The sequence below is a fragment of the Glandiceps talaboti genome, chromosome 8 (genome assembly GCF_964340395.1).
Source record: "Glandiceps talaboti chromosome 8, keGlaTala1.1, whole genome shotgun sequence".
NCBI classification, from domain to species: Eukaryota; Metazoa; Hemichordata; class Enteropneusta; family Spengelidae; genus Glandiceps; species Glandiceps talaboti.
The window spans coordinates 10,335,956-10,475,000 of record NC_135556.1 but is presented as its reverse complement, the minus strand read 5'-3'; the positions used below and the strand labels follow the sequence as shown (position 1 = coordinate 10,475,000).

At 35.6% G+C, this 139,045-nt stretch overlaps 10 protein-coding genes across 12 annotated transcripts; 5 read left to right on the top strand and 5 right to left on the bottom strand.

The window, feature by feature from the left end:
• Window positions 1–6,295: 6,295 nt before the first annotated feature.
• On the top strand, window positions 6,296–13,497 carry LOC144439177 (bile acid-sensitive ion channel-like). Its single transcript, XM_078128448.1, has 8 exons — window positions 6,296–6,549; window positions 7,917–8,178; window positions 10,111–10,233; window positions 11,183–11,329; window positions 11,890–12,100; window positions 12,402–12,555; window positions 12,688–12,779; window positions 13,271–13,497. Exons 1-8 carry the CDS (start codon window positions 6,296–6,298, stop codon window positions 13,495–13,497), a joined length of 1,470 nt encoding a protein of 489 aa, XP_077984574.1.
• A 4,408-nt stretch (window positions 13,498–17,905) lies between these two features.
• On the top strand, window positions 17,906–23,112 carry LOC144439175 (bile acid-sensitive ion channel-like). Its single transcript, XM_078128447.1, has 8 exons — window positions 17,906–18,171; window positions 18,766–19,018; window positions 19,881–20,009; window positions 20,621–20,767; window positions 20,979–21,183; window positions 21,711–21,861; window positions 22,170–22,261; window positions 22,952–23,112. The coding sequence occupies exons 1-8, from the start codon at window positions 17,906–17,908 to the stop codon at window positions 23,110–23,112; spliced, it is 1,404 nt and encodes a 467-aa protein (XP_077984573.1).
• Window positions 23,113–25,378: 2,266 nt separating this feature from the next.
• LOC144439067 (GDP-Man:Man(3)GlcNAc(2)-PP-Dol alpha-1,2-mannosyltransferase-like) lies at window positions 25,379–30,495 on the bottom strand. The gene is made up of 4 exons (XM_078128318.1): window positions 30,396–30,495; window positions 28,861–29,106; window positions 26,929–27,860; window positions 25,379–25,824 (listed from the first exon to the last, which is right to left on the bottom strand). Exons 1-4 carry the CDS (start codon window positions 30,437–30,439, stop codon window positions 25,553–25,555), a joined length of 1,494 nt encoding a protein of 497 aa, XP_077984444.1. The 5' UTR covers window positions 30,440–30,495; the 3' UTR covers window positions 25,379–25,552.
• Window positions 30,496–31,682: 1,187 nt separating this feature from the next.
• LOC144439174 (copper-transporting ATPase 2-like) lies at window positions 31,683–45,060 on the bottom strand. The gene is made up of 17 exons (XM_078128446.1): window positions 44,995–45,060; window positions 41,847–42,008; window positions 41,374–41,456; window positions 40,806–40,971; window positions 39,820–40,065; window positions 38,726–38,975; window positions 38,254–38,378; window positions 37,782–37,931; window positions 36,899–37,096; window positions 36,353–36,526; window positions 35,696–35,945; window positions 34,692–34,838; window positions 34,233–34,375; window positions 33,448–33,651; window positions 32,995–33,112; window positions 32,479–32,581; window positions 31,683–31,901 (listed from the first exon to the last, which is right to left on the bottom strand). Exons 1-17 carry the CDS (start codon window positions 45,034–45,036, stop codon window positions 31,781–31,783), a joined length of 2,682 nt encoding a protein of 893 aa, XP_077984572.1. The 5' UTR covers window positions 45,037–45,060; the 3' UTR covers window positions 31,683–31,780.
• A 2,198-nt stretch (window positions 45,061–47,258) lies between these two features.
• LOC144438427 (4-hydroxybenzoate polyprenyltransferase, mitochondrial-like) lies at window positions 47,259–50,979 on the bottom strand. The gene is made up of 2 exons (XM_078127452.1): window positions 50,301–50,979; window positions 47,259–49,750 (listed from the first exon to the last, which is right to left on the bottom strand). Exon 2 carries the CDS (start codon window positions 49,707–49,709, stop codon window positions 48,516–48,518), a length of 1,194 nt encoding a protein of 397 aa, XP_077983578.1. The 5' UTR covers window positions 49,710–49,750; window positions 50,301–50,979; the 3' UTR covers window positions 47,259–48,515.
• Window positions 50,585–83,862, top strand: LOC144438425 (copper-transporting ATPase 2-like). Its single transcript, XM_078127450.1, is given in 21 exon segments — window positions 50,585–50,753; window positions 52,299–52,442; window positions 60,194–61,742; window positions 63,974–64,198; window positions 66,034–66,197; window positions 66,734–66,895; window positions 67,673–67,755; window positions 67,996–68,152; window positions 68,590–68,823; window positions 69,193–69,442; window positions 69,856–69,980; window positions 70,334–70,474; window positions 71,046–71,237; window positions 71,907–72,089; window positions 72,906–73,017; window positions 73,263–73,538; window positions 73,923–74,065; window positions 74,694–74,897; window positions 75,760–75,877; window positions 77,199–77,301; window positions 78,012–83,862. Coding segments are annotated over 20 exon segments (4,791 nt in total). The 5' UTR covers window positions 50,585–50,753; window positions 52,299–52,340; the 3' UTR covers window positions 78,280–83,862.
• A 983-nt stretch (window positions 83,863–84,845) lies between these two features.
• Window positions 84,846–97,710, bottom strand: LOC144438426 (uncharacterized). The gene is made up of 13 exons (XM_078127451.1): window positions 97,533–97,710; window positions 97,028–97,133; window positions 95,725–95,823; window positions 94,515–94,661; window positions 93,184–93,308; window positions 90,825–90,933; window positions 89,440–89,714; window positions 88,639–88,774; window positions 87,716–87,869; window positions 86,835–86,964; window positions 86,432–86,527; window positions 85,651–85,792; window positions 84,846–85,085 (listed from the first exon to the last, which is right to left on the bottom strand). The coding sequence occupies exons 1-13, from the start codon at window positions 97,571–97,573 to the stop codon at window positions 84,873–84,875; spliced, it is 1,773 nt and encodes a 590-aa protein (XP_077983577.1). The 5' UTR covers window positions 97,574–97,710; the 3' UTR covers window positions 84,846–84,872.
• A 1,733-nt stretch (window positions 97,711–99,443) lies between these two features.
• On the top strand, window positions 99,444–106,964 carry LOC144438875 (tetratricopeptide repeat protein 29-like). 2 transcript variants are annotated; one of them, XM_078128085.1, is made up of 10 exons: window positions 99,444–99,543; window positions 100,073–100,345; window positions 100,719–100,942; window positions 101,633–101,818; window positions 102,563–102,784; window positions 103,347–103,432; window positions 104,054–104,145; window positions 104,461–104,584; window positions 105,729–105,972; window positions 106,696–106,964. In XM_078128085.1, exons 2-10 carry the CDS (start codon window positions 100,110–100,112, stop codon window positions 106,845–106,847), a joined length of 1,566 nt encoding a protein of 521 aa, XP_077984211.1. In that variant the 5' UTR covers window positions 99,444–99,543; window positions 100,073–100,109; the 3' UTR covers window positions 106,848–106,964. The 2 variants fall into 2 exon arrangements, with proteins under 2 accessions (XP_077984211.1, XP_077984212.1); XM_078128086.1 differs by having other exon boundaries at window positions 100,719–100,946; window positions 101,637–101,818.
• Window positions 106,965–111,147: 4,183 nt separating this feature from the next.
• On the bottom strand, window positions 111,148–117,261 carry LOC144439071 (sequestosome-1-like). Its single transcript, XM_078128324.1, has 8 exons — window positions 117,154–117,261; window positions 116,759–116,943; window positions 115,274–115,369; window positions 114,478–114,695; window positions 113,795–114,026; window positions 112,806–113,062; window positions 112,125–112,269; window positions 111,148–111,522 (listed from the first exon to the last, which is right to left on the bottom strand). Exons 2-8 carry the CDS (start codon window positions 116,928–116,930, stop codon window positions 111,380–111,382), a joined length of 1,263 nt encoding a protein of 420 aa, XP_077984450.1. The 5' UTR covers window positions 116,931–116,943; window positions 117,154–117,261; the 3' UTR covers window positions 111,148–111,379.
• Window positions 117,262–117,724: 463 nt separating this feature from the next.
• LOC144438512 (sterol regulatory element-binding protein 1-like) lies at window positions 117,725–128,789 on the top strand. 2 transcript variants are annotated; one of them, XM_078127571.1, is made up of 14 exons: window positions 117,725–117,892; window positions 119,000–119,499; window positions 120,035–120,331; window positions 120,676–120,793; window positions 120,934–121,302; window positions 122,096–122,280; window positions 122,998–123,268; window positions 123,609–123,775; window positions 124,042–124,204; window positions 125,052–125,163; window positions 125,604–125,719; window positions 125,973–126,268; window positions 126,921–127,212; window positions 127,713–128,789. In XM_078127571.1, exons 1-14 carry the CDS (start codon window positions 117,784–117,786, stop codon window positions 127,940–127,942), a joined length of 3,225 nt encoding a protein of 1,074 aa, XP_077983697.1. In that variant the 5' UTR covers window positions 117,725–117,783; the 3' UTR covers window positions 127,943–128,789. The 2 variants fall into 2 exon arrangements, with proteins under 2 accessions (XP_077983697.1, XP_077983698.1); XM_078127572.1 differs by lacking the exon at window positions 117,725–117,892 and adding an exon at window positions 118,751–118,895.
• The last annotated feature ends 10,256 nt before the right edge of the window (window positions 128,790–139,045 follow it).

Below are 139,045 nucleotides of genomic sequence, written 5' to 3'. Positions count from 1 at the left end.
GTCTACTTCAAAACAACTCAGACCACTACTAAGATAGAGTGGTCTGAGAAAACAACTACAAAAAATATACTTCTAACTCATTAGCATATGAATGTTTTAAGAAGTTAAGTAGCCAATAAAACTCTTAAGAAGTTTTTGTTAAAATTTGTGAATAAGTACTGAGCTTCAAGATACAATGTAGGTAGGAGTGAAACAATAAGATAGACGTTATTAGATCTCTCAGTAAACGGTGTTGATATTGTTGATATTTAGAAAATAAAATGTATGTGTACTATTGTGTACACTGTATAGTGATTGTTTTACAGCCTGTGTTATGTACATTGTATACTAGTATATTACAATCATGGTGTACAGTCAGTAAACTAACAATTTTTGCATGGAAAACATATAAATTTTGCCTAGTTGGATTATTTCTGAATAAGAATACAAGGTGTTATGTACTCATATACACTTGTATGTTTAATCCCATAGACAAGTGTGTTAAAGTATGTCTATGATGGTTGATTTGGAAGGACATTTCATACTATAATTTAAACATATATTTTCACCACTAGAAAGCTTTGCGATTTTACAGTCTTCAGCTAGCTCTCAAAGACTATATTTTTTACTGATTACCAGACTGGTACATTATGTGTTCATTTACAGGCAGACATAGTCACTACTTACTTAATTATGTATTTTTGGTTTCCAGCGAAATTAGTGAAAATAACTCTTCAACAAAAAACTTCCAGGTGTACAGTATCATTCTAACTCTGGACATGCATACATATTTTTTGTTCACAAGTTAATATTTTTTATAAGTTTGTCTAAAGTTTTATGGGTTTTTTTTCTACATGTGTTTATGCCCTTATGTGTGAATAGAGGCAGATAAATAGTGATATCTTAAAGCATTAGCCACCAAGACACAAGATAAAGTAAGTAAACCAGGATAAAGAAGGAATTGCATATTCAACAGAAAGCAATCAGCTTAAGTGATATTAAAGATTACCTCATGGTATGTTAATCCAACAAGTTAGTTTGTAAATTCATGGTCATCACCGTTGATGGTTTGAAAAACAGACAGGGATAAGTGCAGTTTCTATGTCTGCAGTTTGAATGACATGCTTGCAATTACTGTTTCATCAAAACTGTCTATGTGGAGATATTGCTATTATGATGACAATAGTCCAGTTCAATTTGCTAATTGTTATTCATTACTAAGCAGATCTCAACTCTGGAATGAATTTGTGCCAGCACTCACACCGTCACACATCATCAATAGAGTAGAAATAAACTGAAGAAACAAACTATGTTTTTGTGAAGGGCTTTAAATAGTTAATATCTACTTTTTTTACTGGGGTTCCCAAACAAAAATCATAGATAGTATGGGAAACTATGCAACTTTTACCCCATTCCCCCATTTTGTTATTTGGGTTCCCCAACCTTAGCGGAAACACTGAGAAAGGACAACTCGAACACCACTTTAGCCAAAGATCGAATTAGCCCAGTTTAAAAGGCCCTTCCAGTGACCTCCTCTAAGCCAAATAATATCTACCTGTCAAATTTCTATACAGGTAGTACATGTAGTATACTGTATTACTGATATACTTATTACATTAACCTATTTTATTGTAGTGTTCTTGAATATCTTTATTACACTTACAAATGTATATTGTCAATTTTCTATATGGTTTTAATAAAGTTAAATCTAATCTAATGTAGAATATACGTAGTCACGAGTAGGAAAACAGTCAAATATGTGGAGAAAATTTATAGACCACACAAGTCCCAAGTTTGTGTATCTACAGAAAACTTACAATGTTTTTTTTTTTGGATAGTTTGATATATTGGTTAATTTATTAGTATAATGTTTTCTATTAAACTCAATTAAAAAATCCACTATTTGTGATTTATTGTAGTTTAATATTTGAGTTTGTCAACTTTACTGACATTAATGTATTAACCAGTTTTCTGAAATAAAGTTATTGGGCAAATTTACCGACATTATTTTAATCAATATTTGGGAATGAGTTATTTGCCATAATGTGATGACATCAAGTCAACCAATTTCTGAAAGTTATTAGCTAAATTTGATGATAATACAGTTGATTTCACAATACCATGCAGCTTTTCTGTTTGATGCAATCAAGCAGAAACCAACAAGAAACTGCATATGCCAAACTTCAATAGCAAGATTGTATTTTTTTGCTACAATTAGTCTAAAAATGAAATAAACCATTTAAATGTATTGCAACTCCATGCAGACATTTGGGCAACAATGTTCTTCTTTGTATCAAACACCTGATAAAATGTCCTTTGCAGTGTTCATTTAATGTCTGTATGGTGGCATGTGTAGTTCATTTCACTCAGACAAAATGTAGCAAGACACTGTAGTCATTAAAGTGTAGCATGTCCAGTTTCTGCATGGTTTCTGCGTGGTTGTATCAAACAGAAAATTTAGCTATATACACAGTATACTGAAATTCACTGTGCATACTTTTGGATTGATTAAACATAATTTTCAGATACATCAATATTTGATAGTCATATTGAATATCACATTATCATGTGATAATGTGAGGGACAATTGCACAATGTCGCACAACCTCAACAAACGAACATCATTCATTTAGGTCAAACCCCCTCCCCCTCCCCCTAAACGAATGTTCAACATCAAACGTTTATATATGATGTAAACTTTGATTAGAACTGTAGCAGTCACACCACTTATGATCGATGTAATGTAAAAACATGATGATAAACACATTAAAATACTACCAGAAATCCAGTACCATATCTCACATTAGAAGTAAATTTTTATCAACTTATCAACATCTCAGTAGTAAATACAAAAGCTGTTATCATTGAAGGACTGAAAGTTTTCCATTGGAATTTGGTTAGAGGTGCAAAAATGAAGTTCAGCAATCACATTAATGCCAGACACCCCCCTCCCCCCCCCCCCCCCCCCAAGAAAAAAAATGAACAAAGTACACTCATTAAGTTTGTGTGACACTGTGCGATCATCCCTTACTGGTAATTTAGCAGATACATCAATGTGGTTTTGTGAAAAGTGTTGACTTGGTTTTGAAATACCAATGAATTGTGTTTATCAATGAACGTGATACCATAACAGTGTTTGTAATAAGTATGATGAAAGTGAATGTAAACTCATCACAATTCTATAACAAATATAACAAGTTGAAATAGTTAATTAAAATAGCTTTCTAGCAGCTGGTTACTAGCACTATGCAAATTGATTTATGCCGACATGTATTGAAAGATTTTGAGAATCTGCCAACAAAATTTGGATATGCAAATACTTAACAGGGGGTGATATCGTTTTAAAACTGTGTTTTTCATCATATGACCATTGGATTAATGAATACATGTATTGGTTAGTCAGTTTGTTGGCTGGTTGGTCACTTTGTCAGTTAGGCCTAACACACAAAAATGTGTGGTTCCGATTACACTCGATTTTCGAATAGGTGGGGTAGGTAGATTTCTTTATTATATTTTTTAATAAATTTTTTCATATGTGAATGTCTAAATCAGGTACATTGTAGTTATGTTTTCCGTTGTTTTCCATTTGGTCTCTGTGTTATTGGTTTCTGTCTCATCAAATGTACGGAGCCATTAAAGATCGGAAGAACAATTTCATATAAAATGTCAGTTTCCGCATCCACTATTTCTTGCGAGACTTCAGTTTTCACAATTTTATTATTTTTTTCTCGAATATGTAAAAAAAAGTTTTGGGTTCGCGTGAAAAACAATTTTTTTTATTAGGCCTTAGAAAAAAAACCCCCACATTTTACAAAAATCATCCCGTAAAGCTCAAACAGATTTTTGTGTATTTTTGCCACACAATTAAGTTTACAGAAATTAATTCTTAGGTTTAGGGAAAAAAATAATTATAGTTATAAATTAATGGATAAATCATGAGAAATGCATGAAAAAAATTTGTGTTGCCTGTATAAAGATACTTTCAACACAGATGAAAATATCATATTTCTGCAGTTCTTTTATGTTTTGAACTATGCGCAGCTGTAATTGCCATAAAGACATGTTTAGGACCACACCTTTTAACATGATTATGATAGTGTTTGTGCGTTGGACTAGAGCTGTTAACATGATATGGTACATGTATAATATGTGTTTGGGACCTGGCCGTTACCATGACTGTGTATGTGATAGTGTATGTGTTAACTGTTTGGGACCAGAGCTGTTGTAAAGTGTATGTGTTTGGAACCAAAGCCATAACTTATGTAGTGCATGTATAATATACGTTAGGGACCTGGCCGCTACCGATATATTATGATAGTGTATGTGTTAACTGTTTGGGACCAGAGCCATTATTAACAATGTGTTTGGAACCGAAGCCATAACTCGCATGTGTTTGGGACCAGAGCTGTTACCATAATAGTGTATGTATGTGTTAACTGTTGGGACCAAAGTCGTTATATTAACATACGTGTTTGGAAATCAAATCCATAACTAACATATACATGGTAGATACATGTATGTCAAATTTGTATGAAACCAGAGCTGTTAACTTAGTGTATGTATGTGAGACTATGCAGAGCGTTATCATATATATGTGTGTGGATGTGAGGAACTGGAGCCTTTATCATATAGTGCAAGTGTTTGGGACCACAGCCGTTAACATATAGTGTACTGTTTTGGACACATACAGTAGACCCTGTTGACATTTGATAACAGATGTTATGTGAAAGTGTATCAATTTCATTATCTTTTGTTTAATATCATAGTGTCACATATTTCTTTTATCAAATAAGGTTCAAGGATGGCTGTTTTTTGCCAGCCAGTATATATTATTTTACCTTTATCAACAGGGAAAGAATGATTGGTTTTCACTGCAGACGTGCCTTATAATGTTTCTACAGTCATTCATGTATAAGAAGTTGTATAAAGTTAACTGAGAATAGATATCCTAGTACAAAAAAATTGTCTTATAAAAAATAACTGATAATTAGCTATATTTTAGAACATTTAATTCACAAAACATTGTCACCTGCTACAAAACTAAGGATCCGATTCCATTGCTACATGTATAGACTCTAATAAGTGACTGTGAATGTTACATACACCTGTATGCAGTGAGAGTTTTTAAGGTCCACATCCAGTGTATTTCAATTGAGAGCACACCATTGTTTCAAACCTGTGCAATAATTTTCCACATCATATATATCCTGGCACATGCACTTAACCAAATATGGTAATTAAGTCCAGCACCTGTTGATATCCATAACTCACTCAGTGCTTTGGCTTTGATTTTCTCAATACATTTTTTCTGCATGACATAACATTTCAATATTTATGTGCAGGTATTTACAATGTTTCATTAGATGTATAATAAAACCTTTAAAAATGAGGTATGAGTTTGCCAACCACCATATATGGCTTATCGGCCTCATTCCTAAAGTTGGGCCAATATTCTCCTGTACAAACTCAGTCCACAAAACCCATTTCCAGGCTGTAAAGATTAGTATATTGCTTCACCTAAAGGATGGGGATCTGAAATGTTATACATATCTGAATACACAGAAGGAATTTATGTAGCTGTTTCTAGCCAAGGAAAATATGAGTGACCTAAGGGGCCTTTGTCACTTCGAGTCACTAGACGAATTAGTTACAACCCTTAGGTCATGAGTATTCTCCAACTGAATGAAGAAAAATATTGGAGAATAACATAATTATACTATATATGAAAGAAAAATCGGGGAAAGTAATGATAACTTTGAAAGTTTTGACTCATATATTTCGAACACAGCAAACCTAAGTGATGTAGACACGCGTTGTCGTGATGTAGAATGACCAGAGTATACATTCCATATTTTTTGTTCAACTCAACCTGAACACGGTATAATTTACTGCATTTGTAGAAAAGTCAAGTATATTTCTGTTATAGCAATAAATCTTTTCAAAATATAAATGGTAATTTGTTGAGTGATGCATAGGAAGTGCATATAAATATAAAACAAATATTTTTGTACAGTTCAAAATATGTGTCGATAAATATCGATTAAGTGACAACATTCTGAATCACATTATTAGTTTGGATGTGTTCTCTGTACCATGTAAAAGATCTTTAATCTATTTTTGTACTATTAATAAAAAATTGTATGTCTGTCACTCAAACAAATAAATAGAGAATACAGTAATGTAAAGTAAACTAAAATTTTTGTATTCCCAGAACCTTAGAAATGTTGGATGAATAATGTTATTTCTATCTTTTTCGCTTTTTTTTTTCAACAGGTACACGCACTTTTAATTTGAAGAACTGACTCAGAGTACAACAATGGCGTGTGACGAAAAAGACAAAGAGTTTCTTTCGGGTACCACCATGCACGGAGTCGGTCGTATCGTGGAAAGATCTCGTCTTGTTTTCAAACTGCTCTGGTTGTTTATCGTACTAAGTGCCATGGGTGTTTGTGTGTGGCAAATTGCTGATAGATTTAGCCGTTTCCTGGAATTTAACGTGAATACAGAAATCAATTTAAAGTTCCTAAATGAAATAGAGTACCCCGCTGTGACTTTCTGTAACTTTAATAGGTAAGATTTTGATTTCATAATTACATTGTACAATATACCACTTGGTAGAATCACAAACAAGTAAGAAGGTGTAAATTCCACTTATGCTGAGCAATTTTTGAGATGAAAACATACCCTCCGGCTGAAGTCCTCTTTAGTTCCTATGGTAACCATATAAGACATAATTTTAAGAGAGTTATTGGAATCACCACTCACAAAAAATCACACGGAAGCTGCTATTTATGATGATGAAAATGAAGTGATCCATTTTGACTCAAAAAGGCCATTTCCTATTTGGTTGCTATGGTAACAACTTTCATATTAATTTTTATCATTTAAGTTTTAAGTCTGGCTTATTAAGAAACCTTGGGCAACATAAAATTCATGCATGATACAGTTTGGCAAAGACTGACTCATATTTTTCACATTTTGGAAGTTATGGCAACAGCTTAAATCTGTTTCTGGTAATGTACTTGGAACACTACTTTGAGTAATGCAGACCCCATGGATACCTGTGACACATATGTATGCCATTTTTTTTTCGCAAAACTTAAATTTTATATATATGTGTTGCCATGGTAACCGAATCTCATAGTCAGACTTTTTAAGATATCTTCCAAACTAACACTCTGTCCAACTACCCCTTGCATAAGACGGGCAATTTACCAGAATCATAATTTCATCACTCTGATTAATATGAAAGTTTTTACCCTGGCAACCAAATAGGAAATGGCCTTTTTGAGTCAAAATGGATCACTTCATTTTTCATCATCAAAATATAAAGTACAAGCTTCCGTGGGAGTTTGTGAGTTGTGATTCCAATAACTCTCTTAAAATTATGTCTTGTATGGTTACCATAGGAACTTAAAGACTACTTCAGCTGGAGGCTAAATTTCCATCTCAAAAAATTGCATTCAATGTAGATTTAATGAATTTGTCTGCTATTAAGTCCCATGAGGCAACAGTGGACCACTATGACAACAATGAAGGTGGCCTTTCCAAAATTTGCCATGGTGGCGCTCTACTTCCTGTCTTGAGGGGGTACATGGTATAGGTTACTTGGTTAATCATAGAGCACTTCTGCTTTCCCCGATGTCTGAACAATACAAAAACATCCCTGATTTACACTTCTATAGAATACACAAGGGACAAAGCTCTTAAGAAACAGTACTATGAGGTGATGATCGATACCCCCAATTTGAGCGAGGGCGCTGTATTCTCAATTTGCTGTTTACAGTCTGGAATCATGGCTTATTTGGTGTTTCTTACCAATGGTATTTGTGTGAAATATATGAAATGTGAAATCATGAAATGACTCTCCAGAACCTACAGTTTATGAAAATATCTTGTACTTCCCCAGTGCATTAATTATTTATTCATCCACACAGATACTTTGATTCGTTAGTTACTGAAGAAGACGAACCGTATGTTGTAGCACTATTATATGCCATGGACTATGAATATGATTATAGTTATGATGACCCAGACTACGGATCATTTGATTGGGTGGATTGGTATTCAAATCTTACCTCCCAGAATTCTGGTTTTGATTATGCAAATTTCACAAGAAGAGCAGGAATGCAGTTTGGTGATCCTGAAACTCTTCTTTCCTGTGAGTGGCGTGGAAGAACAAGTGCCTGTACAGCTGCGGTAAGTCACGAAGTGTCAGGTAGTTGGTCAGGATCATGGGGGGGGGGGGGGGGAAACCCTGTAACAGAAGGCTGCCAGGGGTAGGGGTAGGGTAGCTATTGTCAGAGTCTGATTTAACAAGTTGCATAGTCAGGTGCAGCCAACAGGTTAGATTTGTGGTTTTCATTAATTATATGTTGATTCTGACCAAAAACAATGTTTTTTGACAGAATCATCCTGTAAAAAAATGGGGGGGGGGGGGTGTTTAGCTGATCTTATGTGCCCTTCCCGGCACTGGTGGTGAAGGATACCTTCTCTCCCTCCCTCTCACTGGTTTCAGTTTGCCAGCCAGCCCACTGCCCGCCCAATATTGATAATGAGTAACCCACTCCTCACCACTGAAACATTTGGGCTATCCACTATACCAACAATTCATTTTGACGTCACTATGTGCCCCCCCCCCCCCCCATCCATGTTTTCCCCTCCCACTGTATTAAAATCAGGACTTCCCTGACGCAGCTCTTCCTTAGTTGCTCCTCTCCCACTAGCAATCAAAAAAATTGACCACACACTGAAAAATTGCGTACAAACAGATTTTTGCAAGAACAGCTTCGTTGACTGCACCTGCATTATGTGCTAAGGTTAGGGAACCTTTAGTAAAGGAAGGCTGGGCTGAGATATGGGCTGGGCTGGGATGGTGTAGTTGTCGGGGTCTGCAGACATAACTTGCATAGTACAAAGTGTTGTTTTATGATGAGTCGATCACACTGTTACACCACTGAGCCAAAATTAGCCTCATCACCACACTTTACACAGTATAGTATAGTATAGTATCATATCGTATCGTATTGTATCATATCTTATCGTATCGTATTGTATTGTATCGTATCATATCGTATCGTATCATATATTGCATTATATCATATCGTATCATATCATATCGTATTGTATTGTATATTAAATATCGTATCGTATTGTATAGTATATTTGACATGAAATAATGTAAAAATAAAGAGTCTAGAGTCAAAATCAACATACACAAACAACAAAAAACCAAAATAATAGATAATTATAAAGATATATATACTGTAAAACAGTAGTAAGCTATAGTATTAAATACAAAGATAATAATGAAATGCTATTAGTGATTATATTCTGTCAGGCATTAGGAATGTCAATATTTATATATGCACTGCATTAGCTCCCTTCCTGTCTTTACACTTGTGATTGTAAATATTTGATTTTCTTTAGTGTAGGAAGTACATGAATACAGAAAAAACTTTTACTATATAAAGAGAATGAGGTAATATATATTCATCGTACTGCAAAATTAGAAACATCATATGGCTACAATCACAGACAAGTATCAAGACTTTTTACTTGTCTGTGCTAGAATATAGTTTCTTGTTCAATTACGATAAGTTACTAGAATGACAGAACCCTGTGATGTATTTAAGATAAGATAAGATAAGATATAACTATAGTACAACCATATTGACAATTCTATTATAAGTGTAATAAAGATATTAAAGAACATTTCAATGAAATAGGTTAATGTATAGGTATATGTAAGTAAAACAAATTTGTGAATATTCTTACATGAGTTTAGTTACAGAGAGCAATTTTAATCTTTTTGATTTGATCGCATTATAAATGTACTTTCGTTTCTGTACTATTAATTACTGAATTGATATTCTAAATAATTTATCTCTTTGCTTTATGTATGAGTACAGCATACTCATACTGTTCATATTTGTTTTTTTTTAATGTTAGGTAAGGCTAGAGTCGATTCAGAGTCAACTCAACTGGCTAAATGAGAACCCCTAACTGGTACATAATACTAGTATGTCCAAGTAACTTTATCACAAAGAATCAGATCAACCTTTCTTGTGTGAAGCAAACACAATCTAAAACATATAACTGATTAAATATGGTTGGTTTTGTTATTTTCAGAATTTTACCCATGTGTTCACTTCTTACGGTAACTGTTATACATTTAATGCTGGTAAACAATACTTATCTCAGGACCAACCAGGGGCTGGTAATGGACTCAGAATACTCATCAATATCAAACAGGTATTATTTTGAGAATTATTTACGATTTAATATTAGAAAACATGTCTGTACTGATAGAATTTCTTTCCACAATAAAAAGAACTTAGATTGAGGTAGATTGTAAGATACATGTTGTCATTCCATCGATGTCAGTCATTTCTTGCCACTGTGAGATGTGTAGGCCGATGCATGAGGGCGCACTGACATGTCATATACAGACTACAATGAGGCTTTGTGGGTATATCAGTATATGTGTTACATAGTCCTGACACAGTATAAAGTGTTTTTGCTACAGTTGAGGAACTTGGGTAGAGAAAGTTGAAAATCAGGTTAAACTGACATAGTTTCCGATAAAGTGTGTGCCACTTGACTCGGAAACCCTGATAGTTAGCAAGGAACTCTGAATTGATTTCACCTTAGCAAAAACACTGGGGAAGGATACACTGGGGAAGGATACCGGATATCTTTTGAAGTCACTATGTATCATAAAAAACTTGCGTGTTAAAAAAAAAGAGACATGTTTGTTTGTTTCATTCACTTTTACTAATCATGAGTACAGAGTTAGCATTGATCTGAAGTGACATACGAACTTGGATTGAGAACTTCCGTTAACATCCAAGTTTTTGTTAGCCATAGTGAATTCACGAGATATGGCTTAGGTCATTACAGTCTTTGAACATTGTTTACCAACGATATTGTCATGTGGACTATATGCAGTCAGTTAATTTCTTTGTATATTCTAATAACTTAGGAACATGTGTCATGTTTTCCACACTTAAAAATATCTTGAGTAATGAAAGGCAACAAACACTGCTCTTTGTATGTACCACAAAGTTTATCAAGTTGTTGGTTTTGTGAATTTTGGTGAATTTTGAAGAACTCAAAGAATCAACAACTATGACTGTTATTTTTAATAGCCTCCAATTACTGAATGAAAGTATTATAAAAGAAACATTGTTTTTCTTGACAGGCTGATTACTTAGAGCCCCCAACTGGGAATGTCCAAGCGGGGATAAAATTTCTCATTCATGATAAAGATACTCCACCATTGATGGACTCACAAGGGTTGGCTGTAGAGCCAGGAACTTATGCGTTTGTGTCTGTGCAGCAAGTCAGGGTAAGATGCGCAAACTTTTTAGTGTCATCAAAATCAGTGAAACTGTGTCTGGACAAATCTGATGTAGGGAACTTGGCACAATTTCTTTGTAATGTGCAGAAACATATGGGTATAGTATTTCAGAATGCTCAGTTTGAAAAGAGCACAGACAATGATGGTGTTGTTATTGTTTGGAGGTTCTCTTTGTTTTGGTTTTGAACGTCAAGTATGACATTGTCAGACAGATTCTGGTTGGCTACGTGTAAGTTGGTACGAGAACTCCTATGGTATTGTGTCAGATGTAGGTACTAGGTACAAGGCACTCACAGAATAAAAAAGAACAATTGACAATAAAGGTTGGAGGTAAATGAAGAAATCACGTCAAGTAAGCTCCCTACGTGTGATTTCAATCAGATTGTATCAGGACTATCATTTTGAGATTTCACAAGATAATTGTAAGTTGTTTAACTGCAGACAACTTCAAAATGTGTTCTATATTAATTTCTGTACTTGCTTTTTTGATAAATTTTGTTGGGACTTATTAGTTATTAGTTGGTATTAAACTGTTTGTATTTTCACAGACCGTAAGTCTACAAGACCCGTATGGTGATTCAAACTGTGTATCAGACTCAACACTGCAGTATTATGATAAGTACACCTTGTCAGCATGCATTGTGGAATGGAGACTAGGAATTATTGTAGAACAATGTTCGTGTAAGCCATTCCGGTATCCTGGTCCTGCTAGGGACTGCAATGTAGCTGAAAGCGCTACATGCGTCAAGGACATCCTAGGTTAGCGGACTTCTATTCATGTTACCTTAGCTCAGTTATTATTTTATAGAGATACCCTAAGGTGAATACTTTATTGAAAATGCTGAAAACGCCTTGAAACCAGAGATTGTACTGATTTTTGTGACTGTTTATACCTCCACCCCCCATATAAAGTTTTCTTTGCATTACCACTTAAAGTGACAACTATGATAGTATAGAGAAAACGTCTACAATTAAAAACAAAAGAATCTTCAGTGGAGTCGAAGAGGGCAGTATATTTTTATGCATTGTTCGTCATTTGGGTTATTTATTTTTCTTGCAGGGAGAATTAAAAATGGTGACTTTGGGAGAGTTAATTGCCAGGTACCTTGTAATATGACAAGTTTTCCTACCAAAGTATCATATGCACAATATCCCAGTGATATTGTAACCAGCTCAATTTCAACACAGTACAATGTATCAGAAACATATATCAGGTAAGCTAGACACTTTTAACCAACTCAGACGATCAGAGTCATTTTAAATATAACTCCTACGTTACCATGGTACTTAGAAAAATGGATATTTTTGTATTTATGAGATATTGTATACTTTCAATTATCTTCCAGGAACAACTTTGTTTATCTGGATATTTTCTACGATGAATTAAATTATGAAGAGTATAAACAGACAGCTGCGATGACACCGTCAGCTCTAGTCAGTAAGTGTTTTTTCATTTTTTATCAATTCATTTTGGATCCAGTGTTATTTTGCTATTAAAGGTTGAGGAACCCAAAGAACAGGAAGGGGGTAAAAGTTGCATAGTTTCCCAAACAATCTACCATAATTTTGTTTGGAAACCCTGGTAAAATTACTAGGGAACCCCGGTAGATTTTATCTGCTTACCGCCCTCAACAAGAACGCTGGGATCTGAGAGGTTTTAATTTTGATAGCATTTAGACCTTTATTTCAAAAACTTGCCTGACCATCCGTCCTTTTGCTCTTGATTTTTTTGCTCTTGAGAATGTGTAGGAGTTGTAAAAAAAAAAAAAAATAACCCTTTTATTTCCAAGGTACTCACATTAATTGGGAGTTGAACCTAAATTTTAGTTTGCCTAAAAATGATAAATTGTTTACGTATCTTTGTATCAGTCACTGATTAAGTGTTCGGATGCTGCAGAACTATTCAATAACATACTTTTGTACTTGTAGGTGACATTGGTGGTCAGCTGGGTTTCTTCCTGGGTGCCAGTATTATCACACTGTTTGAGTACATAGAGTTCTTATTTATGAAATGTCATCGATGCTGTAATGCTGAGAGAAAGAAGAGAACAGTGGATAGCACTGACAATTTAAAGTTAGAAACAACAGAAAATGATTTCAACGGTGGTACAGATGTAACTTTAAGAACCACTACAAATAAAAGTGCATTTACGTAGCCATGGCTGCTGCAAGATGATGTTAGGCATGAAGACATTGGTGACAAATAAAGAACTTACAATCCAGACTGAGCATGCTCAGATGCAAAGGACTATGGGATTATCTGTAGTTATCGTTATACCTTAGGTCTGGAGCTATCGATAGAGTAAACCTCCTACAGTGGTCAGAGTAACCATGGTTAGATTATTTGTGGTTACAAACAATGTAACAATATTGTTTACAATACTGCTTGACTCGCATCATATTTCCCATGATGCAACATTCAGGATATTCAAAATGGCGGGTTTTGCAAGTTCCCAATTTAAAGTTACAATCAATACAAAACAGTTGCACCACTCAAAAATAATTTTAACATTGAAAACAAGTAAAAATGGATTTTAATTTACTAGGGGATAGCTACATTGAAAACAATAACAAAGGAAAGAGCATTTAAAGATGGCTGCGACAAGGTATTAAATGTAATTCATGAAGTAGATAGTGACAGTTTAATGGTAGAATTGATAGAGTATTTCAGATGTAACGATGAAAACGACAACATTTAAACTGCATTTACGTAGAGTTTTATTTCAAGAGATAATTACAACAGGGTGATGTTAGATATGGAGTCAACAGATGATGAAAGGGCAACAAATGTTTCTGTGACTCACTGCTACTGTGTTGTGTGTGTGGATGATCAGAATTAATTACTTGTTAAGCATATTGTTCTGGTAGCTCCAGAAATGTTTGTTTTTTTAAGTGTAAATTTATAAATTTTAATGACTTAGATGTATTTATCTTTGAACACAAGTTTACTGATAATACTGATTATAATTTCTAATCCTATCAAATAGATTTCTTAATTTGTAGATTAATCTGATCACCATGGTGTTAAACTCAAAGCTAATGATCATTTTCTAATCAAAATCTTGTTTGATATCATAAGTAGAAACTAAACCTAGTTTAGAATATGAACACAGACTCGGGTATATTTTCTGTCATTTGCTGTCAAATCGTATATTGGCATTTTCAGTTCCATGCACGAATGTCATTAGTTTTGTGAACTAAGAAGTAAAAAATTACCAATATTTGACCTTTTGATAAATTATTTTGTTGTCGAGGGTGGGGTTGGGGTTGGCGTTAGGGGTTGCTTGTATTTTAATTATCAATCAACATAACTGTATAATAGTTCACATCAATTGCATGTATGTCTTCAGAAAGAAATTACTTTGAGCATAGATGGAAACAAAACAATTGAATGCAACAACAAGTTTGTTAATGTGTTAGATAAAACGCTTTTGTGTCCAAGGCCCTCTATCATGTCAACAGTTCAACCTGACCACACCCATGGACTAGAGCAGCCAGCTTGCAGTGGGACTAGCTGGATGTTTACATCTATGGTTTATATAATATTCTTTCATTTATTTTAACACTTTTTTATCTAGGGTTATCCTGTCCAGAGACAGCCTGTCTTACCGGGTACAGTCAACTACTGCCGTTAAACAATAACAAACAAAAAACAGAGAGAACTGTAAAACTTCATAATTTCAAACTTTTGTGACATTTAATTCTAAACAATGGATTTTCAGATTTGAAGATAGCAAAACATGTGTATTTAGCATGTGGGCACAGATTTGTATGTCATACTGCCACATACTATAAGAAGCCATGTTCACCAGAGTTCATACCCCATTCTCCAACCTGAAAATGAAATACCTGTTTCAAAACTTTTGTTAAAATGTATATATACTTTACATTGCTGACATATTTTGTATACTAATTTATACCTGAGATTATATATATATGTATTCTACCTTGTCAAATATAAAGTAACAGTTGTATTTAATACAGATTTATCACACTGGTTCTGTGTATACTTAGAAATATTATCCATTTAACTTTTAAAATGTACATATTTTAACTTATTCATATCCAAACAAATAGTGTGGGCCCGGCTTGAGCCCAAACTGCTGGTGTTCCCTCACTGGATTTTTGCAGCCTGAACACATAGGTATCTGTTTCAGTTGAGATAGTGGTGAGGATACAAAGTCATCTATAAGTCGTCTATTTCCAATGTTGACATCATTTGACACTTGCAGAAAAAATCTTTTTGCAAGACATTGCAAATGAGACCACTTCACTTCACCTGTACGAAATGGTTGACTGTAAAAAATTGATGATAACACATCATAGAAGCTGTGGAAAGAGGAACACTAAAGGGTACCCCCTATTAAACCAAGCAGTTGGGCCTTATTTGTTCATTACTCTATATATTTACATGTACAATGTAATGCATTCAACTTTTGATATTTTTTAAACTTATTTGTATCCGAACTAACTTAAATGCAATCATATTACACTCCATATTTTTAAAATATTCGTTTGCATCTTGTACCAGATGATGTAAATGTCATTTCTACTTTTAAAGAAACACAAGAAAAAAACCAAAGATTGCTTAAAGGAGCAATACTTTTGAGAATATCAATATTGTGCCTCAAATAACTCAATTTCATATTGTGACGATTTCAGATCAGCTCTGTTTACATTTCATTTCTTTCACTTTTGTATTATATTTTGTAAACCTTTTATTTCCATCTTGTTCTCATTTCGAAAATGTGCCAAAGTTTGTATTATCACATAGTTTCAATTTGGCAGAATTTTTGGATCGGAGAATTGTGTTGAATAAAATTCAACAAATAACTATATAGAGATTCATTGATCAGATAGACAGTGTGTTGTTTTTATCGTGCATAATAATCATGAAAATCTAACATCCTAGTCATGCTTGAAATATCGATTGATGAATGTGTGAAATATGTATTTTAGAAATTTTAACTTTACTGACTAACTCAATCATCATGATATTACTGTGGTAATTAAGGCTTCAGCTGTAAAGACATAAACCAAAAATACTGTCAGTTTTGTTTTACTGTCTTTCTTTCTTCCCCAAAAGTGTTGTGCAATATTTAAGTAACCTTTTACCTGTAGTGGTAGCATTGTTATTATTGGTTAAAAAGGAGATTGTTTGTAGTAAGTAGATAGCGTTTAGAAGAGAGCTGTGTTTTGTGTTTATCCAATAAATAAAATGTAGTTCTACTTCCTTATATGTGTTTTCATGTGTATTACAAGATTGACGATGACGTGTTGTGTGAGAGTTTATTTGCATTTAGCTCTAGTCCGAGGCCTTGAACCGTTGGAGTGTTTAACATCTAATATATTTTACATTTTGAAGTATTTGATATATCTTAGAATTCCGTCGTCATGGGGATTTTCGGTCCTCGCCTTTTCCCACTGCTACAGGCGAGAGGCAAAAATCCCCATACGACTGGATTATAGACTAAGTCTTTGATTACAAACTGTGAAAATTATCAAGATTCCGCGGCACTGTGCTGTAATAGCCAGCCATCACATGTGATGCAACGTTACGCCAATTGTGTTGTTTTTTTGTGAATACCAATGTAGCCTCTTTAATATTAAACATTGTTTCGATGTAACGAATTACTCGTATTAATATATTGATAAATACAGGTACCCTTAGACATAGACAAGGAGGAGATGATTTATTGGCCTTGTCTGTAGACAAAAAAATAACAATAAGCTAGAGGTAAGCCTCACTTTCTACAGGCTGCAAAGATATTGACTAATTTCATGAAAATAAGTGCTGGTATGTTCTCCACAAATGATTTTCCCCTCGTACTTTCATTTGACTGTGTAGGATGATTAGTTAGTACTGCTTGTGACACCAAGAGGTAGGTAAATCTCCATTTTACTTTGTTTGTTGAAATTTCTCACTGCAAATAAAACTATCACATTTGAGCCAAAAGAAGAATTCATACCTCGATGATGATTTTTGCCAGAGATTTGATAATGTATGATTGTTGTATATCGTTAATTTCGTTTCCTTACAAGACTCGCCAAAATTTCGGTCGCTTAAAAAAAGGATTTCACAAAAACTTAATACCCTGAATATTATTGGCTTTCACTCGGGTATCTCCTTTTATCTTATTTTCATGCCTTGCAAGTTATACGAAAAACTACTGCATAAACACGCATATAGTGATAATTCTTTCTGAGTGGCGAAAGTATCTTCAGCTCTTTTTCATTTCACAACTTGCCAGCTATATGATCACAAATGGAAGGCTCAGGACGACGTCTGGTCCTTGTGGAGGTGACTGGGGAGATGATGATAAAATAATACACGTTGCACAATAGATAACTGAAATACATAACAGTAACACCCTAAACATAAAATTTCGGTTAAAAACTTCGTTTGCACTAAATTTAGGGTAGATATATGTAGTAAAGAGATGAGAATGGACATTGAGAGAATGCATCGAATTTTCTTCAAAATCACATCAGTTGCATTTTTTCAGATTTCATCCAAATGTACTGACTGTTGCAAAAAAAAAGAAGAAGCAAGAAGCCATAGTTATGACGTCAGTGGAACGTAAAAGGAGTTTAGAATATGATTTTGCAACTTCAACCACTATGCACGGACTATCAAGAATTGCAGACAGTGCTAATGGAGCATTGACTATAGCCTGGATTGTAGGGACACTACTCTGCCTTGGAGTCTGTGCGTGGCAAATATCTTTACGATTCGTTGACTTCTTTGAGTTTAATGTGAATACTGAAATCTTGGTCATTCATAGACATTCACTGGAATTCCCAGCAATTACAATCTGTAATTTCAACAGGTGAGAACCCGAAATCGTACATTAGCTGACTATCATTATATGTTCGTTTGTTTGTTTGTTTGTTAAATCATTTATTTATTTATTTATTTATTTATTTATTTGTGTATGTATGTATGTATGTATGTATGTATGTATGTATGTATGTATGTATGTATGTATGTATGTATGTATGTATGTACGTGCGTGCGTGAGTGAGTGAGTACATGCGTGAGTGCACGCGGACATCTGTGTGTGTGTGTGTGTGTGTGTGTGTGTGTATGTATGTATGTATGTATGTATGTATGTATGTATGTGTGTGTGTGTATGTATGTATGTATGTATGTATGTATGTATGTATGTATGTATGTATGTATGTATGTGTATGTAATAAATGCCGTCCGGGTAAATACACGCCGACGTAGGAGGCGTGTATTGCCAGGATGGCATTTATCTTGTACCCCGGCTAATAATTCGATGGTGTCATATTACAAGTATGTATGTATGTATGTATGTATGTATGTATGTATGTATGTATGTATGTATGTATGTATGTATGTATGTTATCTTATCACTTTAGTTAACATTTTTTTTGTTTAACCCTTTCATATCCATAAGATATCGATCGACAGAACTGGACAATGACACACTACAAGTTTTACCATTGTTTACATGGTCTGCCTATGGAAGCGATGGTAACACATTTCTAGATCTCTTCGCCGAGTCAGCCAATATCACTGAAGTGCAGACGATTTTAGACGAACTTCACTCAACGGGTTTTACAATTGAGACGTTCACCAGAGAAAAGGGATTTAGTTTAGAAAGATCTCTGGCACACTGCCAATGGAAAGGACGGCTGTGTTCAAGTGAGGTATACATCATTATATATTGTACAGATGTAGTTAAATCTGGCTCATAATAAAATAATTTGGTTTCCTTTATTAAACTGAAAACGTAAAGTTCTATGCATTTGTGTAGTGTCACAACTAGTTAATTATTTTTTTTAAAAAAAGCTAATATATGTTCCTACACTACTATTATAGTTTAAGATATTTTCCCATACTTTTTGACAGTTTACTCATATCGCGTTCTCTAACTGTGATTCAAACAGTTCCAACACAACCTTAGTATCAGAAATCAACGCAAATTCGTTAGATATACGTCATTTATACAAGCTGTATTTGTTCATATTTTCTGTTCTTTCTTCTTTCGTCTTTCTGTCTTGTCTTGTCTTGTCTTGTCTTGTCTTGTCTTGTCTTGTCTTGTCGTCGGTCTGGTGGTTCCTCCTCGGAGATATGATCTTTGATGAGAAAGTAGTTTTAACGTTTGTAGGCCTTTTTTATGAATAGTCATGAACAAATGTTTTCAGGAATTATATATTAACTATAACTATACCTCCTCAATTATAATTTCTAAAATGTTTGGAAAAATAACGGCGACTGGTCCTGATCGTTTTGACTCATATTTCGAGCACCGTGCGCAGAACGAATGCGAGCTGTCGTGACGTAGGAAGGATCAGGGTATGAAAATCGACAGTTTCTGTTCAAGACAAAGAACTGTACATGGTATATAACCATTTATTGCGTGTTCTGTTTGAAATAAACATGTGTAGCCATATATGGCATGTTGAATTGTTCGTTGCCAAATAATACCATATATGGCATATTTCGCTTCAGGTACAAATCATATATCGCCAAATATAGTAATTGTACAATGTTGTTTTTTATCCTTAGAATTTCACCCACGTGTTCACGAAGTTTGGCAACTGTTACACATTTAACGGCCCATCACAAGACGAATATCTGGAGCAAACAATGCCAGGATTTGGCAATGGCCTTTCGCTCGTCGTTGATATCGACCAGGTATAATCATACCATGGTACTATGCATTTTGTTACGAGTTTAAAAGTTCAACACACGTGCACTAGTACTACTTTGTTACTGAAAGAACTAGATAGATGTTTAATTGATAAAAACATTTTTCTGTGTTTTCCTATTCGTAAAAAATGTGAAACAACAATACAAAGTCTGTTTTAACAATGTCGGTATTGCGCCCATCTAATCTTTCGGAGTTCAATCTGGCTTTTAGCTCTGCCAATAAGATCCAATCACATACATTAATTAATATAATGCCTTCACACAATCTCACTGTGGTGGTAGTAGAGAGAAACAACCAATGTTTTAGTATTGGCAATGTGGTGACAGCGATGGGATTAAGTGCTTACCACTGATCCTGGGACTCGTGTCCCTTTTCATGTACCTGTCTATCAACAGCATGTTTTTTGAAATATTTGAACAGGGAGAGAAAGGAAATTGGGGAGGGCAACTTTTTCGATAAAAGAATCGAGGAGGGTCACACGGGGCTTGATTTCTCCCGACACTCCCCCTTGTCATTACTGAAGGCTCCCTAATTCTAAGCTTTTTGAAGCATAATGACCATCTAAGGAAGCACTTATTATTTTATTAAATTCTAGTACTCCTACACTGAAAGCATTAATGGTAATCCTGAAGCAGGTTTAAAATTTTTAGTCCATTCGAAGCACGAACCACCATTGATGTCGTCGCAGGGCTATGCAGTGCAACCTGGTACTAAAGCCTTCGTTTCTATTTCACAGATACAAGTAAGTCTGATAAATTTAATTCATCCATCCCTCCATCCATCTATCTTTCCATCCTTCCATTCATCCATATTTTCTGGGACTTCCCCATCATTGTGTTCATTCAACATACAATCTCACAACAACCTTCAACAATGTATTCAACCAATCGTCCATCCATCCATTCGCCCATCTATCTCATAACACAATAATCATCTGTGTACTATCTTTGTAGTCGGTCAATCTTCCGAGACCTTGGGGTGACTGTGATCAAGACTCTCGTTTAAACTACTACGACTCGTACTCTATGTCTGGGTGTATACTTGAAAGGCAACTACAAGTCATCAAGGACCAGTGTTCATGTCGTCCAATAGGGTTTCCTGGTAATGACACAGTGTGTGATATACTAAGTATGTTACAATGTGTCGATCCACTCATGGGTACGTAAACGTGTTACACTTGCATACCGACTAACTCATTTGCATATTGAAATGTCATACACACTAGCTCGTTTGCATATCAAAATATGTTACACTTTCATAGACTAGCTCATTTGCGTATTGAAACGTATACTTCCATATAGACAAGCTCATTTGCATATAGAAATATGTTACACTTCCATACAGACTAGCTCATTTGCATATTGTAATATGTTACACCTTTATGTATACTAGCTCATTTCATACAATTGATTTCTGAGATATAACGAGAAATTGACAACATATTTCAACAGACTATATTATCCATGTGACAATAGGCTATGCATATGTAAATTTGTTGAATGTACAATATAGTGCAGTGTACGTCTGACGTTGTGAACAGATAATCGTATCATGGGTGATACTTCCATGATCTTACAATGCATTTCTTCATTTGATAGTACATTCCGAGTATTACAGCAAAGGAGGGCATATCTGAGTATTATCCCACTATTATCCAAGTTTTCCAATATATTTTCCATGAACAGGTTACATCGACAATTCCAGGGATATAGTGCCATGCAGTGTACCCTGTAATTACACTTCGTATCCCATCACAATATCGTATGCAACTGTACCTAGTTACAGTGTATCAGAGGATTATCGATCATTTTATGGACTCCCTTTGGAATACACACGGTATGTACTATTTAAGTAAGAGTCTCGTCAGACTTAGTACTGTCTGTAGTACACTTGTATTGATTACTGTTATCAACTAATATATGTAATATTTGGTGATAAGATAGCATCTGGGTAACTTACTCTTAACTTTGAAATCTTGTCAAGAAAGTCTTACTACTTACTGTACTTGAGATGTGTTCAACCGTTTTAGGGATTCCTGCAAGGGTTTATGGGAAAAAACCTCGTATGATGACATCATGGATATATTAATATTTTTGTCTTGACAAATACAATGACATGACATCTGTTTTTTCCCCTTTGTTTAGGGAAAATTTCGTGTACGTGGATATTTACTATTCTGAGTTGAGCTATCAACAGTATACACAAACAAAAGCAATGACAGAATCGGCTTTGCTTAGTAAGTAATCGTTCTTTTAGCCCCTAGTGGGCGTACTATTACAATGGGTTTCTTCTTTCGATGAGTGCGTGCTTGCATCCACCCCTGTCTCCGAAATAACTGATCACATACCAAAAATAAACAATTTCTGGCATGTGCACTATTTATTATTTTGTAGACACTGTCTGGTATTTAGAACTGAACAATTTTTTAATTCTTCCAGATCTTGTCCAAAAGGTGATATACAGAAAAATGGAACATAAATACATACATGCATCACGTTGCATCATTTTTACAAAGAGCCACGGACAATTTATTCAATTGTCTGTCTCTATATTTATTAGCAGATAAATTTGTATAAATTTGTGTATTTAGCTCTGACCTTTTACCTGTGGACTCGACAAAAAAAATCCTTTCATACATTGTCACACAGAAATAAAGTATTTGTGGAGAAAACGTCGTCTACGAACTTGTTCAATCTGAATTAATTGCGATAATCTTAAGCTTCAACCCAATCACTGATTAAAAGTCACCCAGAACAAAACAAACGATTATACAAAACGATGGAAATAGAGGTAAATGAAGACATCTAGCCGCTTTCACCACATCAGATTTTAATCAGATTGGCTTCAACCCATTCAATAACAACATTGAAGTCACACTTTCAATTTCAAATCTTCATAACCTGAAATTAAGTTTGTATTATCTCAGGTGATATTGGTGGACAGCTTGGACTCTTCATTGGTGCAAGTGTTATCACACTCTTAGAATATCTAGAGTACCTTGGAAAGAGAGCAATCCGATGTTGTAGCTCTAAGAAGACTCAAGTCAGTGATCTAACCATGGTTCAACCTATATCGATACGTGACTAATTATACAGATATCTTACACTGTTAGCTTTAATTAGTTTAAAATGGAATGGGAACCTTTTAGATTGTTGTTAAACATCAGGGATGGTGGTCAAAAGGACCAAATTAGACTCCAACCTACTGATGGTACAGAGAGCGGCGTATGTAACCATGAGATTTGACTACTCTCAAATACTATACTAAACATTTTATAGGATTTAAGTTTTACTGAAAGGTTTCGCTATTTTACCTGGACCTAATTTTCACAGATTTAGAAAAGTGTGGCATGATAACTATGCATACAAAGTATATACAATAGATAACTTTAGCGACAGACATGCAGGCAGGAAGACAAACAAACAAACAGACAGACAGACAGACAGACAGACAGACAGACAGACAGACAGATAGACAGGCAGACAGACAAAAACATGTAGGCAGGCAGGCAGACAGACAGACAGACTGACTGGCAGACAATTTTATATCAAAATATAATTTTAGGGGAAAGCCACACCAGCGAAAACGAGTGAAAACTTAGTATTTTACAGTTTCTCCAAGTGTTCAGGTGCTTCCGAAATACCACTTTCCATGCGTTTCTGCTAGTATATCAACAGTTTGAACGGAATGTACACTATGTTCAGACTTCAAAAGCAAAAATGGTCCCATAAAAGACCACTTTTAGAATTCAAACGTGGCTCAAGTATCCAGCCCTATGGAAAGACCTACATGGTCACAGAACATAGTTAATTCTAGACTACAACTTCAGTAACTTTATCTTTTGGTGATACCTATATTGTGACAGTCTTTGTAAAAATATGGCAATTGATAAAGTTATTGTTTCTTTGATTTTTGTAACAACGGGTTTATATCTAAGTAAATAATACACCTTTCATTGTCCAAGGTTTTGAGTTTTATTTTGAGGTCCACTCCAGACATTATAGGATGTTTTGAATTTGAGCATCAAGATAAAATCATACAAATACATAAAGCTGTATTGTGGAAAGATTGTGACCATTTTGTTAACTTACAAAATAATTAAATACTGTATTCAAATGAATCTTGTTTATTTACTATTTTGTATTTCTTGCTGGCACCCAGCTCCATAAGGCACTTATTTTTTAAGCCATTTTATTTGTTAGAGGGATTTACATAAAAACGAGGGTGTTGTCAAGTTGCCATAGCAATAACAAATCATTGGACAATCACAAAGTATTATGATAGGAATTCTGACTAGCATTTGTCAGGAGAATTAATGTCAAATTTTCCTCCATATTCAGAAATCTAACCATAGAAGCAGCTAGACTATTAGCTAAAGAATGTCACTTTTCAGACAAAGTATGGTGGTATGCATAGTATGTAAATTGCAAGATGTACGGAGTTGGGGAGTTTGATACAGAGAATTATTAATTGAAGCAAACAACGAGCAGCTTTGAATTTATTGGGAATAATATTGTCTTTAAAAAAATATCTCATAAATAAAATCAAGGGCCTGGCTGGTATACTCGTTCTTCTATAAAATCTATTTTGTCAATCCTTTTATCGAACCAACTGATATTGTGTCTTCATTCAAAACATGTTTGTGTCTTGTGTTTCCATACTTTGTTCAAGTCTATTGTGTATTGTGTACCGAGAGCACAACATTTCAAACTTTATAGTTTTTATACAGGGATGATAACTTGAATAACAACCACACAATGGAGTTGCAATTAATCTTCTCATCATTCTTTTGTTGTTTTTTTTCACTGATTTTGTACATTGAATTTCTTGCACAGAATATAATGACAACAAAGGCATAATACAGACAAAATTCATTTGAACTTTTTTGAAGTCAACTGATTGCTTTTGAACATCGCTGAGTGAAAACTCTGTCACAAAAGTGACTACAATAAAGGCACATTTCATAAACATAAATTCATTTGAACTTTTATATCCTGATCTTAATGTGGCCATATGGATGGCAAATGAGTATTTATTTTGGAGTTTTAATTCATAAAACAACTTTACCACATTTTCCTAATTGAAATAAGAATGTGAAACAAAGCATACCATGTCTGTGTTTGTAACTCAATAAATTGCAAAAAGTTAGAAAGTGTCTGAAAAGTTTGTTATTGTTCGTACAATAACAAATATTTCACACCTTTTTTGATTTCTGGCAAATTATTGAGTTACAAACACAGACTTGGTATATGCTGTTTCACATTCTTTTTTCAATTAGGAAAACGTGGTAAAGTTGTTTTATGAATTAAAAATCCAAAATAAATACCCATATTGTCATTCATATGGTCAGTTTAACATAATTATGTATTAAATGGAGCTTTGCTGTGAAAGTAAATTTAAAGTTTGACCATCATATCCCTCTCCCGTAACAGATTTTACTTATCTATTTTTTTTCAGGGAAAAATATCACAGTTTATCAAATTGTTGACATAAAATTATAATTTCTTTTGACAATGTTAACAATACTTTATGCAAACAATGGTTCAACGGCATTCAGGAAACCCTCACTGAATTCTTGTTCTGAAAATCTGCCTACAGATTCCCGTGCAGCTTCTCGTATTGCCATCCTTTCTTTCCCTGTCATCGTCAGAATGGTTTCCATGGCGTCAGCATAGGTTTCTTCATCATCGGCCAGGAAGCCTGTTTGTTTGTTATTGTGTTTCACCACTATATCCAGTTTTGGACCGCCTGAATTGTGTGCCAGGATTACGGTTCCTGCTGCCATGCATTCTACAACACCTGTATGCAAAAATACACACACACATCAGTATATCTCTGGCAAATAGTACATGTACAGGACTGGTAAGACTAGTGCAGTTTAGGCTCGGTTTCCCAGACTCTCACCGCTGGGGGCTCTGCCTATGAGACCACCCCAAACGAGAGTCTGGGAAAACCATGTTCCAACTACCCAGTGACGGAAGTCACACTGTACATTTCTTCCAAGCATAAAAAATGGGTTTACCAGGTCTGTCTGTTGTAATTAATATGGACATGTATTTTGGATTACTAAATTGGTGAAACAACTTTGCTATGTTTTTAGCCCTTAATGTGTACTGGCTGGCATTCCACACTATACTTGCCAGCCATGTACAAATACACACATCCAGGTCCCGAGATGAAATTTCAAATTCGACTGAAGCCATCCACAGTCATGTCTTTGTTAATTATAAATCACATAATTCTTCCCAATGACAAGTTAGTGTTTATTGGGACAGTTACATAATGTCCATATATGGTATATTTGTCAGCTCAGGATGCTACTTATACATCATTCTAACAATTGGGGGTTTACTCATTTACATAATGTCCATATATGGTACATTTGTCAGCTCAGGATGCAACTTATACACTGTTTATGTCATTCTAACAGTGGCGGTTTACTCATTTGCATGAACAACTTTTGGTTCATGATTTCGCCTTGCGCTAGATGTGGTAAAGAGATAATTCAATACCATATTTAGCATCTAAACTACACTTAGTCTCGGTTACCCAGATTCTTGCCGCTGGGGGCTCTGCCTACGAGACCTCCCCAAATGAGGTCTGGGAAAATGAAATTTCAACTTGCCCATGCAGGAAGTAGCTTCTGAAGCAGTGCATCATGGGGAGTACTTCACATCCAACATTGCAGGCTGAACAATTTGGCTACCTTCGCTACAGATTATCACTTCTCAAGCGACTGATATATATTCCTCATCAATATACAGTAGCCTGTAAGATATGCCATGACAGGGCGCCCTCACACAGCAGTCAACCCCAGAAGCATGCCAGTGAGGGCGATGTGACATGACATACATGTATCAGTTTATCATCCATAGGGCTAATTTAACAAAACAGTAAACTTACCAATACCAAAGTGTTCATTCCACATTGTATGTAAACCAATAGTTGCATCTCCAAGGTATGTCTTGAGGTCAGCAAAGGACACGTTCAGCTTAAACTGTACATACTGTCTTATTTTCAGTTCTTCACAAAGTTCACGTAACGAATCAACTCTATCGGCATCACCTTGATTTCGACAACTTCCCACCAGATACAATTTGATTTTCTCTCTTTCCTTTTCTGGTATTTTCTGTAGTAGTAGCTGGAAGGCTTTGATTTGTAAGCGATGATCTTTCTCTGGTCGAAACTGTGCGATGGAAACGATAGTGTGTTCTTTCTTGTTACTGTCATCGACGAGTGGAAGTTTCAAAAACTCCTCAGTGTCACACGGTGGATAAACAATTGATGTACGATCTTTAGCTTTCCATAGTTCTAAGACATGACCTTGCGTCCAGGTGGAGTTCACCATTACAATGTCACTACGAGCACCGGCAACGCCATAGACGTACGCAAATATACGATAATACAATATCTTAATTGACGTCAGTAAAGAACTCCGTGAAATGAAGTTAGGATTATTATACGTCTTCTTTCGTTCTTTGACACGTGACAACATATCTGTACTGATGGTGGGATAATGCACATAGCAACCAACTTGGCAACCACCCAGATATTTAAACAGGGGAATAGTGAATGCATATCCCATGGAGTCTAAGTAGACATCTGGTACATAATTCATCATGGCTTCCCACGCCAGAAAGAGCGATCCTAGACTCTGACCGAGGAGTGTGAAGTATGGCCAAGTACCGGCTTCAACCCAATCTCTCCTTTTGAGGAATACAAACTCTACTGGTTTGTTGACTACAATATTAAATCTCTGTCTAGCTTTCTGGATGATTTCAGGTCCTGTCACATTCTGATCGCCAGTGTAAACAACACATCTAACATTCTCGTACCTGAAAAGAAGTGGAAATTTTGGTTTCAGTGAAATCCTTAGAGCTGTACTAGCTGCAACTGGAATGATTTTTTAAAACTGTTTTGTTAGATAGAATGACTTTATACTCATCATGTCATACACCCTGAACAGTATTGAATCACCTGTGGGTAAACATAGTGGTATAGCTGCATACATAACATCATTATGGTGCAACATAACTAATCAAATTGATTTTGGGGTTCACACTCAAATATCAGCACCCCAATGAATCACGATTTCAACTTATCACTCCAATACATATAGGAAAACAGACCTCTATAGGCTAATCGAAAAGCTACATACATCACACATTTCTTATGACTTCACTACTAAACATGTACATGACTTCTGTTGATGACTCTTTGTGAACTGTAAAAGAATAAAACTTATGTGTAATCTATCACTTTCCTATATTTGGGGTTATGTGTGTAGTCAATGCACAAGATGACTCAGATTCATATAAAGTTGGTTTCATATTCAGCCACATATCAGTCTCAGATCTGAAAATTTGTGATGACACCCGACAATAATCAGTCAAACAAGGATATAGTGACCTTCTTGCACATTGTCAAATGTCTTAATGTGCATAACAAAGCCTTTCAAATTTTGTGTCTATGTATGTTATAATCATAAATAGGAAAACAATGTTGTTTCACTGATTTCTTTGGATACTTGCCAAGGTACATTATGGGAAATATATGTGTCACCCAACAAACATACGTAAGCTGAACTTATTTTCTATTTCAGGTTATTTTTCCAATTAAAAATTTAATAACAGCGAAGACATTCCGTCGCTTGTCAAGTGTGGTTGTGAAGCGGGGCCATACCCTGTAGATTCAATGGTACTGTTTGTCTGATTGATTTCATCAGGTGTCGCCTTCAATTCGAGACTAATATGAGACTGAATATGAGACTCCAATCTGAATCTGATTCTGAGACACATCTCAAATTCAGAAATCACTTGACCTCAATATACCTACCTGCTGTGAATAGCATTGATGGCACACCATAGCACTCTTTCCCCACCACCACCAGCATTGCAATAAGGGTGAAAGAATCCAATAACTTTTGGAATATTGCCCTCTCTGGTTGGTGCTTTCAAAGCTGGTAAGAGAGTCTCGGATCTTCTACGGATCCATTCTCTTAATCCAAGAAATACTATCACAGTAAGTGGAAATAGCACGATGCTGGCAATAACAAGGAATAGTACCATACTGTACAACAACCTGTGGAAAACATAATAAGGAAAATTACGATGGGCTGGCAATATCAGGCAAATACCACCGACCAACAACCTGTGGAGAACAAGACATGGAAAACCATGCTGCAATGCTGGCAATAACAAGGGATAATACCAAACTGTACAATAACCTGTGGAAAAAAGATAAGGAAGATTACAGAGGGATGCTGACAGTCTTTGGGAATACTATCAAACAACCTGTGGAGAACAAGACATGGAAGACCATGATGCAATGTCAGCAATAACAAGAATAGTGCATACAGTGACTTGTGGAGAACAAAATATGGAAAATTACAGTGGGATGCTGGCAGTAACTTAGAATACCACCAAACAACAACCAGTAGAGAACACAACATGAAAATCATAGCACAAAAAATTACAAAATGTATGTCTGCATCCTGGCATTAACTGTAGTGGTATTTTGCTGTTTTTTCTGCTAGACTTGACAGAAAGAAAAGGAAAAAGTTCAGAGGCACATCATGAAAAAAAGTAACATTTTTGTGAGAGAAAAAAAAATCAAAGTTACAATTACTGTAGCTATCAGACTGGGCAAAGGTCGAATCTTGTACCTGTGTACATAACATAATAACCTTGGGCATCGTGTCTGTGTCAGTGGGTTAAAATGTATCAATTTAACGTTCTGGTTGCTCACTTAAATTCTGATATCATCAATTAAACATTTAAAAGATGCAACAAAATATATACTTTGCCTTCAAAAAACTTTGTTCATTCATGTTTGTGTTGCACTCTACGTTCTACAAACAAGAATCTGCTTGCAATAACAAATTACAGACAAGTCACCTCTGGAGGTCGTTCATTCTCATATGCCGCCCCCACCCCCAAACTATGGAAATCTTTGCCACATGACATTCGTCAAGCCTCCACCCTGGATTGTTTCAAAACAAAACTGAAGACTGCTCCGGAAATCGGCGCTATAGAAATTTGAATGATTGATTGACTGACTAAATTAAACTGTTGTACCATATTCATTACCGGCCAAACTTTCCTGACCAAGTTCTCTTACTGGCCGACTTCCCTTGATAATGATAGTACACCAAAGAACAAGGGAAGTAGGAGGAGGTTAGTATAGAGTTATTGACGTGAATACCGATGACATTAGTCAATATACTGCAACTGTGTCAGTGGAGTGTGCAGCAGACGAAGTCTTATTCTATTAGCTATAGCACAATGAGATGAGTACATAGTACACGACATGTCACATGCAGTGCAGTGTACGAATGATGCAACAAGATCTAACATCATCATATAACTTACATTATCGCGGTAAAGCTGAAGACCTTTGATAGTATTTCTGCCATGACGCCTTTATCTCTTGTTTGCGTTCTACCATCTATACTACGTGTCCATCATAACACTTTCAGGAAGTGAATTTCTACGAGGTCAGCTGGAGGTATTGTTCGTGACCTTTGACATTTGATGAGTTCATTCATTAGCTACGTCAACTTAGTCTAAATCACTACGTATTACTATTTCAAAATTAATCTCACACATATTAGATCATATTCATTTCATTGAACACTTCTTTAGTTTGTCCAAATGTATCCCCCTTCTGATAACCATATTTACCTGGCACTGTTGGCAAGCCAAACCTCGACAACATCTATGGAAGCAGCCATATTGAATTGTCTGTGGCGATAGTACGAAAGTACGCCCTCAATATAAAGATCCAGTTTTACTGGTTCTCTCGTTTTATTTGGACGTACGCGGCGTGGGTGAACGTGCATAAATCACAGCTCAAGTGCATTCTAGTGAGACATGTATTATATTTACTGATAAAGTACTGGACCCTATACAGTATGGTGAACGAGGGGATACACCCCGTTTAACTTTTGTTCTGTGCTGCAATGCAACTGTGTAATAGTGTTTGCCATGCGTCTTGAATAAAAACAAAAGGCTACAGATATATTCAACGCAGACGGCGTCCTACATATAAGTCATCCAAATTGCTAGTCTCTGTTAGCCAGACTCTCTGGGCTCTACTACGAGACCACCCAGACGTCTTGGTAGTGTCGTAGGACAGTCCCAGCGTTGAGAGGCTGGGTAACCGAGACTACATGTTCAAGTTGCCAGATATATAGACTTTCACTATAAACTACAGTTTCTGCATAACTTAGTGTTGACTAGCATATACTTTTATACGATATCCAATCAAAAACAAGGGAGCAGGTGTTTCTGTTCATGGTTGTATCAAACAGAACCACTGAACACTGACATGAAATGGACTGTTTGTAGCAGGGTCTGTAGGCAGTGAGTATTTACTGTGCACCCCGTTAAAGTGTTCAATTCCAGCTCACTAAACTTTAACAAACCACTAAAATATAATCAACAGTGAGTCAAAATATACGGGTAATATTAATTTTGTAAAATATAATTTATTTGAGACGATTTAAATCAAGGTTCCATGTCTCCAACAGAATGATCACGATAAAATAAAATAAAAACTTGGATTTGTCTTTTACACCTCATTCGACGTTTTACCTCTAAAGATAGCTATGCTTCAGTTTTAAATGTGAAGTGTATCCTTTTATAATATCATCCACTGAAAATTAATTTCGACTCTGAGGAATCGCAAACATTAAAGGTAGTATAGTACAGTTTGTTCCTCTATAGAAAGTGACATGTCTCATTCTTATTTTCATTTACATTAACTTTTGATAACTTGATTTCGATGATGATAAATCATCTAATTCTTTGCCACCAATGAATTCCTCATGCTGTGTGTATTCTTTCCCCGTGTTGCAAATCTTCGGTTGTTTATACCTGAAATAAGATAAAAGAAATCATTTACTTTCCAAAAAAATATAGAAATGATGGTCATATTATCACGATTAATACAAAACATATAAATGATGGCGATGACGCTATGAATACTAAATTAACCAACCGTCCCTCCATTCATAGGGATACGTAGTATTTCTTAGATTGTAGTTTTCCTATTAGGAAAAGATACGAATCCAGCTACAACAAATATATCTTACACTTTATACTATCTAGTGTTTTTTTTATAAAGGTAGGGAAATATATTCAATTGTCACAACATTATTAATTTAAATTGAGTTTGTAGAAAGGAAGGGAAGGGAAATCAAGGATTATGCGTGTAAATGATACAATGCAAATGGTTTACAAATACAGATGAATTTTTATATGAAAACTTTTACATCCTGTTTCCATAAATTGTAGGTGTGGTGAGGTCATTTAAACATACATATTTCCGTATCCTCGTGTGTAAAGCCAGCGTACATGCATCAAAATCAGTAAAAATGACTTAGATATACTGTAGTCCTCGCCGCAGTACTTAAAAGTCCTAAATTATGTTGATGTGTCATGATAAACTTACAGTTTTAGCAGTAATGAGGAGCAGAGTACTGAAGCAGAAGAAGCCGCCATTGCTGCAGCCGCCATCCACGGTTCTAGCAAGACACATACTGGTATCAGAATACCTGAAAATAAAACATTTTACGGTCAAACTTGTACCATTCTCGGTCTTTCACATATATTACGCAGTTCCTACATTTTGTCATTTAGTCTGACACCGCGCTCTATCTATCACAGAGTGACTGTGATTTAATAAAGCTGTCTTGCAATCAGGCATTTAGCAAAAAAAGTAATAGTCTGATTTGTTTCATAGCTTTTGTCCATTTTTGCCGACTTCCATGGTACACCCAGAGATACTCAGAACTCCGTTGTCATCATTTGCTTTGTTATTTCACCAAACCTAGGCTTTCTAAGCTCTCCATGTGTGTCAGTGGGTTTGAAAGTACTGTAGTAACAAACTCTCGGTCAAGATGTAAACATTTTAGCACAACAAACACACTTGAACTTTTTAAAACATTTTCTACGACATTCATTATACCTGCAGCGATGGGAATAGCAATTATATTGTAAACAACAGCCAGGATAAAATTAATGCGAATACGACGTACAGTGTGTTTGGATAGGTCTATAGCGCCCACTACGCCCAACAAATCACTCTGAAATAAAACATATCACAAAGATTAATAGCAGTTATTGAATGAGTGAGTGAAAGAGAGCTCGAAAGATAGAGACGGGCACAAACACTCACAGACAGTGACAGAGATGTCGACACATGCACCGAGAAAAAGACACGAAAATGTGTTAATTACTATCATGATGGGAAAACAATTTCCTTTTTATTAATTCTGATGATAAAAGTCAGCAGCTAGCGCTATTAATAAAAAGTTGTGTTATAAGAAAACAGCATTGTGAAAAGACAGTCCTGTCGGCAGACAAAATTTCAATATGTAATGTTATAATGTATTGTCATGTGAACAGATTAACCCCAAACCTTAGTGAGTACAATATCAGCGGCTTCCACCGCAACGTCGGCTCCTGTTCCTATGGCAACACCAATATCTGCTTGAGTGAGTGCTGGTGAATCGTTTATTCCATCCCCAACCATAGCAACAACGTGACCTTTAACCTGTAACTCTTTCACGACCTTCGCCTTGTCTGAAGGGAGCACCTCAGCATAAACTTCGTTAATATCAATCTGAATAAGAAATTATGTCGTAGTTCACACTTTAGGCATTTTTGTTGTTGGAAATTTTAAAGATATTTCCAGTAGTTAGAATCAATACCATTAAAAAAATGTGTGTACCTAGAAGCCGTAAAACTATCACATTCTGAATGCGTACATATGTATTAGTCCATAGACCCTACGAGTACACGAACGCCCTTTGTGTTTGTATAGGGTCTATGATTAGTCTTGGTACTTCTACAGGGTAAAGGACGAATACTCAATTTTATTTGTTCTCGAGCGATTTTCCGGATTTCTAATAATATTTTCTTTCTAATTCAAATAAAGTTTGAAATATTGGCACCATTACTATTGTTTCCTCTCACCGGTTTTTTGCCCTATTTCCTACCGTTACGCATTATCAAGGTCTTATCTTGGTAAACTCTGGTAAGTAGTTCAATACCACGGTCTCACCCTTACCTCTGACGTGAAGCTCGTCAATATATATGAAACAACTGCTAGGATCCCTTGAATTAGGAAATGTGTACAGCTATATAGCAATTGAGTATAAACATTATCCGTAACTAGTATTCAATGAAGCGAACAGAACCTACCTGATTTGCAATGGCATCAGCAGTTTTCCTATTGTCTCCAGTGAGTAATACTACATAGATACCCATAGCTTGTAAGGCTGTCACAGCTGAATTGGCTTCTGTTTTCACCACATCTGCCACTACTATCATTCCAACCAATGACCCTACGGAATAAGAAACTTTCATTTAGATTGAAACTCTAAACCATTCACTTCCATGGGCTCTACTACACTAAACGCAATAAAACGAAAGTTGACAACTGTACCCTATGCTATGTTAATGGTGGCCATTAAGTGACAAGGAAAAACACACACTTTTTGTCTTGTCATCTGACGGTCATATAAAGTTGTGAAAATTTGACGAATAAGTTGTGTTCGAAAGAAGCTTTTAAAATACATGGTAGATAATCTTAAAATATTATGACGTAACGCCAGCCGTCATTGGTCAAAAGTTTGACCTAATTATAATTACTGAACTCACCGTCAATAGCAACCAAGACAACACTCCGGCCTTGGTCTTCTTGATTTTCTATAACGTCATCTATAGCTGACGTCACTACCAAGCTATTCTGTTCAATCCACTGCCGTTTTCCAATTAAAACGTGATAGTCTGTTGTTTCTCTGTCACCTGCAATAGTTACGAGAGACCCTTATACCTCCATGTTTGCAGTCAATTGTACATTTAATGTGTTATCTGTACTGCTACTTAGGGAAGCGGCTTTCAGTAATTATAACTCGGCGTACAAATTTATCTGACCAGAAAATACAAACAAAACTTTTCAAATTAATACTAAGAAATATCCTATCTGTGTGGATAGCAATGAGATGGAAATGCATGAATGGATGAATGAATGAATGAATGAATGAATGAATGATTGAACGAACGAACGAACGAATGAATGAATGAATGAATGAATGAATGAATGAATGAATCAGTCAGTCAGTCGTCAGTCAGTCAGTCAGTCAGTCAGCCAGTCAGTCAGTCAGTCAGCCAGTCAATCAACCAATCAATCAATCAATCAATCAATCAATGGTAAAGGGTAAATTTATAAAAGGTATATAGTTGAAAGTTGATGTGAGATAGTAGATTGAACGATCACAGTGATGGTAAGTCAAAGGATGGATGGATGGAGAAATAGATAATATGCCTACCTGATTGGTTGACTGATTTGTGGATTGGTTTATAGATTTGTCAAAAAATTGATTAGTTGATTGATTAACTGATTGATTGGTTGGTTGGTTGGTTGGTTGGTTGGTTGATTGATTGATTGATTGATTGATTGATTGATTGGTTGGTTGGTTGGTTGTTGATTGATTGATTGATTGATTGATTGGTTTATTTATTTATTTATTGGTTGATTGACTGACTGACTGACTGATTGATTGATTGATTGATTGATTGATTGATTGATTGATTGATTGATTGATTAATTGATTGATTGATTGATTGATTGATTGATTGATTGATTGATTAATTATACTTACTCTGCCTGTGCATGTTTTCAGTTTCAGCTCTTGACACGTCACTGTCGTGTATAGTGTCGTCATCAACATCTGCTGACATTTTGCTAACGGCATGTGACAGTAATGACATTGCGTCATTGACGGAATCACTTCTAGCCGCCATGTTGGATTTTACATCGTCTGTGTCTATGTGACTTACTTTACACGTCAAACCAAAACCTGGCATTGCTTCATATCCACTACATTTTCCAAGTGTATCAGTTTGAAGTTTCTGTAAAAATAAAATTTCTCATATTTTTTGATTACGACAAAGTAAATGCCTCTGAGATCATCACTTGCTTTCTCCTCTTAATTTGAATGAAGTACGGGCAAATTCAAATGCATAAATTCCCTGACTTGTTTATGTTCACAAAAACACATTTCTAACAGAGAAAAGCAACATTATACACACTTCCCAAACATCATCATCATCATCATCATCATCATCATCATCATCATCATCATCATCATCATCATCATCATCATCATCATCATCGACGACGACGACGACGACGACGACGACGACAACAACAACGTCTTCATGGAAATCATAACCAACACCTCTATCTGTCTTTTTATAAACGACACCGTGATGTCTGTAGATATTTGCGGACTTTGAAGCCTCTGTGTATTACCTACCGTTTTGACATACTGTGTGATAGATACACCTATTGGATGTTCACTGTTCGATTCTGCTGTTCCTGCAATAGCCAGAAATTTCGCCAAATTGTATTCACCGAATAGAACACTGGTCACAACTCTAGGAAATCCGTGGGTGACGGTACCAGTTTTATCGAACACTACCACGTCAACCTTGCAAGGAAGGGAATATATATATTTAGTGTTAACGTAAATTGTGGTGGAAATAACTGTTTGAACATAATGTATGGCTCTTTCAGGTATATATAAATACATTTATATTTGTATATTGTACTAAATTGATTACATAGAGGAACAGACACTAATTTCATTTATCAAGTACAACAGCGACAACAGAAGATTCTTCTATGAGGTGTGGAGAGATCAAACAATGTTTTTTAGGTGATGACGGAAATACTGTCATTAATATTGTCTTAAAATAGTTACACCATTTGGTCTATTTGAGTTTCACTTGCCTTTCTCTATGTCTTTCCCATTTCTTGTAGAAACTTACAAACCTATATACGAGCTGATAACATTACTCACTTTCTGGGCAACTTCTAAAGGTTCTCCTCCCTTGATTAAGATCCCATTGGTTGCCCCAACTCCGGTTCCTACCATTACAGCGGTAGGGGTGGCCAATCCAAGTGCACAGGGGCAAGCTATACATAGAACAGAGATGGCACAACGGAATGCAGTTTCTAAAATCAGCTCAGTGTGACTTAAGTTTGTAGGATCCTGGAACTAAAGAAATACAAGAAAATTGTTTGGAAAATACCAAATAAAGCTCTTTCCCGAGAAGGCATGGTTATAGTTTTTTAAAAAAAAACGAAAAAAAAAAAAAAAACTCCAGCATCGATCACTACGGAACATAAGAAGATCGGTGAGCTTGGCTCGCCAAACGTCGATGTGTCTCTCGTATCGGGCTATAAATCTCTCCACGGAGATTCTGATTCTTAAAAAAAGGCGAATACGATCCACAAAAAGACACGACACTTGTGTACTTGCTTGAATGGAGTAAGCTAAGGGAAGACATCGAGCAAACACATAATTAGGCATTTTTTTATAATACAAAGTGAAAGAAAAACAACAGTGTGCCTCTGACGTAGATTGAGACGACGTCTGCTGTTATCGGTTTGTTCGTAGACAGTGTCTATGGTTTCTTTGTATCTGTGGAAATTTTAATGTAAGAGTAACTGTCGTACTCCAAGTCGTATCGATAGTTATACAGTAGCATTCTAATCAGTAAACAGCAGGGTAATGGTATCCTGTGTTGTTCATAATTTGATGAATTACAGACCTCAATTACATTGTATATGCGTTTGCATGAAACTTGTCTTCCTGCTTACCACAAGCAAGCAAACACAATGGTGTTTTTTTTCCGTGAGTTAGAATGACTTCTTATTTCATGGACAATTTATATACTTACCCTATTGTCATTTCTACATTTCTGTCGATATGAATCCATTACACCAGTAAATCCAAGTATCAGATGAATAATAAGAGTAACTAAGGCTAGACTGATAATAATTGGTACAAAGTAGCCTGCAACCACGTCAGCAAGTCTCTGTATGGGTGCCTGTAAGGTGAGATTTGAATTTTAAAAAATAAATCATGAAGATTGGTCATTTTACTTGGCCACATATTACTGTACTGCAGCCAACATAATATGTTATATATATATTTCTTTCTGAGATATTAGAACCATTAGTCCATGTAAGTAGTTTACCCCCCCCCCCCGGCAATACGTTTTGACGGTGCCCTTGCTAAGTATAATTCAATACTTCGCCTCTGGTCTTTTTAATGAAAATATTGTACTGGCGTTCAGGCTGTCGCCCTGGTAACGTATCTATAGAACGTGTACAAGGTTCACTGTATTTTATCAACGTCTTTTTCATTACCTTCGATGTCTGTGCGTCTTCCACCAATCGTACAATCTGAGCCAAAGTCGTTTCTGGGCCGAGACGAGTTACTCTAATAAGTAGACTTCCATTTTGATTTATAGTTCCACCAATCACGACATCACCTGTAATTACGTCATCAAATACGAGTAGTTAGTCACTTATATGAAACTAAATTTACACCTTCCCATCTTCAAAGTTGTTGTTGTCCATCCAAACATATGCATTTTTCATTTCATGTCTTGTTTTCACTTGCCTGTGTATTTGAGTTCAAGTTCATATTCTCATGACACACATAGTATATGTAAATATACAAATTAATTTTGTTTCCTACAAGCTTTCGCCGACTGCTGGATGGTCGATCTGGCAAGCGTCATCTCCGAGTCCAAGTCGACCATCCAGCCTTCTACCGAGATAATATTCATACAGCAATTCAACAAAACTTAAGCTTCTCATAAAAACTTATTTTCACCTTTATTTTTCTCAACTGGTAAAGGTTCCCCTGTAATTAGGGATTCGTCCACTGTAGACGTCCCATCATGCACTACTCCATCAACCGGTATTTTCGACCCTGGAAGCACTTTAAGTACATCACCCATGTTCAGAAGCTCGATTCGCGTTTGTTCCTCACTGATAACTACGTTATTCTCACCAAAATGCACCGTGGTAGCGTCGGTAGCTTGTAAAGAAACCAATTTAGAGAGGGCACCTGATGCTTTTCCCTGAAAGAGGAATAAAGTTATACTTGGTATCACAGCCCGGTTGAATTTACCGTTCAGTTGCCCTGTTTGATACAACCATACAGAAACCAATATGAAACTGTGTTCTACACTGAAAGATAGCGAAATCGCAATTTCTTGCTACATTTTGTCTATTATGAATCAAATAAACTATTTAAATGTACTGCAACTGGCGCAGACATGTAAGCACCAATGTTTGATGTTTGCATTTGATGTGGTCGCACGTTAACTTAGCTCATTTCATTTTTTTAGACAAAATTTTACAAGAAACTATTCATTCAATATTGTTATCTATAAAGTGGAGCATACGTATGGTTGTATCAAACAGAACAGCATGATCATGAACGGTAACTTGTAACGGGCTGTAATATGGCCACAGATGAGTGTAGGCGTTCAGGGTGTCGGGAGGACATTACTAGTAAAAAGCAAATGTAAAGAAAAATTTGAACGATAAAATCGACTTCATACAAATATATTCACTCGAGTCAGTGTAGAAAATTACAAGTTGATTGTAGTTCGACAGAAAGTCATACGAAAAAACAGTCCTCCTAAGCATGAAAGTATCCCGGATGTTTGACGTACAAGGAGTATATGATAGTGTCTCAGGCCACTAAAAGGTCTGAGATAAATGTCAAGCGTTCCCCTAAGATGTGGATGAAGATAACAAGCTGATGAAAATAATTTAAGCTATAAAATCCAAGCATTTTGATCACTTTACATTAAAAATAACAACATCAATAATATTCGTCGTAAGTTTAGCGATGCAAATGTAAAAAAATTTCGATTCTTGATTCAGTAGATATTAAATGAACGAGAATCCGTATACCTTTGCTATGTATTCCATCCACTTTCCGAGTGAAATGAACGTAAACAGCATAGGTGGGGTGTCGAAAAATGTCATTGGTGAAAAGTTTGTTCCACGTCTAACATCTATAGCTATAGCAACGATAATCGCCACCACGGAGTAAAAATATGCTATGCTAGTTGCCATGGCAATTAGGACATCCATATTAGCTGATTTGTTTTTCAAGGCTTTGTAGGCACCAACGTAAAAATGTCGGCCTCCAAAAATCTGAAATAAATTAAAACAGAATTATCGATTAGCTAGCATATTACGTTGTCATCTTCATGATGTCTAGAAATACTACGATATTGCATTTTTCATTCGACGGAAGATGTACTCTAGATACACAGGGTAAGTTGCATACTCTGTGCATATAAATACAGAAGACGATAAATTTGTGATAATTCTAGTTCACGAACGATAAATTTGTGATAATTCTAGTTCACGAACAGATGTGAAGTATACCTGTACCATTGTGAGTCATCTCACTGTGTAATATAATAAAGAGAATAGTAGTTTGTATTGTGACGATAGGTAAACATTTTGGCTCGTGTACAATTTTGAATACGTGTATGGTTATTAGATATGAAATCAAGTTCGCAATTTTCAGGCCAAAATGATATCAATCAATCAATCAATCAATCAATCAATCAATCAATCAATCAATCAATCAATCAATCAATCAATCAATCAATCAATCAATCAATCAATCAATCAATCAATCAATCAATCAATCAATCAATCAATCAATCAATAAATCAATCAATCAATCAATCAATCAATCAATCAATCAATCAATCAATCAATCAATCAATCAATCAATCAAGCAGTTGGATGGCTTATCAAAAATACAATATCTTTACGGTGAAGACCATACATATTAATATTAAGAACCGAAACACTGACCACAAACACATTTTTGACGTTCATGATTCTGATATGTCTACTTCATTAATTGTGTCAAATACCTGTACAGGTGTGCATAACAGAAATAATAAGATGTTTTGAAGGGACAGTCCAGGTAAAACACAACAACGGTTCTCTGAACTTGCACGATGGTAGAAATAGAAGAACAGAGTAACGGCCATAGTTGGAATACAGAATGTCAGTGATATCAGGAATGATGTCCTCCATCTAAAACAATAAAAATATACATATATTTTATTAAACATACTGTGGGAGAGAGAGAGAGAGAGAGAGAGAGAGAGAGAGAGAGAGAGAGAGAGAGAGAGAGAGAGAGAGAGAGAGAGAGAGAGAGAGAGAGAGAGAGAGAGAGAGAGAGAGAGAGAGAGAGAGAGAGAGAGAGAGAGAGAGAGAGAGAGAGGGAGAGGGAGAGGGGGGGGGGGGGGGGGCAGGCAGGCAAACAGATATAGGCTGAGAAACGGACACTCACAAAAACATGTCATTATTCTCAAAGTTTGTCTATCATGGTAATATACCTTCTCTAAATTATACCCGTTTATTTAGTATCTTTTGCATTTTTGGAAAGTTTACTGTCAACAACAAGAGTAATCTGAATGACGAATCAATACTTACTTTCTAATTTCAGCATGATAATCCAGACTGGCTGTTTTATTTTGAGGATTATCAGATGGAACTGACGCGTCGAATCCCATGTCCTAAATAATTATATTATTAATATTTTATATGATAACACAAAGTTGTGATTTAGAAAAAAATTGTTTGACATGTAGTAGAAATATGGATAACATATTTATATTATATTTATATTTATATTATATATAAATATTATTTATATTATATTTATATTTATATTTATATTTATATTTATATTGGCAGGCAACTTATTGCATCTCAACAAATAAAACCGATATATTATGAATATTATGGAGATTTTTTCGATCGGAAATAAAATTAATATCCTGATCTTTGGAGACGTGCACTCTTAATCAAAGATTTATTGGTAAGACATACAAATCCTATAAAAAAAATTAATGAAATTTCGACAAAGCAAGTAGAAAGATGTAAAAAATGGAAAAATTCCTCACTTCTATATGATTTATGATATCTCTCGGACCGATATTATTGGCCTCATATTTGATTCGAGCAGTACTGGTTGCCAAGGCAACGGATACATACGTAACGCCGTCTTGTTTCGCTAAATTTCTTTCGATTGTGTGAACACAGGCCGAACAGGTCATTCCTCGGACCTAGAAGACGGTAATGGAGAAGAATTTTAGACAATCGATTTACCACAAACACCCCTCGGTCCAACGTATATCGAAATGTAATGTAATACGTATAAAAGCTGTACAATGTAACGATATAAACCGAATGAAGATAAGGAAGGGGCCGGGGGGGGGGGCAATTCCCATATACGGCCATGTGGGGAGGGCCGCTGGAAAGGGTCTTCTTTTTGGATGTGTTGTAGTAAGACAACAAACAGTTTCGCTTTGGAGGTCCCATGTATCATTTTGCACAGAGTTGCTCCCCGAGGAGGTAAACCGATATAATATATATAATATATATATATATATATATATATATATATATATATATATATATATATATATATATATATATATATATATATATATATATATATATATATATATATATATATATTACATATGAGACAAGGTACACTTAGACGAGGGTATTGTTTTGTCACGTACTTCGTGCTATCACACCACTGATAGAGGCAAGAATTTTTCTGATATAAAATGGACCATTTCCGAGACTGCACCTCAGACTGAGATATTTTGACAATTCATTGTATTTATATAAATAAAGGAGATCGAGGGCATTCTACTGAGAAATGTATTATTTACTGAATGTTTATTGGATAAAATGAGACCTGGCAGTCATGAAACGCTTATATCATAACTTTGATTGTATGCTTCGACTCTTACGTGTAAAAGATCGTATGAAACTGTAATTCAATGTCCCCTGTGCTCCCATTTCCCTCGTAAATGTACAAGAAACAAATGAAAACACATATATCACACCACGTTCAAATGTTCTCAAACGTTTATAATGTTTTTGAACCTTGGAAATGTTTGTGGTGACCTCAATTCAAAACTGAGCGTTCGTACGTAGTAGTACGAGATATTACCATATACCATTACCATAGTAATAAACTATGGCTTCAACATGAATAAATATCACAAAACTCACCAAAATGTAACGTTGCCCAGCAAACAAAATATACCGCTCGATGATATGCAAATGAGTTCGAGTTGACAATGTGCAGTGAGTGTTGTCCAATGGTTAAAAGCGACAAGATAGATGCACAGTGCACAGAAGTTGATAATTGTGAAATGATGGTATGTTTTCATAATTTGCATATATGCCAATACTTCAACCCTCATTTCACCGACAGTTTTATTTTTACCAGTTTTTGACCACAATAAAGAATTTGGGACAATTTCTTCATACACAAGATTTCTTTTAAATCAGTAAACCAATTGACAGAGAGATATTTATGTAAAATATCACCATCCATCCCACCCAATTTCTCGTCTGTTGCAAAAAAAACCCTTGCTTTCATTGATGGACTTGTGAACTTTTTGTTTGTACAAATATAAATCTCCCCATACGAAAAAAAATCATACATATGTATTATATTTGAACTGGCGGTGTTGAGACGTGTCAAATGGGAAGTATGCACCCACGTGACACTTAGCTATAGAGTTACCGTACTAGTAAATAATCATGGTAAATAGACACTCGGGGCTGACTACAATATGTACATTTAAATTATTTCTGATAATTGAATGTGTGTATTGATCAATGTGGTACAGGTAGTAATTTCTTATATGGAATTACATTCACCAAACCCCATTATATGTTTTAAAATCTATGTAAGCATTATTTGGCCATATGGCTTCCAGCCTGGATGTTGTAAGAACAAAATGTCACCATATCAGTCACGATTTGTCAAGGTATGAATGGTTTGCTCGATTGAAATATTGTTTGCAAGTAAAACCACGTAGTCGTTTGTTTGAGCTTTTTATACAATTTCATAAAATATGTAAATTCGTTACTAGAATTGGGTAGAATCAATGTGATATTTTTTTTACACTGGCATATACGTAATACCTGCATTTAAAAATATTACAGTGAATAATTAAAACAAAATCAATTCTTCAAAACTATTGTTAGACAGTATATGTACTTATTACAGTCATTTTGGACGATTTTTTGACGACTAAAATTAGGGTGTTTTCACAGAGAAACGTGTTCATTAGATTTCTTCTATTTGTAATTGTTAAATACCCCCCCACCCCACCCCCGCTTTCACGGACGTAGGAGAATCCTTGATTTTATTTATTGATTAGTGAATTGTACATTAACACATGAATCCTCTACATGTGAAAATAACATTCCCGAACGAATATAATGCATCAGTTTGTGTTGTGTAACCACTGCAGATGGGGGAATCGGATATAGCCAGTACGTTTAACAATATTGATTAATGTGAATAGTCAAAGTAACATAATACATACGGACATTTTATAGTCCATAGTCTTAGATAATGTGTAGTTTCCCTCAAAACCAATAACACGTTAATTATACATTGCATATATTTGCTAAACTCACTGGGTGGTGTGATTTACTAACTAAACCATAACCAAGTCATATTTCATTACAAGATAAAGTTATATTTATTCTCTCCATAAAATGTATTATTAGGCGTAAAATTTAATAGGAAATTAATTCAACATTTTATTCTCGTTAACCACACTGTATGTATCCTATATGCCCACATTCTATGTGAGTAAAGATACACAATGTATAAAAATACATGTATGATTCGCCCACTTTGTCGTTGTTTAATTTACGGTTAAACAAATCTACCTTGTTATGAAGTTAGTGCATTCGACGTCAAAGGAAAAAGGGTACTCATTCATGTCACAGCAATAGAACTGTTTGTTTGTTTGTTTGATATCAAAATACAATTGCAAAATAGTACACATATTTAGAACGTGTCACATGATTTGAATATGAATATTATAAAATATATATTCGACATTTATATTGTGACAAAATGATTAACTTAATTTGCCCAACATTGCGGTTCTATTTCATACCTAAGTGTGCCAAACATTATTGAATATACGATTTTAAATTTCATGTCACTAGCTTGTGACCAGATTGTGACTAGACGATACAAAATATAACTATATAACTTACCGTTAGGGTTATCTCCGATTCTTCAGACTCTGCCGACTTCATTTTGAACACCTAGTGACACATTGATCTGATTCAGAATGATGTCTGCAGTGGTAGATGTGTGACGTCACCAAAATAATTCAACTCAAGACCTGACGTATGTACGTACGTCACTCCTACCTGTAACGCAGGTGAATACATGTACATAGTTAGGGACATGTCATATTAACCTGACAGTGGGGCGGGGGGGGGTGCTGTTATTAATATATCTATATATCTATTTTTGTTTAAATTTCATTCATTATAGATTGGACTATAGGGTGAATTATTGGAAGTCATATCATCTGTGTCATATTATGTCAAAACTTGCTCATATCGTCTTGTACGTACGTGGGAATAGAATCAGATTCAAAATTTTCTAGTAGATGGATGACGTAAAAAATGACGTCAAGAGTAATCTCAGATGAGTAAATTTATCATTGAAAGCACTCTGGCTAAACGACGAGATGGCTCACGAGGCTAGAGGTTTGTTTTAAAAATAAAAACTTGGATGTATTATTTCACTATCCATGAAAAAACACACGTAACGATGTTTTGAAATTAATCAACCGAACATTTCTCACTTTAATATTGACTTAGTGGATCAAATATTTCAGTATCTTGGGATTAACTTTTTTTCGAATGACGCAATGCTGTCAAAACACATGACGTGTGTTCATTTTACACACGTATATTCAATGCAATCGAAACCATTTTGGAAGATATCGAACTAGTTGATGCAATGAAGGTTAGGAGTGAAAGACTGAGTTCGATTCTATATAAGCCATAAAGCTACGTTGATGAACCCTGTACACATGTACCAATGTTCGATCGAAAGGCACTCAAGTCCCGGCTGGAGGCTAGTTGGTGCAACATTAATTCATACGCCAACAATCATCATTTCACAGTGCTCGGTTTGAGGTTATATATCTTGTACATCGTTATATTGTTATACAAGTGGAGCCCAAATACTAAATAAAGATAATCAACTTATCGTTTAATTATCATGAAAGCTTTTTTCCTTCCAACTGAACGTACATCTGTGTTGCCTTTTATTTGGCGAGTAGTCTTACTAGTTGCCCTAGAATAATATTCCATATGGTCACAGCCTATCAACATATCATTTTTTTTACAAAGCTATATATCAGATCATTTGGAAACAGTGGAATCGAGTATATTCATCCCGATGGACTCGCATTCTCGCAAACCAGGGCTGTAAACGGTGCCGTAAAAGAGGGTATGGTTTACGACGATGAAGAACTCGTTGAATTAATGAGAGTGCTCATTTGATTAGCTACACGAATGACAGAGTAACTTGAGAATACATAATATGTATTATTATTAATCCGTATATCTTGTGACCATAGGTAAGCAAAATACTAGCTCACTACCAACTCAGATAACAACATTGACACATGCATGTTGTTTGTCCTGAACGAAAATGGAGAGTGACCAACTTCCAATGGAGTACATTTCTTCAGTGAGTCTTGCTAACAGGTACGACTAGCTATTGTGACCTACCTTTTGTGAGTCATAAAGAGCCGATTAGGGGTACAGGTGGTCTTGATGTACATGCACTGTTTATACGGTGATAATTATGATCTATTTTGGCTGTACAGGAACACAAATCACAGTTTGGTAAGTAGAGGTCCTTCTTGTTATCGTATGTACTTGTCGGTGTATGTACGAAGAGACTTTACCAGCTGTCTGGTTATGTAATTTTCTTATCAAATGAACAGTTCGTACACTTTACATATACATGTACATTGTAACAGAGACAGGTGAGTAGACAATAGATGTACAGCATTTTCAAGGTATAAAAGCGTATTCTAATTACTGTAAACCTGCATATTTTCACGACTAGAAAATTTTGCGATTTTACAGTCTTCATGTAGTTCACAAAGGTTCCAGGTTTACATTATCATTTCTACGGCAGGGTTTTGATAAAGACGTGTTCCTTAAATTTAAAGCCATACTAGTAGCATTAAGAAGGTTGGCATTCAGAGGAACAGTTTTACTTTTCTCTTTCTCTGATCTGTGCATCAACTTGAAATCTCAGTATGTACTGTATGTACAGGCATAGACGTGTATGGTCTCTGGTACAGGTAAATCCAACTTTACTATTTCAACGTTGATGGCGCACTCCCATATTCACTTTTGATTACGTTCCCTTTCCCACCTTCACTGTCACTGTGCTTTCACACATTCTCTCATCGACATCAAACTAATCATTTTTAATCATCAGAGGCTGTTTAATTGAAGTAAAACAACATACACGGCATTTTAGTTAAAATTGCTTAGCCCACAACTTTGAAGAATCTTCTTTGTCTCTGTTTAGTCTATGTGCTTGTGTACGTGTGTGAGAGAGGAGGTTATTTTGGAAAATAACCATATGTTAAATAATACACAACCAAGCAGTTATTGTTCATGACTTACAAAATTCTAAAGATACAGTAAACAAATTTGTGAAAACTATATTTACCATTACTTCAGTAAGGGCAAACAACAGACACCACACAAACTGATACTGTTTATATACATAATTGCTAAGCCGGTCTAAAAGCAGTGATGGTAAATACACTAAATCTAACATTTTCAAAAATCTGATCAAGGAACCGACTTAATTCATTTCATATACCATATATAATATATATTGTGTTTGATATCTGACTTCTCTTTTTTGTAAAAAAATATTTGAAAGTGTTGGTTTCCTGCTAGAAGGTGGACACCCAATGTAAAACCAAAAGAGAATACAAAGGAACAAACACAACAGAGATGGGGTACTTTTGTTCAGTTATTATCCCATGCCACCAAACTTGTTCCAAACTAATTCTGCCAAAATCCAATTCATCTGATTATTGTCAAATATCTCAACCAGTGTGCAATCTAATGAAAGACAATACATATTTTTTTTTTGCGTGTGAGTTGCCACCCAGTGAGGGATAGGGAACACCAACTTTTGGTGGGTCACAAGAAATTGCTGTTTGTGGGTAGTATATCAGATTGGCTCAGAGGGCACATGGGTCTTAACCTCAGAAAACCAACTCAGACAAACACTTCAAATTCTGAATTACTGACCAATCTCAAATACAAGTATGGTAGCTACAAAACGAATTGAATCTTTTTCTTCATCATCAGATTTTAAAGTGGAACATTTTCCTCAGGAAATAAAGACATTTTCATGAACTTTGGGTTCTGGAGATAGATGAACAATAAATTTTCATGATGTTTTCATTGATGGTTATATAAGCACTTAGGAGTCATGAATATTCATTGTTCAACCATTGCATAAACATCTCTGCCAACTTCCATTAGGCAATGTAGTCTGCAGCAAAGATCCCACAATGCGAGACAAATTCAACTTGATGTTTCCCTGAAATCGTGTGTTTATAATGAAGGTGATATAAAACTGTGAAATGACTCTCCAGAACCCATAGTTCATGAAAATGTCTCCCCCCCCCACTGGAATGGCGTTTCCCCTTTAATCAGATAATCAGTTCTACTCATTGAGCTTTCACTGACTTTTCACTCTCTTTCTCTTCCTTAGATTTTTTCAGGAGAGTACTGGCCATGATACCAGCCATGATTATCAACCCAAGTCTACGATTAGACTGGAATTTACTCCAACAATCCTGACCATCATTCAGATCAACTGTAGCTGCTTGTGTGCCCAGGTGAGTAGCTGCTAATACAATAGCAGCATAGTAGGCACAGGTTTGTCCTGTTTCTATGCCAACCAGAGTCAGGCCCCCTAGCATAACTGATGCAAACCCTGCTAACCAAGGTTTAGTATTGTTGCCGAGCAACAGTGCTGTTGATTTCACACCAATCAGCACATCATCTTCTTTGTCCTGGTGTGCGTATATCGTATCGTAAAACAACGTCCATGCAATACAGGATACGTATAGCGGTAAGACCACCAACCAATCGCAGCTACCTTGAACCGCAGACCATCCTAGCAGGGCACCCCAGTTGAATGTAACACCGAGAAACAACTGTGGCCAGTATGTGATTCGTTTCATTAGAGGATATGCAGCTATCAGCCCTAGTGATGATGCACCCAGTATAATACTATACAAATTCAACTGTAAGAGAATCCCTAACCCTACTGATAACTGTAAAGCAAGGAATACAGTGGCTTGGAATGGTGAAACATTGCCTGAAGCTATTGGTCTAGTTCTGGTCCGTGCCACAGCCTTGTCAAAGTCCCTATCCCATAAGTCATTAATAGTACATCCGGCACCTCTCATAACCCAAGCACCTAGGCCAAACAATGCCAACATGTAGAAATCTGGAAACGAGCCCGGTTGTGCAGCCAGACATATACTCCACGTACAAGGTATGTAGAGTAACCAGGTACCAATAGGTTTGTCTGCTCTCATTAACTGCAAGTATGGCTGAACTTGTTTCGGCATAGCTCCCACTATCGCCGCTGGCTTCAAACTTAGTTGGCAAGATGGCTGACATAGCACCAATTTCTTAGTAAGCATTTTCTTGTAGTTACCATTGAGAGTGTGAAAGTCATTTTGCTGTAAAAACGGAGTCACTGATATTCTAGTTGGTGGTATTTTTGGATGATGGTTTGATACTGTATGCTGTTTATCATTCCTTGTACCATTGAGATGGTTCAGCGAACCAATCACGGGACGACATGATGAAAACAATTTCTGTGTACTGTACAGTCGACACAGCATCATAGTTGAAATAAATCTAGTAACTTCCAACTCCAAACAGAAACCTACAAATCAAAATAAACATAGGTAAAATCAAGATATTTTGGTTCTGTGATACCGTGAACCTACATATTTTCTGCATGCGGGTTTTTGTGTCTGTCTGTCAGCTATTCCTACAACATACATACATTTGTATACCGTAATGTTACTGCAAAGTGTACCACAGTACATATATTCAGATACATGCAGGGGAATTAAATATATTCAAGTTACAACGTTATTATAATTAGCCTGTACACAAGGAAAACAACTATCTAACAAATAATACGTGTCCCTGTGGCTTTACACTCTCGTGTCTACCATATATTTACCACAATGGCATGGATTTTGTCTTCAACATTTACGTATCAATACACATGTATGCATATGGTACATATATCGGATTACATTATCACAACAACCATAATTCATATGTAATTATATATACACACACGCGATACTTGACAAGAGGGAGGAAACATCCCACACACTTTCGAGACCTTTGCATATAATGGCTATGTAATTACACAACAAGTTGAATATAACATTATAATTAATTTAACACTCATAACTGACCCTTCAACTTCTTTGACACCGGAACACAAAGGCCGAATGCGATACTACTGTAAAGTTTGTTGTAAGAAAATATATGTCTCCATCAGACCACACGTCTTTGATTTGTTTATGCCAATTGGTAAAATAAATTACCGAGTATGGAAAAGTAGTCTGCGTACATATTAAACCAACTACAAGCCAAACCAGTGTGTGTGCTTCGCCATTTCGTACGATCGTGGTGACGAGTTTCGACTGAAGAGGGCATACTAAAAGAATTAGGTCAGAGTTCATGTGTCATGTGACCATGTGACTAGAAGTAATGCCCGAGATGTAAACCGCACACGTACGTACGAATGAAGTACTGAAAGTATAGTTGTTTGAAGTGACGATAGCAGACAACATTTGAATGACTCCACGACTGGGTGGCCGTAAGGAAAGCGAAGACACGTTTCGATAACAAACAACGTACAAGAGGTTAGTTTCTACATTTAAATCGTTATTTCCACGCCCCGGTCAACCACGTAAACGATGCACACGTCGTTGTTGTTGAAATTTGCCGATCTCGTCTCGGGCTAGTAATTGTATTCCAGGTAATCAACATCAAGGTAATACATTGACTAGGCATACACGAAGCAAATGTGACGATCTCACTATCTTTGCTCAACAATCCCCATATGTCTCATAATTTAGCCCACGATGTACATAATGTGTTGCATGATAGAGGCACCAGAATGTTCTGACGTTCAATTTCGAAGAACGGACCCTGTCATTTTCAAATATGATTCATTTTAGTAATAGTAGAGTGGAAGTTCGTGTATTTCCCATAGAGACATGTACTCGTGACCCGTATTAAGTTTCAAAGTATAATAAATTGTCGATAACATAAACCAGTGATATATGAAAGGGATAGTCGACAGAATGGTACGGGTTTGTAGGACAGCTCAATAGTCAATACACCTAGTTGTTCTTTGCTGCGTCTTGGCATTGTTTACTTGCAATATTAGTGAAATATCGCTAAATGTACAATACTACTAGTCAAACAGCCAGTCTCAAGAGTGTGTCTGAAACCATGCCAACTAAGTTATAGGTCTTGCATTCCAAAAATAAAGTTAAGTTTCTGTGTACGTTTCCTCGTGATGTACTCATTACATTTGTAATACTTAGTCATTGTCCATCCGTGCATAAAGAAAATGTCCATATAAGGAAAGCTTTTTGTATATACAATGATAAAACCTTGGTCAGACCACTATAGCAGTCTGATGTCCAAGGTACAAAGTGAGAAATATTAAGTGAAGCAAACTACTTCAAAAATATATTGTAAACCTGGAAATTTTCGCCAAAGACTCATTTTTGTTTATTTCCCCGGGACCTGGGCAAAAGTAAGTACATGTAGTGACTAAAATGCCTTCTTGTAGATGAACATAATGTACCAGTCTAGTAATTAGTAAAAATTAGTCTTTGAGAACTAGCGGAAGACTGTAAAAATGCAAATTTTGTAGTAGCGAAAATATCTAAGTTTATAGTATTAAGGTTTATATACATACAACTACATGTTTGAGGTTTTGCTTGATTTCTTCTTTATCTCTGAAAACTGAACAAAAACAATAATTCTCTAAAAAAAAGAATCAGTGATAAATGTAGGCCAGGAATGACCTCTTGAGAATAAAATGACACAGTTTTGATAAATACCATAATGCAGAAAAAATCCTTTACACATTCACAGGATTTGCAATAAGTTTATATTTTTTTTAAAGGAATGGTTTTTATACATATATATGCTACCATTTCCTAGGTTGTTGTACCGTTGCTGAGAAAGTCATAATATAATTATTATCGAAGGTTCAATCGGACTAAAAATCGATGTATGTGTAGTTGTCAGTAAGTTGTACAGTTCAGTCTATTACCTACAACTTGGTTTGTATTGTTTGTTTGTTTGTTTGTTTGAGTATAAGCTATATTTACTATGATAGATTTCACATTTTCAGTCTGCTTACTTTAAATTTTTCATTTTGTTCGTAGAATATCCGATGCATTGAGTAACAAGAAGAAGACTCTTACAAGATGGAGCAGTGTGTTATTTCTATAGATGGAATGACATGTCAGTCATGTGTAAAAACAATCACAGACAACGTATCAACTGTAGCAGGTGTTCAAGACATACAGGTAAAGTTGATGTTACCATGACGATTACTTGTAATCTGTTTTAAAGGCCAAATTTTATGGCTAGTAAAGTAGGATTGTTGTTAGCCGAGCTGTCTGGGTTCGAACCTGCACAGCATTGACTGGGTTTTGTTTTAAAAAAATTAACCAGGCATGTATGTAAATTGTAAGAAAGGTGATGCTCAGTTTGACCCCCCCACCATAACAACCCAGGTTTTTCCCGATATGCTGGTTTGGTTTCGTCCTGTGTCAATAACACTAGTACAGCAGGGTGCTCCTCTGTTGTCACCATTTAACAAATTTTCAAATTTATTTGGACAAACAAAGATTAAAACGTGTGGTTGAGGATTAAAATTTAGGTCTGAAAAATAGTTATGGAAAATCTTGATTCAGAACAAAAGAACAATCCTACTTATGACTCCATTGATAACTTAAACCCTAATGTGAGAACCTGGGATTGAATCCCAGGCCTTTAAATGTGATGAAGTCTAAATATGTTACATTTTAAAATATGTCTCTGTTTTATTGATCTTAAACAATGGTCATTGTAAAATTAGCAAAATGTGTAGTCACCCAGTACAAACATTTTACTAAATATTTAGGATGTGTCAAAATCTAGCCATCTTGTCAAATTAATTTCCTTCAACCCACTCATACTAAATAAATAGGAATATCATTATTAATTAAAGTGATTACATGCATGAAATCGATAATTGCCATAATGTCCTTATTTCAAGTAGGATTTTGAATTGTATAGATTAAGTAATCTTGATGAAGTACACATAAAAAAAATGGAAATTGTTAGATCTGGCCAAAAAAAAAAAATTGGCCAATGTGTGTGCTTTAAAAAACAATAAATACCATACATGCCCTAAGTACACAGACTTAAGTAGACTTGAAGTATGATGACTTGAGTAACAGTCAGTGTAGTGCTACCACTAGGACTTTGAGTCACACAATGTCTTAACATTCCAAAGTACACTCTGTTCAAACCAGCAGTGTTACACTTTGACACCGCAGTGTGACTGTTTAAGCGAAAACAATTAACTGTGTGTGTGTTTCTGATATTAACATGGCCTGAGAGAATAGGGTAGGTCGGTCAGGATTTTATTTTATTTTATTTTATCTTTTTAATTGTTTTATTGTTGAAAAATAGTGCTTCAATCCAAAAACAAACAAACTGTTGGTCAGAAAACACCCCTTGACCTTGTGTGATACTTTAATGAAATATGTACAGACATCGCTGGGGAAAGAAAAACAGACATACATGAAGGTCAAGAAGATAAAGAATTTCGTATGTTTTGATTTAAATGTTTACAAATGTTTAGGTCGGTGGCTTAACTAGGGTCTGGCGGGTTATCGGAAACACATAGTTTTGTTATATTTTGCCTAGTAATAAATAACATAGTGCTTTGTTGTAGATCGAAATGATAAAAACTGGATTTTTGTGTAAGTTGCTACATGGAAAGAGATAAGGGTACATTAAATTTCAGTAGGTCATACATACATGTAATAAGGGACAGGGTAACAAAAGTGTCAAGTGTCATGAAAACTCATTATTTATTGGTGTGAGGGCAGACTGTCCCACTGTATATATAAGCCTGATTTACGGTATTACTAATGTATTCATTTAATGTGAATCTGAATCTGATGACGTAGAGAAACATTATTTGCATAATTTACGGTAAATAATCTTGTACCCGCTCCATACATTTACACAGTTTTAAGGATTGCAATTCGAGGTAAGGAACAAGTGTATATATTGTACAAGCAGTTTGCCTGCCTCCATTGAATTCTGTTATGGCACAGTCACTTGTCAGCTAATATTCCATTCCAGGATGGTAATATTCTAGTCTAGGATGATCATAATATAAAATAATGATGTTATTAGATATTTACGAATATTGAAAAAAATACCGTCGCCGGTGATTGCTCCGGAAAATACAACCCAATACAAATTTTCCGGAACAATCACTGGCAACGATGGTATTTTTTGAATATTCGTAAATACCTAATAACGTCATTATTTTGTATTATGACCATCCTAGACTAGAATATCACCATCTTGGAATATAATATTAGCTCACAAGTGACTGTGTGTTATGGTCAATAGTTTGTGAAATCTATATGAGTTTCTTCTCAAGTTACGAGTGTTTTGGCCCAAAGCCTGTGTCACTTTTACAATGTTCTTTTAATTTATTAGGATTATAAAACCTCAAATAATATTGACAGTTATTTATGTGAAATATATATCTATATAGAGATGGTGGTGGTGGCGGGGGGAATTGAGGGTGACGAAGCAAAAAATTGTCCTTTTTTTTCAACAATAACCCAGCAAGCAATAAGTGTAATGATTGTTCAATATCTTTGCATACATGCACCATACAGTTTAATAGAAAATTTGAATATTTGTTTTAAATTTGTTTGGTTTACTTTCAGTATCCAACTATGATTTTAGAATGGTTATTTCCACCATTATTGATTTCTTAGATTGAAATGTGTCATTAAAGTAGTCTGGGAAATATGTACATCGGTAAACCATAGTTACATGTTTTTAGGAGGTGGAAGTGTTATTTTGATATACTGACAGTGGAAATTTCAGATTATTTATTGTTATTATTTTACCACAAAATAGATACGAAATATGAAATAATTATTTTTATTGATGTGAAATGCCTTTGTCTCAGTCCGACTATCGCATGAAATGTTTCATCACAACTGAATGTAAAATGAAAGCTTTATAGAAAACGCCACAAATTCATGAAAAGGATAATTTTTTGTGAAATTTTGTTTCATTTCATAGTCTGAATCATTGATAATCTGGGTGGCACTGCATTGTACCGTTAAATATTAAATTGCGTACGTGCAACATGAAGCATGGTATCATCAGGGTAGTGTTTGCATAGCATAAATGATATATGATATCTTCACACTGTATAACTGATATACATGTACAGCATGAAGGCATAGTCAGGTTGGCCATCATCTCACCTGTACACCTAGAAATGACCCCTTGTTGTACTATGGTATAGGCGTGGTATTCGAACATTCTTACTACTAGTATCAGCACCGTTGTACTGTGGCATCAGTATCGTCTGTGTATATAGAAGTTGTATACATGTGGGCAGTGAGTGTAGCAAGTCACTTCGACATACATGTACTGATAGCATAGTATCATGAAAGTAGTATTGCAGTAGTTAGATCGTCAAAATAATAATATTTTTGGTCAATGGATACAGGTAATATTACTTCAAGTGCTTTATTTTTTTTTCAAGAAATTTGAGTTTTTGTCAAAAACAGAAGTCTTACTACTACCCGGTAGTAGTAAGACTTCTGTTTTTGACAAAAAACGGTATTATGGTAAACTGCATGTGTACGTGTGAAACTACAGGTTCTGACGATACCGATACTGTACTTACAAACAGATAACAAGAATACATTATATGTACTTACACATGTACGTAACACTGCTCAGATTGTACCATTGTATTAATTATGTTCAAATATCTGTTTTCATATTTTCAATATCATTGATGTAGTGCATTCCATTGTTCTGATTATCCTTTAGTACAATTTTTATGCGTTACAAAGAGAACCGCAATGGAAATAAGCTTTTTGTGTCAACATGTCATCCTTGGCAAAGACATTTATATGTTTTTTATGTTTTACTTTTTTTGCCAAATAAATCATAAAATATGATATATTAAATCATAGGAAGTTTTGCTGATATTTTGGATAAAAATGTGTCGTCCTTAGATTGTAAAAATTATAGAGTTGACAATGAACTACTAGAAAAGTCAAGGTTACATGTACATGTATATAGCTACTCCTAAAGATATGTTGTACAAATACATGTGCTGGTAAATTGTACAATATTCTCTCTTATTTGTCTGGTTCTATTGAGTTTCACAAACTTTTAATGTGTACCTCGTATCTAAAAAAATGTTATCTTTGTAGTATTCAAAAGAAACTAAATTAAAAAGGACACTGCCAAGTTTTAATGAGATTTATTACAGGCAACCACTCATGTATTGTAGTTGGGTTCATCCCCCCTAAATAAGGGCAAAGTCTGCCAAATTTTGACAGGTGGTTCAGTACTGGGTGGTACTTTTATAAAACATTATTTTATTGTGTGGTGTTGTTAGCCTAAAAATGCAAATTCAAATTGTTCGTACATGTATATTCAACTACAAAATTGTAATAACATGTAATTGCATGCAAATACCGCAATGTTCTAGGCATGCAACTATGTTTGTTATGTACAATGGATGCCAGATGACTTGAAAAAAATCTCAACAAAAATATGACTAAACATTGCTACAGTGTATCGTTTTGCTTGACAATCTACAATCACTGCTTCATTTCACTCTTTGGTGTGACAAAATCTTATCAACATTACTACATTTTCTTTGCATGACCTACTGTTATCTTATCAGATTGTCCCCAATATATTGTAACAATGTATAGCTTTTCAGGAATGTCAAGGATTAAAATGTAACAATTGTACTTCAGTATTTGCCAGGCAAAGGATAAGATGTAGCAAAGTTAATATTTTCATTGAACCAGACGGAGAAGTGTTAGTACTCAATATTTGTCATGCCTAATGACAATTTTGTTTCAAGTGAACTGGTTTCCATTGTATTTTGTCCCTGAGCAGACACATTTGCCGTTTATACATTTATGTGCAGTCCTGTACAAAAAAACTGTCATCAAAATACAAATATTTAAATTATTACATAATCAATTGAACAATAGGCAATTATTTATTAATTGGTACAGATTTACTTTGACAGTGTAAATATATGTGTATATGTCATTTGTTGAACTTGTTTATGTCTGTTTGTTTAAAGCCCAATGATTCATTCTCACATTCTGGCAATCTTAATAATCTTATCAATGGCATCAAAAGGATTACATAGGATCATTCTTTTGTTCTGGACCAACCGTTTCTATAGCTCTGCCAGACAACTGTTTTTCATGCGCACTTTTGATCCTAATCTGAACTAAGCCTTTAGAATACTTGTAATTAACAAACGAGAACAGCAATATGAGAAAGCTGTTGTTGATTTGGTGTCAAATTTGTTGCGCATTCAGCCCAGTGTTGATTGTCTGAGGTTCAGCTATTTAAAGATAATCTTCAGATTAGGATTAAATTCTAGGTGTGAAATCCAGACATTTGTCAGAACTATAGAAAAAAGTTAATCCAGAACACAAGAATGATCCTATGTAATCCTTATTAAGATAACACTAATGTGATGACCTGGGATTGAAACATAGGCCTTTAAATAGAGTCTACTCATTTACATAAATACTTCACACCTTACAGTTAGTGGGATTATGAATCTTAATGGTTGGCTGTTGTCTATCAATACTACAGTAATGAGAACTGAAAGCTCAGAGCACTATATTAGTGGTCTGAGCCAAAGGCAAATAATTTCTGTTTAATTTTTGATAGTTGTAAAATTTTTCATGATAGAACAAATTTCTCTCTATAAAAGTGATATGTACATGTCTCTTTGGGAGCTACAAATATTCTAACCAACTGGCTGACGTTATTTCTGTAATATTTATTAACTTTTAATTTTTTTTTCCATATGGTACCAACATCAGTACTTTCAATAAACGCAAAATTTAGACATCGTAAACCATTATGACATCCAAGAAAAGAATTTTAAGAGAATAAATTTAAATGAATCAATTTTGGAATTAAAAAAAAATTCATGATTGGTATATTGTTATTGTTCTAACTAATGGTAGTGAAGGGTGTGCCATACACTAACAGAGTTCAGTAGTGTAGAGTGGAATACTGAATTCAGAAAAAAACAAATTTACCCCAATATAGCAGTTGGATGAATTAGTTGAATATAGAAACGTTAGATTATGTATAAAGAGTTTTTGCAGATATTCATCATTGCACGCATGTGGTTGGAGTTACAGGAGAAATGAAGATATTCATCATTGCACGCATGTGGTTGGAGTTACAGGAGAAATGAAGATACCTTGGTGTTTCACTTATTCATTTGGAAACTGTTTTTTTACACACTCGGACAACTTCAAATGCTAAAAGAAACAATGATAAAGATGCCATACATAGTGGGGATGTAGAAGTAGACAAGCCACCATGTTGATTATCAGTTGGAAAGTAAACAATTGAAGCTATTAAAATCATCAACTCAATGTGTAATGTTTTCAGCAGAAGCCTGTTTCTCCTGCAAAAATATAACAATGTTTGAATTTTCACTTTTCAGTGTGATTATGTAAAAGATCCTGCTGTATTTGTTGTATCTCTGTTATTTTTTATCAAAAATTATGTCTATGTGTTAAAAACACCATGTCCTATGAGTGAAACACCAGGGCAACTTCATTTATGTATGGAAAGATAGAAATAGTCAGGAGGTAAATTTTCTTAATATCCGAAACGATATCATCAAGTAAAATTCTCTTTCGTAACATGGAAGTGTTGTGTGTTTATTTTTGTCATATTCAGGGTTTACATCTCATATGCATGTGTCTGAATTAGGAAGTGATGGGGATGGAAATATGTAGCCCTTTTTAGTGAATATTGGATGTGTTAGGAAAGCTGTGATTGTCCCTGGATATGAATAAGACACAGGCTCTTTGCTGATTAGTAGACGTGTCAATTGTTGTCGTAGAATTCTGGTCATTAGTGTATTTGTGTTACTTTCCTATTCACTGTAAAAAAAAATGTGGGTAGCTGTTTATTGAAATGGATGACTGATTCATTCCGACATTGTGTTTCTTTGTACATCGCCAGTCAGTAACATTTTACTAACAATAACGGTGGTAATTATCACAGCGATATGGACACTAATTATCTCAATTCATCACAGTTGTTGAATTGGAATATGAGCAGATTGTCAATTTATTGAGTATGGTAATGGATACTAGAAAATAAGCTTTACATGACCACACTTATCTCCAAATCCCTGTAGATATTACCATGGCAACAGGTAATCCATAGTTGCTATCTGTAAATCTCCTTGTGAAAATCAAACCTGGCATATGTCAGATTTGAAGTGTGTGAGCCATATTGTTCATATCATGTATATTTCACTGCAGGTGGATGGCTGTCAATACAATATGTTATTCTGTAAATTTGAACATTATCTAGGGGATGTTTGTTTGCATTGATTTCAAAAAAGTATCATATGACACCCAGTAAGGGAATGTATTCAGAATTTTGTGAACAGATCAGAGATGGGTTAATTAACAGGTAAATAAAATAAAATAAATAAATAAATAAATGATTAAATAAACAAACAAATAAATAGATAGATAAATAAACAAATGATTAAATAAACAAATAAATAAATAGATAAATAAATAAATGGATTCATCGATGAATATATAAATTATGTGTGCCTTCCACCTCTCCATTTCTTTCCATTTCTCTCTCTCTCACTCATTCTCTTTTTCTCTCTTGCTTTCTTTCTCTGTCTGAGAGTCTGTGTATTTCTGTCTGTCTGACTGACTGTCTGTCTGTCTGTCTGTTTAGTTATATTACCATGATATCTTTACCTTCATAGAGTAAGGGAAAGACAGACACAGAAAGTGGGTTACATACATGAAAGTACGAAAGACATGCGTAGATTGAGAAGTAATTGAGTGAATACGTCATTGTTACTCACATATATTCACAATATAAACTTTATATCATATTTTTGACACCGACTTTCAATATTTCTTTATATTAAATATAAGTTTAATTCTCTTTTGTATTGTACACCATCCAGGTATCCTTGGAAAATAAGGAAGGTGTTATCATATATCAGCCAGGAGTTACATCACCATGGCAACTGAGAGACAAGATAGATGATATGGGTTTCGAAGCATCAGTGAAAGACAATTCTTCAAAATCACCAAACATGGCCGCTCAGAATGTGACAGTTCAGATCACAGGGATGACTTGCAATTCATGTGTCAAGTCAATCGAAGGGAAAATATCAACCTTGCCAGGTGTGGAAAACATTACAGTGTCACTTGAAAGAAACGAAGGTGACGTGAGATTTAAACCAGACATTATATCACCTAATGACATCAGGGACGCGATAGATGACATGGGATTTGAAGCCAGCATTAAACTGCATGAAAACAGGAATGTTGTTGAAACTGTGAAGATTAGTGTCGAAGGCATGACTTGTAACTCTTGTGTGAAAAGTATCGAGGGAATGATCAGTCAGGTGAAAGGTGTTGAAAGTATCAAAGTATCGCTTGAAAACAAGGAAGCTGTAATCGAGTACATCTCAACGCAGACTAGTCCTGAAACCTTGAGGGAAAGCATCGACGATATGGGATTCGAGGCAACTTTACAAAGTAGTTTAGATTTAACAGAGTTTGATCCACTCAAACAGAAACCCGCTGAATTTGCGAAAAATGATACGGCCTTAATAAGTATTGAAGGAATGACTTGCAACTCATGTGTAAACAGTATCGAAGGACAAATATCAAGTCACCCAGGAGTCGAAAGTATTCAAGTTTCTTTAGAGAACAAAAACGCTATGATTATTTACAAAACAAACATAACCAACCCAGAAGAACTCAGGTGTGCTATTGATGATATGGGGTTTGATGCAACATTAGGGGGCAGTCAGAATGGACTGGGAACGAGGACGGTAATATTGGGGGTTGAGGGTATGACCTGCAACTCTTGTGTCAAATCAATTGAAGGCAAGATGTCTGTACAACCAGGAGTTATGGACATTCAAGTCTCTTTGAAAGAAAAACAAGCAAAAATTGTGTTTGATCCGACAAAAAGCAGTTCTGAAATTTTGAAATCTGCAATTGATGATATGGGGTTTGAAGCGCATCTACCTACAGATAATAAATCCAGTCGCGATGTAGAAAGTTCTCATGCTGTTATCGTACTTAATGTGGAAGGAATGACTTGCAATTCATGTGTTCGTAGTATTGAGGGTAACTTATCAGACTTTCCAGGTGTCTACAATATCAAGGTATCTTTACAAGACAAGAATGCAACTGTTGACTATGAGCCAGGAAAAACTGAACCAGAGGCTCTCAGAGAAGCAATTGATGACATGGGCTTTGAGTGTTCTATACCCAGTCAAGAAGTCATACAAACCACTGTGATTGATATCGTGGGAATGACTTGTAATTCATGTGTCAAGACGATTGAAGGAAAACTGTCAGAGAGTGATGGGATAAAGTCTATCAAGGTCTCCCTTGAAAGGAACAATGGCACTGTCAGTTATGATGCCATGAAAATTAAAGATAGTGACATTGTAGAAGTTGTCAATGACATGGGGTTTGAAGCATCTCTAGCAGGTATGTGACTACTACTCAACTTTGAGGCATATATTTATAGCAGGTATCACTAATGTGTCTTGCTAATATATGTTATAGCAGGTATCACTAATGTGTCTTGCTAATATATGTTATAGCAGGTATCACTAATGTGTCTTGCTAATATGTGTTATAGCAGGTTTCACTAATGTGTCTAGTCTTGCTGCTAGACGTTCGGGCTTTCTTTCGATGCTATAACTATAAGCGAGCGAAGTTCGCATGTGAGGGCTTGCCCGAACAGTCTAGCGAATGTCATTTTCAGACCGGACATTCCATTGAGATTACGATAAGCGGTGGGTTGGGCCATATATGCATATATATACTTTAATATATTCAATCTCTGCATGCAGGTGTTGACAAACACATTTATGTCATTACTATGTCTTATCAGTTTATGGTAATTGTGTTTGATGAGTGTGTAGACGTTGTCATTCACACATTTTAGTTAACGCATTGGTGGTTATTTTTACAAGCCCCTCCTTAAGATGAATATGCATGAAAATTTAGCTATTGTCCTCTGTTTGTGCTTGTCGCTAATACGGTTCTCTGATTGGCAGTTATTTATATCCTGATGACATTCGCTAGACCTCGGATGTTCCATCCTCGATAGCGTTGTTTGGCTGTGTGTCGTATTTTATCGGAAGAACATCCGAGGGCTAGCTGATAGACTATAATGTGTCTTGCTAATATATGTTATAGCAGGTATCACTAATGTGTCTTGCTAATATTTTGAAGCAGTTTTAGAATGTATTTGCGATGTTGCTGTTTGTTTATCATATTTGATTCAGTCTAAATGGTATATATCCAAAACCGTGAGTTGAAAACAGTTGTGTAAGTTCATGAAGAATGAAATTGTTCATGGCCTAAAATTGCTGGTGGACGTGTGCTATTTTAAAATTTGCAGAGACACAGGCTCATACATACATACATACATACATACATACATACATACATACATACATACTACATACATACATACATACATACATACATACATACATACATACATACATACATACATACATACATACATACATACATACATGATAGATACATAGATACATACATACATACATACATACATACATACATACATACATACACACATACATACATACATACAGACATACAGACAGACAGACAGACACACACACACACACACGTGCGCACGCACACACAGACAGACAGACACAGACACATAGACACTCTCTCTCACTCACACACACACACACACACACACACACACACACATACACACATTTACAAAATACAAGCACATTCTGATACACACAGACATAAACACACACATGCACCATCTGCTGACAAGGACTTGAATTAATCTGAACTATTCGCAGTAAAAGAATTTGTTGTGTAAATTTAGTATAATATCCATTATGAAATAACTTGAGGATAATACTGATATGGTAGATCTTATATCAGATTAAATAAGAATTAATATCATCAAATTAAAAAGATGACGAAGGGATAGATTACTTGTACAGCCATATGGTATCCAAGCCTACAGTCTGGAGGTAATATATTGGAAACAGTTGTGTAAAGGGGAGGGGTGGGGTGAGATGGGGTGGGGGGTTGGAGTTGATAATGATAAATATGCACATGATAAAAAAGTGGGGCACCATTGGAGGGATGGAGTTACCATTGGAGGAGGGGTGGGTGGTTTACTGTGAAAAGAAAAGTTATGATAGATAGATAGAGGGAATTACTATACAGAACACTTTTAGTTGTTAGTATGGATGCAGTGTGATAGAAAAGTGGATACGTTGTTCATCTTCTTTGTTTGAATGTCAGTGGAGCTGGAAAGTCCACCATGTATGTAAACCATATGTTAATTGTGATGGTGTACGTGCACATCTCCATGCAGAGGAGGAATATATGGAAGTAGTACATGTAGCTACTGGCCTCAATGTAAATATGCTGGTATTACACATTTTACAGCTTGGGAAAAAAGTATATACCTGGGTAAAAATAAAACTATTGTACGGAGGAAAATGTGGTGCCCTTCAAATATCAACCATTATCTCAATGTGATGCTGTGCAGTAGTACTACCAGGTATTAGAAATATTTGTTGTTGATGTGTAAGTGAAAATGATGGGGAGGTTTGTTTGAACTGTTGAGGAAATTTGTCTCTGCAGGCTAAGGTAGAAATCGTCAATTTGTTAACTAACTCTGGGTTTGTCTTCCATGCTTCCAGAAGCTAATACAATATTGCAGCCTAGAGATCAAGCCAGTGGTGTTGTGTCCCAAGACCGGGTTGGACATAGCGATCAATGGCAGGTACATTTTAGCCAAAGTGAACCAGCAACGATGGATGTAGAGAAAGGTGAAGGGAAGACGATGACATGTCATCTAAATGTGACTGGGATGACTTGTGCTTCCTGTGTTGCAACTATTGAAAGGACTTTATCTAAACAAACAGGTAGGTGTGGATATACTTCATATAGTCAATGAACAAATAGTCAAACACTCTCAAATTGCAATTTCATAATAAAGCAGTGTGTGTGTGTGTGTGTGTGTGTGTGTGTGTGTGTGTGTGTGTGTGTGTGTGTGTGTGTCTGTCTGTCTGTCTGTCTGTCTGTCTATCTGTCTCTGTCTGCCTGTCTGTCTCTTTATGTATGTATGTATGTATGTATGTATGTATGTATGTATGTATGTATGTATGTAATACTATGTGTGTACGTACGAGTATGTGTGTATGTATGTATGTATGTATGTATGTATGTATGTATGTATGTATGTAAGTACGTACGTACGTACATATGTATGTATGTATGTATGTATGTATGTATGTATGTATATGTATGTATGTATGTATGTATGTATGTATGTATGTATGTATGTATGTATGTATGTATGTATGTGTGTGTATGTGTGCATCGATCCATAAGATGCATAATGTAATGGTACCTCTACTAAACTGCAGTGAAATATCCTTTGTACATTGTAGGTGTTTTCATAAGTTTCATTTCGTTTAATTGTGATAATTCTGCCAGGTTATATATAACACAATGTGTAATTTGATATCTTGTCACTTTAATGAGGCTGCTTTATTAGTTGCTAGAAATGATTAACAGGTGTTTTGACAGAAAGGGGAATAAACTATGTAACTCTGCCCCCTAGGCATAACATAACAGGCTGCGCTTAATCAGAGATTATAGGAAGTAAGCCACAGTATATACATGTACTACCAGTGACTATAGAGTTTCAATTAGGTGCAATGTTTTTATTACATCTAACACAGCGTTTTTAGTTACAAATAACATGAAACCAAATACAGACACTGATAGCATGCAAGCATATTAAAATGATATGTTTTATCTCACTGTGAATACATAACATATTATGACCAAGAAGACAATATGAAAATTATGAATATGGCTGTCTTTCTCTTTCATATTTGAAATGAGATATTTTATAGGCTCATGAATTCTTAATCTAGGCTACTATATACCTTATAACCGGTAACATGTACGACCAGTAAGAATTATGATAATAAACATGATTATCATATTTGTCATATTTGTCATGATACATTTTCCAGTGCATGGAAGGAGAAGGGGAACACTCACTCCAGGAAATAAAGGTTCTTTCATACACCTTGAGTTCTGAGAATAATTTCATGATTTTATGTCACATCAATTTCGCGCAACTGCCAAGAAACAGCCAATTGAAACTTGTTTCACATTCATTGCTCTGTGACTGTCTTAGCAGTGGTCCAGTGTTTGCCACATTGAAACCAACATAAATGTAAATGTATTAGATGAATAATAAATATTCATGACTTATATGTGCTTGTTACCTTCAGGTATTAAGTAGTCATGAATATTTAGACACCAGGCATGCATATGTATTAGATGAACAATAAAATATGACTCCTTAGATCTTATTACCTACAGATAAAAATTATGAATATTTATTGTTAGTCTAATACATATGCATGGATGCCATCTCCCAGGAAGTAATGCAGGACCACTGCTAAGACATTCACAGAACAATGAATGTGAAACAAGTTTCAATTTGGTGTTTGTGGACAACCGTGTGAAATTCATGTGATGTGAAATCATGAAATGACCCTTCAGAACCCATCGTGTATGAAAATGATTTCATTTCCTGGAGTAGCATTCCCCTCTAAGAAACGCTACTGTAATAATACATTTAACCTGTAACAGGTTCCTCCAATAAGACGCATAATTAATACAATTTATGATAAGTAATGAATATAATTATAACATTGTTTTTTCCATCTACATTTAGGAATTCATAGTGTCTTGGTAGCATTAATGGCACAGAAAGCTGAAGTAAAGTATGATAGTAATTCATTGACACCCAGTGAGATAGCTAGACAAATTGATGATATGGGTTTTGATGCAAGTATCATAGATGACAACTCTATAAGTGATGGCACTGTAGAACTGGCTGTAAGTATGCAGATATACATGTTTATCACAGAAATGATCGTGTTAATGATGTACCAATGCACATGCCTAAACTGTGTCGTTATGTTTGTGCGTGTGCACCTAAGCATTGCTTTCAATTTGTTTTTTCTTGTTTCCATGTAAACGGTCAAAAAAAAAGGGATTAGAGTTTTGGTCTGTCGTGTAAACACCCGTAAATGCATTGAAATGTAAATGATATTGATTTTTAGTGTTTTTATTTGAAAGTGTGTGTTTGTGTGTGGTTTTGTGTGTGTGTGTGTGTGTGTGTGTGTGTGTGTGTGTGTGTGTGTGTGTGTGTGTGTGTGCACGTGCGCGTGTGTGCGTGCATGCGTGCATACATGCGTGTATACATGCGTGTGTGTGTGTATCAGATGATCACTATGCTTTAAAAGGTTCCTGTCTCATAAATAAATTAAGATTTGTCACATTGCAAAGACACGATCGACCAAATTTCTCTAGAACATTTTTAGAGATAATAAGAATATTAATTTTTGACTGTCTTTTTTTCTTATTGTCAGATTACTGGAATGACTTGTTCATCCTGTGTTCATCTCATTGAATCAACTATGATGAAGAAAGAGGGAATGAAATATGCATCAGTTGCCTTGGCAACAGGAAGAGGCAAATTTAAATTTGATCCGTCAATACTTGGTCCTCGGGATGTGATTGACTTTGTCAAGGTTGGTTGGTTGTTGATCTGTCTGGGTCTGTTTTGGTCATTTTTATAAAATGATGAAATTACATGTATTGTTGCCATGGTAACTGTAACTGTTGGCTTATCCTTTGTTTCATAAGGTGACCTAATCTTGTTTGATATATAATATGTCAAGAATTTGCTCCCAATGAGGTTGAATATAATACCTATATTTATTTCTGTGTTTCAACCCTGCACAAAGGACCTTTGTCAGGAATAGGTAAAGAGTACAGGGCTGCTATGTGTGACACAAAGGTGATTACACTATGGGGGGGAGGGGGGGGGGAGATAAGGATACTCCCTTTGGAAGATGAGCAGTGATGTGTTGCCATAATGTGTCACCTTTTCACAAAAAATCCCAAAACATGGGACCACCTTTCCATCAAGAAATTCATCAATCTCATGCTCTATCTTGAAACTCATGAGTAAAGAGAGATTAACCTTTTAAAATGTGCTATGATCCAAATAACACTTACTATTTTTGCTTGGCATTTAGTGAAAGTAGATGGGCAGTACAATCCTCAATAACGAAATTGATGACATCAGAGTATAGCGCCCCCAACTTGGATTTGACATGGATATTACAGTTATTTCACAACTAGGCCTGGAAACTGATAAATGCTGGTACCCATACATGTGTACTTTGTATTGTTGCAGTCGTGTTGTTCTATTCGCCCAGACTAAGAATCAGTGTAGTTGATATTTGTTATTTTCAGTGCCAAATTTACTCTCTTTGTTTTTTTCAACTTTTTTGTTGATGTAGGATGCAGGCTTTGGTGCTGAACTAGCTGAGAATGATTTAAAGTCTAAGAAAGCAGGACTGGACCATAAAGAAGAAATAAAGAAGTAGGTGGACTCTGAGAATATTTCAGTCTTAATTATAATTTGTTTTGTTGTGGTCCTTGTCTGATCTGTCTGTCTGTCTGTCTGTCTGTCTGTCTGTCTGTCTGTCTGTCTGTCTGTCTGTCTGTCTGTCTGTCTCTGTCTGTCTGTCTGTCTCTGTGCCTGTCTGTCTGTTTAAAGAGTAATGATTCAGAAATAAAGTTATATTAAATTCTTACAAATGTTTATATCTATTTATTTCAGATGGCGTCGTTCATTTCTGTTTTCTCTCATCTTTGGTTTACCTGTGGTAGCCATTGTCATATATTTTAGAGTATTGAGAGGTGGTTCAGTCCAGTGTATATTTCCTGGCGTTTCATTGGAGAATCTTCTTCTTTTCTTCCTCTGTACACCATGTCAGGTAAAAAGTTTTACTCTAATTGTAACATTTTTGAATGTTTTATCTTAAGGGGGGGGGGGGGGGCACTGCAGGAAATAAAGACAATTTCTTAAACTATGAGTTCTGGAAAGTCAGCTCATGATTTTACATCTGTACATTATACACGATTGCCAAGAAACACCGAGTTGAAACTTGATCCACATTCATTGTTCTGTGGAGGTTCTTGCCATAGACACACATTGCCTCATGGGAGTTAGCAGTCATGAATATGTAATCATGGAATATGAATATTCATGACTGATTTCTTTGAATGTGATAAGCCCTTAGGAACAATAGTAAAAATCTGAATTCATTTTCCAGACGACAATTATTCTATTTTTGAAACTTCTTTATGATAAAATAAGTGTTGGAACTATTCACTTGGAGGAAACTAATGATATCTTCTTGTTTCGTTTCAGTTTATCGGTGGTCGGTATTTCTATGTACAAGCTTATAAAGCACTGAAACACAAATCAACTAGTATGGATGTACTTATCGTCTTGGCAACCACAGTAGCATATGTCTATTCTGTCATCATTTTGATGATAGCTATCATAGAAGAATCCACAATCAGTCCAAAGACATTCTTTGATACTCCACCTATGCTCCTAGTGTTTGTATCCCTAGGACGATGGTTAGAACACATTGCTAAGGTGAGTATGATAGCCCACCTAGGTGGTCAGTGCTTGTATCCCTAGGACAATGGCTAGAACACATTGCTAATGCCCTTGCATGTAGAAACACAATGGCCCTTTATACTTCCTCAACTCCCTGGGAGCACAAAATCCATTGCAGCCTATATAAGTACATAGGATTAAAGCATTCACATTGCAACTTCTATCCTATCAGGTCCCCAACTATACAGCTGGGTTGATTGAGGCACAATCGTGGTTCAAATCTTGCCCATGATTTTAACCATTCAGAAACAAACAGCGGCAGCAAGGCTTGAACCCGCAACTAGCAGATTCCAAGCCGACTACTCTAACCATTCTACCATCATAACTTCTGTTTGTTAAATGCAGGGCAAGACTTCTGAAGCCTTGGCCAAGTTGATGTCATTACAAGCCACAGAAGCTGTACTTATACAATTCAACGCAAACGGTGAAGTGTCTTTAGAAGAACATATCAGTGTTGACTTAGTACACCGTGGCGACATCTTGAAAGTAGTTCCAGGTGCCAAGGTACCTGTAGATGGTAAAGTAGTGGAAGGCAAAACTATGGTGGATGAATCACTTATCACAGGAGAATCTATGCCAGTGTCAAAACACGCAGGTAAATATTTCTATGCATAAACAAACTTTAATGTATCAAATCCAATTTAGCTGCTTTTCACTTTTGTTTGCTGTGAAACCTATTTGTGTCATGAATTTCACTTCTACATATATTCCATGATGTCAGAGTATTTGGTTATCATTTCTCATATTATGTTTAATTGTCATGGAATTCAGTAAAACAAGTGTAGATTTCATGTCCAGTCACAAAAGAACACAAACCAACTCAGTCTATGTTATCATCAAATCAAACAATTTTCATATGTGAAATATTGATTCATTTGGATGAAAAAAGTTGTAATATTTTGTTGCCAATAAAGTCAGTTTTACTAACAATGTAGAATGGAATAAACATGAACAGAGGCACACCTTTTTGAAATGGTTAATACAGTACATGACGTTAATTTTGTACAGGTTCTGCAGTGATTGGAGGCTCTATAAATCAACATGGTACAATGTTAATACAGGCGACACATGTCGGTAGTGATACTACACTGTCACAGATTGTCAGACTGGTAGAAGAGGCCCAGACATCCAAGGTAAGAGATATTAAATAGAGACAGTTGCCAGGGAAAAAGTTCTTAACTCTTTTCCATTGATCATTATTTTGCCACATACAGTTAAAGTTATCTGCATCACCTATATATACTACACTACTTGTTTATGCTGTCACTTACATTCTCATGTTTGTTTCCTTGTTGTGCAATATAATTTTTAAATTTCATTTTTTTGCTTTTAAATGACATTGCTGCATTTTTCTAATGTCTTTAATTTCATACATATTATGACAGTAAATATACATCAAATTAACAAAAAATTTAATTAATTGTTCCTTTTACCAAACTTGGAGATATCGTACATATCTTGATTTCTCACTCCATATTTATTTCAGGCGCCAATTCAAAGATTAGCAGACAGGATTGCTGGTTATTTTGTTCCAGGAATTGTGATAATATCATTGTTAACTTTGATGATACATGTGTGTGTAGGATATAGGAAGTATCATAGTCTGATTGATGGCATGGAAATGGAGGTATGTACACCTGGTAATCTGAATAATATCATTTAAGTGTACAGATTATGCATGTACACATGTTAATTTGAATAATGTGATTGAAGTATACATGCAAATGCAGTCTGTAAATCTGTTAATTTGAATAATGTGATTGCAATATAGAAATGTACATGACATTGTGTACACTTGCTCACTTGAATATGATTTAAGTATGCAAATTGTGTGAGCACACCTGTTAATTAGATTAATATCAAAATATGCAAATTGTGCATATACACCTGTTCATAATTTGAATAATATGATTATGTTATGCAAATTTCTAGGTTTACCTGTTTTGAAAGAAAGATTCTGTCTCTGGAATGTCTTATTGAGCAATTCTTATTTGTAGATGTCCAGTGTGCAATCTAGTGGTTTATAATAACAGTATCGCAATTATGATGTAATTATATTGGCTTTATCAATGCACCAATATCACCCATTCATGTTATCTACATGTGACAATAGTTTTAGTCTGAGCTTGTTTGAACTACCACCATAATCGCAACATTATCATATTCAGCATCTCAAGATATCACTTATTCCTTGACAGGTTGGCGATAACAGGAACCCACATGAAGTCATTTGGGAATTTGCATTCAGATGCGCTATATCTGTCCTCTGTATAGCCTGCCCCTGTGCTCTAGGCCTTGCCACCCCTACAGCTGTAATGGTTGGGACTGGTGTTGGGGCGACCAATGGGATTTTGATAAAAGGAGGTGAACCACTTGAATTGGCACATAAGGTAAATATACAGAATTGTGTGTGAGTGTAGAAAATGTGAAATATGTGGTCTATTTAACATCAGATTGTTAGTCTATTAGGTCTAAGGCTAAGTGTATTGTTCACTAATTCAAAATATTTTAGCCAAAAAAAAGGCGAATTTTTCAACTATTTGAAAGTAAAATATACAACATCAAAGATGATACTAAAACCCAGGACATGCCACAATGAGACGTACAAAACAAAGAAAAGAAAGAGAATACACCACAAAGTGAGAGAGAGAACAAATACATAAAAAAAATATATACTGTTATAAAGTAATGTGCAATTACAAATGCTTCCAATGATGGGTGTAAGCTGTTTTAAATTTACTAGCATTGCCACAGTTACATACATCAAGTGGTAAGGAGTTCCATAGGGTCAAGCCTACATATTTAATTAAATGAATTTGCATATATTTCTAGTTTGTCAAACTGTATATTCAAATAGCCTCCTAACAGTTAATTCTACGTTCAATTTTTTAATTTGTTTTGTAAAAAATTAGGAACGAAAACAAGATTTACTTAGACTTTAATCATTCATTGAGTATAAATTATTATCCCCTTCATATTTTTATCTAAACATCAAAAATGGAAATAGAATTTTGAAAATTTTTTGATATTTTCATAAAATAATTTTGCTTGTATTGCAGGTGCAAGCCATAATCTTTGACAAGACAGGTACAGTAACTCAGGGAATACCAGAAGTTACCGATACTCATCTGTTTGTTAGTGAAGACGTGTGTACGTACCGTAAACTTTTAGCTGTTATTGGTAGTGCTGAGAGCAGTAGTGAACATCCGATTGGAAATGCTATCACAAAACATGCCAAGCAGGTACAGAACAATTTGTGTTTTTGTTTTTTGTAGTATTTCCCGGATTCTGATTGATGACAGCGAAACCATGTAGACAAGGTGGATTTCTGTCGTGTAATAAGTAAAATACATGACATATGTACAATGGCTGTATAGTTATCTTGCTGATAAACTTTGGAACAGTGATTCAGCAAGATAACTATACAGCCATTGTACATATGTCATGTATTTTACTTATTACACAACAGAAATCCACCTTGTCTACATAGAAATAGAAAGTGAAATAATGTGACAAATTACTCAATATACATATTGTGGCTATAAATACACTCTAGTCAACAATTTTCTATCTGCCAAATGAAATTGAGCCAAAATGTCAGCAGTAGTCAAGATGCATCGCGTGAGATGGCGTTGTTTATGTTGCTACATTTAGGCTTGTTTTATCTTTATTACATTTGAAATAAGATTTTCATCATGAGATGATGGAAACACATGTTGACCTCTTGAATTATGGGTGATTTTATATAACAAAACCATCAATGACAGGTGAATTTATTTGTAAACAAAGGGTACAGTCAGGTGACAACCATTCCCCTGAGTAGCACATGCAAACCTACTGCCATATACAGAATACATGGCGTTGTATGGGGAGACGTGTGATGTACCTTGAAACCGGCAACACGTCTATTGTAGTTCCTTAAATTGTTGAGCACCAAAGTAAATATTCTCATAATTCATGCAAAAGTTTGCAATATTTGTGATAGTAGATACCTACATGTTGCATATGTGCTATCTTGGTTTTATGATGTACTAAATTTTCACCGTTTTTCTTGGCAGGTGCTTGAAGTAGAACATCTTGGTCAGTGTACCAATTTCCAAGCAGTACCAGGATGTGGTTTGAAGTGTACAGTCAGTAATATACAAACATTACTAACAGAATCCAGCAGTGGTGAGTCTTCAAAAGGTGTGGTGGCTAATGGTGTCGATGGTAGTGGTAAATATTGGTGAATTTTACACTCTTTATTTCAGATTGACATTGTTTTTAGGTCTAATAAAGATATTTGTTGTCATGGTTATAGGATGTAAAAATCAGACAAGATTTGAAGTCCTCCAATTTGTCATAACATATTTAGTCAGAATGCAAAATGATTAATGATTCAGTAAAATTTTGACCGGTTTTTGTCTTTTTAATAGAAATTTATGAAAATGAATCAGAAAGACTTGAAATGATATGCTTGATATCTGATCTATGAGGGTGTAGTAAGGGTTGTCTCTTTCAAATTCTGTATAACTTATATAAAATTTTGTGTATTTCATAATCTGTGTATATTTCAGGGCAAAGTTACTCTGTGTTGCTAGGCAATCGTGAGTGGATGAAACGTCATGGACTGGAGCTGACAGCTGACATGGAGGAAGCTATGGTATCACATGAAGAGAAAGGTCAAACAGCGGTCTTAGTGGCTATAGATAGTAAGTAAAAATAGTTCATGGTTTATATATAGTGATAAAATGGAGATAAAAAGGAATGACTGAATTCCAGTCATGCAAGCACAGATGAAAGGGCTATCACTAACACTGTGGAACACATATTATCTAAGCCCAGCACCAATACTGCACTGTAATAAGTTTGCTGCCTTTCCCTGCAATAGCCCAGTACCAAGACATCACTATAACAAGTTGGCTGTATATCCCTGTAACAGCACAGTACCATGACTGCACTGTAATGAGTTGGTAGCATACTTTGTTACTCTCGGAATGATCAGTACAGTCCATCCTATCAAACTAAGATATTACCAACCTCATAGTACTAGACACTTATACCACATTGACCTTTGACTTTTGACCTTATTGTAGATGTCATAGTTGGAACCGTATCCCTGGCTGACAGTGTCAAGCCAGAAGCAGCATTGGCAGTGTACACATTGAAGAAAATGGGATTATCAGTGATTCTACTGACTGGTGATAATAAGAAGACAGCCACAGCAATAGCTAGTCAGGTTTGTGGAGTTCATAAATTTGCATATTTCACATAGTTAATTAACATATTAGGTTTACTAACACAGAACACATCTCTCTAACGACAAAAGCTTAAAAAGATCTTTTAAATGCCCTGGAGTTTACTCATTGTGAAGAAAAGTAATTTGTTAGGAACTATTTTCAAGCTGAAAATGGAATAAAATGCAATTTCTGGAGAATGTGTAGTGTGTCTGCTAAGACCCATGATGCAATGGTGTATCACTGAAAGAACGATAAAGGTGAAAAAGAGTTTCACTTTGGTGTTTCTTGGCAACCAAATAATTTATGTGATGTGAAAACATGTAATGATTCTCCAGAACTCCAAGTTTATGAAAATACCAACATTTCCTGGAGTGATATTCCCCTTTAAAGTAAGTTATTCAAGTTCTCCAAACTTGCTGCAAGGCTCCCTTCCTACGTTGATGGTTATTTGTGAGAGAAGGTAACTGTCTATGAATTTTAAAGCTACTCTCCTCCCCAAGTGAATCGATGTAGGTAATGTCGTAACTAATATTGATATGGAGTTTATGAATGTATGTCAGATTAAACTAAGGTTGTACTTAAACCAAAGGAAAATTTCTGAACTGTGGACGTTATTTTTCTTTTCAGGTCGGTATCAGTATTGTTATCGCAGAGGTGTTACCATCTCATAAAGTTGACAAAGTTCAACAACTTCAAGGTCGTGGTCAATGTGTTGCTATGGTTGGAGATGGAATCAATGATTCCCCTGCTCTAGCTCAAGCTGATGTTGGTATCGCCATAGGAACAGGAACTGATGTTGCCTTGGAGGCTGCTGATATCGTGCTCATCAAGGTATAGTTGTTGTTACTGGTTACAGTCACCTCTCGGCATAGAGATTTGTATACTAAAGTATTCAGTTTCCATATACATTCATTTTGAGCTGTCTTTTATCATGTGTGTTACCCCCGGCGGTGGCAATCCCTGGATGGGTGGGTACTCATACTTGTTAATAGCGAAATTACCTGAATATTTATATGAAAAACTTCCTGTTTTTTTAGTGAATCTGGGAGAAAATCACTGCAAAAAAACATCCCTTTATTTCCGAACTGTGAGAGGTTTTACCTGCAAGGACACATAATCCATACACTGCATGTATACTGTGCAGAGGGTGATCTGGAAAAGTACCCCATTTTACAATTCCACAGACCTAGATGGTTGAAAACTGGGACTACCACCACCGCACCGGGGTGTTACCGTGTCTTCCTCCAGTGTTAATTTTATAAACAATTTTAATAATATGTAATTACTATTTGCACTCATCTTTGACCAATAACTGGTCTATGTAGAAGATTGACCTTTAACCTTTATACTCTAGTTGTATGTTTTTGTTGCTGGATTTATTTTACCTGAATATGTGCAAAAGCTTTTTCTGCAGAAATAAGTCCCACTAACATACTTTACAAGTTGTTATATTTGTACATTCAGCTGTTGTGAACGGTGGCAACAGTAGTTGCACTATATACAGCAGGCTAAGCATGAGATATTCACAAACAGTGTCTACTTTCCCCTTGCATTGTCCACCTGACATGTCCTAAATTGCCATTGCACCAAATTTTTCATGCGCCAAAATGAGTATGTTTACAGTATCTTTGCAAAACCTGTATTATGTCATTACATTTTAATCAGTCTGTTTATTTCTATTCTTATTCCACAGAATAATTTGGTTGACGTTGTTGCTGCCATTGATCTGTCCAGACACACTGTAAGAAGAATACACTGTAATTTTGGATTTGCAGTTATTTACAATTTGATAGGCATTCCTATAGCTGCAGGTAAGAACATTATGTTTTAATCAAACTTAGTGGTACCTGATATCAGGACACTTAGAGAGTCTATGAAAACTCCTAGGCATGTGTCAAGAGGGGGTTTGCTGTGTGAACTGCAACATTGTGAATTCACTATGTTTTGGTGTTGAACGAGATAGAGATTTGTTTCATTCACTTTTACTTACTAGTACAGAGCTGGCTTTTAAGTCACTACTGCTTAAGTTCTTATCTATGCCAGCTCTGTACTGATGAGTGAATGTGAATGAAACCAATGCATTTTGACTTGTTTAACATTCAAGTTTTTATGATACATAGTAAATTCACAAGATATCCTTTCCCTTTATGATGATATGTGTTTTATTGTCATATATATACTGATACATATATAATGAAATGTGCATTGATTTTGCGTGTAATGAAAAATTTACAAAAACAGTATTCTGTAGAGGACTCCTAACACGAGATTGATGCGTTAACAGAGAACTTAAATTGATTCATTAAGAATGCGGACTACAGTTGGGTAAAAGCTAAACAATGTGCGATTAGAACCTGATTTGACCACTCGCCTGAGCGCATGAGTTGGAATAAATTACGTGCTGGATGGAAATCGGATTGTGTGATGTACAAGCCTTTTATAGAGTCAGAAAATGTTCGCCAGTCATACGCCATATTCACCTTTCAGTCTTTTTCAAGAGAAGTGCCACAAGAGGGCGCCCCACATGAGGAAAACTGATGGCTATTAAAAATCACATGACAGTATATGAAGCAGTCAACAAAATGGCTAAAACTATGTCAAGTTCCCCAAAATTTGTATGATCTGAAAAAAAAGTTAGCAGAATACTTTGATTGAGAATACAACCATTTTGCTGTGAAACACTGGGAAATGGTCATTCTTGCGAAATAGGCTTTTAGTACTCACCTATCACAGCCCTCACTGCATCTTCATTTCCTAATGTTATTTGTAAATCATGTACACTATACATAACTGGTATAGTGTACATGATTTAGTAAAAGTAACAGTATACCACACCAGGGTTGTCGGTGGCCGAGTGGTTAAACCACTTGCCTCTTACCACTGCGGGTGTGATTAAATTTACCATGCTGTAAGTAAGAAGAGTGTCATTCAGTTTGACTCTACCAAACAACGCAGGTTTTCCCCGGGTACTCCGGTTTCCTCCTGCATTAAGTCTGACCCCATGACGGATGGCCCTCACTGGACTTCTTGGGAGACAAGTGTTTATATGCTTAAAGAACTAGCCACTATAAATAAAGATTACTACTACTACTACTACTACCACCAATATTTACACAACTCTTCCTTTCCTAGGTATATTGATGCCATTAGGTGTAATGTTACAACCGTGGATGGCTGCCGGTGCTATGGCGTTATCATCAGTTTCCGTGGTTATATCATCGTTGTTACTAAAACTGTAAGTAGTCTTTATTTTCTATGTGTTTTTGTCAAGTAGAGGCCACTTGGCAGCATACATAACCACACCACTCTAACTACTGAGTTGCTCTCCTGAAAGCCTAGTTGCTATATCTACAGAAGGGTGCCCTCTATGATTGGAGCTCGGTGATGGTTGCTGATAAAGCCATGGCTTAACTAAAATCATTATAAATATCCTGCACTATAGTCAGATCTTCACTACTGGTATATACTATTCCTTTAAGATAGCTGCAAACTATATACCTATTGTTGTTAGATGGGCTAGACTGCACAAGTTGATGATAGCAGTGCCTCTATTCCTCAGGTACAATCACCTTGTATAGTAATCAAGATAGTGTAAGTACTGAAAGTCCACAAAAATGTACACTGCAAAATCACGGACATCATCACTAAAGTGCCACTCTGCTTAGAGTATATATACCAATACTCATTCAATAGCTTTTGTCAATATGTCGCAAAAATAGTTTAAGTTTGTGTCTATCTTAGTAAGCTGAATCCTTGATTGCCACTGTAGTAATAAGAATACTACTGGGTAGTACTCTCAGCATTATAACCTGATAACTTGGCATCATGTTCTTTTAGCCAATCTGCACACTTGGTGGTCCAGTGCTGTACATAATCATGTGTAGAATCAGCCTTAAGAAATTTTCTGGGAATAACCTTGAATGTTGACTTGTTTTTCTCTTCCAGGTATAAGAAGCCAACGGTTGAAAAGATGAAGACAGAAGATTTCCACAAAATAGAAGAGAGTATTTTGAGTTTATCCACACCAAGACTGCAAGATTCTGTGTCTGTTAATTCTGTATCTGTTAATGTTAACGACGATGACATTGAACTCATTCCTAGGAAGAAACAAAATCGTGTCTTGGAGAAAATCAGAAGTTTCAGCAAGATGGAAGTTGCGCATGATGAAAGAAAACTATTGGATGATGATGATGATGAAGAAGAAGAAGAATAAGTTGTTTTGTAAGAGAAGTGTGTTTGAAAGAGGTGTTATTAGTTGCCTTTAAGGACAACATTCAAAATGTTAACTGGATGGAGAAGGATTGTCCAATCATGACTGTCGATTCTTGAATTATGTGGTTGAGAGTTTTGACTTCCTGAAACAAGGACAGTGATTGGGTTGAGTAGAGAAGGTCAGCTCAATGTAAATATGGGGGGGGGGGGGGGATAAGGGATTTGAAAAATTTACAACAGAATATCGAATGGGGTACATGTTGACACTTAGATGTTGACAGTTATATGTTGGGATGGGTTGGCACTAAAGCAGCCATGAATTTTTTGATAGGTTGGGTTGAGGTATGTCGACACTATAAAGATAACTGGGTTGGGTTTTGATGGGATTGGGCAGGTTGACACCAACACAGTGCAGGGTTGGGATGGGTACTTTGACTCCAAGATAGAGATGGGTTATGATGTGATTAGGTATGTGACCACTGAGAAAGTGACTGGTTGGTATTGAGTAGGGGAAGTTATGTTTTCTGATTCAATGCAAATTAAAAGGAATACTCGATCTGAAATAAGGTCAAGCAAATTTTTGATAAAATCAGTTGGTCATCAGATTTTTTGCAAATTTTTTTTTTATAGTCTGTACATGTATATATTTCACAAGTAATTATGAATAATTTTGAGTCATATGTTTAAAGTGATTCAGCAGTCAGGTGATATTATAATAACACATTCAAGTTTACATGAGTATTGTACAATAAATCAGGTAATTTTTAATGTGATGAAGTGGTCACAACGAGAATTTAAGTTAAGGTATCGACGCCATTAGTTTGTAGCGTAGGCAACAGTGTCAGTATTGACAAAACAGCTCATACTGAACAGTTTGTTGTAGTTGTAGGCAATAAATGGGTCATCAGGAACACCCATAGGGATGAAACAATCAGTTTTAAAGCAACCCAGGCTGCGTTTACATACCGTTTTTTCAAATAAAAATGCTAAAGTATTGTTTTCATTTTTATGCGTTTTTATGTGTACAAAAAACGTATGTATGATAGTCGACAAAAGATTTTGACCGTTTTCACAGAAACAGCAATAATGGGGGAAAAATTTAAATGATGCTGTAGCACATGCTCGAACATAACATAGTAAAAGTATGCACATAAGTATTTCATCAGTTTGGTCATCCCTGAGGTCTAACGTGTGTTTTCGAATTGTTGCATTTTCCATCATTTACACAACTCCATTTGATAATCTTTCTGTTTCAGCCTGTTTTAATGGATTCCAGTTTCAAATGAAAACAGATCATTTTGAAAATGGTCCTCTTTCATCATCATTTTAAAATCATTTGTGTTTTCATGTGTAGTTTTGTCGTCTCTGTGTACACAGTAGGTGCAAGCACCAACAAAATGGTTGAATTTTCATTTGAAAACAACATTGTGTAAACGGAGCCTAAGTCAGACAACCTGAAATGATAACTGATGCCTGAAGAATGCAACTTTCTTGATATTCATAAACTTTGTGTAAAATTTGTGTTTTATTATTATTCAGAGATTGCAGTTGTAAAAAGCAGTCACTCTGTATTGCTAGTCTTGAAGGAATGCAGCCTGTCTAAGTCTTTCACATGTAGTAGCCTGTTTACTGCACTGTTGAGATACACCGTTAGCTGGTTGTACCTCCTAGCCCTATAGCCTGTTTACTGCACTGTTGAGATACACCGTTAGCAGGTTGTACCTCCTAGCCCTATAGCCTGTTTACTGCACTGTTGAGATACACCGTTAGCAGGTTGTACCTCCTAGCCCTCGTCTTCTCTGTTTGTCTTGATTTCATTGTCAAAACTGATCATAACAATTTGAAAATTTTTGCCCAATAGCCTTGTCGATGACAGCATACAGTCCCTCCAACCATGACAACTCATCAGACTATTATCATTCATGAGCAAATTATGCATGCGTTGCTAAGTGAAGGCAATGCATCGTCATGCACATGTGGTGGACATGTGATAATTTACATGTTATTTACATACAATTATGTAAATTTAACATACATATTTTTGATAATGACTTTTGGGGGTGTGGCTACATTAACCATTTGAAAACGTAGGCAAGTCAAGCGGAGATTATGAGGGTTAACGTATCTCGACAGCACCATAAACAGACTAGATATGTAGTGGCATTTGTAACCTAATATTTGCCTCAGAAATAAAGTCAGACATGTCTACTGTTTCTGTGTTCAGGAAAACTGCAACCTATTTTCACTAAAAATCAAGAAGAAAAGAAATCTGGGCTAACCACACAAAGTTTTGAAATAGAAGTCAAAATAATATTAAAATGAACCCATTTTAGAATCTGAAATTGTTGCAGAATACTGTAACTCTTCAAAAAAATGGATTGTCAATTTCCTTCAAAATAATCCATTTATTGATCCATTTATCAATCAATATCGGAGTCAGTCAAGCAGTTGCAAAAAATCGTTCTGTCAGCTGTTCGTTTCAAACAAAATTTTTGCAATCATGGCAGATTCCATGGTCTCACAAGATTTCACTTTTATAGGAAGATGCATGAAATTGATCACTGAAATATCTCTAATTCTAGCTACACACAAAATGAAAAATAACTGACTTTGCTAGTTTAGTAAGATAATCACAACTTAATATAACCAGGCCTGCATGTTTGCTTATCACATATTGTTTTATCTATTGACATGCAGATCGCTCAATAAGGCAAAATAAAAAAAATTGCGTTTCCGATAGCCTGGCCAACCCTAAACATGTTTTAACCATTAGGAAGAAAAGATAAGAAATTCTTTATCTTCTTGACCTTCATGCATGTCTGTTTTTCTTTCCCCAGTGATGTCTGTACATATTTCATCAAACTATCACAGATGGGTATTCTGACCAACATATTGTTTGTTTTTGGGTCGAAGCAATATTTTTACAAAGTAAAAACAATTAAAAAGAGATGATGAAAATAAAATACAATAAAATCCTGACCTACCTACCCTATATTTTGAGGCCATGGTATCGGAAACGCACAATTATTTTTTTCCACTTAACATGTAATTCTAATTACATATTATACAATCTGTTAGTAACTTTATTTTATATATAGATAGTTTCATTGTATCTTTTTATTTTAATTTACATATCATCTTGCCGTTCACTTTTCACAGTACTGTAAGTACTTGAAAAACTTCAAAGTCTTTGTTTTATCCGTGTATATTTTATCTCCCTGACCTTACCAGTGATTTATGTTGGTTAGGTCCTCTCTTACATTAGCCTACCTGTAGTCTTGAAGGACTGATGCACTTAGTGAGGAGGAGCAAAATTCAAAACATCAAAATGGCAGTTAGGAAAGCCAATAGTAGTGTAGCGTCACGGTCAGTCCTTCAAAACTACAGGTAAGCTACTCTTCCTTTAAAGTATACAACATCGGATTTGAGTGATTTTTCTGAAAGATTATGAATATTATAATAAGCTTTATGTATTGAAATATGTGGAATGATTGATAAGGTAGCTGGGGATGGGGGTGGGGGTTGCAAGATGTATCTTATGGCAGGTAAAGATTCAATTGAATTTGAAGACCTGACTATTTAAGAGTATTTTTTTTCTGATGTAAGACGAGACATTGTCGTTATAATTATCTACCCAGGTAATTTTCATCAATGCCAGGGCTTCATATTTGTACAAGGCAAGACCTGTTGTTGTAAGATTAGTTTGATCAACAAACTGACTTTATTTGCATATATGTAATTCAATCAGTAATAGACTACACCATCATATTATACACTACCATGGCAGTGAAGGCACTGGTTGGTGCCTGGCAAGATGCCACTGTAAACATTGCATTAAGACCAAGTTAACTTTTTGAAGTGCATTTGCCACACCTTTTCAAAGATAAATACACAGTTTAATCAGTAATTATAAAAAGGCAGGTAATAACACACACTTGTGTAACACACACACATACATGAGTTAGTTGAACCATAGACACAGTGGACTGTCTATGGTAGAACTTGTGAAGAGTTGCCAGTAACTGTATTTTACAGTTTAGTTCCAGTAAAGATGGTTGTCATAGTAACCAGTGTTCTTGTACCTGTTTTTTACCAAACCAAGTATGCACACAAGGTCGCCACCGTGAATGCGTATGCCAGAACAAGGCTCTTCAGTACTTAGGCATTATTGCATAACTTACCACCCATGCCACAAGAGCCCTTATTTTTTTTGATATTTCAGTACAGTAGACACTAGATAAAACTCACACCCTGTTTACAGCTCTGATACTGTCATCTGATAACTTATACTTTGGTAGCTGACAATGTCAGCCTAGTGGAAAATAACATTGTAGTCTCCTAGATTATAGTATTGTCCTCCTTTGGATATAAAATCAAGTAGGTTTATATCGTTTACTTGTGTCGTATAGGTACTAAGTAATTTCTAAACCTCTCTTTATGAAGTGAGTCATGTCTCAGACTCAGGGAGTGCCAAAACTATGCCAGCCAGCAAGACAGTATAGTCTGTGAGGTACGCCATGACGGGGCGCCCTCACACATCGGAGGCCGGTGAGGGCAGAACAGCAGGACGTATGAGTGTAGCAAGATAATTATTGATGGTAGACACTATTTGTAAATATCTCATCTAGTCAGCCTGCTGTATTCAGTGCAACTATTGTTGACACCTTTCGCAACAGCTAAATACAGAAATTTGACAATTCGTAAAGTATGTTAGCAGAACTTTAGTCTGGAGAGAAAGCTTTTGGGTGTATTCAGCTAAAATAAATCCAGTGCCAAAAAACATAAAACTAGAGTTAGTAGTACCCCATACTTGTTGCAACCCTCAATAAGTAGTGATTTTTGTATGTCCCTCGAGCTTAGAACCTTCACTGTGCTGATCTTGACCATGAGAGGACATCGTCAAAATCAGCTCAAGCTACATACCCCCCCCCCTCCCCCCCCCCCCCCCCCCCACCACTTAGCAAGAGCTACAGTACATAAAAAGAGCACATTTATTCAAAACAACCTGACATTAATCAGGCCATAATCAGGTACAGCTTGAATTCACCCAACTCCCACTTATTAACTCACAAGTAGTTCACATTACCAATGGTTATTATTTTATCAAATTTTGATATTTTATTGTAAATTTAATGCATCCAAAAAATAATATTTTTTAATACTAAATGTAATTTGTAATGGTAGTATGTATGGATATTAATATGTAATATCATGTATTAATATGTATTTGTCACCATATGAATGTAAACTATTGCATCACAAATGTCAATAAAGGTTTATTATTGTACATATATTGTTTTTTTTTTTAGAATGTCTCTAATTGTTATGTACTATAAAGTGTGTGTATGTGTATAAAATCCATCCATCTAACCACACACAGAATCTTACAAATCATTCATGCATTCCTTAATACAAATTCGTACAAATCATTTCAAATCATTCCTTTAATTACGAATTTGTTGTCAGGTTGTCAGTGGCCAAACGGTTAGCTTGTTAGACTCTCTCACAGTCCTTGAAGCTTCGCATAAAGGTAGCTAAAACTTGGGTTGTTCTGTATGTATCTACTGCATAAATTGTACTCGTATACTGGTATCCCAGTATCCCTGTACTGCCCTCATCGATCACATAGGGCTAAACTTGTGTTGGTGTCAACAAAATGTATTGATGAGGGCGTACAGTACAGGGATACTAGGATACAATTATGCAGTAGATACCGGTACATACAAAACAACCCAAGTTTTAGCTATTTATGTGAAGCTCCGAGGACTGTGAGAAAGTCTATTAGCTTGTATGCCTCATACCACTGCAGTCAGGGTTTGAACCTGTCTATAGAGTCAGCTGGGTGTGATTAAAATCATTTCCATGATCTGTATCTTAGAAGGGTGATGCTCAGTTTGACCATACTTTGAGTATGATTAAGGACAGTATAACAATCAAGTTTTATCAACTAATAAAATCAATATTTTTTTGCATTAGTTCTGAACTCGGAGCATAAATAATTTACCTAGTATATATAATACTTCCATTACACACTCACTTCCACAAGCTTCCCTCTGGACATCGTCATAGGGTTCCATTTGCAAAGAAGGATGTGTTTCAAAAATCATTCCTGCCATCAGCAGTATCTATTGTGAATACAACTATGCAATAATTTGCTTATGTCATCATGCTACTATTATGCTGTCTTTGTTTTTCATGTATATCAGTTATGTGGAGTGTATTTTCGTCTTTTTCGTTGATGAGTCTGAAGACAATTTTCTGTGGTTTTATATGCAGACAATGAAGTTTTTTGAACCGAATTCGAATTGAATTGAATAGCATATTGTGGCTAAATCATTTGGTCTTCTTATATCTGTTGTTGTATACAATGCACTGATTGTAGATATGACTGCAATAGAGCATTGTACACCATCGGTATTTCCATCCCCTCGTCCCTGTTAATAAAGTGATGGGTGTTGCTGTTTGATCTCAATAACTTCTTTCACTCGACGATTTTGGTTTTAATAAAATCTAATTTTGTAACTGATGTTTTTTGATACGACTAAAGTATAAATTCTGTTTGTTCACAACAACTTAAATCTCAGAATGTTACAATCATTGATGTATTTGATATTTTTGCAAAGACTTCTCAAAAGCTATAGCTTCCTGTTGACAGCCATCATGTTGTCTGACAGTGTTCATCCATGCTGTTACTTGAGGGTAGTTTTCAGCTGAGATGTGTACCCCAACCACGGGAAACAGTAGAAGACGTGAGAACACGGCTAGATCAGCTACTGTCAAATCATCACCAACAAGATATTTTTTATCCTGAAAATAAACAACAGGGTGATATTTTAGTAATTTTCACCTTCTCACACGTTGGGTAGACTTGCGAGATCTCCTTCTAACAAAGATGTTTATTGAATAGCATGCTGGATTCCCACATGTTCAGGGATGGCTGTCCTCGATAAGATTTATTTCCGGTTCACAACCACATACAGGTTTGTACACCATGTGGTGGTGAATCTAGTACAAATGTAGTATTACCTAGCTGAGGTCTCATGAAGTAATGACTCCAGAGCAATCACAGAAACATTTCAATACACATGAAATATTTTTTTGCTATCAGAATTCATGCTTTCTCTACATTTTGAAATTTCTTAGTAAAGTCTCATGCATAAACCTGGGGATTGAATCATGGCTGATTAAAGGGCTGTGTTTCAGTCCCAGGTCATTGCATTAGGATTACAAGGGATCATTCTCTTTGTTCTGTACCAACTTTTTCTGTAGCTTTGTCAAACGTTTTTTTTTCACACCAAAATTTTAATCCTAATCCGAAGTGAGCCTTTCAGGAAATGTGTTGACATCTCCACAGGCAACTATTTAGTCTCACCTGTAAAGCAGTCTCCATATACTCCAGTCTTGTCTTCAACAAATCATGATGTAATTCTATAGTTTTCTGACTGTCTTCAGTATTTGGAATCAGATGACTGTACTCTGATAGTGCTTCTAGCAAAGGACTGTCCTTGCTAACTCTGTACGTACAAAAAACAAATTTCATGCATTAGGTTCCATCATAAGACACTGGAGTAGTTGGTCCGGGGTCTATGCACATGGATTCTCTCTACTGTAAACATAATTTATTTTGGAGAATGAAAAATTTGGCAAGTTAGCAACTTCGGACATGTTAGGTGCACTTTAATTTGGCTGACAGTGGAAGGTAAAAGTACACACTACTTTTAAGTATCTCATTCATTTTTAGGCTTGCTGTATTCAGTGCAACCGCTGACACCTTTCACACTAACCTTTTTTTTTCAAATTGATTTGTTTATTGTCTCTGTTCTCACTTTATTTTCTGTTTGTCAAATGAATTCTTAGAATTTCCAAGCTGTCAGTCTGACACAACGCACCGCATAATCACACTGAGTTCTTCTTTGGGGCACACACACAAGCTCGACTAGTTCCTAAGAACTATTTTTGTGGCCTTAGCCAGAAATTTGTTTCATAATTTTATACATTATCTATTTTGTGGCTCATTTGACTTGTAAATTTTGATATTTTGTACATTTGTACATAAGTTTAGAGTATTTTGTAAGCCTTTAATTTCTGGCAATAAAAGTTAATATTATTATTATTACTATTATTATTATTATTATTATAAATAAATGACCTACCTTGACATATAGAGAGTCATTATTGCGATAAATTTGTCAGAAAACTTGGAGTCATTTTTGAGGGACAATAACTCATCAATGTTGTCTGCTGTAAATCTGTAAAAGTGGATATGAATATTACAAAACACTGGATGTTTCTTTAGAAGTAAAATGACTTCATACCACCCACAACTCACTTATAGTCAAGTCTTGGCTTAATTCATCCAGACTTTTTACACATATTTTTAAAATGCACGTGGTAATGAACAATTCGTGATTTTAATTAGGAGATTCAAGCTGTTTTTGCACTCATTAACAGATAGTGTAGAAAGTTGAAAACCTTACTGATGATAATGTGTGAGGGCGCCCTGTCATAGCATATACATTACAAACTACAGATAGTGTAGAAAGTTGAAAAGCTTACCTTTCGTGTAGTTTCTGTGATACCATACATTGTTCTACAAGTATACTGAGTTCCAACCAGTTCATAGTTTGATCCCATGCTTGCCAACACTGACAGTCAGCTTTCAGTTTAGGATCAGACGGATACAGAGCTGCAAGAGAAGATGCATTTAGATTTCATGATTGATGTATTACTAAACATTCCCAAATTGACAAGATTAAATTAATTTTATGGATAACTGACGATTTTCAAACTAAGCTAAACATACGTTTACTTTTCTATTGATTCACAAATTGTCAAAATTATACCTAAATCCAAAGAAGAGCATTAGTCTGAAATGAACTAAAAACACCAAAAATATTACATACTTTTGACACTAGGAGTGCTGTTCAGTGGCAGCTTTTAAACTAGAAATGGGGACTTGATAGTTGGGTATGAGAACTTCCCTTTAAAAAATTATCACTTCCTGATATTTGAAGATAAAAGTTTACAACATAAACCACTTCAAAAAAATTGTGGTAGCTTTGCTTTAAACACATCATTGTTAGGATTGCACAAAGTTATCATAGCCAGATGGCTTCATGCACTGAAATGTGACTGTAGCGCTCAATCTCCCTCATCTGGTGTACTGCCCTCTTGTGACACTTTTTTGAAATGCAAGTTGGTTAACCAGGGGATGGTGTAAACCTACAATATATTGTGAGTCTAGGGATTTTGGGTTCGAAGTCAACTTTCAATCCTTTTTAATCTATATTTAATTTTCCCCACAAATACTAGAATCTTTGGTAAATACGTGAGAGATAGGTCACGTTCTTGTGCACATGGAGACACTTGAGACACCATTCCAGGTGCATATCCATAACAGATTTCCATGAACGAATATTAATCTACGGTAAACTTACATTTTCCAGTTGTGGTATTATTGATATAATCCAGGATAGTTCTATGTCCAGTCACTAATCTATCTTTATGCTGTAATCTATATAATCCACCAGAACCATTGGGTTTACCAATCATCTCAACGAAATCACAAGACTTACTTGCAAATTTTACACCCTACAAAAAATATCAACGATAGTGATTAACTCCATTGGACTAATGAAACGTTGTTTGTACAATATGCATATTACATTCCCATTACTGTGCTTCCAATCAAAGTGTCAAAATGTGTCTGTGCCTTTGTATGCAATTTAGTAGGGTCCGATCAAGGATGTGCCTCAATTGTGTATGTCATTACTGATAAATTCAATCATAACAAATTTCAAATTTGGTGCCTCTTACAGTTACCGAGGTTTGTTGTCTAATACATCACTGTGTACATCTAGCCATGATGATATCTACCAATAGATGGGGTTTATTTGCAACAATGAACACTACGCACCCTTCCTGTGGCATTATCAAAGTAAACTGTTATTCAACTTTGCCACTGAGTAGGCAATGTTGCAACTACTATAGCTAAATCTACATCAATGCATCAGGGTAAGTTCAGTAATATATCAATATGTTGTAGTACTTCATCGTTCATACTTCAATTGGAAGCACTGTGAGTATTCATAACAGGGGGTGTTACTTCAGGAAATAAAGGTATTTTCATAAACTTTGGATTCTGGAAAATCTTCATGATTTGACATCACATAAAATTCGAGCAATTACCAAGAAACACCAAAAAGACAGAGATTCACCAACAGAAAGATACTTCATCGATTTAGGAAATAGATAGATTAATAGAAAGACACTCCATCAATGTAGGAAACAGTGAGACAAACAGAAGACATATACTGATCATGCTGACAAACTATGAAGTCTTGACTGATCCCTTATTTACCTTAGTTGCAAACATCATCTTCATTTGTAGACATTCTGCAGATGTTGGGAAGTCATACACCAAATACTCCTCTGAGGATGATATGATATTGTCAGTATTTGACTGATCTGACTGCAAAATATCGTCAGCTAGAACTCTGTTGGAAGAAAATATCAAAGAAAATCAGTGACATCCATATGTAATTGATTACATAGAGACAGTGATTTCATACAACTGCCGTCTGTGGACAAACAGAACCTGTTACAAACTGGGAAAGTACACAAATAATACTTGGCACAGCATGGTGGAACTGCATAGATTTGTATTACACACCATGGTTTGATAAGGACAGTTTTATCAGAATTTGTCTGAGGGGGTATATTATATGTCATGTTACATGAGTGAAACACCATATAAAAACATATGACAGTAAAAATTAGCAGAACACAGCGTATCTCACATTAGAAGTAAATTTTAATCAACTTATCAACATCTCAGTAGTAATACAGAACCTGCTATCACTGAAGGCATGAAAGTTTGCGAAATTTGGTTAGAAGTTTGAAAATGAAGTTCAGCAATCACATTGACACCAGATTCGCTCCATCCTAAACAAACAAAGTTTGTTTATTGGAGCTTGTGTGACATCGTCCCCTAGATTGACAAAATTTGAGAGCCCCCTCATAACAATTACAGTTATCATGAGATTCTTTTACTTGTATAGTGGCTATGGGCAATATAACGTGAACCAGCTTGGCAAGCTTCTGGGAGATTCCTATCTAAGAGAATGATAAGATTGCACAACTATTGAATAATTTTATTTACCTGTCAATTACTACATTTCCATCATATCTGACATGTGATTTGCCACTCTTCCAGTTGCCCATAGTTACAAGCAGCCTGGGTAGATATGTCATAGAAAATCGTGCAATTTTGGACTTCCTGTCTTCACTTTGTCCAAAACAGGGTCTTGAGAAGAGGTTGGCAAAATAACGACTGATGTTTGGAAAGTGTTTCTTTGCGATTGGAAGGCCAAGCATAGAAAACATCTCAACTCTTGGATAGACAGACAAGTCAGCAATTGTGAAACGATCACCAACCTAAAATGAAACATAGTCACTATTACAAAGTCAGCCATTACAAACAATCACCAGTCTGCAATGAAACATATAAGTCATCAATAGATGCAGACATGCAGGTGCCAATGCTCTGATGTCTGTATGGTGACATGTTATCAAGTTTAATTTAACGAAAACAAAATGTTGCCAAAACTTCTATTCATTCAATCTTAAAAGTGTAGCATGTGTAGTTTCTTTAGTAGTTTCTGTGTGCTTGTATCAAACAGAGTCAGTGAACACTAACCTGCAACGGGCTGTATAACAAAATCATGTACATCACTATGTACTACCTATGTCGATCTTAATGTATATGACATAGACATGACTACACAGGAAGATTTGCAGTTGTTTCCCTGTATGTAACTGAGCTTTTGGTTACACATAGTGGACACGGTGACAAATCTGTCAGCCTAAGAAATGATCTGCTTTCAACAACAGAACAATTTATAACACATCATCTGCGCGAGTCGTGTTGCGATTGGTCAATGCCCTGTCACGTGGTATGCGTAATTTGAATACTGTTGCCCGGGAAATGACGATCTATTGCCCCATAGGGCAATAGTTCCATGAATGAAAAGTCAACTGGACTATTGCCCGCCCATTGCACATGTGTGAGCGTCTTCCTTGCAGACGACAAATATTCAGACGGGTCAATGGCCATGGCGGCAAACGATAATTCACGTTTTTGGAAAGTGTCTGAAGAAGATCTTGCAGAACTGGTGTCACACAAAGATGCTAAGCGCACAAAGTGTGTTATCAAAAATGCTGTGAGTATTTTAGAAAAATACTGTGTGGAAGTAGGAACGGTATTGCCTGTAGTGGAGAATAATCCTATCGTATATAATGTGTCTGTAGTGTCAGGTTTATTATAATAGTATGAATGAGATGTGTTATAAAACAAATAAAACAACGACTGGCTTCTTGTTCGGGCAATAGCATACGTCACTTCCCCCCTCGGGCCTGTTGATCACCTCAACATCAACCTATTTCCCTTGGGCTTTGCCCTCGGGAAATAGGTTGATGTTGAGGTGATCGACAGGCCCTCGCGGTGAACAGACGTATGCCATTTGTATACTATTGTACACTGCTCACCAAGTATGTTTTGTTTTCCAGCGCTTTCTCTAAAATAAGTAGAGTTTTATAACATCCAATGGCCATTTGTTCCATTTCTTCAGTTGTTTTATAAGTCCCATCATACATCCTGAAAATATTAGTTAGAATTTACTGTTAGTAATATATCAGTACATGTATATAATTATATAGTATACATACATCAGTACAAAAAATTTTTCACTGGAGATTTCAATGGTAACAATTATAAACTATAATCCATCAAAAACACTGTTTTGTGTAAAATTATGAATACTCTAATTTTAAAAATTTATGAATTAATACATACTATAAATTAATAATATCTCTATCAAATCTCATTTTTTATTGGACACACAAACACATACATATGTATAATCAAACCCACATTCACACACATCCATCCACACAGCCACACACACACGCAGCCATACACAGACATATATACATAGAGACAGAGACAGACAGACATCCATCCATACATACATACATACATACATACATACATACATACATACATACATACATACATACATACATACATACATACATACATACATCTGCAAAGAAAGCATACATGTACATGATCATGGAAAATTCATGCATACCCGGTATATGCACACACATGCATAAACATGTAAGTAAGCAAGTGATGTACACAGAAAAGTGGATTACATAACCCCATAGACCCAGCTGAGTCAATAAATATTACTGATTACTTGCACTGGTAAGGGTGCATACAAATACATTATTGCATACATGCTGCTGCAAATGAGTGCATGATCATTCAATGTACAAGAAATCAAGACTTAGTGAAAAATTAACACATGGTTGCCGTTATATTTTAAAAAATGAAATTTGCTGTTTCTGATGAACATAATTATGTAACAATAACAGAACCATGGCTTAACTGTAACTGGCAGAGTGGATACTTCAAGTAATTGCCTTCATTCTTGCAATGTTTTCTGTCCCAATTCACTCCATGCTCATAAAAGTATGACTACAGAGAATGCCGCAAGAACTTGCGCAAATACCCCCAAGTACGCCGCACACATGCGACATGTAATTCTGTCATTTTACTACATATTGTTACATACTTCATATTACAGGTAATGTATGGTACACAAGAGTGACTTACATGGTATTTATTTTATACAAGTATTCTGGAATTTCTTTGTTCAATGATTCTATGAAAGACTTCCAGGATGTATAAATGGCCCGAATTATGAAACTCTTGGTATTTTGTCTCATGAATTTAACAAAGTCCTAGAAAGATTTTCAAATAAATGGAAAAAAATAGAACATAGTAAACACATAATATGAAACACTGGACAATGTGTTCATCATTCTGTGATGTGCTGGGATAGTTTTGGGAACGGGGAGGTATATAGGTTTTTAATGGCAGTCAGTTGATTTTTATGGTCACTTTCTCTTCTACAAAAAAATTAAGTATGATTTTATGATCTTTTCTTGATACATTTACAGTAATTAAAGTTTAGTAAGGATTGGTAAAAGGCTATTGAATATTAATAATAGTAATTTTCATTTGTTATTTAATTTGCAATGTGACTATAATGTAATGTAATGTAATGTAATTTACTGCAATGTAATGTAATGCAATGCAAGGAAATGTAATATAATGCAACATAGTGTAATACAATATAAGGCAATGTAAAATACAATGCGATGCAATATAATGCAATGCAATGTAGTTATTATCCAACTTCTGTGCAATGATACTATATCCGTGTCTTCTCTGACAACAATGTAAAAACTAAATTGTATTCTTAGATACTTTTACTTCAGACAAAAATTAAGATAGATGCAAAAGTATTCTATATCCCAAATTGTTTCCTTACTAGTAACTATGATATTTATTCATTACAATAATATATGAAATGCTGGTCAATGATTATAGTAACTGTTGCACTATAAAACTAGATATGCCTTGATGATACAAATGCATGTGCTGCAGACATGAACATATACAAAAAGACAACAGAAACTGAGCTGAGGCACATGCACATACATAATGTAATTTGTAAATAGAAATACAATCAAATAGAGAGAGAGAGAGAGAGAGAGAGAGAGAGAGAGAGAGAGAGAGAGAGAGAGAGAGAGAGAGAGAGAGAGAGAGAGAGAGAGAGAGAGAGAGAGACTCATGTACACACACATACACACATACACACACACACACACACACACACACACACACACACACACACACACACACACACACACACACACACACATGTATACACTTTGCAAAATCTAAATCACTGTAACACCATTCCACTCAAATACTAATTAATAATTGGATAAATGGCAGATCTAAATTTTCAATATTTCTATTCTTACTTACTTCTTATACTTGTCTTGTAATTGTTGTGGGCAATGACGTTTATCTTTTAGCATACTTTCTGAGGAAGAGTGCGTTGCTCTCAGAATAAAACTAAATGTATTGGCATACATTAAGGGAACAAAGTCCTGAAATGAAAGATTATCACATTATTAAAGTAAATCAAAAGACAACAATTATCAATGAATAATTCTGTGCGGGTAATAACATCTCCTACAAGCAAGTCAAAGAAGGTCTCCGTCGAGTGCACGGTCTGTTCTTCAAAACAATTCCATTTTAAGGTTTATTCCCATTCCCAACCCTTTTTTTTGTTGCAGTGAAAGTTTTCAGACTCTGAAAATAATCCTACTAAAATAAAATGCCACTTTTTGGACGAACATCTCTCCAAAATACCAAGGTTATATCTTTTGAAAAACATTGAGAAGCCATCCTCAGGATGGAGTTTTGAAACAATTTTAAAAATCAGTAATAACAATGAAATGCGATGGGTTGTACTTAATATTGAGAACTTTAGTACATTTTGTAGTTACATGGAAATACAGACACACAAATGCTGAAATCTCAATGAATTGATTTTGAATACATTCAGAGAAAGGTGGAACTATAATATATGAATATATGAATATAATATTATAAGATAGGGTAGGAGGACAATGAATTATTTAGCTATGAATATTTAAACATATTCTTCAAGTTTTCATCAAAATGTGATCAAATGAGAACAGATGTAGATCAACTGAGGTTGAAAGAAGAGGAAATTGTTTTCTGCCTTGGAACATCAGAACTCACTGGAATGAATGAATGAATAAACAATTTATTTCATTCCCTACTATCTAACTACGTCCATTCTCTCTTTTAGGGCTCATCTGGATCAGGATAACTGGCACCGCCTCCTTAGGAGTAACATCATGATTGGGTTCTTTTTGGTGCACGTGATTCTTTGATCTATGAATGCATACATTACTGTTTATTCAAACTTTATAGTGTATCATTCTATATTATAGTACACAGGTTTTCGTTGGGCTGATAGCCCATGATTATCTTGCCTATGCCTTTTGACAAAGAATTGTTATTTGAAACGTCAAGGATTGTACTAATTGATAAGGACTGTATTACTTGTTATTTTTGTATATCTTGAGAAAAGAATTCTTTGTAGCTGTTGAAAGTTTTGTACATCTTACACATGGTCCATGGACTTTGATTAGTTCCTCAGGAACTTTTTCCATTGGCCCTCACCAAAATTCTGTTTTGTACTACTTTCAAAGAATGTATGTTATTTTTATAATATTTCCCACATTTTCTGGTGGAATAAATTTCAATTCAATTCAACTTACGTCTGTTAAACTTATTTCCCATTCCTGCCATTCTTGTACTTGTGCTTTCTCCCACGGATCATCGGGATAAAGTTTGATACCAGGTAATACACTATCCAGGAATTCAGTGATAACATTGGATTCATAAAGACTGCAGTTTGGAACACCCTGTCACAAAATAGGAATGCACACATTTTGTAATTGTGTTGTACCTCTGTCTGTATGAGTAAGGATCAATATACAACCAGCGACAGACAGAACTTGTTACAAACAGGGAAAGTAAACAGCATGTTGTAACTACAGAGATTTGTATCACATTTCATGCTTGATGATGAGAGCAGTTTTATTGTCACTTTGCATAATAGTTCACATTCACAAAGAATTTCACGTTCCCCCTGGCATTTCATGTACACAGTAGAGAAGTCATAAAACTACCCATATCAAACCATGAAATGTAGTATAAGCTTCTGTTGTTCCAACCTACTGTACCAAGTGTTATTAATTCAACTCATTTATTTGCTTTCCCTGGCTGTATTACCAGTCCCTCTTGTAAACGCTAGTCTAGTTCCTTACGACCATATTCCGATTTTACACCACGTTATCTTCATTCATTACATCTAGTCAATGTCGTTACTCTCGCACAGAATTCTGTGCTCCCCCTACAGTGTTCATATAAACGTTATGACATTGTCGTGTCCCCATGTGATTTTAGTTTCAACAGACGGGGGTGGAGTTCGGTTGAACATTTGCATATATCAGTCCCAGAAAGGTCAACAACATTTGACTTTGATTTCCCACTATCTGACTTGACGATGCTTTACGCTTCACCCAGCATGAGGCTTATAACCATATTTAACAATGTAGATTGACTAGACACAATGAATGAAGATAACGTAGTGTAAAATCAGAATACGGTCGTCAGGAACTAGACTAGTAAATGCTTGCCTGTCACTGGTTGTACTTTCTGGTGGTACATTACTAACGTAACAAAATCTTACTTTCTAATTGATTTTTCTTTTAGTTGTTACACTAAATAAACTTTTTATAATGATTAGTCAGTTTAACCAACAACCAAAAATATTTTTTTTTTACATTTGACTTAAATTACTTTATCTAAGTATGTAAACTGGTTATGACAAATGCACTTCAGCATTGCCAAGTTATTGAAACTATGTAATGACCACAAACCTCCATAGTGTGAACAACAAGTAAATACCCCGTTAACTCTTACCTCCATATTACGAACAGTTAGAGCTGGTACTTTCCCATTGGGATTTATTTTCAAATAGTCCGGAGTCTTTTGTTCTGCTGTAAGTAGGTCCACTTCAACCTTTAAAAAAATCCAGTCAAAATTTGTTCATGACTGTTCATTAAAAATGTGTGGACGAACTTACAAAAAATATTTGTTCTGATATTTGAGTTTGAAGTTTGTTGATTAAAGTGAGCTTTCCTCAACTGCATAAACATATTAGTTTTATGTATAATGTAACAAAGGGAATGTCACTACATGATATGGGTCAATTAATGTATAGTTGACAATAAATGAGAAAGAAGTATTGGAAAGAATGAATGAACAAGTGAATGAATAAATAATGAAAGTACGAGTCAGACACAGGCAGACATATTGACAGACAGACAGACAGACAGACAGACAGACATAGACACATTAGACAGTCAGTCAGTTGGTCGGTCGGTCAGACAAAGACAGACAAACTAATTGACTGACTGAGACAGAGAGACAGAGACACAGAGAGACAGAGAGACACACCGCCTATAAACTAACACTTTTATAGACTAATATATGGTTAACTTGATGGAATGGGGAACAAATTCAACAAACATGAATGGCCTGACTATGATGGCTTCTAGGCTCATAAAACTCAATGTGAATTGAAAAACTTCAAAACGAAATAGCAAAACTGCAATTTATGTAATTATCCAGTACAACAGTACATTTTCTATGTACACTTTAAAGATGATTATCAGAAATTGTATCGCCAAGCATGCAAAAAGAAGCCACCATATTTTGCAAAAAGATGTAACTATTACAGTATATGTAATATGTCTATACTGGAGTAAACAGTGCTCATTACATATGTATGCAGAGCGGTATAAATAACACAGTATCAAGTAAGATACACAGGAGCCGTTACACAGTGTTTCAAGCTGTTGCGATCATCAGATGATAAATATAGTTGTCTGATGACCACAACAGCTTAAAACAGTGTGTAACAGCTGTAACAGCTGTGTATCTTACTTGATACTGTGTTATATATAATAGTAATAATAATACACACACACACACACACACACACACACACACACATACACACACACATACATACATACATACATACATACATACATACATACATACATACATACATACATACATACATACATACATACACACACACATACATACATACACAGACATATACACACATAATAAACATTTTAAAGTTTCCAAAGTGTTCTGATCCTGGGCAAAGATGATTTGAAAAAGTCAGATGAAACTTGAAGATGCCAATTACTTTGTGCCAGGGTACACCTTTCTCAATAAGTATCATTCTAACACGTCTTGCACAGGGACTTGGTCCACTATCATAGAGTGTAATACCATCTCGTGGAAGAAATTTACTGAAAATATGAAGAAAAAGATTTTAAAATAGAAAGCATCCCAAACACATATAACTATAACAATTGCTCTGGTGGGAAAAAAACTGTTGCAAATTAAAACTTATTGTCATATCCTGGTAACTTATAAAAGTTATTTTGAAAATTTTATAAAACTTAAAAGGAAATGTCACGAACGCGAACGTCACAGAAAATAGGGTTAAAGTTCACGTCCTTTAGTCAGTGTGATAACATGTCAAAATTGAATGCACTATTTGTACATGCACAAATGTAATGTAAGCTTAAACACAAAATTCATGGTCATATACATGATATAAATAATAACGATACATTTTGTTAATAATAATATTTTGTCATCATCATAAATTCACATAAATCATTAAATGATTTATTGACGTTTACCTCGAGTCATCGTCACTTGTCTTGCTGGACCGTGCACCCATGATGACACCAGGTTAGTTCTATTGAAATCAAACAACTGTGGCGACACTTCATACGAGCATGAATAAGTATATTATGTAATGTTTAGGTAACATTTAGGTAAAAGTTCGTGTCCGTGAGGTGAGGCGAGACGACCCACTGATATGACTGGTATAGTTGAGGTGACCTATAAAGTTCGCTTCACACGAGATTTCAAACGAGTTTTCGCGAGATGTTGGATAATTCGATTCGGAGCATTTTTAAATGGCTGTATTTACTGTAAAAGTTCAAAATATTGTGTATTTTTACACTTTCAATTTCATGACTGTCCATATCTGATCGCAGTTTCACCACCTTTCACATGCTGTTCGGTTCCTCCGTGTGTTGCAGCACTGCATGTTCGAGTCTAGTTTTTATAACCTTTTATAAGTTCAGTAACATTTAGCGCATTTCTACACTTTACCCCCAGTATTCTCTGTATTCATTGCCCCTCTCATTTTCTTATTTTTCATTTTTTTTTAAATTTCTGAAGAAAAAACCCTGCGAAGAGACGAAATACAGAAATAAAAGAGTCTTATTCAAACTCAATACTTTCATCAATATATCTCTGGTCTCAATTTGAACAGAAAGTATGAACTTTCAACCTTGAACTCTCCTGAAACGATTAGTGTAAAAACAAGTTGGTAAAACCATCCCTCCAAGGTAAAAACGTCCTCTAAGATGTGATGTTCGCTTACATGCAATAAATTAAATATTTCTGGCAAACTCTATCAAAAACGGAGGTTAAGATTAGACAGCTCAGTGAAAAACTAGTACATAGTTACTGACGCAATCAATGAAACATGTGTAAAACATGCAGGGGCCTACACATATATATGTGTATATCTTTACAGCAGTGCAAAAGTAATGAGTAGAACAATCCTGATATTAAAATAAATTCAGTCCTGCCGTTTCGAGTTCATAATTCTTTAACAAAGGATACCAACTTGAGGCAAGATCACACATAAAAACGTATTAGTATAAGCTTATAGCGAAACAATACACAAAATGCAAACTTTCAAGGAACACTTCAGATAAACATAACTAACAAAATAAAAGTCCAGCGTCAACTATGAAAACAAGCAGACAGATTCGATGAAGTATACAGCGGTGTATTAGTACTAAGACTACATGTACTATGTAGTCTGGATACCAACTGTGGTTTCTAACCCCAGGCATGATTTGTTTCCCGAGTTATGTCTCAGAATATTTCTATCAGAATACAATAAAATGTCGATAATATCGTTATTGACGTATTTAGCCAACTATATATGAAAGGGGTAACATTACAATTGTTTCTGTGATCGCGCAGGTTCACTCACCGCGAAAGAAGACTATCTAGTGACACCGGCTCGTAAGAACGGTACACCGTATTTAAAACGGTCATGGTTTACGACGATGAACGATACTTTATCATGAACTCGACCACAGACTATGTCATGGGTAATTTATCCATCGTCAAACCAGTCATATATTACAGATTTGGTTTTGCCACCATTTTTCTTTATTTGCTTTTGTGGGCGCTTGATAAAATTCTTGAAAAATAAAGTTCGTTTTCAGTTGTATGTACTGAGAAGTTCAGATTGTCGGGCCAATTTTCAGTCGACCGCCCTCACAGTCCAGATAGCGAGATTAAATCGTCACTCCAGAAATATATACCCTCGCCCGCTTTCACAGTTCCTTATTTTTTTTAGAATAAGATAGCAGGAGATTTATGTATGTATTTATTTATATACATGATAAAATATGAAATGAAATGAGCACTTAAGTGAACTTTAAAAAAAAGATACATATGTTTAGTTTTACGCTGTTATTTTCTTCTATCCGGAACGAGTCTGAAAAGTTGCTGTGGCAACTGAGAACACTAGCGGCCATCTTGGATAGAGATTGTCAAGAGTTCTATCGAACGAAGTTGTATTTGACAGTGGTTTACGCCAATTTGGAGCTGCTTTTGGTAAGCTTTATTCAAAAACCTAAGCCAGCTATTGATAAAAAATTATTTGATGCAATATTACATATACAGTAAAACGTTTGCTAATGTATTTGGGGGTAGATTTTTATACTGACGAAGGTTCGTCGTCGACCGTGACGTATGTGTAAAACTCCCGCAATGTTTACATTTTCAGTTTCATCTGTCACTTTTGTACGTAAGTTATCTCATACGGTATATGAGTATATGGATTCATTTGATTATTCTTTACAGTGTTAAGATATTTTCCATGTGGTCTACCAGTTAAAACACAATGTTTTCAAGGTCATATAACGTTTACCATTGGAGCCTTGTCCATGCACGTTGTTGACGGAGTGGGAGGGGATAAAGATACTCACATGAAATTATTGATTTTATCACAATATTGGGGGGGGGGGGGGGGATTGTGAATGTTACACGATGCCAACCATTGGGGGATTAATCTTTACCAAAGAGGAAAGAATAAAATACTACATTGCGTTCATAGCTGGCTTTTACCTCGTTCTCTCCATAGGCCGTCTGCTTTGGTTGCAGAGTAGTAATCAGACAAAATGGCAGCTCCCCTGCCAGCAATTCAACCAGGTGCTGGACTTGGGCCAGGATTGACCCAACAGACCATACAGCAACACAGAATACCTAGTCCGCCTAGTAAAAGCACAGGAAGTACTTCCAGATCAACATATCGACCCGGGCAAAAAATGATTGGTAAAAGGGAAAGAGAATTGCAGATGAGGCAACAAATGCTGAGGGCCAAGCAACCAGAACTTTCACATAATGACACAGCTAGGTAAGTTGATGTTTTGTACTGATAAATCTGTCATGTGTTCAGAGTGCAAGACAAGCTAGATACTCAAAAAGACAAGCAGTCAGTCCCCCCAAAAAATACAGAACTGAAGTGTTCGGTCATGTCTTTTTTAGATTAGGCCAAGTTAGAAATTTGAGTTTCTACAAATGCAAGAAAAGAGTTGTCTTCCTGAGTAAAAGACATACACTTCCCTTTATCAAACAGTTGAAAAACTAATGTTTGATACTGGCCTCTACTACTATACCGATTATCCGACAAATGACAACGACTCATACCTGTAAGGTTTTATTGTGTGGTACCTCCAGTGTCACGACTTGTTACACAAACATGTATGTTCTTCTGTTCATTTTTACAGGTATAGGAACACATATTTTCACACACTATGCATAGAAATGCTGAAAGATGGTTTTCATAGGTCGTTTTCTGAGTTATTTGCCCTTATCAAACAACAGAAAGCTGAGAGAGATGCAGCAGGACCCGACTCATTGATTTGGAATTTAACATTATTAGAAGATGAATTTGATAAATTAGATAAATTGAAACAGTATTTAACAGAAGCAGAAGCAGCACTTAGAATAGGTAAGTCTGTTGTTTGTTTTCAATTTGTTAGTTCTTGCACCGGTTTGGTATTTTTACATTCATTCTTTCGTAATAGGAGGGTGAAACTGTGATCTAGCAGAGTGGCCATGTGTAGAGAACTATCTAAGATAGCATGGAAAAGTGATGTTTATATCATTACTCATATTGACTCTGTTAATATGAAGGAGATAAGTTGGTAAAATGTTCCGGTGTTCCCCTGGCATTTTACCTGCGATGTGTTCTATAAACCAAGCACAGGGAACCTTGGGTTGGTGGGGGTGGGGGTGGGGGGGGGGGGGTCTGTGGTTGGAGTAAATGACTTCACTAGGGAGCATTGGGTCATGTAGAAATTGAACGCATTTCATTGCATTTGGGGTACCAAGTCGGGGAACCTCTGAGGCACACACATTAAAGTTGTCATTCATGATGAATTAATTGGTCTATCTTTCCAAAATTATTAGACAATTTTGAAGTGAAACATTATTTCCTCAAATTATGGTATAATAATTCTTTCAGAATTGATAAAAGTAACAGTCAAATTGATTCACATATCGTCCCCATCTTGGGTCAAATCAGGTCAGGTTAATTCCCAAGCTGTCCTGTGGGGAGAGTTGACTTGGGGCACCCAGAGTGTGACTTTGTGATATATGTACCATACGCTAATCATTGTTCATTGTCATTCTATTACAGGTAGCATGGAAGCAGTCTATGCAGCTCAGAATAAATTAGCAGAATATTTTAAAGCCATAGGGGATTACTGGCTGTCAAACCACTTTTATCTAAGTTGTCTGGAAACTAGTCTACAAATCAAAGGAGATGGTAGAAGGAAAGAAGCTGAAGCAAACTGTAATATGGGTTTAGCATTTGAACACAGCAGTAAGTAGAGAATGTCAATAGTATTTTAGTTGTGTTTCCACTATTAGTGGAATCAAAGTACTTCACTTTATGCTGGAGACTGATATTTTGAATATAACTATAAACATGTAACTCAAAAGAGAGCTTGTATTAATGTTATGCTACGTAGCAACTTTTTTTTTTTATAATAATAACAATCACAAATAAAGTTTAGCAGTCTGATGCTAGATTTTTAAAATTGTAAATCAAGTTATTCAAATACATGTATAAGTAAAATCTTTCTACAGCACCATTTTTATGAGTTTTACAATAAAAATAGTATGTTTATCAAAAAGTAGACAAACAAACTCGGATTTGTGAAGAAATAAAATTTGAACAATCAGATTCCACTCAGCTATAACACTGTAGTATATGTGTAGACACATTTGTTGCTAATTAGATGTTGTTCCCCAATATTTTTCTTCGTTCAGCCAAAATACGAGTGACCTAAAGGGGCTTTGTCATATGAGTCACTAGACGAGAACTGATAACCCTTAGCTCATGAGTATTTTCCGGCTGAATGACTCATATATCGAACACAGCAGAACCAATGAAACACAGGCATGCATTATCATGACATCATGCATTATTGTGATGTAGAATGACCAGAGTATATATTCCATATTTTTTTTCAACTTGGCTCATGCATGGTGCAATGAAAAAGAAGACATATTAACAAAACATATAAGCATGTTTAATTTCTATATTTTCTATTTGTCATTGTAGGATCCTGTGATAAAGCAGCAGAACATTTTGAAACCTTTTATCAATTATCATCAAGAAACAGCAACTGGAGAACGGAGGATGGACAAAGTTTACATGCCATGGCATGTGATCACCTCAGGCGATTATACACAACGATGGCTGAAAACTTACAGAAAGCAGAAGAAAAAGATTTACAACAAGCAATTCAATATTTACTGAAAGCATTTGAAATGGCCAAAGAAAGTAAGTGGAAATTTTGTTTTGAACCATGTCACTTAGAACTACTGATGTTTTCCAACTTTGATCAAGAATGGTATATATTACACTGAAAAATTTGCTGACAATGCAAATATTTGCAATGTTGTGTGTTTTAACTGATAAAAATGTTCAAGGTTATTGATAAGAGAGAGAGATCATTTCTTATCGGTCATCTTTTCTGCAATGTTACCACACTTGTACCTTTCAAATATACATGTATTTACAATTGATTCTAAATGTTTGATGTGGCCACAGTGAGAATACAGGATGTGAACTTGTATGAAATCCACACCAGTTTGAAGTATTATTCATCAGGATATAGCCAAGAAGTTTTATCAGATATGTCACATGGAACGAGTGTAGAAAGACAATTGATTTGTTTGAAACATGTCGATTTCAAAATCCCAAGTAAAAGAAGAGAACTTGTGTATTAATTACAGTACATCTTCTTCAATGATCAACATACACAGTGTAATGTAAGAAGAAGTGTTGATTCAGTTATTAAGACCAGTATTGATTTCCTTGTGTATTTTTTCACCCTGTTCAGGTGGCGACACGGCAGAAGAAGGCAAATCTAGTTATCGTTTAGGATTAGCCTATGAAGGCATTTCAGATCCAGAGACTGCACTTATGGTAAGTGTCCCATTAATATCAGTCACATGTTGCTTATATATATATGAAGCTGGTTATTTTTGAATTAGATGTTGAAATTCAAATAAAAGTGCTGTAAAAATCTGCTACTACGCCCTCTAGTGGTAGCAAAGTGAACAAGGATAGAGGTTGTAGTCAAAAGTTCTTGTACATGCTTTCGTATTTGCAGTTGTGTGGAATTGGTTTTTGTAATTTTCAGATTCTTGAAAAATCCCCCTGAGGTGCAAAATAGTCAGATTCAAGCCATTTTTTGTATTCTTTTACATACGATACGATATGATACGATACGATACGATACAATGTGAAAAGATACGATACAATATCTTTTATTACCCGATCAACAGATGTAAATACATAAGAAGCAAAACAATCAGATCGAATAACAGGAGTCAAAAAATAGCACTGCTAATCATGTCTGACCCTTGAAAACAGTAAATAGTGGTACAAGTTTTGGGTGTCACATGGTGCCTTTTTAATATAATAAACACAACTGGGTACAAATTATTCATAAATCAAGTTTATGGAAATATCAATTGCTATTATTCGGATATCATTTAGTAATATATTAATGAAATGTGAAAATAAATTGTGGTTGTGTTACAGTATCATCAAGGATATATGGAAATCTGTAAACAGTTAGGAGATCAAGAAGGAATGGGTAAAGCCTGTGAAGCCATTGCAGACTCCTATAAAAGGTGAGTTGTCATGTTGTTAGTCTGTAAGGTACGCCGTGACGGGTGCCCTCAAACATCAGGCAACCCCTAACAGGAGTGAGAGGAGGCCGGTGAGGGCGAAACGTCACGATGTATCTTACAGTCTATCATGTTGTATACTTTATTGAGTATCGTGCCAGTGTGTGTGATTACTAGCTAAAGTAACTACTGTATTAAATTTCAGTAGAATACTAGTATTGTAGTGTTATTTTAATTGTCCAGCAGCAATACTTCCTTTTCATGCAGCCACTGTTAATAAGACTTTTTACAACTGATCTTTCTGTGTCTCCATTTCAGTCAAGGTAAAGGTGATGAAGCAATCCGCTATCTTGAGATGTTTGTAGACGTTGCACAGAATAGTAAACAAGAGAAGGCACTGGGAAGAGCCTCAGCCTGTCTTGGTACTATATACAATGTACAGGTAAGGAGACAATTAACATCAACAGAGTATAACTGCACTGTTGTCCTTCCATATTATGAGTAAACAAACATGTTTAAGTTCTCTGTATCAAACATCAGCTAACATAAATGTACTCATCTGTAAGTGGCTGCTTTATAGCACTGTTGATGAGAAACAATAAAAATGAAGATAAAAGATAGGACAAAGCACTTTCATGTTGACAATGTCCAAATGATACTAGTTTGAAGTCAATAAAAAATTGATGAGTTTGTTTATCAAAATGTTAATGTAATAAATGAAAGACGTTGTTGATGAAAGTCAGTCATGAAAACAGATAAAACTACTGGTTTACAAGCATTCTAAAATATGAGGAAAGAAGTGTTGACTGTTGGTACATGTATTTCACTTCACTCTTGCTGAACTAGGAAAATTGTGATAAGCAGCACCAGCTGTCAATGTTCTGGACTCAAAATAAAAAAAAGAGATATGCATTTAGTAGTCTGGATGCCACTGTAGTTTCTAACTAAACGACGTGTGAGTTGATGGTGTAAATGGTAACAATACTGTATAGGAACTAGACTATGTGAGTGGAGGTGTAAATGGTAATGATACTGTATAGGAACTAGACTATGTGAGTAGAGGTGTAAATGGTAACGATACTGTATAGGAACTAGACTGTGTGAGTGGAGGTGTAAATGGTAATGATACTGTATAGGAACTAGACTATGTGAGTGGAGGTGTAAATGGTAATGATACTGTATAGGAACTAGACTATGTGAGTGGAGGTGTAAATGGTAACGATACTGTATAGGAACTAGACTATGTGAGTGGAGGTGTAAATGGTAATGATACTGTATAGGAACTAGACTATGTGAGTGGAGGTGTAAATGGTAATGATACTGTATAGGAACTAGACTATGCATTTAGTAGTAATTCTAAATCATCAAAATATTGGAGACCCACACAAGCTAGATCATAGCATAGACAAGTTGTCTTCTTTTGTCTATGATAGTAAGTTTCCAGATTTGATAGGCTATTTTGTGTAGGTTGGACCATCAGTGTCACATAGTGATAAATACACGTTCTGATGAACAGAATGTGGATGAAGGTCGACGACTTAGAAAACTCTAAGTTACAATATGTAATCTTTCTGTTTTATCCGTAGGGTCAATACTTGAAGGCGTCTGAGTTTTTCGGTAAAGCTTACAACATAGCCCGTAGCACTGGTGATATACTAAGTACCAGTGAAACCAGAGTCAACTATGGCATTGCTAGTGCTCATAGAGTACTTCTAAACTTTGCTGACTGTGTTGAGAAACCAAGTAAGAAAAGACTTGGTGTTGTAATTGACTGGAAGAATGTGAGAGGAGAACAGTTTGCTGAAGGTGTAAAAGATGATGTACCAAAAGGTAAATTGGTTTTTGTTTGTGAATATGTAATGAACTAGTTATTGGAATTTAAAGATCTGTCATCTAGAGCGGTTGATATGTGCTTTATTGTAGTAAATATTTGAAAAGAGTACCATGTAAGATTTGCTCAATTCCTTTTTAAAAAAAAAAAGAGGATGGGACTGAACCTGAGCAATTCCATTATTATCAGATACTAATCTTAGTACAAATGTAGTATGAGTCTATTTTGTTTTATGTAATTTGTAACAAAAAAAACCCTGCTGTGTGAGACGTAAAAAACACTGAGCCACCCAACTGAAACTCTAGTCACTTTGGTTTGGTAGTATTTCTTTAATTCATTCTAGTTTGTATATATTCTATTTATGTTGACGGTCTACTTGTAAGTCACGTTTCTTTGTTCATGTTTTTATGCCATAGAATTTTTACTGTTCCATTTAATTCAATCCAAACTTCTTGAAAAAGCCTGCCCAGGTCCAAATATAATCAAAGGTTCAAGCTATTTTCGTAAACTCATAATACAACTAAAAATGAAATTGGTTGTTTTCTAGTAAACAAAAGCATGAACAATTGACATTGAACGTGATCTCAATCTTTTAGGTCATTGTGCATGTTACACTTATAAGAATATTGTGTCTGTGAGATCTTGAGTTCAAGGTATTCCATGGATAATGTGACATGTATAGTAGAGGGGGTCTAACACATTTCTCCCTTGTCCATCCACAGAGGAAAAGAAGGAAGAGGTCAAAGAGGAGAAAAAGGAAGACGACAGTAAAGCAGAGTCAGAAGAAAATAAGGAAGGAAACGGAGAAGACAGCAAGGAGGAAAGTAAAGATGGAAGCACAGCTGGGGACCAAGAAGCAAAGAAAGATGAATAACTGGGGAAACAAATACTATGTTTATTTGATTGTACATACAACCAACCAATATACCCCATATGATATACGAGTGACCACTATGTATTGGATATCGTGATATTCAACCAACATGGTACATTTGAGGGGGGTGGGGGGGGGGGGGGGGTTAAGGGGAGGGGAGTTATGGTGTTTGATTACTAATAGATCTAATGGACTCCATTATACTCCGACTTTCTTCTTACACTATGTACATGTCAAAATTCATTTGTAAATAAAAGATTTGATATTTTGTAATATTTTGTTTGAATGTAAATTAAAACAATGTAACATATTTTAGTTAAAATTCCAACCAAAACTATGTAAAGAAAGTAACTATCTCTACCAGTTCACAGATGTATTATTTTAATGACGTGCCTTGTTATTATTTGCCAGATGATATTATTAGAAAGATTTGTTGGTTCAAGTTTGTTTTTTTCCCCTGATTTATTTCTGTCTTTCTCGGAGTCAAGTTTTTTTTTTCTGTTCTGCACCACTTTCTTGTTTTTGAATACAGGTGCAAGTTTTTTGTTTGTTCTTTGCCACAAGACTATTTCTTTCTCTGCGTTCAGTTTCAAATTTTTGTTCATTCTGTGCCACCAGACTTTCTTTCTCTGAGAATCAAGTATAATTTTCTGTTTGTTGTTTTGCCAGACTATTTTCCTCTTTCTCCGAGTCCATTTTCCTGTATATGCTTAGTTTGAGAGTTGCGAATAATGTTGTTCCGTCCTATTCTTGTTATTACTTGGAGATATACAAATAGAAATCTGTAACTTGAAACCAAATATATATTTCTTTGTACAGTGTAGACTAGAATATTTTCAACCTAATCAGCCAGAATGAGATTATTTCTTTGAGATGAGATTGGTTCTTGAAATAGATCTTTACTATCCAAACAACTGAGACGTTTGGTCTCGTTTGTACTTCCATATACAATTCCGTTGAAATTTGTATTTTGAAATGAACAATAAAAACTGCTACTGTTCAGTAAAGCACAGAGTTGTCAGTCTGTTGAAATGATACACTGTAACTGATGTCTCTTTCATGACATCACTCTATACCCATTGGTAATCATTGCCATCATGAAATTATGCAAGACCACTTGCAAGTCAACTTGAACATGTTCATACAAATAATATGGCTTTTACACCTTGGCCATTCTACACTACAACATGTATGTACATTATTAGTTCTGCGGTGCTTGAAGTACTAGTCAAAATGTTCCAAGACAGTTACTCTTCCCAATTTTTCATAAATTATGCTCTAAAAAGTCTAATAAATGTGTATATTATTCCCCAATATTTTTCTTTATTCAATCACCAAATACTTTTACCTGAGGGTTTATTCACTTCCAAGTCTTCAACATAAAGTGACAAGGTCCCACAGGTCAATAACATTTCTTCCCTTGCTGAACAAAGAAAAATAGTATCTGTATCTGCTACTACGCCCTCTAGTGGCAGTGAGCGTACAAGGCTAGAGGTTCTAGTCAAAACTTTTGGTTGCTCTTTTATAATTACAATTATGTAAATTTGGTGAGAACAACTTTAAGAATAATATCTGATTATTCGGTTTATTTTGGCATAAAAGTTGTTTCAGCGAAAAGCTTAGCACCAAAATAAAACCATTCATTGTAATAACATTAACCTACATCAAGACAAGTACAGTAACATGTCTTGCTATGCAATCACCAGCATTTCACAGAATCCAGTTCTTAACGCTAATATCAGTATAAATTATTGCTGATGGTGATAATGTGATGAAATATTAGCAGTTAATTCATGAAATGATAAATTTATGGCAGATAAATCCGGGTTTTAACAACAGCAATGATACTGAACAAAGCCTGCATACATTCACCATGAATGGCCGTGTTAGAGGTATCATGTTTTCCTATTAATTCAAGCAATCAATGGTCTTTTGACAGAATCAATATATGTACATACAATAAGTGTAAAGTACAGACTGGGACATGAAAAAGCCACATTATATTACACAAGTAGTTCTTACAAATTTGAAACAATAGCAACTATACATATAGGGTTGCATGTTATGGCATGACTAACTATTCCCCTTGTATCACTGCACTGTGCCCTATAAGTATAAAGCTGACTGGATATGTACAAATTCCTATGTCTCAAGAAAGTTTTGTCATATTATTCTCTTCTAAATAACCTGGACATTCTGACAAACTATTCCCTAATCTACTATTTATCAGAGATATGTAAACGACTAATTTTCCTGATTCATAGAATGTATGGTTGTGTGTATCTTGTAGGAGTTTGCTTCATGTATGGGGTGGTGGTGGGTGGGGGGATGGGGGTGATATGAATTCAAGTTCCATTTATATTTACATGTATCATAGGTATAAAATAGATGTGTTGTGTCACTCTATCCTCAACAGTCCCAATTTTTAATTAAAGGGTTTGCCCAATGCATGAGGGTGTCCTTGGTCACATTGACACAGTGTACCATACAGACTAAGAGGTGAAGGAGAGCAGAGTCTGTTTACTTTCTTGATAATTCATCCAAGCATTGTCACCACCGAGGGTGTATTCCTAACATTTTTACCATGCTCAAGCCAAGTTGAACAAAAAAAATAAAATATGGAATATATGCTCTGGTCGCTCTACATGACAACAACGCACGTCTATGTCACGAAACCCATGTCTACGTCACTGGTTCTACTGTCTTTGAACTGTGAGTCAAAACGTTCAAAATTACCATTACTTTCCCCGATTTCCTTTGATATTACTGGTACTGGTATAATTATGTTACTCTACTCATGTAGTGACTCGCAGTGACAAAGGCCGAGTACATGACTTGTTTATTTTCCTTGGCTGAATGAAGAAAAATATTGGGGACATCTAAATAAACATTCTAGCAGTCACATAGTTCAAGTTTCATCAGTTTTTAATACCTATACCAATAATAAATACAATTCTGTAAAATTTCCATTATCCATATAAAAGTGAAGGTAAATGTATCTCAAGTTAAAATGAATCATTCCATGCAACATGGATATTGCAGCAATATTGTAAGTACCGGTACTTTAACATTCCAGATGTTATCCAGTTTAATATTCAAGTAGATTGTACTGAAAACTAAATTCATGGTGTAATTTGGCCATCTCCAGAACTGTGAAACTTTACATTTTTTCCCATGCTGTCTACTGACTAGATAGATGAGGGTAGCATTTTATAACACCACCTTTATATGTGTGAGAATTAGCGTCACTTAAAAGTGAAACAGTATGTGTTAACTTGTTGTCTATTTATAGGAAGCAGACAGGTACTTGACAATTTAACCTCATTATGGTCATACATGTTACTACCATGCGTCATTATGGAAAGTCTGTATTTCCTTTCTGTACAGACAGAAATGGTTTGTTTGTCGACTGACATATTCATGTTTACTTTAAGCATTCAGTGCTGTTCAATCAGACTTTATTCATGCAGTTTTAATAATTGCAAATTTTACCGAGTCAGACAGTATTTAAAGTTCCAGAGCCTATAAATTCTGACCTTTAAGACTTATTTAAATGTGTTTCAAATTTCTGTCAGACTGTCATATTTTGATCTGAGACTCATAATGCTATGTTTTGTACTGTTAGACTGTCATCTGAACTGTGAAACTCTGCATGTAAACTTTCTGTAATCAGCCTGTCAGACTGCGAGAACCTGTCTGTTTCCTAGATGCACAACAAAAGAAGCACTTGTAGGAATCCATATGTTATTTCATTGTAAATGTGACCAATAAACAGAAATGAATTTCTTGTAATTCTGCCATCTATGTATAACATCCACTTTGATTTTAACATAAAATAGCATATGAATTCCTGTCATGCAATCCTTGCGTGCATTCGATAATATACTATGGCCCAGTGATCTGTGTGAACTCTCTGAAAAAAAAAATGCTTATTTAATACCCAACCAAATCTATTCCAAAATTCTGCCAATGAAAGTCTGCTTCCATGTACCACAACCTTTACAATTCAATTGAAAACCACTCCAATATTCTACTTTTGCAATAATTCATTTCTGAGAAATACTGTGTATTTATTTGATCAATTTTCATCTTGTATTCCAGTAAAATGACAAAAAAAAATTGAATGTTCAAATTTGGATTTCACAGTTACTGAGTGAATTATTTAGACATTTTTTGCTTTTTAGAGTTCAAATTTGGGTTCACAGCAATCAGTTGAATTATTTAGACGTTTTTAACTTTGTAAAGTTCAAATTTGGATTCACAGCAATTGAGTGAATTATTTCTGAATTTTATACTTTGGAAAGTTCAAATTTGGGTTCACAGCAAATGACTGAATTATGTCGAAGTCTTACCCATGGTAAAGAAAATACACATAATGTATATATTGATCACTGAGCCATGAAAGAGACGAGTAAAGTTAACATTTCACAACACTTCAAGCAACTACAATCTAGTAATATCACATATCAGTATCAGCGTTGAATTTCCATGTCAAGTCGGAGTCAGTGGACGTCTGCTGTGTTAATTTTAGCTTAGGTATGACGTCCCATCTTGATGGTATCTAGGGCACGGCCAATATCACCACCCTTAACTTCCAGTAATTGAGTCAACCAACCACCCTCGTTATCAAATCCCATGGCAAGCATCTGCTTCAAAGCTTGGTCAATTTTAGACTCTGTATAAAAAAAAATACATAATATCATTAGTCTAGGCATTCAAATTTTGACATTTTTATTCACAATGATTGTAATCGATATGATATAACACAACATGAAACCATATTATGATTAGAACGACTAATTGGATTAATTATAAATTAATAATATTCAGAAACTCTATATCATTTACCTAATTACATTAATGTATGTGTACATTGACAATAGCTGTAAACATGCAATTGTCATTTCCTCATCTCATATAAAATGTCATTTCTACTATGCCAATACTTCACAATAATCTTGTAAATTGATTGGTTGCACAAAATTTTAGGATCACACTGTGTTTTGTCAATATTTTCCATTAGTAAAAAGTGAATCATTAATAAATTAACTTTTTTCTTTACACTAGATGTGCTACTGAACAAATTTTCATTAGTGATAATTTTTCTTCAGAATATTTTTTTTTCCAAAATGGTGGTACTATATATTCAATGAAAAGGACAGTTTTTCTTCGGCTGTCATCACCAATTGTAATCTCACACACGACACTGGATTACGAATTATCTACAATACTGTATAACTTCTGTCAACATATTCCAAAATTAAAGTCATGGCCTACCTTTGGGTGGTGGGTTCACCAGTTCTGGCAAGACAGCGCTTGATGGGGCATCAGATGGTGACTCTTTGGACTTGCCAGGTTCGTTCACTACAGTCCAACCACCTTCATCACCAGATCCACCTTCCTTGGGAGTGGACTCTACCTCCTAGCAAAGACAGGAAAAAACATACAATAATTAGAACAAATGTTTGGCAGAGACCAACAGAACTATGTTAGAGTTGATAACTGTAACTCTATCATTAATTACAATCTCATAATTATAAATTGTAAAAATAGTTTATTTTGAGCCTTACTTAATGTTCAAGTACTAAACTTGGGGCATATTGCTTCAGATACAATTAATTCCATGGCAATACTTTCATTGAAAGCTTACTGCTTACTAAAGAATTAGCAATTTGTTTATAAGAATGGCCTTCTAGTGGGAAAGTTCTTCTGGATTTTTCAATTCCTGTACATGTAATTTTGAAATTGAGAATGCATTGCATCTATCATTGTACTTAGTTACTAAAACGTTTCAAAATTGAGATACTTCCGATAATCAAACTTCTATTTTTGCTTTCCCTATAACCTAATTATTTGAAAAGTAAGACGATTGTTGATTTTTTGACAAGTGAAATTTCATTTTGCTGACACTAATTGGTGGAAGATAATAAAGATGAGAGTTGAGAGATAGTAACTTACCATTTGATAACTTTCATCTACTTTTCCACCATCTTTCTTAACTTCATCTTGTGTCTTCTTAGTTTCATCTTGTGTCTTCTCCTCGGCTTTGTCTTCTTTGGTTGTTTGTTTGTCACTGTTTGCCTGGTTTTGACGACGAGGACATTTACCACCGCAACGCCCGCCACCACCACCTCTACGCCAATGAGCACCTCTTCCTCTGCCACATCTGCGTCTGAAATCTGGAGGGTGCTCTACGCCAACATCTACATCAATACCTGTAATAACAATCACAAATTCTGGTTATAATCCAGTTTCAGTTTCTGTTGATTTTGATTGTTTTATTTGTTTTCAGTGAGGGTGGTAATGTAAGTAAGTTTATTGTAGGTAATGCATTTATAACAACCTTGGTTTTAAAGTGGCCATATGGATGAGAATTTGGTATTAATTTTGGATTTTTATTTGATAAAACAGCTTCACCATGTTTCTCTACTTGAAAAAATAATGTGAAATAACATATACCAAGTCCATGTTCACATCTCAATAAACGGCAAAACATTAAACAATGTGTAAAATTTTTGTTATTGTACGTACAATAACAAGCTTTTTACACTTTTTGCATCTTTTTGCAATGTATTGAGTTATGAACATGGACTTGGTATATGTTATTTCACATTATTTTTTCAAGTAGAAAAACATAGTGAAGCTGTTTTATCAAATAAAAATCCAAAAAAATACCAAATTCTCATCCATATGGCCACTTTAAGCTCGCAATAATTATTTATGTTCTTACATTGTTTTCAAGTTTTGCATCAATTTTTTTTTCTTTTTAAACAAAAGGAACCTGAAAGCGGGCAAAAGTTCTTTTACAGACAGAGAGGTGAGTTAAAACCCCCTTTACGGGTAAGATATATCCATAATAGAAAAGTCATTCATTTTTAATGGGTAAATAATTAACTTTGAAACAAAAACAAGAAATACATCTAAGTTGATGATTGAACAAGTCTCACCAAGTGGGTGCAGCATATCAGCCACAGCATCGCCTACTTCTTTCAGATATTCAGAGCTTGGGTCATCTTCTTGACCCTCCATTGGTTGTTCACCAGTTTCTCCTTCTGCCTGACCGCAACCTTCACCATTTTGTCTCTGTTGTTGTTCCCACATTGTACGCCAGCGTTGTGCCATTCTGGGACCAAAACCACCAGTCATGAAACGCCACAGACCTGGTCTGAATGCGAAACCCTATAGAAATATAGAATATGCTGTATTACAAAGGGTTGTAACGGTCTCAGTAAAACTTGACATAATGTACAGTTTTCTTGTTCACCAAGTAATTTTTACGCTGTCCACAGAGTACGATCATCCTCGATTATGATAAATCTTTTGGTTCAGGGCAGAGAATAAAGAAATTAAAAATACAAAAAAACCATTAAAACCCCACTTTCTTTGCAAGAAACGCTCTGTGATCATCACCGATTAACATGGTCCCCCCCCCCCCTTGCCATGTGTAGACAAAAGCTTCAGTTTTGCAAAATTCCAATAGTGTACTTTAGTATGTCAGTTAATACTAGTATGGTTAGTTAGAATGTCCATGTCAGTATACTATATGTAACCTACTTAAATGAGCTGTGTTCAATTGTCCTCCCTCACCAAGAAAACATTTACAAAGAAATAGTTTGCTATAATAACTTACACCCATGTGGCTACGTCCTATTTGAGGTTTACGAATCTTTATCATCTCATGCTCTGGATGCAGTCCTTTACCCTCACACCCTTTGCAGAGATCATAGTCTGGACATACAGCACACTTGAAACGTGGTCCAAATATACGGCCTTCACAGCCATCACACACCACACCAGGATGAAACACGTGCTCATTGGCTTTGTCATCTGCACTCTTCTTTCCAGCAGCTACACAAGAAGAATTTGATAAATACAGAGTTATTTAATACTTCATAATACTAGCACTTATTTCTAACATTTAAGGAGACTGTTTTTGTCAGAGTTGACAATGGCAGAAAGTCACTTTGAAAATGAGGTTCGTGAAAATCATGACATTTGGTGCAAAGCATACAAATTTGTCCTTCTTACAACAATTTCAGTCAGAACTATTGGAATGAATATTGAATTGCAATTAGTTGTTCCTATTTTAACTAAATATGCTAAATTCTCGAACAAATTTTGACTATTCTCAATCATGTTGACATAGCAACAAAAGCAAACCATCAAACACTTCATTGAAAAGAAGGGTAAACCATTTGATTTCGGGGGGGGGGGGGACTGGAGGATTTGGACCCAACAACAATTTATTTTCTCGAAAATCCTCCAGGCCCTCCAATCCCTGAAAACAAATAGTTTACCCCTTACTAATAGAATGTGGAAAATACAAAGAAAATTTTTAATAATTTTTAAAAATAAGAACGGAGAATTCACTAGCCCTAAAAATATTCTTTACTTATTCTGAATAATCTTACAATAACTCTACAAACCTCTGATGTAGACTCTGAAAATGTCTTCATTCAGTTGACCATATGCATCAACCAATTCATCATCACTGGAAAATGCTACCATGTCACCTTCTGAGTCTGTTGTGTAGAAAAAAAAAGACATCAAAATATTAAAAGAAGTCTTTATTGTGCATAAACATCTTTTAATGTCTACTCTGCTGAAAAATATCTGTCTGCAAAATAGCGATGACACAGATTCCATTTGTAAGAATGTTTTGGAAGCAGCCATCATGGATGACACAAATGTACTTAAAGAGTTTGTTATTTATACACAAAACATCTTTTATGTCTACTCTCCTTAAGATAGCTGCCATCCGAGTCTATTTTGTACTGTCAGCTACATTACTAAGCATGTTTTGAAAGCAGCCATCTTGGATGACTCTTATTTATACACAACAATTGTTCCATATTCTAGCTTCTATAGATAACAGCACACAAAATAGAGATGACACGGACTCCATTTGTTGTATATTGACACCTGGATTACACAGCATGTTTTGAAAGCAGCCATTTTGGATGACTCAGAGTCAGTCAGTCAGTCTGTTGTTGTGATACTAAAATGGCTGCATTCAATTTTGCACTGTCAACTAGTACAGCTATTACCCATCTTTTGATTTTGCAATATAGGATTAACTTATTTCAATATTGGATTTGTGCTTTATTGTTATTATTTCAAAAGACCAGCTGGTTCTGAGGATGACTCACTGCCTCATCTTTTCCCAGGTCAAACTTGTAATATTTTTGCATTTAAAGATGCGTCATTGCCCAGCTGGTGCATTATACGTCATATCACAAAAATGAACAATTTTGTTAAAGAAATTTCCTTCTTTGATGATGGAGCAACAACCTATAATTCTTTTGCCCCCACTACTATTCTTCTTTGACTGGATACACAGGATTTTTCACTTATTTTTAAATGTTTACAAACTGTATTTTGCTTCTTTTACATTCACAGATTACACAAAATCATTTTTTTAGTTATTCCAGATATTTATAAAGGATATTTGCTGCTAATGCAGTTCAAATATTAATTTTTACATTACATATTTGAATGGATGGAGGTAAATTTAGCAATGCTCAATATTTTTTACCATGTGAGCTTTACAAGAGGCTGTCAGTGTGGCTAGATTTGTTTTGCATTCATATTTTTTGTTTGTTTTGTTTTTTCCTTTGGTAGGCAACACAAAAAGTCAAAGACAAAAGTCATGTTTCAATATATATTATAGGTCATGTCAGATCCAAAATTACAATTCCAACATACCATGGAGAAACACCAACCAGTATTTTTTCACAGTACAGACTTTGACATATTTTATGCATTCCTGTGTTTTGATCGTTATCACAGGTAAAGCAGATATGTTTGGTTGGACACAGGCAAGACTTTGGATGTTTTCATTAGTTCTACCTGATTTGTAAACATCCATGCATAGATACAGTACGGCTCTGTATTTGACAAGGTTTTCTTACCTTTGTATGACAGGTTGAACGAATCAGGCCTTGGCAGAGAAGGGAAGACCTGTGCAATCTTCCCAGCCAAGTAATCGTAGTTCGTAGAGACTCCTTGGTCCACGGTGAAGCGGCGAATTTCAGGCTGGCCGCCATCAGCGGATTCGAGATATGCTTTCACAGTGATAGACATATTTAGCTGAGATCTGGGTGGTGGAAAGATGTTACAAATAATGACATTAGCTACAGGAAAACAGATTCAGCTGTTTGCTGTACATCAGGAAGAAATTGCAATTTTTCGCAACTGCAATAGTAGGTAAACTTTAAAACGTGCAGTGGATGAAAATAAAAATGAATGCATCATCAAAATCAATACGACTAACATAACATGGAAACAGACATGCAACGATTTTTACCTTCAGACCAATCTTACGCTGCTAATGGGTACGTAAAATGTTCAGATCAACAATAATGTGTAGAGTATACTGAAAGCAATGGTCAGAGGAGAAGTTTATATACAAAACTTACCGTTCGAGATTCTTCTCTGCTATCCAATAGATACGCTTAATTAAAAGTGACTCACACAATAACAAAACACAGCTTTAGGAAATTGCGACAGAACCTATTTACCGAGCCAATGAGAATTAAGAACTACGTAATGGTACCAAAATAAATATGATGTCATCGATGTTGCTAATTTTAGATTACAACTGTCACAATGACTGGTGGGTTGATCTTTTTCGCATGTTATGATGTTTGGATTTCCTTAATATTTTTTGTTTCTATTTTGGTAGAAAAAGATATATTGAAAACTTTTCAGTTCGTCAATTTACTTAAAAATAGTGTCTTTTTTTCAACTTTGAACTACTAGTGAACTCCAACCTTTGCACTCATTCGTTGTATGCAAATTTGTTGGATACGACTCATCAACAAAATTTACATAAATGTAGCCCCATAACGTCATATCGTACGATGAAATTCCAGTAATCTGATTGGCTGCGTTCTCGTGGCGCTACTCATGCCTGCGTGCATAGAGGACAACAAATATGGCGGAGCAGAATCCTTGGTTATCGTCGTCCGATCCTATTCAGGATCTGGGACCATCGTTGGAGCCGTCCCAGGACCTGGATAACATGTTCTTCAACGACTTTGATGGTGAGGATTATTTTTGTCAAATTTGGTGGAAATATTTTCATCCGTTACGGAGATAGCACCGTTTGAACAGAGATCGGTGTCGTGAAAGTGATAGTAATATGTGTACTTTGCCGATTACATGTACTTGAAAGTTGTGCCGTGTTGAGTTCACTAAATATCGAGTATTTTTCCATGTACGACCCAAGCAAGTAGAATGCAGTTTATTAGAAATTAAATGCCACATTTCTGCCTGTTGCTGTAGTCGTGAAATACAAATGTTATGTAACTGAACATTGAACTCGTCAGAAATGGGCCATGGGTGGAAGTAAATTGTTCAGTGTAGTGGATAGTGGTGAAGTACTTCATACTACTATAACTGTCACATATAAGCTCTTGTTTGACTCAAAATATTTTATTTTTCAATTTTAAATTGACTACTTTTTTGGCATCATTAAAAAGTCTTTGTTACACTGCACTTGTTATAATAACAGTGGTGGCATTTCGTTAACTTCATGTATTTTTTTGTAAACTGTATTTCACCCTGGTATTCACTTCCGTATTCTGGGTGGTATATATAGCAGTGATGAATAATCATCATCGGCCTATGCTACATCTGAGGGGAGGGGGACGGGGCAGCAGTTACTACTGACTTGATAACGGGCTGTCAAGTATAAAATCGACCTATTGTATTGTTTACTTAAATATACACAAATTATGAGAAAAGTGACCCACAAAATTAGTTGTTTGCACAGTTTGAAATAAGTATAGCATGGCCGTCTCTGATTGGCTGTTTAGATTGGTGGCCTGATAGTGCATCATAATAATCATAATGAGATGAATTGTAATACAGTAGAGGTGGAGTCAGCTGCCGGTTCAGTACAGTATCAGTTGCACCGGCAGAAGTTCAGTCGCAAGAAAGAAGCGGAATGGAGAAGATGGGGCCAGCTGGTGCAGAAATACCAGAACCGAAACTTGTGTATTATCTAGATCATGGTGCTGGAGTCACTTGAAACATTTTACAGAGGTTTGCGACATGTTGTTTGATGTTGAATATGCTTTCATTTTACCCATGTGTAGTTTTTTCAACAGAGAAAATTATTTTCCTTTCCTTTTTTTTTTCAATTGCAGCTATGATTGACTACATTAACTCTGATGATCAAACCTCACCTACTCCAGATGATCTTTTTAGTGACCCACTGGACACGACTATGTCACCTGAGCCTGTTATTCCTGAGAATGTCCAAGTTAAACAGGAACCTGTGGATGCGCTTGATAATATTACCCCAACTCTTACATTGTTACCATCACAACCCCAAGAACAACACCTAGCGCAGCTGCAGGCAGCCCTTCAACAAGCTCAGCAACAGCAGCAAGCACAGCAGCAGCAAACACAACAACCGCAACAACTTACGACTCCATCACAAGTTGTGAGCCCAGCAGTAAGTGTGCCACTGTCTCCAGCACCAAGTTTACAATCGGTTCCGTCACCACCACCACCACCACCACCAGCTGCTATTCAACAGACGGTTCCCCAGGCTAGTCCACTTCCAGCCCAGAGCCCACTTCAAATACAGCCACAACCAAAGAGTCCAGTAGTACAACAGACCTTTTCACCAGCTTTTCAACAGGTTAGTAGTAAACTGTGTTTTATTTAGTTTTCTTTGTTCTTTCATGTTAATTTAAGGTAGCCTTTGCTTGTGAAGGGGTGGAACTGGCTAGCTCAGTATTGCTTGAACTTACACCTTATATGACAAAAAAGACTGCAAATAAAATAAATTGATAGCGTGTAAATTTATTAGAAAAATGGGCTGATTAGATATGGATAGTAAATATAGATAAATTAATATAATGTATGACATTCTTATGTCCAAATAAGGAATCCTAAGATATGTAACTAAATGGGCTGTTTGACTGACAGTGATGGATAGCTTTGTTTACTAGCTGATAATAAGCTGCCTGCCATATAATATATGTATAGTCAAGCATATATGCATAACCAGGGCAGTTATGTATGTATAGGTTATCTTTTTATCTGGTCAATATTTTATTAAATTTGATATTCATTTTATCATGCCACCTACATTTTACCAAGGTCACCTTCAGTGATGTTGACCTGTACCTAAAAATACACTCTCATTTATAAATTTACTGCCCTCCCACTAGGTGCTGCTTCAAACCCAGCCTGTTGCTACAACTGCTGTTCCTGTGGTAACTACGGTGTCCACCACTCCATTATCTACCATTGTTGGGTCAGCTAGTATTCTTACCAATATTCCACTAGTGAAAGTTGAGACCACTGATAAGCTGCCGATCAACAGACTTATTGCTAACAAGCAAGGAGCACTGCCTTGTAAAGGAGAGAAAAGAACAGCACATAATGCCATTGAACGTAGATACAGATCAAGTATCAATGATAAAATCATTGAACTCAAAGACATTGTCTTGGGCACCGATACCAAGGTAAGTTGTTGTATTTTCTTGTAATATTGCAGTACAATAAGGGAATGTCATCACTTTGAATCTGTTGCCTTCAGGTGTTTGACCGAATATACTGTGGTGTGTGCCTGTGCATGGGTTTGCATGCATGCAGTATGCATGTTTTCATGTCTTCATTACTTGCTTTAAGTCAGGCTACATGCTTCATTCAGAGTTGTTAGGTCAGTTTGACCTTATTACCAACACAACTGAATAAAAAAGTTCCAGTATATTTTATAGAGCAATTAAATGTGTATATATTTCAACTTTGAAAAAAAACCACCACAAATATATTGTAAAAATTGACCCTTTGTTATCTTTTCATACAGATGAACAAGTCTGGCATTTTGAAGAAAGCAATAGAACGTATCAGGCATTTAGAAAATGCTAATCATAAACTGAAGCAGGAAAACATGCTCCTAAAGATGGGATTGGGTAAACTACCAAGTAAGTATCTTGGCTCCCATTTAATTTGTTGAATTTGTTGTTTACAGCTACTGATCAAGTTTCAACTACTATGTTTCTATCTTTTTGTACCCTGCATGGTTGTTTGTCATTTGACACTATGACTTTTATACACATTGTAGATTGTGATATCCAAGTAAAAACAGAGTCAGTAGGAGAACTGAGTCCTCCACCATCTGATCCTGACTCGCCAGTACGCAGTCCAAGTAGCAGTACCACTTCTTCAGATCCACCAAGCCCCTTGATGTTCGATGACAGCAATGATACTGCTATGACTGACTTGCAAAATAGTTCATTCCAAGTCAAGACAGAACCCATGGGAATGCAAAACTGTGGTATTTTAGACCGTACAAGGATAACTCTGTGCATGGTTGTGTTTGGTGTCCTACTGTTCAATCCGTTCAAGTCATTGATGGATGCTGAGGGTTTACAAGGTGCAGATTACGGACAGCTACATGGTGGAAGTAGAACATTGATGGCAGAGGGTGAAGGTAGGTAAAAAGTATAATATATGATGTAACAAAGCTATGTGTTAATAAGTAACTTGTAACTGTCATATGAATGAATAAATGAGCTTTCCTGTCATATTTCAGCTGCTATTATCCCATGACCTAAGTTGTATAGGTCAAAACTTGTTTCTGCATTGTCACTATTAGGTTTTGATAGTCGATGATAAGTTTAGACATAGCATTTTCCAATAGTTGTTTTCCAGAAAGTGGGTGGCATGAGTTTTAGGCAATTTCTCGCTTTTAATGAGGTACTGAAAGCATCCGGAATGAAATAAAACATTTGTGAATGTGAGAAAATCGTGCCGTTGTTGATTTACATACGTATCAAATCATTATTATTTTGCCCAACTTTTCTTAAAGTTAATTCCCAAAATTTGAGATGTTGGAAAATGGACATATCACTTTCCCGAGTTTCCTCCTGCAGGAATCGATCCTGGCTTTAGATTTTGATAGTGCTTTGACCTATTGGGTGAAGTTTGTCTTTGAACTGATGGTGTATAAGAAATTGAAACATATGCCAAACACACTGAGGGATAAAACACTTGATTCATTATTCCACTACAATGACACCATTACAGTGTGTATCAGGTCAGGTAGAAAAATGTGATAGTTCACCCAGTTGACAAACTATAGGACATTTGAAAATGGTTCAATCAACAGACCTAAGCTGTAAAGTAAATTGAAGCGATCAGTGTCAGTAAATCACTTTGAAGTTTGACACATGTAAGGTTTAACCCACTGGTGATTAATAGGCTTTCTTGTTTTTCACTTTAAGTTGTCCAGCAGACTTTGTTTGATTGGTTATTACCAACTCTTCTCATCTGGCTGATAAATGGGGTCATGGTACTGGGAGTTTTTACTGGCATCTTTGTCTATGGAGAACCAGTTCTACAGCCTCACTCCGAAGCAGCAGTCAAGTTTTGGCGGTATCGAAAACAGGCTGACACAGATCTTGCCAGGGTAGGTACACAACAGATACCTTTCATACTATGCAAATTTGCTGATTTGAATAAGAATTGCTCGGATAGTTAGCAAGATGGTGATATTCACCAGGCCCTTTTATCTGCCAATATCAATTATCACTCCAGCTACTCAAGTGCAAAAGTGAAGTATATGTTGCAGGCTGTTATCAAAGAACCATCAATTGTTTTGTCTTAAACAAAACGTGCATTTTAGGAAACTTACCAACTTACCAAAATAGTTACACCCTGTGAAATAATTATATGAATTTATAAAAGTACATGGCTGCCAAGTTCCTAGTGTGATATGTTTATATAGTCCTGATTCCAAATATTTATGACAACCTCAAAACCACAAAGTGCCTGGATGAAGGTTTTACATATTCATGGTCTGATGCATCGTGCACTACATCTGCTAGGTAGAAAGCCAAACTGACTCCATTTTGATGGATGTTGCTAGAGGGCGTGGCGTGGCGCAGGAGATAAGATCTTTAGAATCAAATGGTGATTGAAACGTATGTTTGGAAGTTCATTTATCATGACTTTCATTTTGTCAAAAAAAGTGGTCTGATCAGAGACAAGCTTTGTGTACTTAGCATTGTTCTGCAAAGTTGACACCTGAACAGCACATAACAAATATAAAGTGTTTGTTTAATGTTTATGGGCAGTGGCTTAAAAAATCTAATGGTCCCAAATGCTGTCTGTATGATTTACACAGGGTGACTATGCAGCTGCTGCTGGACAGTTCAGAACATGTTTAACTGCCTTAGGACGACCTTTACCCACATCCAAGTTAGACTTGACTGCAAGCATCTGCTGGAATGTATCTCGTCAAGTGTTGAACCGTGTATGGGTAGGCAAGTGGCTTGCCAATAAAGCTGGTGGTATAAAGAAATCAAACATCAAAGATGGCAAACTGGCTGATGCAAAGTTGTCAGCTAGAGATGGTGCATTGGTTTATCACAAATTACATCAATTGCAGATGACAGGTAAGAAACAGACTTGTAGATTCATACACACAAATGCCCCCCCCCCCCCCCCCTCCACACACACACCACAAAAAATAAAGATAAAAAAATAAAGAAAGAAATAGTTTTCTTATCAGAATTATGCTTCATTTGTTAGAATATGCCTTTTTCAGCTTCTTTCTTCATAATTTAAAGTTGACAAGCTCAAGTTTAGAAATATACAAAGAATGGGTAACATTCTAGCTTTACGAGGGAGTTTGCCAATTTCTGATTATGTTTCTGATATCAACCAGGTGTTGTAATAAATCATGTCGACTGACGCAGTAATAATGTTGCTGATATTGATTTCATTCCATGCCAGGTCACGAAACTGGTGGCTTTTTCAGAGCAGTGAATCTAGCCTTGAGTGCAGTCAATCTGGCTGAATGTGCTGGTGATTCAATCAGTAAAGGAACCCTGGTAGAAATCTACACCACAGCAGCCCTTCAGATCAAGACAAGTTTCCATACAAGAATGCACTTCTTGGCTGTAAGTAGACTTACTTTATTACGCATCACTTTACATATGGAAATAATGGCCTTGTTATCTTGATACTAAGTGCAAACAGTTATAATCTAAATAATTCATGAGGCAGTTGTTGTTTTTTTTTTTTTTTTTTTTTGGGGGGGGGGGGGGGTGCTAGAACTATTTGAAAAGAAGACAACTGTTCAACATGTTTATACAGAATGAAGGTCATGTCATTACAATGATGAGCCGTTGAGATTCTATTTATAGTATCTGTTTTTTACCCACAGCGATACTTTCTGAGCAGTGCCAGACATGTTTGTGCTACTGATGCCGAGTCTATGCCAGCTTCAATGAAATGGCTTTTTCATCCACTTGGGCATAGATTCTTCGTTGAGTTGGAATGGAATTTCAAGATGACCAAAGGTCTCTACAGCACCACAGGCAACCCAGGTAATTCATTTTAATTATTCTTTTCCAGTGAATCACATTTTGGTAAAATGCTTTTGCATATTATTAGATTATTGTATACCATGTAGTATAGAGGTGAGATTTTCAGAATTTGAAGAAAAAAATGTACAATTGTAGGTGATAGATTGTTGGAGCAAATCTTATGTTTTAGATGTCCAGTTTGAGATGGCTTTATAAAGTAGATTGTGCCTCAGACCAATTTCCCTCATATTCAAATATATATGAAATATATGAAAAGAAACTTGTTCATGGTCCTCTTGAAATAATATAAGAAATGTTGGGGTTTACCGTCTTGTTTTCAAGGAAATTAATTGCTAGTCTTTTATTTTCTCATGGAGTTAACACTAGTTGATGCCCATATTGGATTCTAAAATGGATTCATTTTGTGTCCGGCAACCCCAGATTTTTATATTGATTTTTAATTGAGAATTAAGTTTTTTTTATTTTTTTATTTTTTTTTTTAAACGCCAAAGTAACAGCAAAGGTTTAAATAAGTTTATATCAGGCACATTTTATGTTAACTGTTTGTCCATGGCATGATTAATAAAAAGTGACATTCTGTGTTAAGTGTTTGCCCATGACATGGTTAATAAAAAGTGACAGCTTTATAATTCTAATCTGACCACAGAGTCATTGATTGATGGTTCAACTGCCCCTTCTGTAGCTCTTTGAACTCAAAGTGAACTTAGCAGAATTGAGTGACACTAAACAGACAACAGGAATCTAATGACAGTGTCAGTCCCATGGGTTTTACGGAATGAACATTTCAAACTCTGTTTTCATACAAGGAGTGTCAAGATTTGAAAGTTATAATTTCTTTTATTTCCAGCTGATCCACTGGCCTATGTAAGTCAAGCTTTCAGGGAACAATTGTTGGAAAAGGCACTCTACTCACTGATCATTCCAGAATCCAGTAATAGTACAAGTATTGCTAAACCAGGGTAAGAAAGCCACTGTAATTGTTCTGAGAGAGTTACTTATGTCGCAATGAATTCACTTGTGGTATAAGATCGCCAAACATCTTGGCTGTATTCCAGTAAGATGAGTAAGTATCCTTGGCCTGAACTCTAGTCCACTCTGGTAGCAGTCCTTGATTATAATTATGTTGGCAGGACTACTAGTCAAACATACCACTCAACACTACTTTATAATCTGTTCTAAATGTTTGCTGAACTTTAGTAAATTAGATGTCAGTGACTCACAGAAACTAAAGATGTGACTATCCAATTGCAGAGGATGTAGAATGAAAAATGACTACTAAAATCCAAGCACAGAAAAGTATGTTCTTTGGAAATCTTCCGGCTTAAAACTACTGATGTAAATTCGCCAATGAAGTATTACTATGGTGAAAGTAAAACACATAATTTCTTGTTTTTTACAGATCGCACTCTTCAGATGCCTTGCAGTATCTTCAGTTACTTGGTGAATGTGCCGATGCTGCTGATGCACCCAAACAAAGCAATGCTTCCATTGGTGCTAGCATGTCATCCATTACTGGTGAGTGTCAAATCTTGCCATGAAATGTCCAAACACTGAAAAAAATAGTTTACGAAACCCTCACATGCAATTGTGACCATTCCATTCTTTATCATGCTAATAGGAAATTATGATGATCACGGGAAAATTTCATATTGATGTTGATGAATGAATATAATAATGCAAGAAAAAGATTTCTGACACGGTTTTGAAGAAAGCATATCATTCCTGCAAACAACAAATGAAATGTGAATTTTTTTTATTCGTTTTATAGGTGAAGATCCAGTTGCCAAGTGGTGGTGTCACGTTATATCTGTAGCAGCTCACTGGTTGGTTGGAGAAGATGAAGCAGCAGAGAGACTGTATGGAAGTGTGGAAAGTATTCCAAAACATGTACAAGACTCAGATGATCCTATTGGGAAAGCTGTCCTCCTAGCATTCAAAGCCAGACAGAGTTTGATCACTGGAGATGGCACACAGAATTGCATATCATTATGTGACAAAGCAGGGTCCTTCTTGAAAGAAAGCATCAACCTTGGAACCAGTCAAGCCAACAAACTTAAAACACAGGTGAGAGAACTTGTTTTCAATTTATGGACATGACCTTGCACAAATTTCAGAATTGTGGCTGTTTTGAGTACATTTGTACATATTTGGTTAGCAGAATTAGAAGAAAGAAGATAAAGACCATGTAATGATGCTCATTATTATGGTGCATTGTAGTTGCATTGCAAGTTTGCAAACCTTTGCGGTGCATCTGCAGTGCAAGCATGATATTGAGGCTTGTCTACCAGAAGAATTCCAACACATCGCATGGCATGGAAGTTCGTTCCTGTGTCTCGTACTTCGTTACACAACAGAGTTACTGCCCACCCAACAAGTAGTTGTGTCTGCTATTGATTGGCTATTGAAATGGGTGTGAAAGGCCCAGCTCAGGGATTAAAATTAAGTTGTGAATACAACTGTTTGGTAGAGCTATAGAAAAGGATTAATCTTATCTAATCGTTATGGCGCCATTGATGCCATTACCCACTAATGCCATAACACTAATGTGAGATCCTGGATTTGAATCCTGGGCCTTAAAACTTCAGTAACATCATCTCACACCTGTCCACTTTGATTAAGGTTATATCACAAAATACTTGTGTAAATTGTTTTTTTAATGGACTAATAAATTATTTAAACTGTTAGTTTAACCTTGGTGTATTTTCTTCATCTTCAGGCTGTACAATTGTTGGTGTGTGATTGGCTGTTAATGACACGTACAGCCGTATGGCAGCAGCAAAACAGCAATCAAACTGAAGGCACTAGCTGCAGTCCGTCTGAGCTACAATCATTCCAAAAAGACATGGCAAGCCTGAAAAAGTTGGCCCAGACAGAGAAGGCTGCCATGCCTAGAGTATACCTTCATGAAGCCACTGCTAGATTGATGGCAGGAGCTAACCCAGCACGCACACAAAAATTGCTAGACAGAAGTTTGAGAAGACGCTGTGTCAACGCTAACAACAAGAATGGTAAGTTATTTATGCCCTAGGCAAGCTGCATTGAAAATATATTGAACACTTGTATGTTATTTAGCCAGAAGGATCTAGTACTTGTTTCCGCTTATATAATATGCTTCAAACTTTAGTGGGTAGCGAGTGGTTATGTAAGTGAACCAACTGGCAACTGAACCGACTGGGTCTTTCAGACTAATAAGTTATTGTTATCAGGTATAAAATCGCCATAGTATAGAGCATCACAAGAAGTAACATGTATGCCATGGAAAGTAAAATTTTATGAATAAAGCTATGATTTAGTGTATTTTTCAAACATCAATCTTGATATGAAAAATTTGTTGTCATAATGCGTGGACAATTTGAATAGTATACGAGTGGACCATTTTGACTTTTGTTAAATTTAAGTTGGGTGAAATTCAAATTGTAATGAATTTTTAATAAAGTCTGGCTTTGATATGAATGAACATGATATTGAAATACATGTAATTGAATCGTCTGACTACTTGTCTTTACAGGTATAGATGAGAATAACCTTGTGCTTGGTGAGAGAGAACACGCTACAGCTCTATTAATGGCCTGTAAACATCTACCGGAGGATTTGTTATCAACACCAGGTTGCAAAGAAAATATGTTAACGGAAGCAGCACGATCACTGGAGAAACTTGGGGACAAACGTGCATTACAAGACTGCCAACAAATGATACTAAAACTGAGCAGCCGAAATTCTGCCATCACCAGTCGCTAACATGTAGTGTCTGAACACCATGACAAAATGTGCAAGCTAAGGCAAAATAAAACAAATTGTATGTTTCCGATAGCCCGTCAGACCCTAGTTTAAGCCGCTGATGCTAAAAAGATAAATTCTTTGTCTTCTTGAACTTTATGTACAGCTGTTTTCTTTCCACAGTGATGTCGGTACATATTTCATCGAAATATCACAGAACAGGTATTCTGACCAACTTTTCGTTTGGTTCTGGACGAGACAGTATTTTTCAAAAATAAAAACAATTGAAAGAATAAAATATAATAAAACCTGACCTACCTATCCTATTCTCTGAGGCCATGTTATCAGAAACACAATTATTTTTTTTTTGTCAAATGTAGAATTAGAAAAAATTCACAATGAAGTATTTGACTACCTTTTTTGTTGGTGTCTAATTTATTTTTTGCATACAAGTAGTGTTAGATAGAAATTTATGAAGCACGAGATTGATTTTTTAAAAAAAAGTCCAATGACTTTCGTTTTGTAGAAATTGTACAAACACTTTATTTGTCACAGATATATATTATCAGAAATAAAACTTGAAGCCACCAAAATTTAGTCATTCCAAACACACTGCTGTATAGTAATAAAATGGAACTTTTATTTATTGAAAAACATCTTTTTGGCTTGCTAACTAAGAGTGATTACTTTAATACAGGATCTTATTTGAACTTATTATTCAGATTGTTTATTTTTTGTAAAACGTCGCTATATTGTCTTGTTTTGTGAATTATGCTTAGCTGACCACAGGGAATCTGTAGACAGTGTAGTTGATTATCAGTGGTGTTCCGATCTGTCAAGAAATGATGTTACACTCCTAAGAATGTAAATAAAATCAATTTATATGTATGTAATACATTGCCTAGTTGGTGTCAGATTGTCAAGTTTGCCGACAGATGATCAATATAAATCTACCAGTATTAATATTGGAATGGGTGTGTGTTTGTTATGTAAGGGCAGACAGAGTATTGATGTTATGCTTGTTCTGACTTGTTGCACTGTACGTTTGGTCCGGCTGTCTGGAGTGGTACCATTGCAATCGAATTACTACGTGACCGTGCATCTAAAGTGAAGGATTTATAGTCCTAAGCTGTTTACATAGTCTGGTAGCTTTAAGGGGTGTTAGACTCAATTGGTATTCAAAATCTCATTGAGAACTGTAGTGTTAGTATTTGCTTGCACGAAAACTGGGCATGTAGTCTGCTCATTTCAACCAATCAGTACTTCGGTATTTTTGTATTCTTTGCCTCACAACTTGCTTTGCTTTGAGTGAAACTCCAATCATTGAAAATGTAGAAGAAAATTGTATAAAAATATGACCATCGCATACTTCAATATTGCCGTGCCTTGGCAAGTCAAGCACTCAGAAATGATAAATCGATGCCATTAAAAACAAGATGTTGAACGATTAATTTTTTTTTTCTAAATGGCAAGGAACAAGTATATGGTAATGTTTTGGGCAATTTGAACTTTGATATTCGAATGACTTAACAAATTGGTCCTCAAGGTTCATTCAGTACAAAACAATATAACAGTATGACGTGCATTGTTTTATATCTGCAGTGACATAAGATTTACTGTGCTGGAGTTCCATTATTCCACTTCATAATAGTGGAACCTTCCACTCTACATCACAAAGGTGTCAAATAGTGTATCAATAGAAAAATCATTGGCCGACATTGTGACGTTGGTAATTTATATATTCTGGTAACTAGTTGAGTACTTGCCCCACATGTAGCTAGTTGCATACAGCACCTCACATGTTGTACTGGAGCCTGGATAATTGATTGGTATTGATCGTCTGTTAAGTTAATGTACAGAGTCTCAGCATGACTCAGGATTATTATCTACCTACAGTACAGGTAGTTCAAAATTCACACTAAAAGCATCAAATCTTTACTCCAACCATTTCTAATATTTCTACGTGATTCCGGGTTTGTTACAGACACCGAGAACATTTCGGAATGGAAAACGTTTGCCAGACAGTGTTATATGTTGTAATTATTCTTCAGTATACGATATCGAAATTTTAACTACTTAGCATTCCAAGACCCCCCCCCCCCGCCCCAAGTTGATTGACACTCTATTGAATAAGATTTTACGACAAGAAATGAAAATATGGGGTATAATAATGGACATTCGAGATTTAGATCTTTTGACACTGATATGATTTTTGACAAATACGAAATGTAGGCAAAGGACTAGAGGTGTGACATGAGATAATAAGCATGGCGGTGCACTATGCTTTGGTCAGGTTAGTCTGTAATGTACGCCATGACGGGGCGCCCTCACACATCGACATGACGTATCTTACGGTCTATGGTCAGGTGTGTATTGTAATATATGTACTAGAAACTATTTCCGCAGCAATGTTTTATAAAATAAATCTCGATACATTGCACTGTTCGAAACTGTCGATGAAGCTTGGGGAAAATGTGTAACTGCCTGTATATAGACTTTTCTCGGAGACTTAATAAGGTGAAAGGTCCCAATACTACAACGTTTTATTATAGTACCACTTATCACAAGGAGATGAATGTATGTCATAGTGTATTTGATATTTCACCGGATCACGTGATTAACATTTGTCCTGCACTGTTGCATGTAAATGAAATTGTTGCAAAAATACTGATAGTTTCTTCTTCTAAATAAATCAAAGAACTTTGTCTACAAAAGCGCCATCAACGGCTATGAATTGTGTGTTGCACTCCCATTGCACACACAAAGGGCAACGACTAGTCACACTCCACAATACAAATAATTTCAAGAATTTATGGCTTATGTACTCAAATCTCCGGAGGTGAGTCAAAGATCGAGATGGGGAGGGGGTGACAGACAGACTGACAAAAGACAGGGAGGCAATCAGAGAAAGCACACAGGGAGACAACTGAGCTAGTTATATTTGACAAACAAACAAACAAACAAACAAAAGCAAGCAGGCAAACAAACAAACAAACAAACAAACATATCAACACCGACGAAAATGACAGACATGTACGGCAGATTAATTACGAGAACTGCAATAAGGTCACCCTGTGTAATATGAAATTTTCTCATTTATAGGATCACCCGCCGCAAGTCTCGTCCCTATAAGGAGTATCTCCACAGTAACCATTCACATGGTATAGAAAACGTATTGTTGCTTAGAAACATTGTTGATAATGATATGTAATTAGTAAATTACGCTGTCTTTCATGTTTGTCGGTGTTTATATGTTTTTTGTTGTTCTTGTTTGTTTGTTTATTTGGTGTGTTTTTTCGTAAACATAACTAATTAAGCCTGGGGCCCTATAGAAGGCCCAGGGACTTGGCTATCTGTATGGACATACTATTACATGGTTCGAACGATATAGTCAAACCAGACTAGGCTAGTCAGGGAGGGATAGAGGGAATGAGACAGGGAGACAATCAGAGAAAGCCCAGCGGCTTGGCTATCTGGACATACTGGCCGATATTAAAGACATGCAAACAGACCGGAGGTTATCTCTGAACAGTATGTGGTAATAGCATGAAAACTTGCAAGGGCGAGAAGGATGAAGCGATGGGAGGAGAAAAAGAATTAGGTCAAGTTTGCAAACTCATTCATTGCCCCTTATTTCTATTTACAATGAATATCACATGCTAGTTCTATTCTCCCACGTAGTCGTGAAATACATTTTGGCATATTTGCTATATGCATGCATGCAGTCCATGTACAAAGGTAATACTGACATAGTCTTACTACGGTACAATTGGAAACTCTGATTGGAACGACGCCAATTTGTCACACAGAAAATATGTGAAATGATTTTGTTGTCTCACACAAAGCGCTGCAAAGCAATTTTAACGATTCTGCAAATATGCATGATCGGGTGATAATCGTTTTCACCCGGCCTTGAGCCCATATTACGCCAAACTTAATGTCCGGCGATACAGCCAGGTGACAGGACGGGACCGATTCAATCTATTCTACGCCCCTAACTCACGCGACATTAAAATAGATATGACGATACCGAGATGGACATTTTCATCAAAACAATATACTATATCTAATATTATATTTAATAACTGCTGCCACATTCCCCTGGTGACTCTAATGGGGGTACAAGGCTGTCTACACCTGAAACATTTCACTTCCAAGATTCTCGGAGAATTTATATTGACACCCAAGAAAATCCTATTCCCCAATACAAATAATTATTGCTGCTATAAAAGCAACCCTAGTCTAGTCCCTATACTGACATCGTTACGATTAACATCTCTACTTAGAGACCACGTTGGCATCCAGTAAAACACTCCTTGTTTATGGTAAACTAAGCTGAGAGACTTCGAATTCTGAAGCTTAGGACGAATCTCTGAGTCTCGACATAGACCCCCCCACCAACGTATATGCAACGACTATGGTCTCGATAAACATTGTCCAGCGCGGTGAAAGGTTTTTCAACTTCCGAATCACAAGATTCATGTAAAACTCCGTTAACTTCGAATTATCTCTATTGAGAACAACCTATTTACATTCACCTCGGATTGCTATAGCTGTTGTTGTTGTTGTGTTGCTATGGAAACTACAAACCCATAAAGTTTTCATTCTCGTCACTGTTAAAAATCGAACCCTGGGGATTTACAAATCTAGGTCCAACCCTGGGGATTGAACGAATTTCTGTAAAAACAGAATGACGATGAGTGACAAACATTATCATAACGTGTGCAAATATATTTTAGATAGTACGAAGATACTTATGACAATGTGTAGACAGATGTGAACGAAGATATATTTAGATATAGCGATGTTGCCTTGATTTCGAAGTGACACGGTTTTCATGACTTTTGACAGCTAGAATTTTTACGATATTGACTAAGTTGCTTTACGTAACACATGCACAATAAAAAAATGAAACAGAATCTAAGACAAATATACTTTTTGGGGGGTAACACCCAGTGCTGGTATGCTACTTTACATCGTTAAAAGAAAAGCTAACTTTTCACCATCATCTCAGTGTTTGTAAGAGACGGAACAGCACGGACCATATCATGTCGGGCTTCTACACGTTCACCATTTCTTTTGTTCTTGTATGTGTTACTTTGACAACACGAGCACAAGGTGAGAGACTTTACACATACATTCCTGTAGTTGTGGTTTATAAAATTACTTTCAATATAATTTTGCATTATTTTGTGCCCTCAATAATCTGGATGTCAACTTGGTCTCTAAGCAAGAAAAGGGGATCTGGAAGAGAGATTTGAAAGATTCGGTGAAGAATACCACGAGAATATGCCCTCAATAGCGCATTGCATTCTACTTCAGAGCTTGAGATCTTAAAACCGTGCGATATATATATATATATATATATATATATATATATATATATATATATATATATATATATATATATATATATATATATATATATATACATATATAATATGTTTTACTAGCCCAAAGACTTTCGGATAAGAGAGAAACAGTGACCCATAACGGTGTTTTCTTTTGAATATCGTATTATAACGTCATTATTTTGTATTATGATCATCCTAGACTAGAATATCACCATCCTGGAATGGAATATTAGTTCACAAGTGACTGTGTGCATAATTCATGTTTTCATCACGCTTAGAACATATTTTCTGTCTAGAGACAAATGTCTAAAACACTTTTATTTGTTAATTATTTTTACTAAATTCCTTGCCATAACATGTTCTCCTACACTTGAATACTCAATGTACTGTCGTGGTGTTAGCACCCGAAAATATAATAGTTTATATAAAGTCTAGGTATTTAGTAACTCTGGAAATGGGAGTGAATGGAGCGCATATTTCCAGAGCTATAGATATTCGTCGTTAACCATAGCTCTGGGAAATATGCTCTCCGGGGAATTCTGACACATCTTTGTATCGGAGTTACCGAAACATCTCTGGGCTATATCGCTACACAATTATGTCCACCGCACTGGTAATGTTCTGCTATTAATCAATTGCAACTGGTTCTAATTATCACTATAGATGCCTACCAAGAGCAGCTAACTGACATGGTTGCTGTGAAAGATGCTTTGCTCGAGGGCTATCCACTCCGATTCTTCGTTGATTTCTCAAAATGTGATAGGACGCCATTGGTATCAATTCCAGGTGTTGATATTGAGGTAAACTATTGCAATCATTTAGTCCCTATATATGGTTATATTTGTATACATAACCCCATTGTCGCATGGCAACCCATGCCTTCATGGGAAAATTTGTGTGCCGCTTAACGCTTGTTGATAATTATGTACTTTCGTTCTTATATCTTGATCTTGACAAGTACTGAGTCTTTTTGCAACGTTATAACATATATATCCATGTGTAGTGTCTTAGTACAAACAAGGTTTATTTTCCTAATCCATGTCCAAAGTTATAAACTTAAAGTATGCTAGAAAATTGATTTTCCATTGATGGCTGAAGCCATCCTATACCGGAAAAGGATAACTTTGTAGAGTGGTGGGTAAAGGAAAACCAAAACTCGATATCAACAAGTTTGATTTTCTTGTGACTTTATTCTCTTTCGTTATATGTACAGGAACCGTCAGACTTTGGTACAGTTATCGACGCGTTTCGTGGACTCCGAGACATAACTGGAATTCCCATACAACTAACATTTACGGCAACCGAAGTTATTCTCTTTCCAGGAATACCAGGTACGAAACATCATTCCATCCTACCAGAGAAATACACTCTTTGCATCAAACCACTTTTAATTCTAGATCTCCTGAAACCCATTGCAGTTTTGCCTAGAGGGCGTGACTCACCAAATTCTAATACGTCTCACTCGTACTTGTCAAATCTAGGTGGCTTTCAGGCATTGATACGGTATTATTGAAAGTTACATGTAACAGCACCAAATGTCAATTTCCATCACCGAATAACTTTCCCTGTAACTTTTTTTCCCTAGTTTCTCGGTTCAAATAATTTCCACTACGAAGAGTAGTCTAATAGGTTAAGAGGTACAGTCACAATTTATCCCGCCCCTTTAACAATAGTACTAAGCATCAACCACTTTTCAGACCACTATATAAATTAGTTGTCTCATCGCCTCCGACCAAATTCAGTTCAAGCGAGAAACTTCTTCGTACATGAGAGGTCGGCCACCGAGCTCCAAGCTAGTGATACCGTGACGGTAAATTTGAGGACTATATCAAAGTTACCATAACACTCCTTCACTTGATTTTATTTCAAGTACATTTCTTTGACTATGAACAACCAGATATGTATAAGTTGATGGAAATATCATTGGGTTTCACTGGTAACTTATATTTACTGTGACGTGAGTTACGAGGCACTTTGGTTTTTTTCAACTATACATGACAATGCTGTGAAGTAACATATGCTATATCTCTTGGCAAAGTTTGCATTCGAAATGACACCAGGTACATCAATTTCAAAATAAATCATGTACATTGCGTCAAGTCATGGTACTGTAAGGCTTTCATGCAAGTGATTAATTTATTACAACTATATTTTTCACAAGTAGACATATTTTACTTTCTCCTCAGAGCATATTATTGTACACACCAGCATAGAAGCTCTTCCTGACGGCACAGTTAACGTCATCGCCCATTACATACAACGAGCGAATGTGACTGAATTGGGCAATTCCATCAATGACTGTAAGCTGAATGATGGGTCAAACGATGAAGGCGTCTTCTTTTACAAAAATACCATGTTCACACCAGTTCCTATAACAACATATGCTGATATGGAGGCGTCGTTTATGGCTGGCTATGCTATCCGCTACCAAGCAGTGTTTTCCCGATGTGGGGAATTCAACACGGGAACAGACGCACTTGGTGGAGGTCTAATGCCACTTTACTACTTTAAAAGAGGTCAGTTTATTCTGTGTTTCCATGGTAATGAATACATTTTGAGGGTGAGAAATGCACCCTCTGTGCGTATACATGCACACTAGTAGTATGCGTTTACTCAGTTTTGTATGTCAAGTGTTAGTCAATCGATCATATCACGAAAGGGTTATAGAACAGCTTCAGATAGTTTAACTCTTAATGTTCGCATTACATTGCTTATATATATATATATTGCTTATATATATATTACATTGCTTATATATATATATATATATATATATATATATATATATATATATATATATATATATATATATATATATATATATATATATATATATATATGCAGTTGTTCTTATACTTGCTGTATCTAATCTAATTTGTTTAAAACATGTCAACGATGTTAGACTTGGCTTTCACTTTGTGCGTAGCTTTAGTAGGATCCGACCTTCGCTGGTTGATTTCGACTCTATGTCTTCACAACATGTAGGCGTTTAGAGTACATATAGATGGGTTGGGATACAGCGAAGGGAAGAGTTTCCACAATCAGACCCAGCATAATTAAGAAAACGATTATCCGTTCCATGACAATGTAATACTCAGATCATAGCGAGATGTATTACATGTAAAATTGAAGGTCACTTGCCTTTGGATATACAGTAGTTTAACTGTGTAATTTTGGCAGTTCACCAAATGTATGGAAAAGCAAACACCACCCTTTGCATCATACATTCCAAATATCAATCACCCTTATCTAAAATCAATATTCTGATGTTTGTTGTATGTTATTAGGTGAGAAGATCATAGCATCAGCCGTCCGGTTTTACAACAGTCCATTTGCGTTAAACAAATATGCAATGGACACTTTCAAAGTTGATATCTACAGCAATCTTACTATGCATATCGCCTTGACAACGATTGGTGTGGACGATTTCGCTCTGCGATTTAGTGAAGAATTGTTCAACTGTCCTCTCAACGATCCACCTGAAAGCCCATTCGCTGTTGTCTTCAGAATGGAGCCGAACATTGTGGAAGCCCCAACAGAGCCACCCGTAGATGACGACACAACACCGGTCTCCGACGATTCGTCAGCACTCAAAACAAACGGTGTAATTGCTTTAGTTTTGTGCCTGTTTGTCATTTCTTCGATCTTTCAAAATTAAAAGTCACGGGAATCAAATAAATTCGATGACTTCTGTGACATTAGGCATCCCGCGTCCCTGTTAAAACTTGATGTCGAGTACCACAAACCACGTGACAAAAAACTTAATTTGTTTGACATATATTGAGGAGTTACGCATTGATTGACCCTGCCAATATCATTAAAAATGCAAAGATAAAATGTTAAGGGAACGTCTCAGATATCGTTCTCCAAAAAAATGGAAGATTTTCGTCCTTGCATGATGAATTCTAAAAGTCACAAGTCAAGTCTTAGCAATACACAACCGTTAAAACACAACAACTCGACGAATCCAATAAAGCGATGTTTTCCAACGAATGATTCGACCTCTAGGTTCGATGAACTTTTTATCACAAGAATTCCTACCATAACCGTTGGTTTCTCAGAGTCACATAATCAATTTAAATACCATTTTGTTTTTAAAGTTTACACTTTCAAGTTATAATCATTGTTTCAAATTATAATGTCTAGTTGTTATAATTTCAGATTCATTGTGGTTCTCACATACCAGATAATAAAAACTTCCACCAGAGTTATGATTTGCAATTTGCATTGATATTCAGAGCTGGTGTTTTACTCTTTAGACTAGGGACGTGGCTGTTTAACTCGACACATTGGCTCATGTTTTGGTGACAGGCACTGTCAAGCCAGTCAGCCAAGTCTCTGGGTAATACTGGTGTATAGATTTAGAAATATAATCGAAGGATACTTTTAGTTTTAGCGGAGTAATTCCGAAATAAGAGAACAATATTTGCCACCACGTGCACTTTTTTGAGCAAGTATTATGTGAGGGTCCTGCTACTAAAATACAATGTAAAAAACTGAATAATTATTGACGGCGAACCGAGTTATTTTACGGAATTTATTTGTACTCTTCTTTGTACGAGAACTGGCGTATGTTTCCTGAATCAAGAAAACGAAACATTTTTTTTTCTGAATAAAATTCTTGGATCACGTAGTTATCAAGTTTCACTGTATGTACAGAAATGAGCGAGTTGTGCATGAACAAAGTCACAAAGTAAAACCATCATCACGTAGTGTTTTATACATGTGGATTTACAACGCCATTACATAAGTGACCATGCGATGATTGTGTTTTAACTGTGATAAGAATGAAGAAAGACTGGGCATCAGTTTTCCGATGTTTTTAGGTTCAACCATGGATTTATAACTGAGATTTAGATCCATGGTTCAACCGTTTGCTATTCACATAAAAGATTTTATGAACATTGGAGGGAATTTGAAACCAGAAAAATGACAGGACGTTGTGGTAGTGCCAATGGATGACGTCATATCAGTTGAATGCTGTGTCCAATCAGTTGACTTCAATATATGGTCACCCACACCCCATTGCGCAAGTAGGCAAGCCCGCAATGGAATCTGGGTAACCGAGACTAGTTAACTGATAGTTTTCCGGAGTTATTAGCATACACCCATTGCAATAATGATAAAAATAGGTTCATAAATACAATTTACAATGTCAAATAGATCCCTCCTTTAATTCAGGGCGAGTGTGTCCGCTCCCAGTATGATTGTCACGTCATGGTCTTGGTAAGCTTAGGTTAACGTTGGCGTCTGATATGATCGAAGCACTGACACTACAGGGTATATGGAGTGTTGGGACACCATGCCATGCACAACAAAAGCCTAAATCGATGGATTGATGTGATTTCAACATAAAACATTTTTATTCTGGTTTCAATACTTTCATTGTGATATACACAGTGGTACACATGTATAGACAAAATGTCTATAAAACAAATATTAATGTAAGCTAGGCTAGGATTTATTACAGTTTGTGTTACTTGCGTGGAGTTTTAGTGCGCACAAAGAAGTATATTTGAAATATGTATGCTGATACACTGTGATGAGGCTGTAATAAAGGATTTTTAAAGACTTTATTCATAAGTGAGCGTGTATTGATTCACACTGAGCACATCTTGAATAATTAGTGCCTCACCACGAAGAAAAAGGTCTAAACCAGTATCTCTAGATATCAATTAACGTTCACCAAATATTATTGTAATATACCATTCACCAGTAAATCTTGTGTAAATTCACCAATATCAAACATACAATTTTGTCATAGTTTGAC

Excerpts from the sequence above, each read along its gene's own strand:
- LOC144439177 (XM_078128448.1), top strand. The coding sequence starts at position 6,296 with ATGGCGTGTGACGAAAAAGACAAAGAGTTTCTTTCGGGTACCACCATG. Across the intron at positions 12,101-12,401 it reads ATGCGTCAAGGACATCCTAG|GGAGAATTAAAAATGGTGAC; the intron begins GTTAGCGGACTT and ends TTTTTCTTGCAG. Across the intron at positions 12,780-13,270 it reads GACACCGTCAGCTCTAGTCA|GTGACATTGGTGGTCAGCTG; the intron begins GTAAGTGTTTTT and ends TTGTACTTGTAG.
- LOC144439175 (XM_078128447.1), top strand. The coding sequence starts at position 17,906 with ATGACGTCAGTGGAACGTAAAAGGAGTTTAGAATATGATTTTGCAACT. Across the intron at positions 19,019-19,880 it reads GACGGCTGTGTTCAAGTGAG|AATTTCACCCACGTGTTCAC; the intron begins GTATACATCATT and ends TTTTATCCTTAG. Across the intron at positions 20,768-20,978 it reads TTTCTATTTCACAGATACAA|TCGGTCAATCTTCCGAGACC; the intron begins GTAAGTCTGATA and ends CTATCTTTGTAG.
- LOC144439067 (XM_078128318.1), bottom strand. The coding sequence starts at position 30,439 with ATGGCAGAAATACTATCAAAGGTCTTCAGCTTTACCGCGATAAT. Across the intron at positions 29,107-30,395 it reads TTCAGCTTTACCGCGATAAT|GTTGTTGTACAGTATGGTAC; the intron begins GTAAGTTATATG and ends TGTTTTCCACAG. Across the intron at positions 27,861-28,860 it reads ATCAATGCTATTCACAGCAG|GTACGAGAATGTTAGATGTG; the intron begins GTAGGTATATTG and ends ACTTCTTTTCAG.
- LOC144439174 (XM_078128446.1), bottom strand. The coding sequence starts at position 45,036 with ATGAAGTCGGCAGAGTCTGAAGAATCGGAGATAACCCTAACG. Across the intron at positions 35,946-36,352 it reads TCACACAGTATGTCAAAACG|AAACTTCAAACTGATACACT; the intron begins GTAGGTAATACA and ends TTATTTTTACAG. Across the intron at positions 33,113-33,447 it reads CTGATATTGTACTCACTAAG|AGTGATTTGTTGGGCGTAGT; the intron begins GTTTGGGGTTAA and ends GTTTTATTTCAG.
- LOC144438427 (XM_078127452.1), bottom strand. The coding sequence starts at position 49,709 with ATGATGCTGTGTCGACTGTACAGTACACAGAAATTGTTTTCATCATGT.
- LOC144438426 (XM_078127451.1), bottom strand. The coding sequence starts at position 97,573 with ATGGGTGCACGGTCCAGCAAGACAAGTGACGATGACTCGAG. Across the intron at positions 95,824-97,027 it reads AAGGTGTACCCTGGCACAAA|GTTGAAGTGGACCTACTTAC; the intron begins GTAATTGGCATC and ends ATTTTTTTAAAG. Across the intron at positions 88,775-89,439 it reads GGAAATGTAGTAATTGACAG|AGTTCTAGCTGACGATATTT; the intron begins GTAAATAAAATT and ends TTCTTCCAACAG.
- LOC144438875 (XM_078128085.1), top strand. The coding sequence starts at position 100,110 with ATGGCAGCTCCCCTGCCAGCAATTCAACCAGGTGCTGGACTTGGGCCA. Across the intron at positions 102,785-103,346 it reads ATTTGAAATGGCCAAAGAAA|GTGGCGACACGGCAGAAGAA; the intron begins GTAAGTGGAAAT and ends CACCCTGTTCAG. Across the intron at positions 104,146-104,460 it reads ATTGCAGACTCCTATAAAAG|TCAAGGTAAAGGTGATGAAG; the intron begins GTGAGTTGTCAT and ends TCTCCATTTCAG.
- LOC144439071 (XM_078128324.1), bottom strand. The coding sequence starts at position 116,930 with ATGTCTATCACTGTGAAAGCATATCTCGAATCCGCTGATGGCGGCCAG. Across the intron at positions 115,370-116,758 it reads GTTCAACCTGTCATACAAAG|ACTCAGAAGGTGACATGGTA; the intron begins GTAAGAAAACCT and ends TCTACACAACAG. Across the intron at positions 112,270-112,805 it reads TAGATGAAAGTTATCAAATG|GAGGTAGAGTCCACTCCCAA; the intron begins GTAAGTTACTAT and ends TGTCTTTGCTAG.
- LOC144438512 (XM_078127571.1), top strand. The coding sequence starts at position 117,784 with ATGGCGGAGCAGAATCCTTGGTTATCGTCGTCCGATCCTATTCAGGAT. Across the intron at positions 120,794-120,933 it reads GGGATTGGGTAAACTACCAA|ATTGTGATATCCAAGTAAAA; the intron begins GTAAGTATCTTG and ends TACACATTGTAG. Across the intron at positions 125,720-125,972 it reads TAGCATGTCATCCATTACTG|GTGAAGATCCAGTTGCCAAG; the intron begins GTGAGTGTCAAA and ends TTCGTTTTATAG.